Genomic DNA, 134,815 nt, shown 5'->3' on the forward strand with positions numbered 1-134,815 from the left:
CCTTCAAATGTACATGGAGGTTAGCAGGCTCACGCTCACCCACCCTCCCTCAGTATGTACCTTCCAGCATGTTCCAAGACAAATTCAGCAATCATGAGCCCCCCCCATCAAGACAAATTCCGCAATCATGAGTAAACATGAGGCCCCCAACATGACCAACTCAGCAATCATGAGGCCCCCAACAAGACAAATTTAGCAATCCTGAGGCCCCCAACAAGACAAATTCAGCAATCATGAGGCCCCTAACAAGACAAATTCAGCAATCATGAGGCCCCTAACAAGACAAATTCAGCGATCTTGAGGCCCCCAACAAATCATGAGGCCCCCAACAAGACAAATTCAGTAACCATGAGGCCCCCAACAAGACAAATTCAGCAGTCATGAGGCACATAAATAGACAGCATTTCACATAAATAGGCAGAATGCCCCCTTAATATGGTAGACACCTCTCACCTGGCAGCAGTTCCCCAAAATACACTCAATCTGACAGCAGTGCTTCCCCAAAAATAGGTAGCCCCAGGTCTATAGGTGTCCCCAGAATAGGTGGCCAGCAGTATAGATGTCCCCAGAACAGGTAGCCAGGGGTAGAGATGTCCACAGAACAGGTAGCCAGGGGTATATGTGCCCAGAGTAGGTAGCCAGGGGTATATATGCCCAGAGTAGGTAGCCAGGGGTATATGTACCCAGAGTAGGTAGCCAGGGGTATATGTGCCCAGAGTAGGTAGCCAGGGGTATATATGCCCAGAGTAGGTAGCCAGGGGTATATATGCCCAGAGTAGGTAGCCAGGGGTATATATGCCCAGAGTAGGTAGCCAGGGGTATATGTGCCCAGAGTAGGTAGCCAGGGGTATATGTGCCCAGAGTAGGTAGCCAGGGGTATATGTGCCCAGAGTAGGTAGCCAGGGGTATATGTGCCCAGAGTAGGTAGCCAGGGGTATATGTTCCCAGAGTAGGTAGCCAGGGGTATATGTGCCCAGAGTAGGTAGCCAGGGGTATATGTGCCCAGAGTAGGTAGCCAGGGGTATATGTGCCCAGAGTAGGTAGCCAGGGGTATATGCCCAGTATATGTAGCCAGGGGTATATGTGCCAAGAGTAGGTAGCCAGGGGTATATGTGCCCAGAGTAGGTAGCCAGGGGTATATGTGCCCAGAGTAGGTAGCCAGGGGTATATGTGCCCAGAGTAGGTAGCCAGGGGTATATGCCCAGTATATGTAGGCAGGGGTATATGTGCCCAGAGTAGGTAGCCAGGGGTATATGTGCCCAGAGTAGGTAGCCAGGGGTATATATGCCCAGAGTAGGTAGCCAGGGGTATATGTGCCCAGAGTAGGTAGCCAGGGGTATATGTGCCCAGAGTAGGTAGCCAGAGGTATATATGCCCAGAGTAGGTAGCCAGGGGTATATGTGCCCAGAGTAGGTAGCCAGGGGTATATGTGCCCAGAGTAGGTAGCCAGGGGTATATGTGCCCAGAGTAGGTAGCCAGGGGTATATGTGCCCAGAGTAGGTAGCCAGGGGTATATGTGCCCAGAGTAGGTAGCCAGGGGTATATGTGCCCAGAGTAGGTAGCCAGGGGTATATGTGCCCAGAGTAGGTAGCCAGGGATATAAGTTCAGTATATGTAGGCAGGGGTATATGTGCCCAGAGTAGGTAGCCAGGTCAGGTGTCCCCCTCCCCAGCAGGAGGGGAGCAGCGCAGAGAAGAGCTGCTCTCCCTACCTCGCTGTCCCCTCCAATGTCCGGGTGGCTGGCAGCGGCGGGCGGAACTTACCTCCGTCTCGTCGCAGCGCCGGATGGATCTGCCACTACTCTGGTCTGGTCCAGACCAGAGCAGCGGCTGCGCACCCGAACTTCCGCCCGGCGCTGGAGCGAGACGGAGGTGAGTTCCGCCCGCCGCTGCCAGCCAAGAGCCACCCGGACATTGGAGGGGACAGCGAGGGAGGGAGGGAGAGAGCACCTAAGGTGAGGGAAGGAGGGGGGATATGGCCCCTCTTCCCCACCGTCCGCACAGCTCTCTCTCTTCTCTGCGCTGCTCCCCTCCGCCGCCAAAAAAAAAAAAAACAAATAAAAAAAACCCCGCAGCTCAGCCAGGCGGAGGGCGCCCTTGGGGACCAGGCGCCCCCCTGGCACTTGTCCTACCCCGACCCCCCCTAGCTCCGCGCCTGCTCCAGATACCAACCCAACCACAATCTCAGATCTTCACACGAGCTTCTTCTATCCTCTTCTACAATTACCTCCTCACATTCACGTGTACAAGACTTCTCACGTGCCTCACCCCTCCTCTGGAATGCCCTTCCACAACACATCCGCCACTCTCCCACTTTCGAAATCTTTAAACACTCCCTCAAAACCCACCTTTTCCGACAAGCATATTCTCTAGCTTAGGCCATGCACCCACTAAATAACCTAATTACGCACTGCCTGTACATATACTGTATACTTCCTCACCTCTTGTTTCCACCCCATTCCTTTAGATTGTAAGCTCGCAAGGGTAGGGGTCTCACTCTTTTGTGTCATGGAATGTTATTAATTTAATTGCTTGCACACTGTTAGACATTTATACATTTTAGTCATCATGTTAAATCAAATTGTAATCAGCAGTACTTGTATCAGTGTTCATATTTGATGTATATCATTGTCTGTATCATTATGTACTCCTTGTTTGTTTTCTTACATTGTACAGCACCACGGAATATGTTGGCGCTTTATAAATAATAATAATAATAATAATAATAATATTTCAAATGATTAGACACGAATTATGGAGAAGACTGAAAAAATGTGTTCATCCTATAATCCAACAGTACTTCTTGAAAAAAAATCTAGTTGCCCATTAACGGTGTGATTTTTTGCAAACGATCATATTTTCAATAACATTTTTCAGATTGAAAGAAAAGACCATATTTAACCAATTAACAACATAAAAAAAAAACAACTTGTAATCATTTCTAAGCCAGCAGTTATTGTATCTAGGAGAAAAATTAGCCACACTGACTGACCATGTCTTTGACCACCTTATCACCATGGGCCATATGCAACTGACTTTTTCTCCTGAGTTTTCTCCTGGGAGATAATTTTTCATTTTTGATTTAAAATAACTTTTTAAATCCAGTTTCCATGGTAACCCGCAGACGACCAGTTTACGCCAATCGGCGTTAGCTGGTCGTCAAGAGGTTAAAATGCCGCAGAACTGCGGCTGAAAAACCCCTCAATTACACCAAACTCATGGGGTACATCGCAGGCTCCTTCCGCATAGAGGCTGTTAAGCTTGGAGGTGTAATCTCCACAGTCAGCATACAACACATAAGCTGACGTGAAGGAGGTACACACACCAGCACAAGGGATCAGGATATCCCCAGTTTAGTGGAGGAGAGGACTGACTCCAATAGGAGATTGTGGTGCACAGAGCCGGTGCAGATCCGAACAGCCACAAACAACACTTTCGTAATAACGTCTCAGCGCAAAGTAGCGCTGAGCGCATAAACCAGGACTGAGGAGATCAGGACAGGTAGACAGAATGAACGCTTGCTAGCTAGCGACTACTTAGCGACAGCAAGCGTCCAAAACCAGACAGACTGGAATGAGGCAGCCAATGCGTTGCGGCGATCGCGTGCCTCACAAAGACAGGACAGGATAGCCAGAAAATAGCAGGATCGAGATAGATGAACGTAACACAGATAAATATACAATAAGTATGATTTCCTAGCGTATTACAATTACAGCTATCAATGAAACTATTCGTAACGTCTGACTAACATATGTATATATCGGCAATGAACCGATATATGACATAAGCAGGAACTCTGACTAAGACTGGAGTAATACAGGGAACAGGACTCAGAAGGATTCGCTATCTCTTCGCAGAGATGAACGCAATCCACAAACAGTAACAGAACAGGATTCAGAAGGATTCGTTATCTCTTCGCAGAGATGAACGCAATCCACAAACAGGACCAGGAACAGGATAACTAGCTCAGCACGGGTGTTCACGGTACGCGCAAACTACCAAAACGTGCTGGAAAACTGACTAACTGAACACAGGAAATAAACAGTTCATGTACGTATATATCAGCGACACTGATATATCAACGTAACACAAATACAAGGAAAATAACAAAATGCGCAAGTATGCGTATATATTGGCGATGAACCAATATATGACACAAGACAAGCAAGTAGCAACTTCTAGAACAAGAGCAGAACTAGGAGGACTCGCTGACCCCTTCGCAGGAGTCAGCGCAGTCCACACGGACCAGGAACGAGGTGGGGCACGAGCAGAGTAACAGATACAATCTGAGACTATGATAGCCCATGAGGCATTGCAGGAAGCAGTTCTTTATACTGAGGTCATCCAATGGGAGCAGACCTGCAGATTCCCACACAAGTGAATGGTAATTAATCACAGGCTGATAGCAGGAAAAGGCAGACAATGATATGCAGCCTGCAGGAAAGGGACCGCCCCTCCACTGCAGCAGACAATGTTTGTTTACACAAAAGCATATTAAACTGTCATAAACTTCAGAGCGACTGCAGATGGAATCAGCAACTAGTTTAAGTGCAAACCAAACTATGCAAGCAAATGCATGTAATGACATTAGAACTGCTTGGTTTGCAATACCACTGCAGTCAGCAGTAAACGCTGCAAAAGCGATCATAACAGTACCCCCTCCCTTAAACGCGGCCTCTGGACGCCTATGAAAACTGACATATTTCTCCTGAACCACCCAAACCAAAAAATCAGAAGTGGGAAATCCAGCAAACTTATCTGACTGAAAATTCATGAAGGTCGGATCCGTCCGACAAAACCAAATTCCCGAATCAGTCTCACCAAAACTAGACCAATTGGAACCAGAACCTACCGAACCATGCCCGTCAGCACTACAAGCCTCAGTGTGACACCCATCAGAACCACGACTTCCAGAAAACAACCCCAAGAAACTCTCTGCGCGATACCCACCGCCTTCCAAGGACTGTCCAAAAACGCCAAAGCCTTTGCAATGCCCACCGGAACTGTCCTTACCAACACAAAACCCACTGTTGAACCAGTCCAAGGTACCAGGACAAGTTTCCTCAGAGATCTCCCAGAACACTTGGAAGCTCCAAAGAGATCCCCACAGGTCAGAACGCCCCTTAGGCTCACATGGAGAACTATCAAGAACCCCTATGGAACCCAGGGCAACTCCAGAGTCAGGGTCACAAGGACAAACATCAAGATCAGGGCTTTTAGGGACCAGAACCATCTCCGGGCATGCAGGCCAACCGGCAACATCAGAACATGTCTCCACTAGGGAAGCACGTGAGCACGCTAACACAGACACATCTGGGCAGTCTGGCATACGAAGCACATCTGGGCACACCGGCACAAGAGAAACCTCTGGGCATGTCAAGGAACTGCGAACCTCAAAGTCAGTCAAGACAGGACCGAAACCAGAACTGGGCAAAAAAAATTCATCATGACTAGACTTCATAGTTACTGGATTCTCACTAAAAACTGCAGGATCAGACTTAGATGTCGCTGATTCCAGCAGGGTTATTAACAAATCATGTTCAGGGGCATTTACAAGACAGGGCAAATCTTCTGATGTATGCACTGAACTAGACAGGGTTCCCATAGCTTCTTCTGGACTAGACAGAGACTCATCAAATACACTGGACTGGAGCTCATGAAGGGCTGCAAAACAAGTCAATATTGCAGCAATCCCCACTGAACTAGGCAAAACTGAGTAACTCACTGGACAGGAAGGGGGCTCTGGAACTTCTGCCACACCGGCCAGAGAACCAGAATTTTCCGGGATACAGGGCTGGGTTTCAGAAACACTCATTAACCCGGACTGAAATTCTGAGATTTCTATTATTTTTTCCAGCGAGTCAGAATTATCCATGTTACAGGGCAAGACTTTTGAAACATTCAGAGGACAGGGCTGGAGTTCCTCGGCTGTTACAACACTGGAGAGGGACTCAACAACATTGGTTAAATCAGACTGTGTACAGGGCAAGGTATCTAACACACTTGCTGACAAGGACAATATTTCAATGGCTTCTGCTTCGCTGGGCAGAAATTCATCAAGTTTTATTAGAGCAGACTGTAATTCCAAAACAGCTGCTAGACAAGTGAATATTACTGCAACACCAACTGAGGTAAGCAGTGCCTCAGACTGTTCTGCTAGAGGGTTTGAAGTATCCAAAGTACTAGGTGAAGCATAAGACTCTGTGACCACAGCTTCACTGGACAGGATCACCGAACAGTCCACACTGCAGGGCAAAACCATGGAAGCACCTGCTGGACAGCATAATGATTCTGTGACCTGAGTTTCATTGGAGAGATCTACTGCACAATTCATGGTACAGGGCAAGTTCACTGGAACATTTTCTGAACACGGTAATAATTCTGCGATTTCGGACTCACATAGCAGACGCTCTGAGTTATTCATGAAACTAGAGTGAGGTGTAGAAACAGGAAGATCAAAACACAATGTTTGCGCATCTAAATCACCATTCAATTGTGAAATTGGAAAATTCAGATGCTGGGGTTCTGAGATTTCTGGACAGGATTGCTGGGACTCAGAAACTGATGTAGTGCATCTATTGGCATCTGCTGGATCAGACAGGAGTTGAACTTTATTAACACAGGTAATTTCTGCAGAAGTGTTTGCAGAGACAGGTAAGATTTTTCTGGTGTCTGTTTCACTGAACAAAGATTCATGAGTACTGGCTAGGCTGGACTCAGAAGTCAGCAGGACCTCTGGGTCCTCTGCTGAGAAATTTGTGCAGGGCAAGATTAAGGAAGTATTAGTAATTTCTGTCTTACTGGGAAGTAACACTGAGTTATCCATGGTACAGGGTGGAATTACAGGAACTTCGATTTCACACAAAAGGAGCTCTGAATCACTCGCTGAATCAGCCAAAGGTGCTGAAGCAGGCGAGTCCTCAGGAACTGAGGAAGTGGAACAATCTCCACTTGACAGTGTGTCTTCCCTGGTATCAACTGATTGAATCGCATAAAAATCGTCCAGAATCATTCTCCACACATCGATCAATGGAGCCACAAAGTCATACCCACACACACCAGTTTTTATTAGGTTATAGGCAGACTTAATGCATGCATTCAATACTAATTCACTTTTTGCACTGTAAAACTGACAAAATGAACTTGCATCTTTCTTCCATTCATAGACCAGGGCTTCCATCTCTCCTTTCTCAAATGGAGGATCCCATGCATATTTAACAGCTGAGCATTCCGGCTGATCATAGTTTGCAAATGTGTTAGTGGCAGAAACAATTGGGTTATTTAGCAGGTGATTGGCCGATTTCTTATTCCTAAGGATCTCCAGTACCTGTAGCAAGTATTGAACTGTAGTGTATGCAAATTTCCCTTGCTGCACGAATAAATTGATCTGTTCAATACTCTGTAATATATCTTCATAATCATATTCAGATAATTCATTTAAACAAGAACCTTTATTTTCCCTGGCTAGCAATGAAAGTTCATTAGTAGTTTCATAGGTCCATTTGACTCCCCTGAATGGTGACTGAATTTCATTATCTGCTAATGGTGGAGTCTCGTTACAGATCTGATGCGCAGTCGCTAAGGGCAACGACTCCGCTGATTGTAACGCTTTTCTTTTGGAGCATTTACGTTTGGCTTTAGACCCTGCTGCCTTAGCAGAAGAAAAGTTATCAGAACAATTATCTGCTTGCTGATTATTTTTGTAGGCAGTAGAAGGAGCAGCTGATTGACAAGCTGCCAGGAGCTTATCAAAAGGGCTAGGCAAATCGGTTTTGCGCAGCCAGTTATGGATCACAAACGCTAGAAATTCCAGTGGTCTTTCTTTTAAATTGGTATGATCCAAGACATCGTAGGCCCACTGAAACAATCTTCCCTTAAATAAAACATAAACTAGCTGGGGGGCCCACGTTGAAACAGGAGTAGCCTGGAGCTCAGGATTGGCCAGGAACCTGGCACATTCAGAAAAAAACTCATTTTCTGTTTCAGAATTGAGCTTCTCAAATTTCTTAAAGGAACAGGAACCATAACAAACAGTGTCATTTTTGCTGGGAACCCCCCCCCACAATGGGGATTGGTAATGGGGCTATCATAATGTTAAGCTTGGAGGTGTAATCTCCACAGTCAGCATACAACACATAAGCTGACGTGAAGGAGGTACACACACCAGCACAAGGGATCAGGATATCCCCAGTTTAGTGGAGGAGAGGACTGACTCCAATAGGAGATTGTGGTGCACAGAGCCGGTGCAGATCCGAACAGCCACAAACAACACTTTCGTAATAACGTCTCAGCGCAAAGTAGCGCTGAGCGCATAAACCAGGACTGAGGAGATCAGGACAGGTAGACAGAATGAACGCTTGCTAGCTAGCGACTACTTAGCGACAGCAAGCGTCCAAAACCAGACAGACTGGAATGAGGCAGCCAATGCGTTGCGGCGATGGCGTGCCTCACAAAGACAGGACAGGATAGCCAGAAAATAGCAGGATCGAGATAGATGAACGTAACACAGATAAATATACAATAAGTATGATTTCCTAGCGTATTACAATTACAGCTATCAATGAAACTATTCGTAACGTCTGACTAACATATGTATATATCGGCAATGAACCGATATATGACATAAGCAGGAACTCTGACTAAGACTGGAGTAATACAGGGAACAGGACTCAGAAGGATTCGCTATCTCTTCGCAGAGATGAACGCAATCCACAAACAGTAACAGAACAGGATTCAGAAGGATTCGTTATCTCTTCGCAGAGATGAACGCAATCCACAAACAGGACCAGGAACAGGATAACTAGCTCAGCACGGGTGTTCACGGTACGCGCAAACTACCAAAACGTGCTGGAAAACTGACTAACTGAACACAGGAAATAAACAGTTCATGTACGTATATATCAGCGACACTGATATATCAACGTAACACAAATACAAGGAAAATAACAAAATGCGCAAGTATGCGTATATATTGGCGATGAACCAATATATGACACAAGACAAGCAAGTAGCAACTTCTAGAACAAGAGCAGAACTAGGAGGACTCGCTGACCCCTTCGCAGGAGTCAGCGCAGTCCACACGGACCAGGAACGAGGTGGGGCACGAGCAGAGTAACAGATACAATCTGAGACTATGATAGCCCATGAGGCATTGCAGGAAGCAGTTCTTTATACTGAGGTCATCCAATGGGAGCAGACCTGCAGATTCCCACACAAGTGAATGGTAATTAATCACAGGCTGATAGCAGGAAAAGGCAGACAATGATATGCAGCCTGCAGGAAAGGGACCGCCCCTCCACTGCAGCAGACAATGTTTGTTTACACAAAAGCATATTAAACTGTCATAAACTTCAGAGCGACTGCAGATGGAATCAGCAACTAGTTTAAGTGCAAACCAAACTATGCAAGCAAATGCATGTAATGACATTAGAACTGCTTGGTTTGCAATACCACTGCAGTCAGCAGTAAACGCTGCAAAAGCGATCATAACAGAGGCAGCGCAGCTCTGCCTCTATGCACCTCAATCAGCCCGGATCGCCACCTCTCCCCTGCCCCTCTCAGTCTTCCTTACCTGAGAGGGGCGGGGGAGAGGCGGAGATATGCGCTGATTGACGCGCATAGAGGCGGCAGCAAAATCCACGAACAAGAAAGTTGTGGATTTTGCCTGCCGTGTACCCCCGTGAGTTTGGGGTGATTGAGGGGGTTTTCAGCTGCGGTTCTGAGGGACAATAATGTTAATGATGTTTTTAAAATAAAAACCTAATTTTCAGGAGACTTCAGAGTCTCTTTAACCTCCCTGGCGGTCAATTGTTCTGCGGCTGCGCGGCCGCGGGAGGTTTTTTAAGCCTAATTCTTTTTTATCATGTAGCTAGCCTAGTGCTAGCTACATGATTCCCCCCTCCCTGCGGCCTCCCTCCCACCCCTCCGATCTCCGCCGGCAATCAAGCCCATCCGGAAATCCCGCTCTAAACGGAATTTCCTTCAGGGCTTCCCCCGTCGCCATGGCGATGTACGGAGTGACGTCATAGGGAGTCCCGATCTACCCCATAGCGCAGCCTGGCGGCGATTGGCCAGGCTGCGCAAGGGGTATGTGGAGTACAGTTGGGCCGAACGGTTCGCCTGCGAACGGTTCCATGCGAACTTCAGTGGTTCGCGTTCGCGTCCCGCAGGCAAACTTTTGCGGAAGTTCGGTTCGCCCCATACTGCACCATGAGGGTCAACTTTGACCCTCTACATCACAGTCAGCAGGCCCAGTGTAGCCAATTAGGCTACACTAGCCCCTGGAGCCACTCCCCCCCCTAATAAAAGGCAGGCAGCGGCGGCCATTACGCTCACTCGTGTGCCTGCGTTAGTGAGAGTAGGGCGAGCTGCTGCAGACTGTCTCTCATAGGGAAAGATTAGTTAGGCTTAGCTTGTTCCTGGCTGCATACCTGTTCTGTTCAGTGAGCCCACCATACCTGTTCTGTTCAGTGAGCCCACTGGATACCTGCATACCTGTTCAGTGAACCTGCCACTGCATACCTGTTCTGTGAACCCACCACTGCATACCTGTACTGTGAACCCACCACTGCATACCTGTACTGTGAACCCACCAATGCATACCTGTACTGTGAACCCACCACTGCATACCTGTTCAGTGAACCCGCCACTGCATACCTGTTCTGTTCAGTGAACCCGCCACTGTATACCTGTTCAGTGAACCTGCCACTGCATACCTGTTCTGTGAACCCGCCACTGTATACCTGTTCTGTTCAGTGAACCCGCCACTGTATACCTGTTCTGTTCAGTGAACCCGCCACTGTATACCTGTTCTGTTCAGTGAACCCGCCACTGTATACCTGTTCAGTGAACCTGCCACTGCATACCTGTTCTGTGAACCCACCACTGCATACCTGTTCTGTTCAGTGAGCCCGCCACTGCATACCTGTTCTGTTCAGTGAACCCGCCACTGTATACCTGTTCAGTGAACCTGCCACTGCATACCTGTTCTGTGAACCCGCCACTGTATACCTGTTCTGTTCAGTGAACCCGCCACTGTATACCTGTTCTGTTCAGTGAACCCGCCACTGTATACCTGTTCAGTGAACCTGCCACTGCATACCTGTTCTGTGAACCTGCCACTGTATACCTGTTCTGTTCAGTGAACCCGCCACTGTATACCTGTTCTGTTCAGTGAACCCGCCACTGTATACCTGTTCTGTTCAGTAAACCCGCCACTGTATACCTGTTCAGTGAACCTGCCACTGCATACCTGTTCTGTGAACCCACCACTGCATACCTGTTCTGTTCAGTGAGCCCGCCACTGCATACCTGTTCTGTTCAGTGAACCCGCCACTGTATACCTGTTCAGTGAACCTGCCACTGCATACCTGTTCTGTGAACCCGCCACTGTATACCTGTTCTGTTCAGTGAACCCGCCACTGTATACCTGTTCTGTTCAGTGAACCCGCCACTGTATACCTGTTCAGTGAACCTGCCACTGCATACCTGTTCTGTGAACCTGCCACTGTATACCTGTTCTGTTCAGTGAACCCGCCACTGTATACCTGTTCTGTTCAGTGAACCCGCCACTGTATACCTGTTCTGTTCAGTGAACCCGCCACTGTATACCTGTTCAGTGAACTTGCCACTGCATACCTGTTCTGTGAACCCACCACTGCATACCTGTTCTGTTCAGTGAGCCCGCCACTGCATACCTGTTCTGTTCAGTGAACCCGCCACTGTATACCTGTTCAGTGAACCTGCCACTGCATACCTGTTCTGTGAACCCGCCACTGTATACCTGTTCTGTTCAGTGAACCCGCCACTGTGTACCTGTTCTGTTCAGTGAACCCGCCACTGTATACCTGTTCAGTGAACCTGCCACTGCATACCTGTTCTGTGAACCTGCCACTGTATACCTGTTCTGTTCAGTGAACCCGCCACTGTATACCTGTTCTGTTCAGTGAACCCGCCACTGTATACCTGTTCTGTTCAGTGAACCCGCCACTGTATACCTGTTCAGTGAACCTGCCACTGCATACCTGTTCTGTGAACCCACCACTGCATACCTGTTCTGTTCAGTGAGCCCGCCACTGCATACCTGTTCTGTTCAGTGAACCCGCCACTGTATACCTGTTCAGTGAACCTGCCACTGCATACCTGTTCTGTGAACCCGCCACTGTATACCTGTTCTGTTCAGTGAACCCGCCACTGTATACCTGTTCTGTTCAGTGAACCCGCCACTGTATACCTGTTCAGTGAACCTGCCACTGCATACCTGTTCTGTGAACCTGCCACTGTATACCTGTTATGTTCAGTGAACCCGCCACTGTATACCTGTTCTGTTCAGTGAACCCGCCACTGTATACCTGTTCTGTTCAGTGAACCCGCCACTGTATACCTGTTCAGTGAACTTGCCACTGCATACCTGTTCTGTGAACCCACCACTGCATACCTGTTCTGTTCAGTGAGCCTGCCACTGCATACCTGTTCTGTTCAGTGAACCCGCCACTGTATACCTGTTCAGTGAACCTGCCACTGCATACCTGTTCTGTGAACCCGCCACTGTATACCTGTTCTGTTCAGTGAACCCGCCACTGTATACCTGTTCTGTTCAGTGAACCCGCCACTGTATACCTGTTCAGTGAACCTGCCACTGCATACCTGTTCTGTGAACCTGCCACTGTATACCTGTTCTGTTCAGTGAACCCGCCACTGTATACCTGTTCTGTTCAGTGAAACCGCCACTGTATACCTGTTCTGTTCAGTGAACCCGCCACTGTATACCTGTTCAGTGAACTTGCCACTGCATACCTGTTCTGTGAACCCACCACTGCATACCTGTTCTGTTCAATGAACCCGCCACTAGAGATGGGCCGAACCTCCGATTTTAGGTTCGCGAACCCTGTTCGCGAACTTCCGCGAAAGGTTCGGTTCGCGAAAAAGTTCGCGAACCGCAATAGACTTCAATGGGGAGGCGAACCTTCAAAGTTTTATAAAATTCTATCAACTGGAAAAATGATAGAAAACATGTTTCAAAAGCTCTAATACCTGAAGCCACACCTAATTGAGTGAAATACACATCACTGCTGGAGGACCCACCCTCCCTCCTCCAAGCAAGGTCCTTTATACCATTAGCCTACCTACACTAATTAGTTATGGGACAGCTGCTACACACTCTGCTAGGGAGATTTTAATTGGCCTCCCACCTCCCTCCTCCCTTCTACCCTTCGGCCTATTCCCTCCTGCCGGAGGGAGGAGGGTCTCTTCTGCCAGGGAATTATACTATTTTAAAAACCAGTATACATCATACCATAGCTGGGAATCGAACCCAGATCTCACTGTGTGGTGGGCACATCACCCTAAGCACTGTACCACTACAGAAGTGAAGCTAGCCTAAAATGTACCATTTATGCTCAATGCAATAGAACCATTAGGTTGCTTAAAGGAGAACTGTAGTGAGAGGTATATGGAGGCTGCCATATTGATTTCCTTTTAAGCTATACCAGTTGCCTGGCAGCCCTGCTGATCTATTTGGCTGCAGTAGTGTGAATCACACCAGAAACAAGCATGCAGCTAATTGGCGATTGGCCAGGCTGCGCAAGGGGTATGTGGAGTACAGTTGGGCCGAACGGTTCGCCTGCGAACGGTTCCATGCGAACTTCAGTGGTTCGCGTTCGCGTCCCGCAGGCAAACTTTTGCGGAAGTTCGGTTCGCCCCATACTGCACCATGAGGGTCAACTTTGACCCTCTACATCACAGTCAGCAGGCCCAGTGTAGCCAATTAGGCTACACTAGCCCCTGGAGCCACTCCCCCCCCTAATAAAAGGCAGGCAGCGGCGGCCATTACGCTCACTCGTGTGCCTGCGTTAGTGAGAGTAGGGCGAGCTGCTGCAGACTGTCTCTCATAGGGAAAGATTAGTTAGGCTTAGCTTGTTCCTGGCTGCATACCTGTTCTGTTCAGTGAGCCCACCATACCTGTTCTGTTCAGTGAGCCCACTGGATACCTGCATACCTGTTCAGTGAACCTGCCACTGCATACCTGTTCTGTTCAGTGAACCCGCCACTGTATACCTGTTCAGTGAACTTGCCACTGCATACCTGTTCTGTGAACCCACCACTGCATACCTGTTCTGTTCAGTGAGCCCGCCACTGCATACCTGTTCTGTTCAGTGAACCCGCCACTGTATACCTGTTCAGTGAACCTGCCACTGCATACCTGTTCTGTGAACCCGCCACTGTATACCTGTTCTGTTCAGTGAACCCGCCACTGTGTACCTGTTCTGTTCAGTGAACCCGCCACTGTATACCTGTTCAGTGAACCTGCCACTGCATACCTGTTCTGTGAACCTGCCACTGTATACCTGTTCTGTTCAGTGAACCCGCCACTGTATACCTGTTCTGTTCAGTGAACCCGCCACTGTATACCTGTTCTGTTCAGTGAACCCGCCACTGTATACCTGTTCAGTGAACCTGCCACTGCATACCTGTTCTGTGAACCCACCACTGCATACCTGTTCTGTTCAGTGAGCCCGCCACTGCATACCTGTTCTGTTCAGTGAACCCGCCACTGTATACCTGTTCAGTGAACCTGCCACTGCATACCTGTTCTGTGAACCCGCCACTGTATACCTGTTCTGTTCAGTGAACCCGCCACTGTATACCTGTTCTGTTCAGTGAACCCGCCACTGTATACCTGTTCAGTGAACCTGCCACTGCATACCTGTTCTGTGAACCTGCCACTGTATACCTGTTATGTTCAGTGAACCCGCCACTGTATACCTGTTCTGTTCAGTGAACCCGCCACTGTATACCTGTTCTGTTCAGTGAACCCGCCACTGTATACCTGTTCAGTGAACTTGCCACTGCATACCTGTTCTGTGAACCCACCACTGCATACCTGTTCTGTTCAGTGAGCCTGCCACTGCATACCTGTTCTGTTCAGTGAACCCGCCACTGTATACCTGTTCAGTGAACCTGCCACTGCATACCTGTTCTGTGAACCCGCCACTGTATACCTGTTCTGTTCAGTGAACCCGCCACTGTATACCTGTTCTGTTCAGTGAACCCGCCACTGTATACCTGTTCAGTGAACCTGCCACTGCATACCTGTTCTGTGAACCTGCCACTGTATACCTGTTCTGTTCAGTGAACCCGCCACTGTATACCTGTTCTGTTCAGTGAAACCGCCACTGTATACCTGTTCTGTTCAGTGAACCCGCCACTGTATACCTGTTCAGTGAACTTGCCACTGCATACCTGTTCTGTGAACCCACCACTGCATACCTGTTCTGTTCAATGAACCCGCCACTAGAGATGGGCCGAACCTCCGATTTTAGGTTCGCGAACCCTGTTCGCGAACTTCCGCGAAAGGTTCGGTTCGCGAAAAAGTTCGCGAACCGCAATAGACTTCAATGGGGAGGCGAACCTTCAAAGTTTTATAAAATTCTATCAACTGGAAAAATGATAGAAAACATGTTTCAAAAGCTCTAATACCTGAAGCCACACCTAATTGAGTGAAATACACATCACTGCTGGAGGACCCACCCTCCCTCCTCCAAGCAAGGTCCTTTATACCATTTGCCTACCTACACTAATTAGTTATGGGACAGCTGCTACACACTCTGCTAGGGAGATTTTAATTGGCCTCCCACCTCCCTCCTCCCTTCTACCCTTCGGCCTATTCCCTCCTGCCGGAGGGAGGAGGGTCTCTTCTGCCAGGGAATTATACTATTTTAAAAACCAGTATACATCATACCATAGCTGGGAATCGAACCCAGATCTCACTGTGTGGTGGGCACATCACCCTAAGCACTGTACCACTACAGAAGTGAAGCTAGCCTAAAATGTACCATTTATGCTCAATGCAATAGAACCATTAGGTTGCTTAAAGGAGAACTGTAGTGAGAGGTATATGGAGGCTGCCATATTGATTTCCTTTTAAGCTATACCAGTTGCCTGGCAGCCCTGCTGATCTATTTGGCTGCAGTAGTGTGAATCACACCAGAAACAAGCATGCAGCTAATCTTGTCAGATCTTGCAAAAATGTCAAACACCAGATCTGCTGCATGCTTGTTCAGGGTCTAGGGCTAAAAGTATTGGAGGCAGAGGACCTGCGCCAGCTGAAGAAATTTGGCATCCCACGGGAGCTGCTCTCCAGTTTCTACTCTGCTACAATTGAGTCCATCCTGTGCTCCTCCATTATTGTCTGGTATGCGGGGGCAACAGCTAGTGACAAGTATAAACTACAAAGAGTAATTAGCGCTGCAGAAAAGATCATTGGCACGCCCCTGCCCCCCCTTGACCTCATCCACACCGCCAGACTGAGGAAAAGAGCCTGCAAGATCGCACAGGATCGCTCCCACCCAGGCAGCCGCTTCTTTGAGCCACTCCCACTAGGCCGCCGGTTCAGAACAATCCGCACCAGAACCACAAGGCGCAGGAACACCTTCTTTCCTCAAGCTGTTCTCCTACTGAACACTTGCCCATCTGGGCCCCTATAGTCCTGATCACGGACTAACCAACCCTTTACCAGGACTAATGTACTCTTCTCAGTGCCTGGCATGCATGCTGTAACATGTATATGTTCCCACTTTCTAACCTCACCAATGCATGTATGTCTGCTCTGTCTCTTAAAAACTAGTGAATGTCTCAAATGTTTTAAATGTTTTGAATGCTTTAAATGTATCACGCTCTCCTGCCTTTGCCATGTGTACCACAACCAATTCCGGGTACGTCTTCAGCGTACTCGGCGAATAAACTGATTCTGATTCTGATTCTGATCTGCAGAATAGCCAGGTAACTGGTATTGCTTAAAAGGAAATCAATATGGTAGCCTCCATATACCTTTCACTACAGTTCTCCTTTAAAGGGAACCTTAACTGAGAGTGATATGGCTGTTTCCTGTAAACCATACCAGTTGCCTGGCAGTCCAGCTGATCTTTGTGACTGCAATAGTGGCTGAATCACACCCTGAAACAAGCATGCAGCTAATCCAGTCTGACTTCAGTCAGAGCACCTGATCTGCATGCTTGTTCAGGGGCTGTGGCTAAAAGTATTAGAGACACAGGATCAGCAGGCGATTCAGGCAACTGGTATTATTTTAAAAGGAAAAATCCATATCCTTCTCCGTTTAGGTTCCCTTTAAGGATTTGTAGCATAAAAGCCAACTCACATTGGCTGGGATTTGAACCTGGGTCTCACTGTATGGTGGACAAGCACACTAACCACTATACCAACTGAAGCTGGCCTGAAATTGCTGGCCTGAAATTGCTGGCCTAAAATGTACTATTTATGCTCAATACAAGAGAAAAAGTAGACAAGACAAATAACACAAAAGAGAAGGCCATGTCTGGCTAAATATCTGTAAGCAGTGGCTGCATGGTGTAATGGATAAGGGCGCTGCCTCTGACAAAGGAGACCAGAGTTCAAATCTCAGCTCTGTCTGTTCAGTAAGCCAGCACCTATTCAGTAGGAGACCTTAGGCAAGTCTTCCTAACACTGCTACTGCCTATAGAGCATGCCCTAGTGGCTGCAGCTCTGGTCCTTTGAGCCCGCCAGGAGAAAAGTGTGATATAAATGTTATTTGTCTTGTCTATTTTTTCTCTTGTATTGAGCATAAATAGTAAATTTTAGGCCAGCAACTTCAGGCCAGCAATTTCAGGCCAGCTTCAGTTGGTATAGTGGATAGTGTGCTTGTCCACCATACAGTGAGACCCAGGTTCGAATCCCAGCCAATGTGAGTTGGCTTTTATGCTACAAATCCTTAAAGGGAACCTAAACGGAGAAGGATATGGATTTTTCCTTTTAAAATAATACCAGTTGCCTGAATCGCCTGCTGATCCTTTGTCTCTAATACTTTTAGCCACAGCCCCTGAACAAGCATGCAGATCAGGTGCTCTGACTGAAGTCAGACTGGATTAGCTGCATGCTTGTTTCAGGGTGTGATTCAGCCACTATTGCAGTCACAAAGATCAGCTGGACTGCCAGGCAACTGGTATTGTTTACAGAACTGTAGTGAAATGTATATGGAGGCTACCATATTGATTTCCTTTTAAGCAATACCAGTTACCTGGCTATCCTGCAGATCCTCTGCCTCCAATACTTTTAGCCCTAGACCCTGAACAAGCATGCAGCAGATCTGGTGTTTGACATTTTTGTAAGATCTGACAAGATTAGCTGCATGCTTGTTTCTGGTGTGATTCACACTACAGTAGCTGGATAGTGTATTGGTTAAGGGCTCTGCATTTGACATGGGAGACCAGGGTTTGAATCCTGGCTAGGTCAAGTACCTATTCAGTAAGGAGTTCAAGGCAAGACTCCCTAACACTGCAGGGTGGCCTCAGCTCTTGAGCGCTTTGAGTCCGACAGGAGAAAAGCACTATACAAATGTTTGGATTATTATTATTATTATTACTGCAGCCAAATAGATCAGCAGGGCTGCCAGGCAACTGGTATAGCTTAAAAGGAAATCAATATGGCAGCCTCCATATACCTCTCACTACAGTTCTCCCTTAAGCAACCTAATGGTTCTATTGCATTGAGCATAAATGGTACATTTTAGGCTAGCTTCACTTACTACTGTAGTGGTACAGTGCTTAGGGTGACGTGCCCACCACACAGTGAGATCTGGGTTCAATTCCCAGCTATAGTATGATGTGTACTGGTTTTAAAAATAGTATAATTCCCTGGCAGAAGAGACCCTCCTCCCTCCAGGAGGAGAGAGGAGGGTAGAAGGGTAGCCAATTAAAATCTCCCTAGCAGAGTGTGTAGCAGCTGTCCCATAACTAATTAGTGTAGGCAGACAATTGAGTCAAATGGTATAAAGGCCCTAGCTTGAAGGGAGGGTGGGCAGGTTCTCTAGCAGTGTGTTTGAAATGGAGGGTAAAAATTTTGCTCAATATAGCATTATGGGGCGAATCGAACTTCCGCAAAAGTTCGCCTGATGCAGGCGAACGCGAACCCCCAAAGTTCGCCTGGAACCGTTCGCCGGCGAACCATTCGGCCCATCTCTACCCGCCACTGCATACCTGTTCTGTTCAGTGAACCCGCCACTGTATACCTGTTCAGTGAACCCGCCACTGTATACCTGTTCAGTGAACCTGCCACTGCATACCTGTTCTGTGAACCCGCCACTGTATACCTGTTCTGTTCAGTGAACCCGCCACTGTGTACCTGTTCAGTGAACCTGCCACTGCATACCTGTTCTGTGAACCCGCCACTGTATACCTGTTCTGTTCAGTGAACCCGCCACTGTGTAAAGCCACCAAAACCTGCACTCTCGCCATGGTGCACACCAGTCCAGCACGGCCGTCACTACACAAACAGCTGTTTGCGGTGCGTTACACGGTGAGTTTGGTGTGTCAGTGTGAAGCAGTACCTTAATTACACTACCTGATTGATGTATACACATGCAAGATGTTTTAAAGCACTTTAGGCCTGTCATTTAGCATTCAATGTGATTTCTGCCCTTAAAACGCTGCTTTGCGTCAAATCCAGATTTTTCCCGGGGACTTTTGGCATGTATCCCACTCCTCCATCTGGGGGTCCAGGTGTTAGACCCCTTGAAACATCTTTTCCATCACTTTTGTGGCCAGCATAAATTTTTTTTTTCAAAGTTTGCATCCCCATTGAAGTCTATTGCGGTTCGCGAACTTTTTCGCGAACCGAACGTTCCGCGGACGTTCGCGAACCCGGTTCGCGAACCTAAAATCTGAGGTTCGGCCCCACTCTAATGTGGAGATGGGGCCCCTGTATCGCGGTGGGTAGCGGCGATCGACCCGAACACACAGCAAGCACTGTTTTCTAAAAAAAAATTTATGAAAATCGGCCCGGCAGGGCCTGAGAAATCCTCGGGGTTACCGCCAAGGAGGTTAAGACACCTAAGTGATATTTACATCTTTTCTTGGGGGGGGAGGGGGGTTAGTCTTCCTTTGGAAAGTATTTTTTACATAAATAATTTTATTTCCTTTGCTCTTTTAAAGCAAAAAAGAAGAGAAACATTTATAATTTCTCAAATTTCCCCCATTATTTTTGCTACAGTGTGTACTTTTGCTAATAAAATAATAAAAGTAATTTTAATGGTAAAAAATAAGGAGAAGAGGCTAATGGGGAGCAGTGTCGGACTGGGCGGTAGAAAAACTGAGGAAATCCACCTGCTGGCCAAGCAGCAGTAACCCTGTGTTATCGCTCCCAATAGAAGCCTTCAGCAAGCCTTCACTGTAAACAACAGCACCTGATTACTGCTGCTTAGCCAACCAGTGGGTTTCCTCAGCTCTTCCAGCTCCCAGTTCAACACTGATGGCAAGAGTTAATAATTTTCTAATGAGGAGAGCATTGTCTCAAAAGTTGGCATGGTTGCACAGTGTATTTTATTGTAGGAGTTTCCACTGAACCCTCAATCTTATGGTTTCCCTATTAAATGTTTCTTTTTCATCTGTCCACCTTTATTTGCCCTCATTAAGGTATCCACACAATCTAAGACCCCCTACAGTGCCAAGCAGGTCTTTTCAGCAACCGGTGCTCAGCTGAGCACCGTCATTGCACTAGTGTTATGCTGCGCACCCCACGCAAGAGAAATTTGTGGATCCGGCAATCGCCAGATCCCCAATTACATCTCTCTCTGAATTGCTACAACTTGGAAGAGGGAATGGTATTTAACACCACTGAGGATTTGAGCAGCAGCAGCAGGGTGAGCCATCATTTGGCACGCCCTGCGTGCAGCTCACCAGTGGTGCCATAATACGTACACCTACAGTGACCTCCTTATAGTACCTCTTTATATACTGCTCCCTTATGTTGATCCCTTTGTAATCGTTTACAGCTTGTATAACAATAAATTTATTGTCCCATGAAAATAACTAATCACACAGCCATTAATGTCTAAACCGCTGGCAACAAAAGTATGTACACCCTAAGTTAGGAATGTCAAAAGTCTGCCCAATTAGACATTTTCCATCCCCGGGGTCATGTTACCCATTAGTGTTACAAGGTCTCAGGCATGAATGGGAAGCAGCCAGGTATGTTAAGTTCAATGTTATCACTCTCACACTCTCTTATACTGGTCACTAGTAATTCAAAATGGCAAATTGGCAACCCATGGCATAGAACTTGAATTGTTGCTCTACATAAAAGAATTGTTGCTCTACATGGCCTAGGCTATAAGAAGATTGCCAAAACCCTGAGGCAGGGAACACACTTGTCTTTCAGTTTTCTGCGTGCTTTTTCCTGCATACTTTTTCTGCACACCAAGTGTGTCTCTATGCAGGAAAACGCGTGCGTTTTTTCATAGCAGCTGATGTAATTGATACAAAAAACTGACAAAATGTGCAGTCATGATGCAGAATGTCAGTTTTTTTTCTGCGCGCAAACAAAATATTAAGTGTGTACTAGCCCATTGATTAACATAAGTTCTCAGTTTTTCTGTGCAGAAAACGCGTACGAAAACAGTCAAGTGTGTTCCCTGCCTGAAACTGAGCTGTAGAGATGTTGCAAACAAAGAATTTTAGAAACCATTTACAAAACCAAGGAGCCAAATTCTTTAACCTGCCAGCAGAGGAGCCTGCTAAGACCGAAAATTCAGATACAAACATTACACTAAGGCCTGCAGTCTAATGCAAATTATCAAAATTTAATAGAGGGTTGCCTTTACAAAAAACATGTATTGCACTTCACACACTTAAAGAAGTTATCAGCTAAAATACTCTAAATGAGCTCTCTGTTCTTGGTATGCAGGCTGCCCACGGGGTCGGCCTTGCTGCGGCTGCGCAAAGCGCTGCTGTTAATCACGGCCACGTGGGCCGCGGCAAACTGTGCAGGTGCAGTGGTTCTGTGCCTGCACAGTTTTCCGTGACCCACGTGGCCGTGATTGACAGTGGCGCTTCGCGCAGCCGCAGTAAGGCCGACCCCCCGGTTGGCCTGCATACCGAGAATGGAGACCAGGGCAGCGGTGGGGAGCGGAGCGGTCGGCGTGGGACTACAAGGGGCTGGAAAGAGCTCCAGGTGAGCAAAGCTCATTTAGAGTATTTTGGCTGAAAATTCCTTCAAAAAAGACGCTTACATTTAAAAACACACATATGGTCACTGGCCAGGATCCAATTAGCAAACTGCGGGGGCCATCTGAAATATAAGCACACAGCGATCGCCGAGCATAAAGCCTATGCCAAAAGCTGGTGCTAAATATCAGATAAGAGACCCACCTCCACCACAACGTCACCCCACACACACATGTCACAATCATTGTTGGCCGATTTTGCTTCCTATAGTAGACCAGTGTGTGGGGTGACGTTGTGGTGGAGGTGGGTCTCTTATCTGATATTTAGCACCAGCTTTTGGCATAGGCTTTATGCTCGGCGATCGCTGTGTGCTTATATTTTCAGATGGTCCCCGCAGTTTGCTAATTGGATCCTGGCCAGTGACTATATGTGTGTGTCTTTTTTAAGTGTGTGAAGTGCAATACATGTTTTTAGTAAAGGCAACCATCTATTAAATATTGATAATTTGCATGAGACTGCAGGCCTTAGTGTTGTGTTTGAACATAATGCCCGAAAAGGCTGGCCTCTTGCCAGCGAAACATGTCAGATCTCCCGGGGTGGTGATCCGAGGACTGCCGTTTGTCTCCCTCCCCCCTCCACCGCTGGATGCGGAATGCTGTCAGCCGCACTCTACCTCTTTTTGCTTCATTGCATGGTCCTCCGGCCTGAGATGGAACTTTGTTTGTCACGTTGCTGTGCCCTGGAATAGCATCTCGCTTTAACCATCTGGACGGTAGCCATGTATGGCTGGATTTCATGCTCCTAAACAACGCAGGTTGGACATTGCATGCATATACAGCTTGGCAGCTGTTCCATGGATGCTACAAATAAGTTACAACTCTGCACGTGAGTCTGCGGACGGTAAGATTCATACTGCTGCATAGCACATTGACATACTTGCTATGGCTTTGGCTACCCCCTTTGCATGCTGACTGTGCTTATATTGCATATATATCTGATACCTATTCAGCAATCATCTTTGCTGTGGACTGATAATGCTTAAGGCACTAATGAAGGCTGCTTACATCTAATGCTGCTTTTTTTTTCCCTACCTGCATGGCTTCTTGCATTTAATCTGCTGGACTTGGCAATTATAACATCCAATCATGGCTCATTGCATGTATACCTCAATTTGATCTGCTGGATTTTGCATTGAGATCATTTGATTCATTGTTGTGATATCAATTACGGCTATATGGCATAGCATTTGGACTGCCCCCTATATATATAGGAGTCCCTGTGATATTATCCATTACCTGCAGGATATAGACTGTATGTGGTGTGTGTGTGTGTATGACAGTGCCTGGAGGGGGTTTTGGGTGGCCACCTGGCAATTCTCTCTTTTTTAAAATGTTGATGTTTGTTTGTACTTGTTCTAATATCCCTTGATTAATAAAAATAATCTTTTTTATATTTTTTATAAAAAACCATTGTGGTCGTCTGACTCAACTTCCCTCACCCTCTATCCTAAAGTTTTTTTGATTTAAGTGTTTGAACATAGAATTTTCTGTTCGCGAATGCGAACTTCCAAAACAATGTTCCAAAGGGAGATCCTTGCCAAAAAGTCTCACCAAAAATTACAGAGTTGACGCAAAGTCAGGTTTTAACCCCTAAAGGGCAGAAATCACATTATGCACAGCTCTGGGTGTCAGTGGGCTGCGGAGTGTCACCCACAGAGAAAATGCAATAGTACTATTGCAATACAGTGAAATAATAATGCACTGGAGTGGTTCTGTGCCTGCAACTTAATGTGGCAACAGCCGCAGTGTGCACACAGCTCTGATTGTCAGTGGGCTGTGGAGTGTCGCACACACAAAAAGACAGTAGACCAATGTACTATCCCTCAAAAGGGCTGCTTACTTTCACAGCAAGTGAGGAACAAGAACACAGGCCTAGCTAATGCATTCCCTACCTATTTGCAGCAAGTCTGTCCCTGCTCTCACTAACAGTCAGCAGCCAGCAGAGAATTTATCCAATATGGCCACCGCAACTGCTTTTGATAGGGGGGTGGGGGGTCCAGGAGGGGGTTCTAGCTGATTCACTGCCATGTGTCTGCTGACTGTGAGGTAAGGGGTAAAAGTTTAGCTCATGAGGGGCAAATCAAACACGCCAAATGTTCGCTGTTCACTGCGAATGAGAACAGCTGATGTTCGCAGAATACTGCTCGCTGGCGAACTGTTTAGGCCATCTCTAGTGAGCTGCACCACAGTGATCAAGACTATATATTGGTTTAACAGGACAGGTTCCACTCAGAAGAGGCCTCACCATGGTCAACCAAAGAATTGGAGTGCACTTGCTCAGAGGTTGCCGTCTGCATATAGACATACGGATGCTGGCAGAATTTCTGCAGAGGTTGAAGTTGTTGGGGATTCAGCCTGTCAGTGCTCAGACCATATGCTGCACACTGCATCAAACTGGTCTGCATGGCTGTCATCCCAGAAGGAAGCGTTCTCTAAAGATGATGCACAAGAAAGCCACAAAACCGTTTGCTGAAGACAAGCAGACTACGGAGATGTTATTACTGGAACCATGCCCTATGGTAGCATGAGACCAAGATAAACTTATTTGGAAAATAATGGTGGGCATACAAAATATTAAAACTGCAGGCACAATTTTGACATTATTCACTTGGGGGCTTACTCACTTTGTTTCCAGAGGTTTAGACATTAATGGCTGTGTTTTGAGTTATTTTGATGAAAAAGAAAATGTACAGTATTGTAAAAGCTGTACAGTGACTACTTTATATTGTACTAGCTGAAGAACTGGCATTACTGCAGTATGCACTTGGTTGTTGCTGGGTATGGCCACTTTTTTAACCATAACACACAGTCAGTCAAAGACCAAGGGCTCGATTCACTAAAGCGTGATAACTCAGTAATCACGTGTAAAGGCATTGCACGTGCAAACTCGAGTGTAAAGGCTTTGCACGTGCTAATTTAAGTGTAAAGGCTTTGCACATGCTAACTAAAGTGTAAAGGCTTTGCACTTGCTAACTCGAGTGTAAAGGCTTTGCACGTGCTAACTCGAGTGTAAAGGCTTTGCACGTGCTAACTCAAGTGTAAAGGCATTGCACGTGCAAACTCGAGTGTAAAGGCTTTGCACGTGCTAATTTAAGTGTAAAGGCTTTGCACATGCTAACTCGAGTGTAAAGGCTTTGCACGTGCTAACTCGAGTGTAAAGGCTTTGCACGTGCTAACTCGAGTGTAAAGGCTTTGCACGTGCTAACTCGAGTGTAAAGGCTTTGCAAATGCTAACTCGAGTGTAAAGGCTTTGCACGTGCTAACTCAAGTGTAAAGGCTTTGCACATGCTAACTCAAGTGTAAAGGCTTGGCATGTGCTAACTAGAGTGAAAAGGCTTTGCACGTGTTAACTCGAGTGTAAAGACTTTGAACGTGCTAACTCGAGTGTAAAGGCTTTGCACATGTTAACTTGAGTGGAAAGGCTTTGCACATGCTAACTCGAGTGTAAAGGCTTTGCACGTGCTAACTCGAGTGTAAAGGCTTTGCACGTGCTAACTCGAGTGTAAAGGCTTTGCACTTGCTAACTCGAGTGTAAAGGCTTTGCACGTGCTAACTCGAGTGTAAAGGCTTTGCACGTGTTAACTAGAGTGTAAAGGTTTTGCACATGCTAACTCAAGTGTAAAGGCTTTGCACGTGCTAACTCGAGTGAAAAGGATTTGCACGTGTTAACTCGAGTGTAAAGGCTTTGAATGTGCTAACTTGAGTGTAAAGGCTTTGCACGTGTTAACTCGAGTGTAACGACTTTGCATGTGCTAATCGGAGTGTTAAAGAGACTCCGTAACAAAAATTGCATCCTGTTTTTTATCATCCTACAAGTTCCAAAAGCTATTCTAATGTGTTCTGGCTTACTGCAGCACTTTGTACTATCACAGTCTCTGTAATAAATCAATGTATCTTTCCCTTGTCAGACTTGTCAGCCTGTGTCTGGAAGGCTGCCAAGTTCTTCAGTGTTGTGGTTCTGCTATGCACTCCCCCCTCAGGGGGGAAAGAAACACACAAATGATCTCTTGAGATTCAAAAGGAAGGCTGTATACAGCCTGCTTGTGTATGGATGTATTTTCTATGTGTGGACATACTGTACATCAACCTACTTCCTGTTTTGGTGGCCATTTTGTTTGTTTATAAACAATCTTTTTAAAACTGTTTTTAACCACTTTTAATGCGGCGGGGAGCGGCGAAATTGTGACAGAGGGGAATAGGAGATGTCCCCTAACGCACTGGTATGTTTACTTTTGTGCGATTTTAACAATACAGATTCTCTTTAAGGCTTTGCACGTGCAAACTTGGGTGCTAAGTAGTTTGCACGTGCAAACTTGGGTGCTAAGTAGTTTGCACGTGCAAACTTGGGTGCTGAGTAGTTTGCACGTGCAAACTTGGGTGCTGAGTAGTTTGCACGTGCAAACTTGGGTGCTAAGTAGTTTGCACGTGCATACTTGGGAGGCTAAGTAGTTTGCACGTGCAAACTTGGGTGCTAAGTAGTTTGCACGTGCAAAGCAGCTTTTTTCACTGCCGTGCTAACACTTAGCACCCATTAGTGAATCGAGCCCCAAGTGTGTTAGCTTTGGGATCCTTGTCATCAATCAAAGGAGAATGGAGCAGTTGAAATGTTCCCATTGAAATCAGTTAAACAAATGTGATTAGCTGTTTGTAGCTCTGCCCCTTTTCAGCCCAGTCACCTAATCCATTGACTGTAGCAGGTTTGAGGCCTTTGGCATTAACAGAATAACAGTGTAATAATGGCAGCAATTTAAATATTCCCCTTGAAAATCAATAGGTGAACTTTGAGACTGAATGTTAATCCCAGTCACCCAGTGAGCAAGTATGCCAAGTTTGAGAACCCTGTCATTATCAGTGTAAGAATTGCTGCAGTTTACATTCTACCATTTAAAATGAATGGCTGAAATTTGATTGGCTGTTTTATGCTCCACCCACTTCCCCTGAATTTTTTACCTCAGTCACCAAGTCTGGCTTTATTATTGTATGGATGCCAGCCTTCTAAATTTTCTTATTAAGGTCAATGGGTGAAATCTTAAATAGTAATCCAAACATTTGTATAACACTTTTCTCCTGTCGAGCTCAAAGCACTGAGGAGCTGCAGCCACTAAGGACATGCTCAAGAGGCCAGCATTCTGTGTTAAGGAGTTTTGCCTTGAACTCCTTACCGCATAGGTACTGACCCTAACCAGGATTTGAACCCTGGTCTCCCATGTCCCTTAACCAGTACACTAACCAGTGATGATGATGATAAAGTCATTGCATATTATAGTCTGAATACTGGGAGTCCCAGGTATGCTAACACCTGCTGTTACTAACTGCCCCCCGACGCAATGTTGGGGACTCCCTGTATTGTATGTAACTGTGTATTTCTTTGTCCCCCAATATCCTCTTCCGCTACCTCCCCCTTTCTCCAGAGCTTCATGCAAGGGTTGATGAGATTTTCTGCCAAGCGGCCTTAATTCATGACCTCTGGGATAGCTCTACTAGTGACAGGGAGAACAAATGATAAACATGGTGTGGAGCATCAGATAGGAGTTGTAGGACAGGTTGGAGTTGAGGCAGTGAGTTAAAAGAATAAGTCAGTACTAGAGATGAGCGTAATGACCTAATTACGATTTTGCGAAATTTCGCGTAATTAGTGTAATTACGATTATGGCCGTAAGTACATAATCGTAATGAAGAAGGATTTCGCAAAATTTCGCGTAAGCGTAATTTTCGCGTAATTTTTGCATTACAGTCGTATCATGCCGTAATTTCGCATTAAACGCTACCGTAATTTCGCGTTAAACCGTAACGCTCCGTATAATATAAAAAAGCTGCCGACTTTAAGGGTTAATAGCAAAGCCCCCTTAAATGCTAAGAGCCTCAAATTTGGAGAATATATTAAGGAGATCAGGAGGAATAAGAGGGAAAATTTTTTTTTCAAAAAGACCTTATAGTTTTTGAGAAAATCGATGTTAAAGTTTCAAAGGAAAAATGTAAACATTTAAAAACCCGCCGACTTTAACGGTTAATAGCAAAGCCTGCTTAAAGTTTAGGAACACCAAATTCCCAGGGTATATTAAGGGGATCAGTGGGAATAAGAGGAAAATTTTTTTTTTCAAAAAGACCTTATAGTTTTTGAGAAAATCGATTTTTAAGTTTCAAGGGCGAAAATGTCTTTTAAATGCGGAAAATGTCAGTTTTTTTTGCACAGGTAACAATAGTGTATTATTTCCATAGATTCCCCCAAGTGGGAAGAGTTTTACTTACTTCGTTCTGAGTGTGGGAAATATAAAAAAAAAACGACGTGGGGTCCCCCCTCCCAGACCTCTTTAACCCCTTGTCCCCCATGCAGGCTGGGATAGCCAGAATGCGGAGCACCGGCCGCGTGGGGCTCCGCACCCTGACTATACCAGCCCGCATGGTCCATGGATTGGGGGGTCTCGGAAGGGGAGGGGCAGCCAAGCTTTCCCCTCCCCCTCCGAGCCCTTGTCCAATCCAAGGACAAGGGGCTCTTCTCCACCTCCGATGGGCGGTGGAGGTGGAGGCCGCGATTTCCTGGGTGGGGGGTTCATGGTGGAATCTGGGAGTCCCCTTTAAAAAGGGGTCCCCCAGATGCCCACCCCCCTCCCAGGAGAAATGAGTATAGAGGTACTTGTAGTACCCCTTACCCATTTCCTTTAAGAGTTAAAAGTAAATAAACACACAAACACATAGAAAAAGTATTTTAATTGAACAAAAAACATAACCACGAAAAAAGTCCTTTAATATTCTTAATTAACCATTAATACTTACCTGTCCCTTTAAATAAATGATCCCACGCAATATCCTCGGAAATGTTCTATCAGTTACAATGTAACAAAGTTATTATGTAACAACTTTGTTACATTGTAACTACGCCGCACCCGACGCCACTCGCCGCTCAGCCGCCGCATACGCGTCCGTGCAGGACGCTAAGTCCCCGCAGCTCCCGCTGTCCACCCCGCCCACATCTGTCACCCACATGTCACCCACATGTGGGTGACATGTGGGTGACATGTGGGAGAGGCGGGGAGGGCAGCGGAGCCGGTGGGGACTTAGCGTCCTGCACGGACCCGACAGAGCTCTGAGCTGTATAGCTCAGAGCTCTGAGAAGCATCTTTGTATTTGGGCTCCAAGGAGCCCCATTGGTCCTTAGCAGACCAATGGGGTTCCTTCAAATCAGAAGGAACCCCATTGGTCTGCTAAGGACCAATGGGGCTCCTTGGAGCCCAAATACAAAGATGCTTTCGAGAGCTCTGAGCTATAGCTCAGAGCTCTGTCGGGTCCTGCAGCGCAGACGCGGCAGCGGCAGTGAGTGACGTCGGGTGCGGCGTAGTTACAATGTAACAAAGTTGTTATATTGTAATAACTTTGTTACATTGTAACTGATAGAACATTTCCGAGGATATTGCGTGGGATCATTTATTTAAAGGGACAGGTAAGTATTAATGGTTAATTAAGAATATTAAAGGACTTTTTTCGTGGTTATGTTTTTTGTTCAATTAAAATACTTTTTCTATGTGTTTGTGTGTTTATTTACTTTTAACTCTTAAAGGAAATGGGTAAGGGGTACTACAAGTACCTCTATACTCATTTCTCCTGGGAGGGGGGTGGGCATCTGGGGGACCCCTTTTTAAAGGGGACTCCCAGATTCCACCATGAACCCCCCACCCAGGAAATCGCGGCCTCCACCTCCACCGCCCATCGGAGGTGGAGAAGAGCCCCTTGTCCTTGGATTGGACAAGGGCTCGGAGGGGGAGGGGAAAGCTTGGCTGCCCCTCCCCTTCCGAGACCCCCCAATCCATGGACCATGCGGGCTGGTATAGTCAGGGTGCGGAGCCCCACGCGGCCGGTGCTCCGCATTCTGGCTATCCCAGCCTGCATGGGGGACAAGGGGTTAAAGAGGTCTGGGAGGGGGGACCCCACGTCGTTTTTTTTTTATATTTCCCACACTCAGAAGGAAGTAAGTAAAACTCTTCCCACTTGGGGGAATCTATGAAAATAATACACTATTGTTACCTGTGCAAAAAAAACCTGACATTTTCCGCATTTAAGAGACATTTTTCACCCTTGAAACTTAAAAATCGATTTTCTCAAAAACTATAAGGTCTTTTTGAAAAAAAATTTTTTCCTCTTATTCCCACTGATCCCCTTAATATACCCTGGGAATTTGGTGTTCCTAAACTTTAAGCAGGCTTTGCTATTAACCGTTAAAGTCGGCGGGTTTTTAAATGTTTACATTTTTCCTTTGAAACTTTAACATCGATTTTCTCAAAAACTATAAGGTCTTTTTGAAAAAAAAAATTTTCCTCTCATTCCTCCTGATCTCCTTAATATATTTTCCAAATTTGAGGCTCTTAGCATTTAAGGGGGCTTTGCTATTAACCCTTAAAGTCGGCGGCTTTTTTATATTATACGGAGCGTTATGGTTTAATGCGAAATTACGGTAGCGTTTAATGCGAAATTACGGCATGAACGAAACGCGAAATTTCGCGTTGAAAATTACGCTTACGGTATTTTCAATTACGATTTTAATGGCAATTTCGCTACGCTAATTTCGCATCGTAATCGCAAATTTCGCATGCGTAATTATAGTAATGCGAAATTACGAAAATTTCAGCTCAACTCTAGTCAGTACCAATGCAGAGTCAGGGCAGGAGGCAGGAAGGCAAAGTCTGGCTACTAGCACAGGTTGAGGCAGATGGATACCAATATCAAAGTGAAGTCAAGGTCACAACCCAAGTTCAAACCAATGGATCAGGAGTGAGAATGGTCAGACAGGCTGGGTCAAATTAGACTGTCGGTATGAAGGGCACTGAGTGCAGTCAGTGTGGTAGGAGACCACATATACTGTTAGCCCCTTGGCATGAATTCTTGTGTACAGTACTTTGTGTATCTCTGAACAAACAGACTTATGCCACTGTGCCCATATGGGCACATGCCTTCACCAAAGCCATAATACCTTGGCCAATGATAAGCATACACACAGTCACCAGTGCAGGATCATGGACAGCCATGATGTTTCAGCTGTTTTATTGCATTGACTTTACCAGAGTATAGAGTGTATCAGAGTAGTGAATACTTCTACTGTGCACAGCATGGCTGGTGAGATTCCAGCTACAGAATGACTTGACCAAAAATGAATGACAGAGTTTAACAAATCAATTGCTTGAAGCATCGGTTCAACTTGTCATGGGGTTATTTTACTATTTTATAGCTGAAAACTGTGATGGGTTATTAGATTGGAGTTATATAGCCAGAATAACTGTACCAGGAACTAGGAAATGTAATTTATCATGATGAACCAGCTGCTCTGTAGATAAAGCATTGCACTTTGATCATTGTAAAGGAGAGAAGTTGACTATCTGTTAGGGTTAGTCATTAGGGCTTTAGTGATTAGGGTTAGTGGTTAAAATTAGGTGCTGATATTAAGAGGGTTAGTGTGTTAGGAGGAAGTGTAAACTGTTTCAACTGCCAACTGAAGGAGAACTCCACAAACACCAATGCAGGTTGTAAAATTCAAAAAGTTTATTAAAAAATAAAAAAATAAAATTACACTTTCTACTCCATGTAACCAATGAGAATTACAACCAATAAATCTATAATATCACAGTCTTCTGAATGTCTTCTGATCTTCTCCCTACAGAACACTTTTGGTAGCTAGAAGGAAAACAACTGGTTAATAAAAACACATAACCTTCCCACCCGGTAAGTATTTCTGAGCATACCCACCTACTTTAACTACAAAGAACCTTATTTGGATTTTCTAAACCCTGAGTACTAAAGTAATTTCAGTTTAATGCTTCACTGACAAGACCATTATATAGTACTTTAACCTCTAAGTTTGCTGATCAGCAAAATCTTTCATAACTCAATAGTAATAGTAAATAGAGTACTCTTGTTTTTTTTTGTTCTCAGTCTGATCAATTATTCTGGCTATTTCTCTTGTTCAATAGTTCAGCCGTTTCTTAGGAAAAGCCAGAATAATAAATGTATAAGTTAGATGGTTAGGAGTTAATAAATTGGTTGGTTAATAAGTTAATAATAAATAATAAAAGAAATAAAATTGGTTAGTGAATTACTAAATTCTTAGTAAATTAATAAGGTTATTAGAATTAAATAAAGAAGAAGAAAATAACTCCGTCGCTTGCCCAAAAAACAGCAGAAAAATAAAAACACAACAGTTTCTTTATAAATCTCAGCTTCTGCCGCTCCTGTATGTAATCTCTTCTGTTCTTTTGCAGGACCAGTCTATTGCCAGAAAAACAGTCTATTAACAGGTACTTCTTCTAAATCTTTCAACACTACTGGTAAATGGACATATTAATCATTTCTCCTTTCTTTCACAGGAATCCAGTCGGACCACTCTTCCCATAGGTAAGTATTTCTTCCAATATAACTTCGCACTATCTTGTGCACCACACATAAAATAACCAAAACAAAATGGCTTCTTGCATTTATTACTTTGGTAAAGTCAGTAAGCTATTAGAGGTTAAGATAGGCCTCTAGCGGACAGGACAGTAGCTCATTTCCTTAAAGAGAACCTGTACTGAGTAAAATTATTTAAAATAAAGACATGAGGTAACTTCAAATGAACATTACATAGTTACCTTGCCATCAGTTCCTCTCAGAAACTCACCATTTTCTTCTGACAGTGATCCCTTCCAGTTCTGACAACATTTTGTCAGAACTGAAATATATCAGTTGCTGTTGGTTATATATCAGTTGCTGTCAGTTACAGCTGAGAGGAGAACTGATGTGTCCATGTTTCCCTATGGCTCAAGTGGGCGATGTTACAGTTTAACTGTGTGCTGACCAGAAAGCTGTTATGGTGTAATGGCCATTTTCAAAATGGAGGACGGAGAATTCCATTGATCACAGTGGACAGACAGGACGTAGGAGAGGAAAAAGAGATTGAGGAGTAGACTACACAGGAGATAAGTATGACTTGTGTATGCCTATTTTGACTTTTAATTTTCAGTTCAGGTTTTCTTTAAGCAGATTCACTTTCCTCTCAATCTCACTATCTCTTAGTCTCAGGCCTAGTATATGGGTAATATGCAGTTTCTGTCTTCCATAACACAACTGTTTTCCCATTACAGCAACCATTCAGGCCACTTATAAAAATCAAAATAAAATACAAGTGAGATTATATTCATCACAGTAGGGAGGATAATTCTCAATTCTCAGCCTCCTAACACTACGCTTCAGAAGTGGGGGATATTACCAGAGCCAAATTTACTGTAATTAAAAATGTTCAAAAATCTTTCTTGTGACATGCTGATTTATCAACACATTGATCACATTTCATACGTGTCATCTTGAATGATTTCTTTTCCTGCACTTCAGTGTCAAGAATCACTGGCTATCATCTGTCTGGCTCTCTTTCCTCTGTCTGAAATCTCTCTCCTGGCTTTCCCACTCCTTGTCAGCTTTACAGGACTGATGGCTGTCTGTGGAGGATGGAAGAATCATCTAAGCGCATTATTTTCTTCCCAAAATGTCGTCTGATGCAGTGTCTGGCCTGCTTCTCCTCAGCTGGGCCTGCTGCATCTTTCCCCTTCTCCTGTCCGCTCCAACTGCCAACTCAACCCCTCAGAAAGCTGTTATATCTTCCCTAACGGCTCCCCTGCTTGTGTGTCTGGTTGCTTAGCAACCTTCCCTCAGCCATCAGCTCTGCCTACCCACACATTACACATTACAACTAAGGGCAAAATGCCCTTACTTAACAAACCTGTTTCAGCAGCGCCTCTATTTAAAGCTGCTGACCAGGTAATAATATAAAAATAAAAATAAATAGATCCCCCCTCTTTCTACCCGCTACAGAAGTAGTCAAGGGGGAATTTAAAGAGGAACTGTAGTGAAAAGGTCATTATTAATAAAATTACTTTATTTATTTTTTTACAATATTAATTAATACATTATTTAGACAGTGTTTGCCCATTGTAATATCTTTCCAAACCCCAATTTACATTCTGACATTTATTACATGTGATGACATCTTTAGTCATGCCAGGCGATCTCTGTGGAATGTTTGTTTACTGAGAGTTCTGAATCCAGTAGAAAATATACCTGGTCTCCTAGTATGCTCTTGGGGAGAATTACACATATCTAATCTGCCTAGGCTAAGCATCACTGAAGGGTTACACACCAATATACAGCAATATATAGCTATAGGAAGTGTTTTGTTGCTGAAATCATGAAAATTACCATAAAAGTGGGTATCCTGAATTGTGCTGTAGCGCCTCTTTGATGTGCAAGGGGGAATTCATGTTTAGCTTTTCTATTTAGGAGATTAAGGTTGGACATTAATGGCCAGGACAATGGCCTGCTACAGTACATGCCCAGTAGTGATGAGCAGAAATTACGCCCATGCATAATTACACATTGTAATACGCAATTACGCATCATAATTTCAATGCGAAATTTCGAGGAGATAGCGTAATTAATTTTGTAGGGGAACAGAGGCGCCAAAAGGATAAAAGGAAGCTAAATGAGCTTAAAAACCAAATTCTTGGTAAATAGAGGAGGTAGTGGCGGACTTACCTCCTCCAAGCAGACACACAACAACTGTAGTAAAGACAGTGAATATATTTTATTTATGAACTCCAAATATGCAACACGTTTCGCAGGTTTGATCCCGCTTCACCAGGCAATAACAATGGAGCAATAGCTGTAAACAGAGATAATTGGCTCATAACCCATGTGTAGTGATTACACATGGGTTATGAGCCAATTATCTCTGTTTACAGCTATTGCTCCATTGTTATTGCCTGGTGAAGCGGGATCAAACCTGCGAAATGTGTTGCATATTTGGAGTTCATAAATAAAATATATTGACTGTCTTTACTACAGTCGTTGTGTGTCTACTTGGAGGAGGCAAGTCCACCACTACCTCCTCTATTTACCAAGAAGTTGTTTTTTAAGCTCATTTAGCTTCCTTTTATCCTTTTGGCGCCTCTGTTCTCCTGCATAATATTGAGTTCACCCTGGGTGGAGGGTTGAACCCCCTTTTTCTCATCTACAGAGAGCGACTTCTTATTCCTGAGTGGGGTCAGGAAAATCTCCCCACCTGCCTTTACAGTGGTTGCCTAATGGTAACCCTGGTTTGTGAGTATTAATATTTACTCTATCTAGTAGCCATTTACCAGTACATATTACACTATTGGGGCTCTTGGTGTTCCTTCTTTTCATCTTGTTGTAATTAATTTTGTAGTTATTTGTTACCATTCGTAATTACGCATGAATTACAAGTAATTTACGCTTAATTTCGTGCTGAAAAAGACCTTGTAGTTTTTGAGAAAATTGATAAAAATACAAAAACAAGTTTTTTAAACTGTTATTTTTCTGCGTTTAACCACTTCTCTACCACAGGTTTTTTTCCCCTTCAAAAGCTCTTCCCATTCATTCGGTAATAACTTTATCTCCATATCACACTGAAATGATCTATATATTATTTTTTGCCTGACACACTAGGCTTTCTTTGGGCAGTACTTTATGCTAAGAATTACCGTATATTATTTTATATGCATTTGACAGGGAAGAAGAAGAAAAAAATGACAAAAATTCCCCATTTCTTAGCTTTCAGCCATTGCAGTTTAAAAATAAAATGTGCTATTGTAGATAAAACAGATGCATTTTATTTGCCCATATGTCCTGGTTGTTACAAGATTTAAATTGTGTCCCTAGTGCAATGTATGGCGATAATATTTTATTTTGAGTTAGGGGTGAAGGAGTTAAAAAAATAATGAAAATGTATTTCATTTTTTCTATGGTATGTGTATAATGGTGGATTTGGAAGTAATTTTACTTTTTGGCCACAAGATGGTGCTATACTAACTCAGTTTTCTAAAAATAGAAAACAGAACCAAGTGTTTACATCTGTTTAAAGGTTAAAAAAACATTTTCTTTGCAATTTTAAAATCGATTTTCTCAAAAGTACAAGGTCTTTTTGAAAAAAAACCCTATTCCCTTTAAAGGACATCCGAGGCAAAAAAAAAAATAAAAAAATGAGATAAACAATTGTATTTCTCCTCCTCCTTCTAAAAATGACTTTTTAAGCTTTTACTGTTTCATGGCCTTTTCTCAATGACACATTAATTGAAGTATGCCAGGGCTAAAATATATAAACTATTGACCTTTTTTATCTCTTTCCTGCTCTTAGCAGCCATTTACTGTTACAAAAGTATTTTATGGCTGCAATTCCTCATCATTGAGGGTTACGCTAGAGTCCAACCCGGTCCCGACCCGGACAGGAACTGTCACTTACATATCTGATTTTTAACTCTTTCAGGCAGAGAAAGAAAAAAAGGAACACAGCCTAGTTATTTGTGTGCTTGGCACTGTACATACACATGTCTATCTCATCATGTCACATGTCACCTCGTGAGTCCTTTAACATAGGTAGCAATTTTGGTAGCCATATGTATGGGGACTTTGCAATTCAATGCCAAAGTTGGCTCAAGATTACGCGTACATTAAGTGTAATTAATACGTAATTACAAATGATTATACAAAGTCAATTGAATTTGTAATTACGTATAGGTGTAATTGTGCAAATGTATGCGTAATTTTTCGTCATCATAATTAGCTGATTATTATCATCACTAATGCTAAGTTATTAATGAAATGGGGCACACATTATACGGCCTTTTCATGTTTGACCATGAGCAGGTGGAGAATACATTTTCCACTGTCACAGTAAAACTGTTTAGGGACAAACTAGCGCCCTCACTTGGAAGAAATGACATTTTGAGAAAAAAAACTGTTGCATTTGAGCACGTTTTAGCAAAACCACAAAAATGTGAAAGTCAAAAAAATACCCATACTGGAATAAAACTGGATTTCTCTTCTCTTTTTTTTTTTTTTTTTAAGTGATGCTGCATGTGATAATTGTTTGCTGTTCTGACTTTTTTAGACCTTTGAAAAGGAAGAATGACACTTTAAAATTGAATGGAAATAAGCTGTCATGTTAAAGGGGCTCTGAGCAGATGCCGTGGGTATGCATATAAGCATACCCATGGGTATTTAGGCTTCTGCTCAGAGAGCACCTTTTAAAAACTTAATGGCCAAACCAGGATTAACGGTCTGCTAAATGCCCAGCTAGTAATGAAATGAAGCATACATGACATCATTTTAAAAGACTATATTGTAATGCAGTGGAAATGTCAAAAAGTGTTAGGAACTATTATATATATATATATATATATATACCCTGGAGCTTGAAGTGGTTTAGAAATGGGTTATAGTAGAGGAATTTGGTAAGGAGCGAAGAAAAATATCACCAAACACACCAAAACAGCCTTGCAAGGTCAATTTCTTAGAGCATTGGTAAAAGCATTTTACCAATATTTGCTTTCCTTACACCAAATTTACATAGAGAGGATTTCATTTGAACCCTTCATTTAGGTGGCATTCGCAGTGGAAGTTGCATGTTAATGCGACGTTAAAGTCGCAACATGTCTGCGTTGAGAGGTAACACACTGCAAGCAGTTTTCAACGCAACTTTAACATCGCACTGTGAATGCCCCATAGGATTAGCATTGCAGTGCGTTAAGCTGCATTATAAGACTTTATATAATGCAGCTCCACAACGTGGCACTGTGAATGCGACCTTAAATGTTTTTAAAATCATTTATTCAATTAGATCTAAGTTTTTAGGCTCTCCCATTTGATATTAAATCTGAACTTACACTATCACAATGCATCATTAATGTGAACCTGAACCGAGTAAATTATTTAATATAAACAAGTGATGTACCTGCAAATGAATATGACATACGTACCTTGCCGCCAGTTCCTCTCAGAAGCTCACCAATTTTTTCTAACACAGCAACCAAGCAGCTCGGGGTGACCAAAAACCAAAAGGAAAGTATAGGGAACTAAAAGAGACCAAAAAGCCCTCCTACTATAAATTAGTGTGCTTTCCCATCTTTAAACAGAAGGAATTTACAATAATGCAGCTATAAGTGAACATCTGTGGTTACCCATAATGCACCGCTACTGAATATGCAAATTATCTCTTTATGTCCTTTAAGCCAGGCTAGCATCCAGAACCGCTCGTGTCTAGCAAGCCTATAGCTTTACATTTTATAGAGCCATATCAACCCCACATTCAGTCCGAAAATACAAAACAGACTGTCTGCATATTATTGGAAATGAATTGGGTATAAAAATGTAAAACTGTTATATTAAATGTATATAAAACAATGAGTCGAACAGGGGTGCAACTACAAATCATGGGCACCCCAGAAAAACTTTGAAGGGACCCCCCTTAATGTCCACACCCCTTCCCTTGCCTCCCCTGGTGACACTCACAGCCTGAGGCCCATCTCACAAGGGTCATATAACAAGTGTGGCCATCAGGATCTTCACACCCATAACAAGTGTAGCCACAGAACACCTGATCTGATGTATCAGAGGAAGGAATGGTTAGTAGTTGCCCCCCCCCCACCAACACACACACACACACCTCTGGCCCCCCTGCAGTCACAAGGCCCCACACACACCAGAGGCGTAGCTAGACACATGCTGTTTAGATAGCCAGATGTGCGGGGGGCACATTCCCCTGTTTAATTAGCCAAATGTGCCCCACTTTAAATAGCCAGATGTGCCTCCCTTCCCCTCATTTAGGTAGCCAGATGTACCCCCTACAGTTAGCGAGATGTGCCCCCCTTTTTCTGCTGCTAACACTTCTGCACTTCTCTGCAGAGGGAGGGAGGGAAGCAGGGGAACTTTGGGCAGCCAGCCAGCTGCCCCTCACTCACTTGGGGGTGCAGTGGCCATGCTCTGAGCCCCCTTACATGCTCTGCACCTGGGGACATGTGTCACTCCTTGCCCACCCATAGCTACGCCTCTGACACACACATACACCTCTAGCCCCCCTGCTGTAGTCACGCCCCTGGAGTCTGAACTGGGAGGTCCGAAACACTAGTGATTAATAAAAAATGTGTAACAAATGAGTTGGAATACCATCATCTCCTTCACTGATAACATTTCTTTTATTTTTATCTTTTCGACACATCTGACAGAGACATTTCATGGACAGATTTTTTTTTTTTTTTTTTCTTTTTAGCAACTTTAATATTTCTTCTTCCGGAGTTTGCTAAATAAGAAATTTTCAAATAAAGGACTCTTCTCTTTTTCTTTTGCTTTATCCATTTCCAATTTTTTCTCTCTCTTAATTTCATTAATTTGTTCTTGGAAAACCTTGGCTTGTTCTTCAAGTTTTTCATCCATGTAAAAATGCATTTCCTGTGAAAACAAAAACAGGACAAATATATCAGTACGAAGACAGAATGTGTGAATAACAAAATATTTAGCTAAAAATGTTAATTGTTTCTTCTTGAAACTAGTGTTCTTTAAACTAGTGTTCTTTAAACTCATTCTCCCCAATAAAAAGTTTAGCTGCACCACTCTTAAAGCACATCTGAAGTGAGAGAGATGTCAAGGTAGATGCCTTATCTAGAACGTTTGAACCTGAAACTGTACAGGATCAATCTCCTAAAAATAAATTATACCCTCACATTGTGTTCTGGACGCCATTCATACCCAAGAACTTCCAGAGTTATCTGAAACCTTACAATCTTTTCACCAGGACTGACCTCAAACAAACACCTATGGGTCACCTATTTGTACCTTTGCACTTACGCCTACAGGTGCTGCAGATGTCCCATGATTCTAAACTGGCAGGACACCCAGGGGAAGTCAAAACACTGAATCTGTTGTCACGTCATGTTTGGTGGCCTTCTATCAGCAAGGACTGTAAGGCTTTTGTGGCAGCCTGTCCTACCTGTGCCCGAAGTAAAGTGTCCCGGGCTGCCCCTCGGGGTCAGCTCATGCCATTACCCATTCCATCCAGACTGTGGTCCCATCTGTCGATGGACTTTATAGTTGATTTACCTCTCTCTGACGGTAAAAAAGTGATTTGGGTGGTGGTCGACAGATTCAGTAAGATGTCACACTTTGTGCCACTCCCTGGGTTGCCTTCAGCCCAGGAACTGGCTAAATTGTTCATTGTACACATATTTCGCTTGCATGGAATCCCGGAAAATATTGTTTCTGACAGGGGGGTTCAGTTTGTTTCACGATTTTGGCGTGTCTTTTGTGAACTTGTGGGAATCAAGTTGTCTTTTTCTTCTGGGTTTCATCCCGAGACCAATGTGCAGACTGAAAGGACTAATCAGTCATTAGAACAATACCTTTGTTGCTTTGTATCAGATTGTCAAGAGTCATGGTCAGAATTGTTGTCATTTGCTGAATTCGCATTTAATAACTTGCCTAATACTTCCACCAAACTGTCTCCAATTTGGGTGGTCACTGGTCAAACCCCCAAATTGACATGTTTTCCGTCTGCCAATTCCTCTTTTCCGGCTTTAGAGGAGTGGAGTACTCATGTCCAACAAATCTGGCCACATGTGCAGCAAAATTTGAAGGAGGCAGTGTCCCGTCAGAAACTGTATGCTGATGCCCACAGATCTCCAGAGTATGAGTTTTCTCCAGGAGATCCGGTGTGGGTATCAACTCATAATATCCCATTACGTCAGCCTTCAGCCAAGCTGGGACCTAGATTTATTGGTCCCTATCCCATTCAGGAAAAGATTAATGATGTGGCTTATAAAGTAACACTTCACCAGTCTATGAGAGGAGTCAAGTCATTTCATGTCTCTCTGCTGAAACCTGCTGCTAATACCATCATACCTGCAGTTCCTCCTCCTCTGATCGAGGTAGATGGAGAAACAGAGTATGAGGTAGAGAAGCTTTTAGACTCTAGAAGAGTTCGAGGATCCATACAATATCTGGTAGACTGGAAGGGATATGGTCCTGAGGAAAGATGCTGGATTTTAGCCCGTCAAGGTCATGCTGACAGGTTGATTAATGAATTTCACCTGAAATTTCCTGATAAGCCCAGTAATGAGCAGTGGTGCTCAGCAGAGCTCGAATATTCGAGTAGCTCGAATATTCGAGCTCTTTTTCAGCTATTCGAGCTCGGTATTCGAGCTCCGAATAGCTGGAGCTATTCGAATGGGCTATTCGAGTGAACTCGAATAGCCCATTCACTATTCGCGCTATTCGAGCTAACAGCGCTATTCGAGCTCGAATACCGAGCTCGAATAGCGTCATAGCCCAGATTGATGTCCTTAGAGCCAATCAGAGGGCTCCCAGGCCCTCTGACGGCAGCCAATCACAGAGGGGGACCCTGGCCAGCCCCTACCCTATAAATAGCGGCCGCCATTTTAGGTTTTTCCGTCCTTGCCTGACTTTGTACAGAGAGAGATCTGCTCCTTTGTGCGTTGGCTTAGCAAGAGCTTTATTGTGGTCAATCACCTAGCGTTTTTGCTCACATACACCTCCTATATACACCTATATTGTTGTTAGTTAGATAGACATTGTATTTTAGTTAGTAGCTTTTGTGTTACATAGAGACAGCTGCTGTAGGCTTACAGCTTTAGGCCTCAGGGCCTGCCTGTGTGGGCAGCTGTTCTCTCCTGTCCTCTGTTAGTTTATTTCTCATCTATACCAGTATTTCTGCTGTCCTTTACTACTGAGTGATTGTATTTTGTATTGTAGTTATAAACTGTAACTGTACTAGGACACTCAGTCACTGTCACTGTTTGTTCATAGCTCCTGCGTGTGCGTGCACTCACTGTCTGTAGTGTACACACACTCTATTTCCTTCTGATTACTGATTATTGTAATTTCTAGTTGTACTTACTGTTACTACTTACTGTACTAGTAGGGACACTCAGTCACTGTTCATAGGCTAGCTCCTGCGTGTGTGTGCGACTGTGCGCGTGCACTCACTGTCTGTAGTGTACACACACTCTATTTCCTTGTGATTACTACTGATTATTGTAACTTCTAGTTGTACTTCCTGACTGTTATCACTTACTGTACTAGACACTCACTCAGTCACTGTTCATAGGCTAGCTCCTGCGCGTGTTTGCGCGTGCGTGCACTCACTGTCTGTAGTGTACACACACTCTATTTCCTTGTGCTTACTGCTGATTATTGTAACTTCTAGCTGTACTTCCTGACTGTTACTACTTACTTACTGTACTAGACACTCACTCAGTCACTGATCATAGGCTAGCTCCTGCGCGTGTTTGCGCGTGCGTGCACTCACTGTCTGTAGTGTACACACACTCTATTTCCTTGTGATTACTACTGATTATTGTAACTTCTAGTTGAACTTCCTGACTGTTACTACTTACTTACTGTACTAGGGACACTCACTCAGTCTCTGTTCATAGGCTAGCTCCTGCGCGTGTTTGCGTGTGCGTGCACTCACTGTCTGTAGTGTACACACACTCTATTTCCTTGTGATTACTACTGATTATTGTACAGTAACTGCTAGTTGTACTTCCTGACTGTTACTACTTACTTACTGTACTAGGGACACTCACTCAGTCTCTGTTCATAGGCTAGCTCCTGCGCGTGTTTGCGCGTGCGTGCACTCACTGTCTGTAGTGTACACACACTCTATTTCCTTGTGATTACTACTGATTATTGTAACTGCTAGTTGTACTTCCTGACTGTTACTACTTACTTACTGTACTAGGGACACTCACTCAGTCTCTGTTCATAGGCTAGCTCCTGCGCGTGTTTGCGCGTGCGTGCACTCACTGTCTGTAGTGTACACACACTCTATTTCCTTGTGATTACTACTGATTATTGTAACTTCTAGTTGTACTTCCTGACTGTTACTACTTACTTACTGTACTAGGGACACTCACTCAGTCTCTGTTCATAGGCTAGCTCCTGCACGTGTTTGCGCGTGCGTGCACTCACTGTCTGTAGTGTACACACACTCTATTTCCTTGTGATTACTACTGATTATTGTAACTGCTAGTTGTACTTCCTGACTGTTACTACTTACTTACTGTACTAGGGACACCCACTCAGTCTCTGTTCATAGGCTAGCTCCTACGCGTGTTTGCGCGTGCGTGCACTCACTGTCTGTAGTGTACACACACTCTATTTCCTTGTGATTACTACTGATTATTGTAACTGCTAATTGTACTTCCTGACTGTTACTACTTACTTACTGTACTAGGGACACTCACTCAGTCTCTGTTCATAGGCTAGCTCCTGCGCGTGTTTGCGCGTGCGTGCACTCACTGTCTGTAGTGTACACACACTCTATTTCCTTGTGATTACTACTGATTATTGTACAGTAACTGCTAGTTGTACTTCCTGACTGTTACTACTTACTTACTGTACTAGGGACACTCACTCAGTCTCTGTTCATAGGCTAGCTCCTGCGCGTGCGTGCACTCACTGTCTGTAGTGTACACACACTCTATTTCCTTGTGATTACTACTGATTATTGTAACTGCTAGTTGTACTTCCTGACTGTTACTACTTACTTACTGTACTAGGGACACTTACTCAGTCTCTGTTCATAGGCTAGCTCCTGCGCGTGTTTGCGCGTGCGTGCACTCACTGTCTGTAGTGTACACACACTCTATTTCCTTGTGATTACTACTGATTATTGTAACTTCTAGTTGTACTTCCTGACTGTTACTACTTACTTACTGTACTAGGGACACTCACTCAGTCTCTGTTCATAGGCTAGCTCCTGCGCGTGTTTGCGCGTGCGTGCACTCACTGTCTGTAGTGTACACACACTCTATTTCCTTGTGATTACTACTGATTATTGTAACTGCTAGTTGTACTTCCTGACTGTTACTACTTACTTACTGTACTAGGGACACCCACTCAGTCTCTGTTCATAGGCTAGCTCCTACGCGTGTTTGCGCGTGCGTGCACTCACTGTCTGTAGTGTACACACACTCTATTTCCTTGTGATTACTACTGATTATTGTAACTGCTAATTGTACTTCCTGACTGTTACTACTTACTTACTGTACTAGGGACACTCACTCAGTCTCTGTTCATAGGCTAGCTCCTGCGCGTGTTTGCGCGTGCGTGCACTCACTGTCTGTAGTGTACACACACTCTATTTCCTTGTGATTACTACTGATTATTGTACAGTAACTGCTAGTTGTACTTCCTGACTGTTACTACTTACTTACTGTACTAGGGACACTCACTCAGTCTCTGTTCATAGGCTAGCTCCTGCGCGTGCGTGCACTCACTGTCTGTAGTGTACACACACTCTATTTCCTTGTGATTACTACTGATTATTGTAACTGCTAGTTGTACTTCCTGACTGTTACTACTTACTTACTGTACTAGGGACACTTACTCAGTCTCTGTTCATAGGCTAGCTCCTGCGCGTGTTTGCGCGTGCGTGCACTCACTGTCTGTAGTGTACACACACTCTATTTCCTTGTGATTACTACTGATTATTGTAACTTCTAGTTGTACTTCCTGACTGTTACTACTTACTTACTGTACTAGGGACACTCACTCAGTCTCTGTTCATAGGCTAGCTCCTGCGCGTGTTTGCGCGTGCGTGCACTCACTGTCTGTAGTGTACACACACTCTATTTCCTTGTGATTACTACTGATTATTGTAACTGCTAGTTGTACTTCCTGACTGTTACTACTTACTTACTGTACTAGGGACACTCACTCAGTCTCTGTTCATAGGCTAGCTCCTGCGCGTGTTTGCGCGTGCGTGCACTCACTGTCTGTAGTGTACACACACTCTATTTCCTTGTGATTACTACTGACTATTGTAACTGCTAGTTGTACTTCCTGACTGTTACTACTTACTTACTGTACTAGGGACACTCACTCAGTCTCTGTTCATAGGCTAGCTCCTGCGCGTGTTTGCGCGTGCGTGCACTCACTGTCTGTAGTGTACACACACTCTATTTCCTTGTGATTACTACTGATTATTGTAACTTCTAGTTGTACTTCCTGACTGTTACTACTTACTTACTGTACTAGGGACACTCACTCAGTCTCTGTTCATAGGCTAGCTCCTGCGCGTGTTTGCGCGTGTGTGCACTCACTGTCTGTAGTGTACACACACTCTATTTCCTTGTGATTACTACTGATTAGTGTATTTTCTAGTTAGTGTACTAGGGGACACGCTCACTGTTCACTGTTCACACTTACTGATTACCGATTTTTGTATTTTGTATTTGTACTGTACTAATCACTTAGCGATCTAATCACTTAGTGATTAGTGTCACCTCACCCAACAACTCACTCCATTAAAGTACCCCACTTTTCACCTGCACTTTTAAAAAACTTTTGTGTTTACGCCCAAAACATCTAAGATGTCTGGAAGTGGCAGCGCGGTTTGGGCAAGGGGAAGGGCAGCAAGGGAATCAGGAGGAGAGGGAGCAGCATTGTGGCAAGCTGCGGCCGCGCCACCATGCACAGTTCCGCAGCAGCAGCATCAGTGGCTAACATTCCTCCTATAGCCACTGGCCGTGGACGCCTTGGGCGCCGCCCAGCAGGAGCATCTGCAACTCACGCTGCAGAGACACACTAGCAGCAGCGTGTAGCACCTGCTCCGATTTTCCTCCAGCCGGGTCGGAAACGTCCCATTGAGGAAAAGGATGCAGACACTGTGGTGCAACTGATGACGGAGGATGAGCAGCCCGCCATCAGCTCTGCATCCGAGGCCTCCACCCTCACCACCACCACCACCACCCCTGTTCGCAGCAGCCGCCCAGCAGGGCCTGGGGAGGAGGCCAGTTCACCGTCACTCGCCGACCTGTCACTCAGCACTCTTTTGACCCCAGGCATGATGAGTCAATTGTCTACTGTTGTTGGCGATTTGGAGGAGGAGATGCTGATGGGCACTTTGGGGGATGAGGGATTGGACAGCAAGACTGTGGCGACAGTCAAGCAGCCCATCCATGCGTCAGGAGAGGAGTTTGGGGGGTCATCATCCCAGCAGGACATGTTTCAGGAGGGGGAGGATGATGATGACACGGTGACAGACAGAGACTGGGTGCCACCAGCTCCAGGGGATGTCGTCATCAGCAGCTCTGAGGAGGAGGAGGAGGATGCGCTTGTGGGCCTTGCAAGGAGGCGCATCATTGCAAGCATTGGCAGCAGTAGGCAGGTCCCACAGCCTGCTGGTGTCTCAGGCTCAGCAGCAGCAGCAGCAGCATCTGCCAGTACCACCACCAGCCGCACCCGAGCCCCCCCCCCCCAACCACCACAGGGAGACAGGCAGCAGCGTTTCCATGCCGTAGGGGGTTGTTTTTGCCACCAATCTGGCGATTTTTCACCATGCCCACAGTGTACAGCAAGTACGCCACTTGCAACCACTGTCAGCGGAAGTTGAGCAGAGGTGCAAACCCCTTAAAGTTCAGCACCAGCTCGCTCATCAACCACCTTGCTGCGAAACATTTCCACCAGCATGAGGAGTTCCAGAGGCTGAAGGCATCTGGTGCTGACAGTGGCACCACACCCATCACTGCACAGCCTTCAGCAGCAGCAGCAGCAACAGCAGCCAACCGCCCTCCTGCTCCTCCAGCAGCACCAGAAGGAGTGCGGAAACGCACTGCTCCTCCCCCCTCTGCAACTCCTGCCGCCGACACTGAGGCCTGTTCTGGCAGCCAGTCCTCAGTGGCCTCCTCTGCTGTGTCTGCTGATTCCCGTGCCAGCAAAAGGCCACGCCAGAGCCTTTTGAGCGAGTCCTTCCAGGGGGTGGTTAGGGCTCTGCCTCCCAGCAGCCGTCGCGTGCGGCAGCTGAACGGCTTGCTGGCACGGGCCATGTGCTCCCAACTCCTGTCGTACACGCTCGTGCAGGAGGGGAGCGACATGCGTGCGCTGCTTGCTTGTGCAGCCCCAGACTGGCAGCTCCCTAGCAGACACTTCTTCACCCGCAAGGCCATTCCTGCACTGCACCGCTTTGTGATGGCCAATGTGGAGCGAGGGCTGGAGCACGCGGTTGGTGAAAGGGTCCACGTCACCATGGACTCCCGGAGCAGCCGCTTCGGGACCGGCCGCTACCTGGCCTTCACTGTCCACTGGGTCAGCTTGGTGGAAGGGGGTGAGGATGGGAGAGCAGCAGCGGGCACAGCAGCAGCAGCAACACAGTGGGTGGTGCCACCCCGCAGGGTCAGGGGAACTGCAGCAGGTTCCTCCGATCCTCTGCCATCCTCCGGCACACCTGGCCAAACCCCCCGCCTCAGCAGCAGCGTGAAGGCCCGCCACTGCCAAGCGCTGCTGCAGTTGGTCAGCCTTGGGAAGACCAAGCTGACGGCAACCCATGTGTTGGCCAAACTCCAGGAGCAGGAGAGGATTTGGCTGACCCCCAGAGGCCTCAGAGTCGGAGAGGTGGTGGCCGACAATGGGGCCAATCTGGTTGCTGCAATAGACAGGGGAAACCTGACCCACATCCCCTGTCTTGCCCACGTGCTGAACCTGGTGGTGCAGAAGTTCTTGCGCACCTACCAGGGGATGGGCGAACTGCTGGAAACGGCAAGGAACGTTGTGCGTCACTTCCGGCGCTCGGCTGCAGCCTGTGCGAGCCTGGAAGACGTGCAAAAGGAGCTGGAGCTGCCACGCCATCGGCTGATCCTTGACGTTCTGACTCGCTGGAACTCCACCCTGGCGATGTTGGAGCGTCTGGTTGAACAGAAGCACGCTGTCAACCAGTACCTTGCCCTGGCCACTGTTTACGCCGCTCAGAGAAGGGACAAGACCAGCAACATCCCGTCCATCGTCCCCGATGATGACTGGAGGCACATGCAGCAGGTGTGCTTAGTGCTGGCTCCCTTTCTGCAGGCCACTAACAGCAGGTACCTGCATCCAGCAGCAAGCGCCCCACAGACCTGCTGTCTCTCAGCCATGAGCTCTACAGGACTGTAGAGGCTCTGGCAGCAGTGACTAGAGAGGAGGTGCATGCAGCAGCATCCTCCTCCGGTCACAGCCAGCGCCTGACCCGCATGGTGGCTGACTACATGGGGTCCTACAGCGGGCTTGACAGCGATGCCCCTGTTGATCCCATGGAGTATTGGGTCAAGCGCCTGGAGATCTGGAGCGAGCTGGCGCAGTACGCCCTGGAAGTGCTGTCCTGTCCCCCTTCCAGCGTGCTGTCCGTGCGCTGCTTCAGTGCAGCTGGTGGCGTGGTCACCGAGAAACGCTCACGTCTGTCTCACAAGTCTGTGGACAGACTGACGTTTCTCTAGATGAACCAGGCGTGGGTGGAAGGCGAGTTCCTGGCCCCTGTTGTCGGCGAGAGGGGGACATGAACTGGCTGCCGGAACTTAGAACCATCGTTAATGTGCCTTACCACCCTTTACCACCTCCTGGCTCCTGCTCACTAAGCCAGCCTGGTTCACTTTGACTATTACGTCGCCTGCAGCCACACATTTTACACCTACAGTGGGCTGCTGTGTACTGCCCTTCTGCTGTCTGTCTGTGTTTCCCACTGCCAGGGTACACAGATTTACCTTCTGCTGCCACTCTGCCACCAGCTATTACGTCAAAAAATAGCTATATCTGTGTAATTGGTTGTAAAACCAAAACCAAAAAACCATTAAAAAAAAAAAAGGTTTAATTTTTCAGAGGTGCCCGGGTTGAAAACTGTGTTGTCCCAGTTGTGTATTGGACATGATGTGGGCTGCACGACCGCTGTCTGGGACCTCCTGCTGTGCTTATTTACAGCCCTGGTATCACCGCTAGGTACCAGGGCTATTATGTCACGCTGCCTGCCTGCTGCCACACTCACACTACTCCTCCATTCCTCCTGCTGCTGCTGTCTGTCTGTGTTTCCCACTGCCAGAGTACACAGAATTACCTTCTGCTGCCACTCTGCCACCAGCTATTACGTCAAACAATAGCTGCTCACATTCCTCCTCCATTCCTCCTGCTGCTGCTGCTGTCGGTCTGTGTTTCCCACTGCCAGGGTACACAGAATTACATTCTGCTGCCACTCTGCCACCAGCTATTACGTCAAACAATAGCTATATATCTGTGTAATTTGTTTTACAAACAAAACCAAAAAACCATAAAAAAAAAAAGGTTTAATTTTTCAGAGGTGCCCGGGTTGAAAACTGTGTTGTCCCAGTTGTGTATTGGACACGATGTGGGCTGCACGACCGCTGTCTGGGACCTCCTGCCTGCTGTGTTTATTTACAGCCCTGGTATCACCGCTAGGTACCAGGGCTATTATGTCACGCTGCCTACCTGCTGCCACACTCACACTACTCCTCCATTCCTCCTGCTGATGCTGCTGTCTGTCTGTGTTTCCCACTGCCAGGGTACACAGAATTACCTTCTGCTGCCACTCTGCCACCAGCTATTACGTCAAACAATAGCTGCTCACATTACTCCTCCATTCCTCCTGCTGCTGCTGCTGTCGGTCTGTGTTTCCCACTTCCAGGGTACACAGAATTACATTCTGCTACCACTATGCCACCAGCTATTACGTCAAACAATAGCTATATATCTGTGTAATTTGTTTTACAAACAAAACCAAAAAACCATTAAAAAAAAAAAGGTTTAATTTTTCAGAGGTGCCCGGGTTGAAAACTGTGTTGTCCCAGTTGTGTATTGGACACGATGTGGGCTGCACAACCGCTGTCTGGGACCTCCTGCCTGCTGTGTTTATTTACAGCCCTGGTATCACCGCTAGGTACCAGGGCTATTATGTCACGCTGCCTGCCTCATTGACTGCCTGCTGCCACACACTCATCCTCCTACTCCTGCTGCTGAATTTACCTCCTGCTGTCTGTGTGTTTCCACTGCCAGGGAGCACATACAATGGCGCTTCCAACATGCGTGCGCCACCAGCTATTTGTTCCGCTCAAAAATAGCTGCATTTCTTTAAAAAAACAAAAAAAATTATATATACTTTTTATTAATACTGTGTGATATTATTTTTAGAGGTGCCTGGGTTGAAAACTGTGTTGTCCCAGTTGTGTATTGGACATGATGTGGGCTTCACGACCGCTGTCTGGAACCTCATGCTGTGTATTTTTCGGCCTGGTACCACCGCTAGGTACCACACAGCCTATTATGTCTCGCTGCCTGCCTCATTGACTGCCTGCTGCCACACAATCATCCTCCTCCTCCTGCTGCTGCTGCTGAATTTACCTCCTGCTGTCTGTGTGTTTCCACTGCCAGGGAGCACATACAATGGCGCTTCCAACATGCTATTTATTACGCTCAAAAATAGCTGCATTTCTTTAAAAAAAAAATTATAAAAGAGAAATAAGTGAAGAAGAAGAAGACAATATAGAAAAAGAAGGAGAAGAAGAAGAAGAAGAAGAAGAAGAAGAAGAAGAAGAAGAAGAAGAAGAAGAAGAAGAAGAAGAAGAAGAAGAAGAAGAAGAAGAAGAAGAAGAAGAAGAAGAAGAAGATGAAGAAGAAGAAGATGAAGAAGATGAAGAAGAAGAAGATGAAGAAGATGAAGAAGATGAAGAAGAAGATGAAGAAGATGAAGAAGAAGAAGATGAAGAAGATTAAGAAGAAGAAGATGAAGAAGAAGATGATGATGATGAAGAAGATGAAGAAGATGAAGAAGAAGAAGATGAAGAAGAAGAAGAAGACAATACAGAAGAAGAAGAAGAAGAAGATATAGAAGAAGATATAGAAGAAGAAGATATAGAAGAAGAAGATATAGAAGAAGAAGAAGAAGAAGATATAGAAGATAAAGAAGAAGAAGACAAAGTATATACAGTACTGAACAAAATTCTGGACACTTCTCTTTCCACCTTTTTTTTTTTAAAGGAACATCCCCACATAATCACTTGCTGTTGTTACTTGGAAAAAAAGATGTTTCTTGCATCATTCACCCTCAAAACAAGTGTTGGCAGCTATTTAAGGCCAATTCGAATAGTCAGCTCGAATAATGAGCTTGAATACCGACTCGAATAGTGAGCTCGAAGTCCGAGGTCGAATCGAACAGTAAAAAATATTCGACTCGAATATTCGACTGAATTCAAATAATTTACTATTCGAATTCGACCAAACTCGAATAATTAAAAGGGGTATCCGAGCATCACTGGTAATGAGTGTTCGGAGACCACTCCTCAGGGGGGCGTAATGTAACATCCTTACCTTCCAGCGGCATCTCCGGCGTGGTCCGGGCAAGCGGCGGGACTGCACAGCAGACATCCTCTGACGGCATCCCCGGCATCCCTCCGGCGGTGTCTTCCGGCCCAAAGGTCGCATTGCGCACGCGCAAGTTCGAGTGAGCCTTATAGACTCAGGAAAAAGGTATGAGATGACGGCAGATGATGTCACTAAAGACATCACTAATTGGGGGTGGTTCTGGGGCTTGCAGGATCTGTATTTAAGGCCAGTGATTTCAGTCATTCACTGGCCTTGATACTAATCAGTTCGCTGGTTCTTGGCCTAGCTACCTTCTTGTGGTTTCTCATTGATAGCTGTAATTTGTAATTTATTCGTAATATCCTCCTGATATTGTTGAAATATCCTCTTGGGCATTACGGATGAGCTACGCCGCGCTGGATTGCTCAGGCCCTGGTGGGCTGATTTGCATCGAGCAGCGATCCTCTGCTACCCACCGCGAAAGAGGCCCCCCCGCAGACCCCTTGCGCAGCCTGGCCAATCACCACCAGGCTGCGCTATGGGGTGGATCGGGACTCCCTCTGACATCACGACGTCAATGACGTCATTCCGTTTGACGCCATGGTGACGGGGAAGCCCTACAGGAAATCCCGTTCAGAACGGGATTTCCTGATGGGTTTGATCGCCGGCGGCAATCGGAAGGGTGGGAGGGAAGGAAGCAGGGAGGGGGGAATCATGTAGCTAGCGCTAGGCTAGCTACATGATTAACCACTTCAGCCTACAGCGTCGAAAATCTTAAGCATCCGAGCAATGTTCACCTCCCATTCATTCGCCAATAACTTTATCGCTACTTATCACAATTAATTGATCTATATCTTGTTTTTTCCGCCACTAATTAGGCTTTCTTTGGGTAGTACATTTTGCTAAGAGCCACTTTACTGTAAATGCATTTTAACAGGAAGATTAAGATAGAAATGGAAAAAAAATCATTCCTCAGTTTTTGGCCATTATAGTTTAAAATTAATACATGCTACAGTCATTAAAACCCATGCATTTTATGTGCCCCTTTGTCCCACTTATTACACCGTTTAAATTACGTCCCTATCACAATTTATGGCGCCGATATTTTATTTAGAAATAAAGGTGCATTTTTTCAATTTGCGTCCATCACTATTTACAAGCTTATAATTTTAAAAAATTTAATAAGATACTCTCTTGACATGTATATTTAAAAAGTTCAGACCCTTAGGTAACTATTTATGTAGTTTTTTTTTTTAATTGTAATTTTTTTTTTTTTAAATACAAAAATGTATTTGGGTAATTTTAGTTTGGGAGGTTAATAGCTAATTTTAATTACATCAATTTTTATTGATGTAATATAATGTATTTTTTTATTTAATTTAGGTATGTGGGTGCAGTTTACTATTTGGCCACAAGATGGCCACATTCAAAAAATTCCTAGATGCGAACAATCTCGCATCTAGGAACTATAAGAAGAAAGTGATGTTTCCTGGGGGCAGAAATACCACGCTCTCTGATGAGAAAGCGTCGACATTTCTGCCGGAGACTTAGATCGGTGAATGGGAATTATATTCCCATTAACTGATCGGGGGGGCAGCGGGAGGCAGCGGGAGCGCGCGTGGGCGCGCGCCCGATCGCGCGCACCACACGGCTGCAGCAGCAGTGCCCATCTGGACGGATATATCCGTTCAGATAGGACGAAGTGGTTAAAAAAAATTAGGTGAAAAAAACCACCCGTGGCCATGTGGCCGCGGGGATTTAAAACGCCAGGGAGGATATTATATCATTGTTTATTATCTGTGTACAGACCTTTTGCCTGTTTTGACCTTGCTCCTGTCTAGTCCCTCTGTACGACTGTCATCTGATTTATGTTATTGACTCGGCCTGCCCCTGACTACGCTACTGTCTGATCCTTGCAATACGACTGACACCTGATACACATGTATGTCCCTGCTCGAAATTGACTACGATTAAGCTTAACGATTTTGTACCCCGACATATACTTGTGCACAAGTACTGACCGATCTAGACCATATATTACAGTATTGTATACTATCTGTGTCTGTTATCTCATCACGCACCAGCGTGACACCTATCTTCTCCAGGATCACCTTCAAATTCTGTGCCTGGCCTAAAAATCTGTACACAAGATCTGCCTGACCTATATCTCTGATCTCATCCACAAACATACACCTTCCCGTCCTCTCTGATCCTCCAACAATCTGTGCCTGACCACCCCTCACATACCCCCACTCTCTGGAACTCCCTTCCACTACCCATCCGGCTTGACCCAGCCTTTAACACCTTAACAAGCAAGCCCTCAAAACACACCTCTTTAAGATTGCCCTCCACCCTGCATTAATATCATAACTCACTCTACTGAGCTCCTATTATGCAATCCGTACCTAGTGTGCCCCTAGGTACTTCCCCCTCTTAGATTTTAAAGAGTAACAGTCGGGCATAAAATCAACAATTCCTTCTTTATTTCTATCTGATAAACAAGTAATAGGGATGCTAACCAGGCAATCCAAAAGTTAAAAATCACTCTTATTTTTCTTCCCCAGTTTCCCTGGCTCCTATTTGATGCAAGGAAGTTGCAGGGCATGCTGGGTTTTCTTTTTTCTTCATTACTTTCCCCTCAGACTTAACTAATGCAGCCTGATTGGCTGAAGCCTCTTTCCCTCTTGTTTTCATCTCCCACACCTCTGCTCCTCTATGATTGGCCAATAATTCTCAATGCACTTTTTATTGCAGAGCTAGGTGGGAGTGTCTGAAGACTGGGAGGAGGGCGGCCAGTGCAAAGACATACAGAGTAAGGGAGGAGATGATGTCAGGATTGGCTTCAAGATAGACATAGAGAAAATGGAAAATCCTAAGAAGGATTTTTTTCTTTTTTTACTATAGAAAAATCACAAAAATCAAAACGTGGACAGTACAATACATACAGTGGAGGAAATAATTATTTGACCCCTCACTGATTTTGTAAGTTTGTCCAATGACAAAGAAATGAAAAGTCTCAGAACAGTATCATTTCAATGGTAGGTTTATTTTAACAGTGGCAGATAGCACATCAAAAGGAAAATCGGAAAAAATAACCTTAAATAAAAGATAGCAACTGATTTGCATTTCATTGAGTGAAATAAGTTTTTGAACCCTCTAACAATAAAATACTTAATACTTAGTGGAAAAACCCTTGTTTGCAAGCACAGAGGTCAAACGTTTCTTGTAATTGATGACCAAGTTTGCACACATTTTAGGAGGAATGTTGGTCCACTCCTCTTTGCAGATCATCTCTAAATCCCTAAGGTTTCGAGGCTGTCTCTGTGCGACTCTGAGCTTGAGCTCCCTCCATAGGTTTTCTATTGGATTAAGATCCGGAGACTGACTAGGCCACTCCATGACCTTAATGTGCTTCTTCTTGAGCCACTCCTTTGTTGCCTTTGCTGTATGTTTTGGGTCATTGTCGTGCTGGAACACCCATCCACGACCCATTTTCAGTTTCCTGGCAGAGGGAAGGAGGTTGTCGTTCAGGATTTCACGATACATGGCTCCGTCCATTTTCCCATTAATGCGATTAAGTTGTCCTGTGCCCTTAGCAGAAAAACACCCTCAAAGCAAAATGTTTCCACCACCATGCTTGACGGTGGGGACGGTGTTTTGGGGGTCATAGGCAGCATTTTTCTTCCTCCAAACACAGCGAGTTGAGTTAATGCCAAAGAGCTCTATTTTGGTCTCATCAGACCACAGCACCTTCTCCCAGTCACTCACAGAATCATTCAGGTGTTCATTGGCAAACTTCAGACGGGCCTGCACATGTGCCTTCTTGAGCAGAGGGTCCTTGCGAGCCCTGCAGGATTTTAATCCATTGTGGTGTAATGTGTTTCCAATGGTTTTCTTGGTGACTGTGGTCCCTGCTAATTTGAGGTCATTCACTAACTCCTCCCGTGTAGTTCTGGGATGCTTTTTCACCTTTCTCAGAACCATTGACACCCCACGAGGTGAGATCTTGCGTGGAGCCCCAGAGCGAGGTCGATTGATGGTCATTTTGTGCTCCTTCCATTTTCGAACAATCACACCAACAGTTGTCACCTTCTCTCCCAGCTTCTTGCTAATGGTTTTGTAGCCCATTCCAGCCTTGTGCAGGTCTACAATTTTGTCTCTGACATCCTTGGACAGCTCTTTGGTCTTTCCCATGTTGGAGAGTTTGGAGTCTGCTTAATTGATTGATTCTGTGGACAGGTGTCTTTTATACAGGTGACTAGTTAAGACAGGTGTCCTTAATGAGGGTGACTAATTGAGTAGAAGTGTCTAACCACTCTGTGGGAGCCAGAACTCTTAATGGTTGGTAGGGGTTCAAAAACTTATTTCACTCAATGAAATGCAAATCAGTTGCTATCTTTTATTTAAGGTTATTTTTTCGATTTTTCTTTTGATGTGCTATCTGCCACTGTTAAAATAAACCTACCATTGAAATGATACACCACCACCCGAATATTTTTAAACTTTTTAGTGCGTTTTATCCTATTGGCGCCTCTGTACTTCGCTGCTAATCACAAGATCACTACGATTGCCGGCTGATCGTAGTGATCAATTTGACAGCTGCGGCGGTAGGGGGGAAAGAAGAGGATCCACTCACCTCCCTGCCGTTCCTGCGACGTTCAGCGCTCCACACCGCTCTTGCCAGCATCTCTGCTCCTTCTGACCTCAACGCTGGTTCCCGGCTTGATGACGTCATCAAGCCGCCCGTGACCCGGAACTGAGCGGCAGTAGGAGCAGAGATGCTGGCCGGAGTAGAGGGGTCCGCTGCGGCTCATCGCTGGAGCCTGGAAGGTGAGTGATGGCTGCTGACTAAAGGGGGGACACTTGGCCACACAGGGGACACTATGCCCAGCAAGACCCTGCAGGCATCCAGCTGCCCTAACCCCCAAACGCGCCCCCCCCCCTTCAGCAAAGATGCCTGGTCCTTAAGGGGGGGTTAGGTGGCCGGTCCCGAAAGGGTTAAGAAGAGTTGAACAAAGATAACAACATTACCTTTTCCTTCTCCTTGATGAGATTCTCTAATCTTTCTTCCATCATTCTTCTCTCTTCCTCCATCTGCTTCTTCAGTTGGCCAATGATCTCCATGAGCCGTGCGTTGTCTTCCTCTAATTTCTTTCTTCTCCAAGCTTCCTCTTCTCGTCTGATTCTTTCTGCTCTTTCCTGTTCCTCACGTTTGCTATAGTCCTCTGACAAAGTAGAAACAAGAATTCAATTTTCATTTGAAGTGAAACTGAAACATAGAACACTTTTGTCCTAAAAAAAAAAAAAAAATTGTAAATTAGAAAAGTTTTATTTTGCCTCTGTTTACAGGCAAGTTATTTTAAGCTACAAATCAGGGCTAGATGCAAGCAAAAAATTAGCAAGCCTAAAGGAGAAAAAGAGCAAGAATTACTATAAGAAACCGGGCAAAACAGTAAACGCATCAAGTGGCTATCTTTCACACCATTAAATGTAAAGACAAGCACATACTGTTACCAAGATTTAAAGAGAACCTGTGATGAAGACAGCACAGGATTTATATTTACCTGGGACTTCCTCCAGGCCACTGTATTCAGTGGGCTTCCACTATGTCCATTCAGTTCATCTACAGTAAGCTCCAGTAAAGTCCCCAACTGAGCTCAACATTATCTTTCTTTAAACGAGTGCATACAAACACCTTTAAAAAGCTATCCAGAGTTCAGGTACACTTGAATGCATTTGGAAAGCGAGTTATATTTGACCTCACTTGACCCATCTCCACCCCTGCTGGAAAAAACCTCACTTCACCCATCCCTACCGCTGCTGAAAAAAACCCTCAAAGGCAGTTACTCCATTCTGTTCCTCCTTGGCCTCTTCTCTGCATTTGATACTGTAGAGCACTCCCTCCTCCTCCAACACCTACAGTCCTTGGGCATCCATAGCCTCACACTGGCTTGGATCTCCTCCTACTTCTCCAATCACTCCTGACCCCCTTCAATGACTCCTCCTCAACCCCTGCCCCCCTCTCAGTCAGGGTTCCCCAGGGCTCTGTTCTGGACCCCTTCTGTTCTCAATATACAGTTGCTCAATTGGCAAACTCATCTCCTTCCTGGGTTTCAAATACCCCCTTCATGCCAATGAGAATCAGCATTACTTCCATACTTCTGATATCTCCTCCACCACCATGGACTCTCCTCATGCCTTTCAAATATTTCATCTTTGATGTCAGCTAGGTTCCTAAATTTTAACCTAGACCAGGAATGGGCAAACTCGGCCCTCCAACTGTTACGGAACTACAAGTCCCACAATGCATTTGCCTTTCTCAGTCATGACTGTGGCTGTCAGACTCCTGCAATGCATTGTGGGACTTGTAGTTCTTTAACAGCTGGTTGGCCAAGTTTGCCCATGCCTGACCTAGACAAAACTGAGCTCCTGATGTTTCCACCCCACACTGCTGCACCCCTCCCAGATTTTCACCTCTTAATCAATAGCACGATCATTCACCTTACTTCCCAGGCTCGTTGCCTGGCATCACCCTGGACTCTGGCATTTCCTTCATAGCTCATATGCAAAACATCACCAGAGCCTGCAATTGCCACCTCCACAATATCTCCAAAATCTGCCCCTTCCTGACCCTGCAAGCAACCAACCTGCTTATCCATGCCCTCATCATCTCCTGCCTTGTTTACTGCAACTCCCTTCTGTCTGGCCTTCCCTTGAATCACATTCCCGCCCTTCAATCAGCTATGAAAGCGGCTGCCAGACTCATCCATTCTCCTTATTGCTCTGTATCCACATCCTCCCTCTGTAAATCCCTGCACTAGCTCCCTATCCGATTCAGGATAAGTTTCAAGAATCTATACCTGGCATATAAATCTGTGCACAAAACCAGCCCTACCTACATCTCGGAGCTTGTTCACAGGTATACACCAGTTTGTACCCTCAGATCTTCCAACGACCTTTGCCTAACTTCCCCACACATTTCCCACCCCTATGAGTGCCTGCAAGATTTCTCAAGAGCTGCTCCCACCCTCTGGAACTCCCTTTCATCTCCCATCAGACTTGCCACCTCCTTCAACACATATAAGCAAGCTCTCAAAACCTACAGATTCAAGACCACTCACCCACTATCTCACAATAACGCTCTACTAAATACTTATTCTACAACCCTATTTAATATGCTCATCTCCCTTCCCCTTAGATTGTTAGCCTTTGGCAGGGACCTCCCTTCCCTAGTGTATTCTACATGACTGTGTGCTTCTTTCCTATGATTGCCTCGTACTTGTATTACTGGGCCTACCTAATCAGCCCAAAATCACATGATTATGTATTTTGTACCGTTTGCCAGTAATTTTGTCCTGTGTTGTATAAGTTTGTTACGTCTGTCATCCTTGTATCATTGTATGTATTTATTGTCCAGCACTGCGTAATATGTTGGCGGTCTATAAATACAATAAATAATAATATATTATATAACAAACTCACCTTCTTTCTTTTTTTGTTCATAGCTAAGAGTACGATCCATTTTTCGAATTGTGAGTTCAATTTCTTGCTTGGACTTTAAATATTTTTGCAGCACCTCTTCAGCCTGTAATATGTAAACAATACTAGAAATGTATTATAAGAAAAAACTTGGGGAAATTTCTCAAAACCAATGCAAAGAAGCAACAGCTTCCAGTTTTGCAGCAACTTTGCTTCAGTTTCTTATTATATAAGAGAGAACAGAGGAGCCAAAAGGATAAAAGGGGTTTACCCTGAGGCAGAGGCGCTGAGTGTCGTTTGTTTTGCTAGATGCTGTAACTCCTTTTTCTATTGCCTGAGGAAGCGGGCGCTGACCCGTGAAACGCGTTGCTTTGCTTTATCTGGAGTTTGTTAATAAATAGACTGAATGTACAGTTGTGTTGTGTCTGCTTGGAGGGGGTAAGTCCACCACTGCCTCCTCTAATTACCAAGTTTTGGCTTTTAAGCTCCTTTAAAACCCCTTTTATCCTTTTGGCGCCTCTGTTCTCTCTTATATAATATTGTATCCACCCTTGGTGGAGGGTTGCGACCCTTTCTACTATCTACAGAGAGCGACTTCTTATTCCTGAGTGGGGTCAGGATAATCTCCCCACCTGCCTTTACAGTGGTTGCCTATTGGTGACCCATGTTTGTGAGTATAACAACTATTACTCTTTGTCATTACCCCCTTTGTCAATACATACTACACTATTGGGGCTCTTGGTGTTCCTCTGTTTATCTCGTTTGTCAGTTTCTTATGTACTGGTTAAGAATTTTCTCTCATATTATTTTAAGTACATTCTTAAATCTTTTTTGCATTATCACAGCATCATCTGCATCTCAAATTTCTATAAACAGTACTGATCCGTACGGTAGGCATGGATCATGTGGTAATGCACTGCAGCCTTTGCATCGAGAATGGGGCAATTGGGACACTTTCCATAAACTGTGCAAGTCTCCATAGACTTGCATGGCCCTTGCGGCAGAGAATCGGCACGGAAGAGTAATGTGGGACGACGCAGTGCACAAGTGTGCAAGGAGCCTCAATCTATTGAGAAGCAAAGAAAATCGCATCGAAATTTGCATTTTCACATCGTAATCGTAATGTGAAATTTCAGGGAAAATTGTAATTGATTTCATATGGAATAGTAGTATTTCAAAATTTCACGTAATTTTTTGTGTAATTTTCGCGCAATTAAGTGAAATTTTGTGCAGATTTTTGGCAGTTAATAGCCACGCCCCCATACATGCTATTGCTACCAAAATTGGTACATGTGTTTAGGAGAATAGTGGGTACAAGTCAAAAATTTTTTTTTATCAAAAATACAATGTAGTTTTTGAGAAAATCGATTTTAAAAATGCAAAGAAAAATGGTTTTTAAACTGTCATTTTTCCACATTTAAAAAACATTTTTTCTTTGCATTTTTTAAATCGATTTTCTCAAAAACTATGGGATCTTTTTGGAAAATTCTTTTTATCCCTTGTACCCACTATTCCCTTTAACATAGGTTTTGGTAACATTTTGGTGTCAATAGCATGTATGGGGGCTTTGCTATTAACCTCGGCACAAAGCCTGCACAAAATTACACGAAAATTAGCGAAAATTACGTGAATTTTTATGTGAAATTACGAATGACTACGAAATCAATTTAGTTTGCAAGTTGTTATTATGTATAGGTGTAACTGCAAAGATTTACGCAAAATGTTGCGAAATCGTAATTTTGATGATTACGATCATCACTAATTGTGACATTATTGCCAGAACATCCGCGATTTGTTTGTGAATGCCAACAATGAATTTTAATAATTTTTACAGGAGAATTATATTGCATTAATATTGTTTTTTACAGGATTTATTTACCATGAGCCAAGATCACAGTATTTTTTCACAGCTCTTTTGTTTTGTTTTGCTAAAGGACCACTATCATGAATATCGTCAAAAATACATATAAACACATACAAATAGTGTAATTACATTCTCCCAAAATAAAATGAGCTATAAATAACTTTTCTCCTTTGTTGCTATCACTCACAGTAGGAAGTAGAAATCTAACAAAACTGACAGAATTCAGACTAGCCCATCTCCTCATGGGGGATTCTCAGGGTTTTCTTTATTTACAAAAGCACTTAGTGAATGGCAGTTGCTCCGTCCAACTGCCAAACAAAGTGTGCAAAGAGCAGGCAGGTTGGCCAGCATCTTTGTATAAATCCTTTTTGGGTTTGTAACGAATAAAAGCCATACTGAGAATCCACCGTGAGGTAATAAACTAGTCCAAAACCTGTCGCTTCTGTCAGATTTCTACTACCTGCTGTAAGTGACAGGACCATGGGAGAAAAGTAATTAAGCACTTATTTTGCTCCAGAAGAAACATAATTCTTATTTGTATGTGTTAACTTGTTAATGTTCATTTAATTTTTAACATTTAATTAACATTGTTAATGTTAATTTTTAACATTTTTTGTGATAGTGGTCCTTTAAAGGGAGGGTCCATGGAAAATAAAAACACTAATCCACTTACCTGGGGCTTCCTCCAGCCCGTGGCTCACCAGACCTGGCCAGGCCGGCTTCCAGGTTGGGCTCTTGTGCGCTCCAACGTGCGTCTCACACGGGCGTGTTATCATCATCAGACATCCTCCAGGCTGTACGGCGCAGGCACAGTAGTTCTGTGCATGCGCAGTACAGTCCATAGGATGTCCGATGACATCAGCACGACTGCGTGAGACGCACGTTGGAGTGCACAAGAGCCTGACCTGGAAGCCGGCCTGGACAGGTCTGGTGAGCCACAGGACAAGACCGGGAGCCTCTGGAGCAGCGTTTGAGGGCACGTCCTGCCTGCCACGGGCTGGAGGAAGCCCCAGGTAAGTGGATTAGTATTTTTATTACTTTAGAATTTCCGTGGATCTTCCTTTTAAGCCACCAATTTAGCATCAACTATAGTGGTGCTATTTAGTAATTTTATCACACTAGGGCTGGTCTTCTGAAAAAAACGAGACCTCTGTTTGGCTGCCTTATAACCTGCTCTGCAAGTTATTCCCCTATTTGTACTAACTAATCAGTGATTTTGTTCCTGTAACGATTGGTGTCAGCACGCAGAGAGCATCTGATTATTGGTGGTCTGCAGTATCACCAAGAATGCAGATATATACCTGATTATTGATGATCTGCAGAATCACCGATAATACAGATATATTGCTAACCTCTGGACACCTATAGGTATGTGAGTGTTTGGTGTAACAGTAGTACTTTGAGTAATGCACCTGCAGAGCAGGTGATCAGAGGCAGTAAAGGAATACTGCTCTGAGAGCACAGGAACCTTCCAGCAGCCTGAGACTCTCCAAGGGGTGGAGTCAGGCTGGAGAGAGGAAGGACCAGAGAGTGAGTGACACCTGAAGGTGGATGTCACTATCTGATATGGAGACTATCTCTTACGAGGAGAGATAGCTCTCGAGGTCGGGCACGCCTGGTCGGTAACACATGGACAGATAATGTACAAAGACAGAAGACTGATTCGGTATCCAGGACAAGCAGGGTTTGGCAACGGAGAATCAGAAATGCGAGGTACCGAATCAGAGGACAGAGGAGTAGTCAGGAAAGCAATGAGTCATAACAGATATCAAACAATGCCTAGTCTGGGTGTGAGGTCCATGGTCTCTACACTCTGGAACTAGTCTGATGTATAACAAAACAATCCCACAAGTTCCCTAGTCTTGGGTGCGAGGTCCATGGTCTCAGCACCCTGGAACTAGTCTGGAGTATAACACAAATGATAATACAGTTCCCTAGTCTGGGTGTGAGGTCCGTAGTCTCTACACCCTGGAACTAGCCTAAGCATAAACAGAATAACAGAATAAGTAATCTGGCTCAGTGTGAATTCCCAGGTCCACCTGGTTCAAACACACTGTTGGATCTGACTAAGGTCTGAGTGCTTCCACGTAGTGTTCGCAATGGCAGACAACCAGCAACTGACAAGAAAGCTGTATATATAGTTGCAGGACTCTGCCGCCCCGCCCGAACCACTCAGCCAATCAGGAGTCCAGCAGGAATCAGCTGATCATCCTGATCAACTGACACATCTCCTGCTGGCATAAAATTCCTGACTTCTGGCGCGCGCGTGCGTAGCCCCAAACCTGTGTGAACGAACAGGCTCAGCCACACCAGTTGCACGCTGCTGCGTGCAAACCGCCACGCTGGATGCGGAACCAGCCGCCTTGCTGTCAGTACATGCCGCGGCTTTCCCGTGTTCCGCCATGTCACTAGATGCACGCTTCCGCGTGCAGACCGCCGCGTTGGACGCGGAATCAGCCGTTCGGCCAATCACAGCGCTAGCCGAACGTTCGGGGAACGTTCGGCCATGCGCTCTTAGTTCGGCCATATGGCCGAACGGTTTGGCCGAGCACCATCAGGTGTTCGGCTGAACTCAAACATCACCCGAACAGGGTGATGTTCTGCAGAACCCGAACAGTGGCGAACACTGTTCGCCCAACACTATTCCAGAGACTGATTGGTTCTCTCGGTCTGGCCAGTGGTCTGTGGGTGGTAGCCTGATGAAAAAGATAATTCCATGTCCAACTGATGGCAGAATCCCCTCCAAAACTTATAAATAAATTGGACTCCCCGATCTGACACTATATTTTCCGGAATACCATGCAGCCGGAAAATATGTTGGATGAAGAGATCGTCCAACTCCTGGGCTGAGGGGAGTCCTTTCAGGGGGACAAAATGGGCCATCTTGCTGAAACGATCGACTACCACCCAAATGACTGTCATGCCCTCTGACCTGGGGAGTTCGCCCACAAAATCCATGGACAGATGGGTCCATGGCTCACTCGGGACTGGCAATGATTGCAATGTCCCAACAGGTGCCTGACGGGAGGGTTTGCTTCTAGCACACACTGCACATTCTCTTACATACTCTTTGCAGTCAGTTGCCAATGACGGCCACCAGGCACACCTCGCCACGAGGTCCTGAGTTCTGGTGGCCCCAGGATTCCCAGCATTCTTGTGGGAATGGAACAACTGCAGAATTTGAAGACGAAAAGGCAATGGTATGAACATGACCCCTTCAGGCTTCCCCTCAGGTACATCCTGTTGGAACGGACTCAATGTTTTTGTCCAGTCCCTCCAGGTCTCAGTGGCGGCCAGGACCACTTTCTGAGGAAGAATGGTTTCTGGATCTGAGGGCTGTGCTGTCTTGGGCTCAAAACATCTGGACAAAGCATCAGCTTTGATGTTCTTACTACCAGGGGTATACGTGATTACAAATCTGAATCTCGAGAAGAATAATGACGACCGAGCCTGTCGGGGGCTGAGTCTCTTAGCGCCCTCAATGTACTCCAAATTCATGTGGTCAGTATAGACAGTAATAGTATGTTATGCACCCTCTAGCCAATGTTGCCATTCTTCAAAGGCCAACTTAATGGCTAGAAGTTCCCTATTGCCTATATCGTAGTTTTTCTCTGCGGGTGAAAACCTATGTGAAAAATAGGCACAGGGGTGTAACTTTCCCTGCAACCCAGAACGCTGAGACAGCACAGCCCCTACCCCTACCTCTGAGGCATCTACCTCCACGATAAAGGGGAAGGTGGTGTCGACATGTCTCAAAATGGGTGCAGTACAAAACAATTTATTTAGAGTGGAGAAAGCAGCATGGGCCTTAGGGGACCAGTGGTGAGTATCTGCCCCTTTGTTTGTGAGACTGGTGAGAGGTGAGATCACTGTAGAGTACCCCTTTATGAACCTCCTATAGTAGTTGGCGAACCCCAGAAACCTCTGGAGAGCCTTCAGTCCCACAGGTTGGGGCCACTCCAAAACAGCTGAAACTTTTCCAGGGTCCATAGAGAGGCCAGAGGTTGAAATTATGTACCCTAGAAAGGCAACAGAGGTCACTTCGAAAATGCATTTCTCCAGCTTAGCGTGCAGCATTTTTTGTCTCAACTTCCGTAACACAAACTTAACATGATCTCTGTGCTCTGAGAGGTTGGACGAGAAAATTAGTATGTCGTCTAAGTATACTAAGACGAATTTGCCCAATACCTCTCTAAAAACTTCATTAATCAGCTCTTGAAAGACGGCCGGGGCATTACACAACCCGAAGGGCATCACCAGGTACTCGTAGTGCCCGTCGGGTGTGTTAAAGGCCGTCTTCCATTTATCACCGTCCCTGATCCGCACAAGGTTGTAAGCACCCCTCAAAACCAGTTTTGAGAAAATCTTAGCATTGGTGACTTGAGTAAATAAATCATCTATTAAAGGCAAGGAATAGTGATTTTTTACTGTAATTTTATTTAAGCCTCGATAATCAATGCAGGGCCGGAGGCCTCCATCTTTCTTTTTCACAAAAAAGAACCTTGCCCCTGCCGAGGATCCAGAAGGGCGAATAAAACCTTTAGCTAAGTTCTCTCGGATGTATTCCTGCATGGCCAACTTCTCTGGCCCAGATAAATTATAGAGATGACCTCTAGGGGGCATACAACCAGACTTGAGATCAATGGGGCAATCAAAGGGACGGTGTGGAGGAAGTTTATCTGCCGACTTGGGACAGAACAGAAGACGTCTGCAAATTCTGAATACTGATCTGGCAATCCCTGCATGTGAATTTTGGTTTTACCAAAGGTTACTTTCGCTAGACAATGATGATAGCAATGGACAGACCAGCTAGTTAGCTGACCCGTAGCCCAATTAATCTGAGGGGAGTGAATTTGTAACCATGGCATGCCAAGAATGATCGTGGAGGTTGCCATTCGTAACATGAAAAATTATAAACTTTCTTTATGCAACACCCCTATTGTGACCCTCAAGTCTGGGGTCTGGGAAAGAGGGTGATTACTCTGCAGAGGGGAATCATCCACTGCAGTGACCCGAATCTGTTGTTTTAGTGGGGAGATCGGAATCCCCAATTTCTTAGCAAACTCATAATTTATAAAATTAGCTGCTGAGCCAGAGTCTATGAAGGCCTCAGTAGTCTCTGTCTTATCCTGCCAGGATATAGTGCAAGGGAGAAGAAAACGTTTGTCATCGAGAGGTAAAGACTGCGCGCCTAGGGTATTACCTCCGACTACACCTAGGCGGCAGCGTTTCCCGACTTCTTGGGACAATTCTGCACCTTATGACCCCCTTCTGCATAGTATAGACAGAGCTGCTCTGTTTCTCTGCGTCTCCGCTCCACCCGAGACAATCCTGACCGACCAATCTGCATTGGTTCCGGTAGAGGTGAAGCAGGTGGAGATGGAACAGAGGAAGAAGCTGCGTAGGACAAGTATCTGACATTGTTCCTACCCCGGGTCTGTCTTTGGTATCGTACACGACGAACAATTCTGATGGCCAATGAAATGGCCTCATCGATGGATTTGGGCTCAGGATGACTCAACATTAACTCTGAGACCGCATCTGACAGCCCTGATAAAAAACAGTCTAATAATGCAAATGAGCCCCATCTGGCTGAAACTGCCCATTTTCTTAACTCAGCTGCGTCATTTTCAACCGGATCTCTGCCCTGCCGCAACGTCTTGAGCTTCTGCTCTGCGGTAGAAGCAATATCCGGGTCATCATAAATTATGGCCATAGCTTCAAAAAATGCGTCCACCGAGGCTAACGCGCTATCACCTGGCTGGAGACTACATGCCCAAGTCTGGGAATCTCCTGACAATAGTGTCTTAATAAACGTAATTCTTTGTGCTACAGTTCCTGAAGAACTAGGTCTCAACTCAAAGTATGACAACACTCGATTTTTAAAGTTTCGGAAGTCAGATCTGTGGCCAGAAAACCTTTCAGGTACAGACATGCGTATGTCTGTGCTAGGAGGAGATCGCACTATATCCACAGCCGTCTGTAGGGCTTGCGCAGACCCAGACAAGGCATTAATCTGGGTCTGATGATCATCCAGCACTGAGATGAAATTTTCCACCGAGGTGGTAAGTGCATCGAGATGGCTGTGGAGTGCATCCATTTGGGTTTGGTCTGCCGTTCTGTAACGATTGGTGTCAACACGCAGAGAGCATCTGATTATTGGTGATCTGCAGTATTTCCAAGAATGCAGATATATACCTGATTATTGATGATCTGCAGAATCACCGATAATACAGATATATTGCTAACCTCTGGACACCTATAGGTATGTGAGTGTTTGGTGTAACCGTAGTACTTTGAGTAATGCACCTGCAGAGCAGGTGATCAGAGGAAGTAAAGGAATACTGCTCTGAGAGCACAGGAACCTTCCAGCAGCCTGAGACTCTCCAAGGGGTGGAGTCAGGCTGGAGAGAGGAAGGACCAGAGAGTGAGTGACACCTGAAGGTGGATGTCACTATCTGATATGGAGACTATCTCTTGAGAGGAGAGATAGCTCTCGAGGTCGGGCACGCCTGGTCGGTAACACACGGACAGATAAAGTACAAAGACAGAAGGCTGATTCGGTATCCAGGACAAGCAGGGTTTGGCAACGGAGAATCAGAAATGCGAGCTACCGAATCAGAGGACAGAGAAGTAGTCAGGAAAGCAATAAGTCATAACAGGTATCAAACAATGCCTAGTCTGGGTGTGAGGTCCGTGGTCTCTACACCCTGGAACTAGTCTGATGTATAACAAAATAATCGCACAAGTTTCCTAGTCTTGGGTGCGAGGTCCGTGGTCTCAGCACCCTGGAACTAGTCTGGAGTATAACACAAATGATAATACAGTTCCCTAGTCTGGGTGTGAGGTCTGTGGTCTCTACACCCTGGAACTAGCCTAAGCATAAACAGAATAACAGAATAAGTAATCTGGCTCAGTGTGAATTCCCGAGGTCCACCTGGTTCAAACACACTGTTGGATCTGACTAAGGTCTGAGTGCTTCCACTTAGTGTTCGCAACGGCAGACAACCAGCAACTGACAAGCAAGCTGTATATATAGTTGCAGGACTCTGCCGCCCCGCCCGAACCACTCAGCCAATCAGGAGTCCAACAGGAATCAGCTGATCATCCTGATCAGCTGACACATTTCCTGCTGGCATAAAAGTCCTGACTTCTGGCACGCGCGCGCGTGCGTAGCCCCAAACCTGTGTGAACTAACAGGCTCAGCCACACCAGCTGCACGCTGCTGTGTGCAAACCGCCGCGCTGGATGCGGAACCAGCCGCCTTGCTGTCAGTACATGCGGCGGCTTTCCCGCATTCCGCCATGTCACTAGATGCACGCTTCCGCGTGCAGACCGCCGCGTTGGAAGCGGAATCAGCCGCCTTGCTGTCAGTACACGCGGCGGCTTTTCCGCGTATTCTCACAGTTCCACCCATAGGAATTTCTGGCCTACATGTGAGATTATAGCTGGACCACAGTGCTTACAGGATAGTTTGATATGGATTACAATTTTGTATTTAGTGGTTGGACTCTTAAAATGTAAAGCTATGTCCACATGCAAGAATAAATCCAACACGTGCATGGGAGCCTCTGACATCACCCAAATATTCACCATGCTAGATCTTTAACCACATCTGATTCCAACCAACCCCCGACCTCATAGATATTCCACCTACCTCAACCACCAGAAGGAACTTTATCGTGCACTCGGTAGTAACAGATGTGTTGCTAGCCTCTAGGCTGTGCAGCAGTGTTGCTCAAAATTTTTTGCCAAAGTCATCTTCGCATCGAAAATGTCATTTTCGATTTCAATACAATTGTATTTTTGCAATATGGCGAAATTTGGTAACACCGCAAAAATTTATTTTTACTGTGAAAACCCCAAAAATCGTTTATTTTACCGTGAAAATGCAATAAATCGTATATAAAAATTTTCAATGGCATTTTTGCTCAAAAGTTGAATTTACCATTCTTTTTGCAAAAAAATGAATGCAAAAAGAATATTGGCATTTTTGCTCACCACAGAACTTGGCCCCAACTGTTGACTGGTTGAGTCCCACTCCCTACATGAGGGTCCTTGTACATGTGTATGTGGCTTAAAATCTGCTATATTCCTTGACATTTTCTTAGCAATTAAAACAGATGTGATCTTTGTATTCGTAAAATCTGCTATATTCCTTGACATTTTCTTAGCAATTAAAACAGATGTGATCTTTGTATTTCTATTTTACCAGATGGACTTTCTTGATTATCTGAATATATATACAGTATATATATATATATATACTTAATGCACTAACCATTACACCTTTGCCATGTTCCATTTTGTATTTTTCCTCCAAAGTTTTCAAGTCTTGCTTAAATCTTTCATATCCTCCGGGCACAAGGTAAGCTTGATCTCTCAAAGCATTTTCAAAGACTACTGTGTGCTTCTTAATGACAGCATTGCATATCTCCCGAGACGTGTCTTCATTCATGGTCATAAACTCTTTTCTCTTCTCTGACATAGCTTCCTTAAGGAAAGGAATTTAAAAAAAATGTCAAAAATAAGATTTGTTTATATTTTATATTTTATTTTATATTTTCTCCAGTTAGCTATTCTTGGGGTTTAATTAATTAACATAAGGGAACCAGCAAATCTTGATAAGATTTTTTTAATCATCTACTATTACCATTATATTGCACCCCTCTAGTGATGGATTAACATCAAAAATGCTCCCAGACCTTTCCCAAATGTTACCTTAAGAATGTGTTAAAATGTGTTTGCGGTGAACCCCATTGACTTTAATGGCGGGCAAACTTCTAAAACATTCAGGGCATCTCTGCAGACTCTATTTATTTAAAAAAGGTATACAATGTGTACAAAAACCCAGACAGTGGCATGGGGGAGGAGGGTCAATGGCAAAATAGTCAGCAAAAATATGTATTTTACACAAACACTGTCACAGTTGATAGCAAAGGCCCCATACATGCTAGGCTCACCAAATTTGCAGATTGTGTTAAAGAAAACAGTGGGAACAAAGGGACATTTTTCAAAAAGACCTTGTAGATTTGGAGAAAATTGATTTGAAAGTTACAATAAGAAAATTATTTTTTTTTAAATGCGGTTAAATGACAGATAATGTATTAACCTATTGTTAGTGTAAAATTACAGGTACTATCTGAACAGTGAATTTCATCTTATATGCCAATTAGTTCTATGCACACTGATACAGGTTAAAATGGATTTATTAGGCACATTGTACCTTAAGGCTACTTGCACACCAAGACGTTGCGTTAGCTGCTACGTTAAGGTCGCATAACGTGCACCTAACACAACGTATGGTGCTGCAAGTGAGGACGGTAGAGTGAGCCGCGTTAGGCGGCTCGATTCCTATAATGTCTCCCAGAGTGACGCTGATTGGCCAGCGGGACCACGTGATGCGGAGCGAGACACTCCGCATCACGTGGTCCCGCCGGCCAATCAGCGGCCGCCAGTGCAGTGAATATTAAGTAGCCATGTGCGCGGCTACTGTAGCTGGCTCTCCCCGCCTCCTCTCCGCCCCCTACTGCGCATGTGCAAACAGTCTAACGCGGCTATAGCCGCTGTAACGCCGTAGCATGCTGCACTGTCCTGAGAACGTGCAGCGTTACATGTAACGCAACGTGGGCTGTGTGAACAGCCCACTTGTGTTACATTGCTGTGCGTTGGGGGAGCGTTACAGGCGCACTAACGTGCGCCTGTAACGTCTTAGTGTGTAAGCAGCCTAAAGTGAACCTCCGGACTAAAAATCTACTCAGCAGAACTGAAAAGGCTTAGTGTTTCTTTAACAGTTTCACAGCATCAGAACTTTGTTTTTCTTGCCAAATCATCATTTTTAGCTGCATTTTTAACTAAGCTCCACCCATCAAAGAAAAAAAGCCCAGGCTTTTTTCCCCTGATGCTGTGCAGAGCATGATGGTATTTCCTATGTTGTTATTCACGTTGCCTAGCAACTGGGAGAGGTGCTCAGGACACAGGACAGTTGGAACTGTGTCTCATGCTCCCTGTCACCTCCTTTCAACCAAAAAGATGGCTGCCATCATGAAATCAAACATTTGCCTGTCCTTTTAAAACATGGCGGGTAAGAGATTATATTACCTATCTATTTTAATTAACATAACTAATGTAACTTAATGACAGTATGTTTGTTTAGGCTGGAGTTCCTCTTTAATCTTAGCATTTTGGATTTTTATTATAAAGTAAGCTGAGCTTGAAGGTACTTTTGCTTATTGTGGCTGATATGCTAATTAAGCAATGGGCTCTCTGGGGTGAGACATTGTAATTACATTCCATCACTATGGATTATCAAAGAGATGCAAATATTTCCGAGTTTATGAAAATGTATGTACATTTTTATGCAAAGATAGAACAATCAATTTAAACCTGGGTGGGACTTGATTGGTCCATTTTCAAGCTGCATATATTTGCATTACAATTTACATAAAATTGCATAAACTCAGAAATATTTGCATCTCAATGATCATCACTAGCCATCAACCACTTTTTAATCTAGGATGCTTTGCCTACATACCATTTAAATGTTTTATATAAAATGATTTTACTATGGTTATAGTATATAATATGTACAACAAATTCATGATTATAATTTAAAGAGACCATAGAAAAGGGTACTATTTTCATATATTGCAATATATATATATATATATATATATATATATATATATATATATATATATATATATATATATAATTAATTACCAAGGGGTGAGCAGCACAAACCAACTTTCTTATGCAATTCTATGCAAAGCATGCACGCAGCGCTGGAGGTCCCCAGACTCCATAAGAAATATATAAGTACAGAGGGGCTGCAGCACACAACAGGAAAACAGTGACAGGGGCTCTTGGTTACGCTTTAACGCGCTTAAGCTCACCAACTGCGCCAAAGTGTCCCCAATCTGGTGAGTCCTACTCTACCATGCAAAATGCCAGTTTTTATAAGCAGTCTAGTGGGAACTTAACCAAAAACCCTAAAATGTCAACTAGATGGGAAAAAAGGAAATTAAAAACACCTCACCCTTCACCTAGCTACCAAACGAACTCTCTTAACATGTGCAAAGCACTCATTTATATACTTAACTGTGCTAGAGGTGGGCGTGGTCATGCAGGCTCACAGGGGAAAATTATAAATAAATTACCAAGGGGTGAGCAGCACAAACCAACTTTCTTATGCAATTCTATGCAAAGCATGCACGCAGCGCTGGAGGTCCCCAGACTCCATAAGAAATATATAAGTACAGAGGGGCTGCAGCACACAACAGGAAAACAGTGACAGGGGCTCTTGGTTACGCTTTAACGCGCTTAAGCTCACCAACTGCGCCAAAGTGTCCCCAATCTGGTGAGTCCTACTCTACCATGCAAAATGCCAGTTTTTATAAGCAGTCTAGTGGGAACTTAACCAAAAACCCTAAAATGTCAACTAGATGGGAAAAAAGGAAATTAAAAACACCTCACCCTTCACCTAGCTACCAAACGAACTCTCTTAACATGTGCAAAGCACTCATTTATATACTTAACTGTGCTAGAGGTGGGCGTGGTCATGCAGGCTCACAGGGGAAAATTATAAATAAATTACCAAGGGGTGAGCAGCACAAACCAACTTTCTTATGCAATTCTATGCAAAGCATGCACGCAGCGCTGGAGGTCACCCCTTGGTAATTTATTTATAATTTTCCCCTGTGAGCCTGCATGACCACGCCCACCTCTAGCACAGTTAAGTATATAAATGAGTGCTTTGCACATGTTAAGAGAGTTCGTTTGGTAGCTAGGTGAAGGGTGAGGTGTTTTTAATTTCCTTTTTTCCCATCTAGTTGACATTTTAGGGTTTTTGGTTAAGTTCCCACTAGACTGCTTATAAAAACTGGCATTTTGCATGGTAGAGTAGGACTCACCAGATTGGGGACACTTTGGCGCAGTTGGTGAGCTTAAGCGCGTTAAAGCGTAACCAAGAGCCCCTGTCACTGTTTTCCTGTTGTGTGCTGCAGCCCCTCTGTACTTATATATTTCTTATGGAGTCTGGGGACCTCCAGCGCTGCGTGCATGCTTTGCATAGAATTGCATAAGAAAGTTGGTTTGTGCTGCTCACCCCTTGGTAATTTATTTATAATTTTCCCCTGTGAGCCTGCATGACCACGCCCACCTCTAGCACAGTTAAGTATATAAATGAGTGCTTTGCACATGTTAAGAGAGTTCGTTTGGTAGCTAGGTGAAGGGTGAGGTGTTTTTAATTTCCTTTTTTCCCATCTAGTTGACATTTTAGGGTTTTTGGTTAAGTTCCCACTAGACTGCTTATAAAAACTGGCATTTTGCATGGTAGAGTAGGACTCACCAGATTGGGGACACTTTGGCGCAGTTGGTGAGCTTAAGCGCGTTAAAGCGTAACCAAGAGCCCCTGTCACTGTTTTCCTGTTGTGTGCTGCAGCCCCTCTGTACTTATATATTTCTTATGGAGTCTGGGGACCTCCAGCGCTGCGTGCATGCTTTGCATAGAATTGCATAAGAAAGTTGGTTTGTGCTGCTCACCCCTTGGTAATTTATTTATAATTTTCCCCTGTGAGCCTGCATGACCACGCCCACCTCTAGCACAGTTAAGTATATAAATGAGTGCTTTGCACATGTTAAGAGAGTTCGTTTGGTAGCTAGGTGAAGGGTGAGGTGTTTTTAATTTCCTTTTTTCCCATCTAGTTGACATTTTAGGGTTTTTGGTTAAGTTCCCACTAGACTGCTTATAAAAACTGGCATTTTGCATGGTAGAGTAGGACTCACCAGATTGGGGACACTTTGGCGCAGTTGGTGAGCTTAAGCGCGTTAAAGCGTAACCAAGAGCCCCTGTCACTGTTTTCCTGTTGTGTGCTGCAGCCCCTCTGTACTTATATATTTCTTATGGAGTCTGGGGACCTCCAGCGCTGCGTGCATGCTTTGCATAGAATTGCATAAGAAAGTTGGTTTGTGCTGCTCACCCCTTGGTAATTTATTTATAATTTTCCCCTGTGAGCCTGCATGACCACGCCCACCTCTAGCACAGTTAAGTATATAAATGAGTGCTTTGCACATGTTAAGAGAGTTCGTTTGGTAGCTAGGTGAAGGGTGAGGTGTTTTTAATTTCCTTTTTTCCCATCTAGTTGACATTTTAGGGTTTTTGGTTAAGTTCCCACTAGACTGCTTATAAAAACTGGCATTTTGCATGGTAGAGTAGGACTCACCAGATTGGGGACACTTTGGCGCAGTTGGTGAGCTTAAGCGCGTTAAAGCGTAACCAAGAGCCCCTGTCACTGTTTTCCTGTTGTGTGCTGCAGCCCCTCTGTACTTATATATTTCTTATGGAGTCTGGGGACCTCCAGCGCTGCGTGCATGCTTTGCATAGAATTGCATAAGAAAGTTGGTTTGTGCTGCTCACCCCTTGGTAATTTATTTATAATTTTCCCCTGTGAGCCTGCATGACCACGCCCACCTCTAGCACAGTTAAGTATATAAATGAGTGCTTTGCACATGTTAAGAGAGTTCGTTTGGTAGCTAGGTGAAGGGTGAGGTGTTTTTAATTTCCTTTTTTCCCATCTAGTTGACATTTTAGGGTTTTTGGTTAAGTTCCCACTAGACTGCTTATAAAAACTGGCATTTTGCATGGTAGAGTAGGACTCACCAGATTGGGGACACTTTGGCGCAGTTGGTGAGCTTAAGCGCGTTAAAGCGTAACCAAGAGCCCCTGTCACTGTTTTCCTGTTGTGTGCTGCAGCCCCTCTGTACTTATATATATATATATATATATATATATATATATATATATATATATATATGTATGTATGTATGTATGTAATTATGTATGTATGTATGTATGTATACATATATATATATATATATATATATATATATATATATAGACATATGTATATGTCTATATATGTATATGTATATATATGTATATGTATATGTATATATATGTGTATATATATATATATATATGTATATATATATATATATATATATATATATATATATACACATTTATTGTTGTAGGCGCTGTGTATTGACCTGAGGAAGCGGGTTAGTACCTGTGAAACGTGTTGTCTATGTGTGTTTTTAATAATATTTCTTTCTTCTGGAAAGGAAAGAGAATACCTCTCTTTTTTTATGAATTTTATGCCAATTGAAAACTATCATTTAATAGTCTGGGTGCCTCCATCCCCACAAATCATATACAAGTTAGTTTGTCTTTCTAATATGTTCTTAAAACATTTTTTTTTCTTTTGGGAAGATTGGCGAGGCAGTTGGGAGCTGAAATCTGTTTATAGCTGCTTACTCCTGCCAGGGCATAGATTTAAATTATCGAGCTGCATGGACCCGTCGCTACCGCCAATCATGCCACTCCCATGCTGCTGCAGACCACTTGCTCTGCTCTCACTATGACAGCAGAGCTCTGTGACCCTGTGATCGCTGTGAGCCAATCTCATAGTGGTTCATTTATGCTTGTTTTGATTTATTATGACCCTGTTAGGTTCTATGCCGGCCTACTTATTTATTTACAAGTTTTGAAGAGTCTAACATCACCTTACTTTTATAGAACATAGTTATGCTTTCAGACTTGGGGTTTGATTCACAAAGTGCTAGCTTTTTGCGCGCATTATAATGCGCGTAACCGTTTTTGCCGGTAATCGTGATTTTTTTGCTTGCTAACAGGAATTTTTACGCGGATTTGTTTTTGCGCAAAAAAAATCGTAATTGCACGCAAAAACAGTTACGCACATTATAATGTGCCCAAAACGGTAGCGCAACCATGCTATGAGTTAGCACGGCTTTGTGAATCAAGCCCTTAAAGTTAATGTTGCAAACGTTACCACAAATGTTTCAAGGAATCGCTCATTTTCATCCCGGAATGAACTTTGACGAAATATCTTCTCAGCTTCAATTTCATATGGCTTGCTCAGATCAAGGAAGTGGTCCTGTGTATCTGTAGGGAACGCAACTTTTTTCATCATGGCTTCATAGTATTCAGTGGCTTTCTGGATAGCCGCTGCGTTCTCTTTCTCAGACAGGGATTCCACTGCATCCTCCAAGCAGGCACCCTTAGAAGAATTTATGGCTTCTGTATAAAATTTGGTCAGCTCTCCAAAAACTAAAGAAATGAAGATTGAAAAAAAAATTCAAGAGCTTCACATAAATATAATACATATCGGAAGATATTAGATGTATATTAAGCAGACTCTGTAACAAAAAACAGTTCCCCTGGGGGGTAATCACCTCAGTAGGGGGAAGCCTCATGGTCCCAATGAGCTTTCCCCCTCCGCTGTAGCTGCAGGCAATCCAGCGCTGGCTCCCGCGAAGTCTCCTGCAATCCAGGACTCGACAAGCCTGATAAGATAGGCAAAAATAGCCAATCTCTGTCGGGTCCGCTCTACTAAGCAGGCGCAGGAGACTTGTGTCTGTGCAGTAGAGCGGGCCAACAGCGATCGACTATTTCTGCCTATCTCCGAGCGGAGAGTCAAAACTGCGCCTGAGCTGGAGCCGAGAAGGTAAATAATTACATCCCCGCTGTTCGGCGGGCCAGAGTGAGACCGTTGTGGGAGACAAGAGGACAAGGGAAGCCTCGATTGGATCCGGAGGCTTCCCCCTACCGAGGTGAGTACCCCCCAGCGGAGCCTTGGACACGCACGCTTCCAGGAAACACACCAGAGACAAGGGTTGCCGGTGCCGCGGCGGGGAACCTGGCGGACGTCTATTGGATGTGTGAGATATGCCATTACCTTTTCTTTGTCTGGTATGCAGTTTTAATGTGGGGCTTTTTAGCCATATTAAAAAAGATTTTATGCCATGAGAGGCGGTTTCAAGTGTTTTCTTCTAGTTCTGCTGTTGAAGTCTATGTTTGACACGCCTGTTTGAAAGAATATCTTTGGTGAGCAGGGGATTTTAGGAGGGAGCGTGACCCCCGTCCTGCATGCGGTGGAAGTTTCCTAGCACAAAGTGTGGTTTCATACACAGGGTGTACTAGTGCTGGAAGTTTACCCGCTATGTTTTATTGCTCAGTAGAACTGTACCAGACTGACCAGATAGCACTATGAACCTCCACTCCCCATGGACAGAAACGTAATGGAACACTTTCTTTCCTCACTAATCTCCATAACACATATCACAACTTGCTCGTTGGACCCTACTACCTCTAACCTCGCCCCCACTTTCTTCTTCCTTTATTCCTGCTTTAAAATCTCTTCTCAAAAAGAAAAATAAAGAAAATAATACTTCCACTGGACCCTACAGCCCTCTCTAGCTATTGTCCTTTATTATCACTTCTGCCCTTTGCTTCTAAGTTTCTTGAATGGCGCATCCATTCAAAACTTTACAACTTTTTCTCTAGTAACTATTTATTTGACCTCCTTCAGTCTGGTTTCCACACCACTGTTTCACCGAAAACACACTACTTACTTAAAGGGAATCTAAAGTGAAAATAAACTTATGATATAATGAATTGTATGTTTAGTACAGCTAAGAAATAAAACACTAGCAGCCCAGATATGAGTCTGATATTGTTTCCAGTACAGGAAGAGTTAAGAAACTTCAGTTGTTATCTATGCAAAAGAGCTTCTCTGAGCTCTGCCACCAACAAAGTTGTGGACGTCTTATGAAACTCTTATCTCAAGTGTCTCATTGTTTCTTGTTTGTTTATGGTTTTCTTGCAGAGGAAAGTTGAAAAGGTCATTGCTCTGCTCTGTGAAATCATTTAAAATGCTGAATGATGCAATGTTATAAAAACAAAAACAAAAAACTGATAACTAAAAATAAAAACATGATACAATTTTTTTTTTGTGCTCAAGTATAAGTCTACCCAGCAAAATTAATGGCTGCACTTGGGGCTTCAGACCTGTGTTTTCTTGGCATTTCCTTTCCTCAAAGTATCACGTAGCACTGGCTAAATTGCTGCAAATGGGAATGTCACTATTAGTACACACATTACTTAGTGTGCTCAGTGTTGCCCGTAACTTGTGTATAAATCAACCCCTATACTTTTATGAAGCGATTCGGACTTATACTCAAGTATATACAGTAATTATCCATACCACACAAAGGGCTTGATTCACTAAGACAAATAGCATGCCTTATCTGAGTTAACATGCCTTATCAGAGTTAACCCATCTTATCAGAGTAGCATAGCGAGCGCTACAAACCTTTGCCTGCTAATTGGCAATGATGAGAGCTCCACTCGTCCTGCCCTGAGCCCCTGCGAGTCCAATCACTTTAAAGAACATTATCCCCGGACTTTAATTGGCCCAATAGGCTGCCTGTCACTTGACAGGAAACTTGACAGGCAGCCTATTGGGCCAGTCAAAGTGCGAGGATAATGTCCTTTAAAGTGATTGAACCCGCAGAGGCTCAGGGCAGGACGAGTAGAGATCTCTTCATTGCCAATCAGGCGTAAGTTTGTAGCACTCACTATGCTACTCTGATAAGGCATGTTAACTCTGATAAGGAATGCTATTTGTCTTAGTGAATCAAGCCCTCAGAATTAATTATAACATTTTTTTTTGTTTTTAGCTTCAGTGCCACTTTGAGGTCGCATTCACAGTGCCACGTTGCGGAGCTGTATTATAAAGTCTTATAACGCAGCTTACTGCACTGCAATGATAACCCTACGGGCCGCTCACGGTGCGACATTAAAGTCGCATTGAAAATGTTGCGTTGTAGTAACTCACTGCTTGCAGTGCATTACCTCTAAATGCAGAAGCATTGCGACTTTAACGTCACATTAAACCACAATGTCCCACTGTGAATACAGCCTAAGTAGTAAAATGCAGGCCAATACTCATAATCCCTGACCTTTCCTCTGATGGCATCAATCATTTTCTGCATCTCAAAAAGACTCTCTCATTACTAGGAATCATTGGTATGCCACAGTTTTTCAATTTTCAAACAGCAAAATGGAATTGCAGCGCTCCTCTATTGCCACAATGTTAACTGATGCTGCTAGGAGAGAAATAAGAAAACACCCACAATCTTACGTAATGGAATAAAAACATTTATACAGTATATTCCTCCATATAAGACTTATTTTTAACCCTTGAAAATCTTCTAAAAATTGGGGGTCGTCTTATACGCCGAGTGTCATTGTTGTCAGGTGATACGCGCTGTCCTGTTACCAACTCTCAGATCTTGCTGCTGAGGACTGTAGTGAAGTGGCGCAGGCGCACATGTGTGAGATCTGAGAGGCAGAGAAGGAGGTAAATAGGGGTGGGCCAGACAGGTGAAAGAGGCGTGTTCTATGGGCACAGCGCAATCTATTCTTCCATACCGCTCTGATAAACAGGGAGACAAGGAGAACTGACCAATCCACTTAAGGAGAGGCAGAGTTGACCTGTCCAACCAGTCAATTGACTTTATACTATTAAATACTGGTTAACACATACAGTACAGCACCAGTATATGTTCATACATAGCACCAATATATGATTTATTTATTTTTTTCAATTTGGTGTGCGTTGGAAGAGGGGTAGTCTTATATGGCGAGTATATCCCAAACTCCATTTTTTAACTGGAAAAGTTGGGGGGTCGTCTTATACGCCGGAATATACGGTAGATAGATGCCTGGGCAATGAGCAACATGTGCTTAATTTTCAAAAGATAAATAAATATAATTGTTCACAATAAAAACAAATAAGAGCTCAAAATGTTCGAGAACCAATTTTGTGTCTATCTACCAACACTACCGGGGGATCAATCACAAAACACACATACCACCACACACACTGCGAGATTTTGCACGGATATTTTGGACAGATCACAGCGAGACCTCCTTGGTGTGCTTGTGTGTGCAGCACTATTTCATGATTTCCAGTATAAATTTGCAAAAAAGGTTAACCATACAATCATAAACATATAGCTGCTATCCACTTTGGCAAAACAGTTATATTCATTGCTGACGTCAATAAATATTTAGGCAATCTTCAATGTCCTTATATCGCTTTTGTTTCCAATGTACCAACAAAGTAACGGCATCCAGAAGAGGGAGCGAAGCTCCTTACTTATACTTATGGCTCCACCATTTAGCGTATCCTCATACAGTTTTTTCCGTGGTCTGCCGATCGAATATTTATCCTTATAGAGCACGATTGGCTGGTTGGCACCATGATGTCACACAGCGCAACTTCTGTGATCTCCGAGTCCAGTAGCCAGGCAGCAGACAGCAACCCATCATCAAGTTCCCGACTACGTGAGCCACCCACCGGGGCTCCGCTGCAGCTGAGGAGGTCTGCCTGGACTCCTCCATCTCCCCCACCTTATCTGTAAGCACTGCAGCTCTATAAGGACGGATGTCCATATTCCAACCACCTGCAACCTCTGCCCCTCCCATGGAACCCTCTTTATTTTGCCCACCTTTCTCCTTCAGAACTTCTAATGAGTTACAAACCTCCTTCTTAACTCTCTTCTACATCTTGTCCAACATATTCTAAACCTTGAAAGCTTCAACTGCATCATTCAAATGTATCTTTTAAGGCAAGCATATAATATATCATAGAACCATCACCAGTTGTGTGTGGTCTGGTGTTAGTCATGGATAGAATGCAAAGACATAAGAGCAAACGTTGTTTAGGTGATACCTTTTATGACTAATTGTACTTTTTTTTTGGCCAGCTTTTGAATCTTTAAGTTTCTTCTTCAGGCACGATACAGAACTGGATCACAACTGTACAAAAGTGATGTAACTTACATAGGCTTATTTATGAGTTTTTGGGGGTATTCAACAACAATTTGACATCATCATTTTACACAGTCTTCCTCCTTTTGAAATGTAAATGTAGACACACACAGTAATCAAATAATCAAATTAGCTATTCACCAGGGAACACCAACAGGTAGACACAAGCCATAATCAAATTGGCTAACAGAGAACAACAGGTTATAAAACAGGGAATAAAAGATTGGAATTCTACCAGCAGGTCTTGCCAGAACACAGTCATTGAATAAGCATTTACAGTACATTACAACTGTAAACAAACTCACCTTGTCCTGTCACTGTGAATATATCTTTTACTTTCTTCTCTTTAACATTCTGCAAAATGTACTCTCTGAACTTCTTACACTGGTTTACAAACTTAACATTGAGAGCTTCCACGGGAACCTCATCCAGTCTCTGAAGATCTTGTGTATTAGATGTTGGCAAACCAAAAACAAAACATTTACGGGTCCCAAAGTACATTCTGAGACGTTCCCTGAGCTTGTTAAATTCTTTCTCTTTGTGCGTATTTGCAGCTGTAGCAATGGAAGCAGAGATATAGAAATAATGGTTATTTAGTATTTTGGATTTATGGTTTCATGTCCATCAGCAATGCTGGGAGTCTCTTGCTTGTCTACCTCCTTCATCTAGATTCAGCATGGTGTTGTAATGGAAAGCATTGCTGCCTTGCAGTGCTGGTGTCCAAAATTCAAATCTGTGCATGAAGTTTATATGTTCTCCCTGTGTTTGTGTGGGTTTCCTCTACTCTGGTAGGCTAATTGGTTCCATCCAATAATTGACCTAATGGTAGGTACACACCATACAATTTTCTGTTATGCTGGGAATACACCATACAATTTGCTGTTAGATTCTTCTGTTAGAATTTTCTGTTAGATTTTCTGTTAGAATGCATAATTAGATTATTTTCTGTAGAGAATAGTCATTACCTCTGGTGCATTGTCTTCTGGTTATCTCCTGCTGAGTAGAACAATGCCTAATTGCTCGGGAGATAGATGGTAAGATAGATACATTTCTAACATGTTGAACTTTATCTATCTGGCAGGTAAATCTAACAGAAAATTGTATGGTGTATTCCCAGCATTAGATTTTCTGTTAGATTTACCTGTTAACTTCTGTTAATTTCCATGTTGGAAATTATCTATCTAACCATCTATCTGCCTAGCAAGTATTATTGATTTTATTTATTTATGTATTTATTGTATTTATAAAGCCCCAACATATTACGCAGCGCAATTAGGCATTGATCAACTCAGCAGGAGATAACCAGAAGACAATGCACCAGAGATAATGACCAGTCTCTACCAGTACTTTACAGAAAATAATCTAACAGAAGATCTAACAGAAAACCTAACAAAAAAATGTAACAGAAAAATCTAAAGCCCCATACACACACTCAACAGCAGTCTTTTAGGCTCCCACAACTTTTCTTGTGAAACACCTAAAAAAATCTCTTGCTATTGTTCAAGCAGCTGATAAGACTGATAAGAAGTCAATCCAAATGTTGAATTGACTTCTTATCAGTCTTAACAGCTGCTTGAACAATAGCAAGAGTTTTTTTTAGGTGTTTCACAAAAAAAGTTGTGAGAGCCTAAAGGTGCGTACACACGCACTACCAGAGGCAACGACGGGTCCGCCGGACCCTCCCGCTGGGCAGACTTTTAGCCAACAGTAGCGCGTGTGTACGCGCTGAGCGGATTGTTCAGAAACAGCCTTATCAGTCCGCCGACAGTGCGTACACACGCACCACTGTCAGCTAAAGACTGCCCAGCGGGAGGGTCCGGCGGACCCATTGTTGCAGCTGGTAGTGCGTGTGTACGCACCTTAAAAGACCGTTGTTGAGTGTGTGTATGGGGCTTAACAGAAATATCTAACAGAAAATTGTATGGTGTATACTAACAGTTAGACTGTGGTAGGAATTAAATTGTGAGCTAAGTCACAGACAGTCAGTGATATGACTATGTGCTCTGTGAAGTCCTGCTATAGTAATATATAGGATATTAGACTATGACTATAGTAGGGATTAGATTGTGATCTCATCTGAGGATGGCCAGTGCAATTACTATGTACAGTGTAAAGTGTTACAGAAGATGAGATATATATTGTATAAATACAAAAAGTGATGAGCACAAATTTTGCATAATCATAATGATGCACAGTTATAATGCAGAATGTTGGCAAAAATAGTAATTAATTTTGTAAGCATAAGCAGGTACCATAATTTCACAAAATTTTGTGCAAATTATAATCATCTAATAACGGTCTTCTGGCTTATCCCTGACTATGTTTGTTTGGGTTTTTTTAATGGTCATTCAGCTGAAATTTCCTGGACCAATACAATGCTTACAGAACATTGTTGCGAGATAGTGATTGAAGTTGTAATACATACATGTTTTGAGTGATAAAGCCTTGTCTAGGTATTCATCTTCCGTGATTGCTTTTCCTTCTACTTGTAGTCCCAGATGGAAGTCTCTCACAGTCCAGATAAATATGGGGAAATATCTGGAGAAGTGTCCTTCCTGATTCTTATTGCCTTGAGATCTAACTTTTATCAACTCAGTCAGGTCTCCTACAAATCTGTTGAACGTTCATAAGGAAATCAAATCTGTCTTTTTGCCACAACCCCCACTCACACACAGCTTTTCAGGGGAATATAAGTGGCAGTTCACACCACAAACCCCTCTCATAGCGCACTGTGGGAGGATGAGGGACATCACTACAATGCAGTAGTTTGCCTTCTTAAAGAGAATCTGTACTCTAATATTCTTACAATAAAAAGCATACCATTCTATTCATTATTTTCTCCTGTGCCCCTCTGTGCTGTTTCTGCCACTCTCTGCTGCAATCCTGGCTTGTAATTAACAGTTTTAGGCAGTGTTTACAAACAAACTAACCAGCTTCTAATAGGCTCAGCTAAGCATAGTGTATGAGTCATTCAGAGTATGCAGGGGGCCTGCAGAGGGTGTGTATCGCTTCTACCAATCACAAGCAGCCCTGCACATTCCACACAATCAAGCTTTAGCCCGACAAACAGGACAGAGGAAAGATACATTGATTTATTACAGAGACAGTGCAGTTAGGAAAGACTGCAGTAAGCCAGAGCAGATTAGAACAGGCATAGGAACTAATAGGATAGAAGAACTAAGGCTGAAAAATTTGTTACAGAGTCTCTTTAAGGCATAGGACACATAGAAGAACAAACCATGTGGTTTTTGGACAATGGCCCCACAACAGAAAAAAAAGGTATTGAATGATGTATTTATTTTTTGCTATGATACACTGGGAAATAATTTGATGTTTGGGGGTGAGAAGAACAGATGATGAATATAGAAAATAAATCGTGATCACTTTTACCATTTCCAAATTGATAAGGTATGTAGAGTGGAAGTTAGACAAAGTAACGTCTCTTTACTAAACCTGGTTTAGATACTTTGGTATATGAAGACAGGATTAAACCCACATATATTTATTTTTCATTAAAGTAGTATGAGACTCAAAATCAAATCTTTCCTCTAAAACATTAAACATAGCAAAAAAACAAATATACTGTAAAACAGTAAAAGTCTGGTCCAATGTCACTTAAAGACATATTCATAGTAGTAAAAATGTTTCTGTACCGTGTTAACCAAACAATTTATGTAGGTAGAAAAAAACAAAGTCTTGTAAAAGTAATACCTTTTAATGGCTAACTGATTGTTGTGCTGGTTACTGTTAAACTAACTAACTGCTAAACAGTAACCAGCACAACTGCCATCTACGTGTTTACGTGTACTGCATCAGTGTTTTACTTCAGCTAACATCTGGAAATATGCCTGAAGAAGGGGATTAGATCCCAGAAAGCTTGCATTATTTAACTTTATCAGTTAGCCATTAAAAGGCAGGGATGAGCAGAAACTACGCCAGTGCGAATTTACGCATCGTAGTTTGCATCTACGCATTGTAGTTCGTAGGTGAAGTTGCAGAACTACGCTTACGAATTTACGCGTAGCGAAGTACCGCTACGCGTAGCTTACGCTTACTATTCATAGTTAACATGTGTATTGCGTACTGAACTACGTATGCATTACTCGCGTCTATTTTTCCGCGTACGATTGTATGCTTACAAATTTACGCATTGGAAAGGGGAATGTACGCATAGAAGAGTTCCCGGGATAAGCATCTAAAGAGGAATTAATGCGTAAAATTTTATGCATACAGGCATAAGCATCCGCATACACTACGCTTCACACTACGCGTAATTGCGTATTTTAACGCGTATTCTACAAAATGCATAGGGAGCGAATATTAGATTTCGAAGCCGTAGTTTGTTGAAGCGTAATTGCGTAAAACAACGCGTAGTTCCAGCGTAGCGAAGTTGGCTGACTACCCTCCCTGTTAAAAGGTATTATTTTTACAAGACTTTGTTTTTTTCTACCTACATAAAGACATATTCACACTTCCTTGAAGCTAGCTGCATTACAATTATCAGATTGCCTTGTAATAAAGTATTTGCTGTGAAACAAAGGAGAGAACCCCCCCCCCCCCCCTCCAGATACAGCAGAAGCTTTTCTGCATTGTTTAATCAGCACAGTACATCTCAGGTCAATCTGATCATTTTGGAACTGCAAGGGCACTCTTATCAATGAGCTTGAAGTGGAAAATTGAATTATTAACTCTTCCAGTTTCTAGCTATTAGTTTTACGCTGTGTTTAATGTTTTAGACCATAGATGAAGTTTACGTTTCATACCACTGTAAAAATGACTTGGAGGACACTCTAACAGCTCATGCCCTGACTGTCTCAATGCCATCTCCTCCTTCATGTGCCCAGTTTTCTAAAACTCAATATAGTCAAGACTGAAATGGTAATGTTCCCACCTCATAATTCAATGCCCCTGCCTGACATCACTATTTCTGTTGATGCAACTTCAATAACACCTGTCCCCCAGGCTCGCTGCCTAGGTGAAATACTTAACTCAAGTCTTTCATTCAAACCACACATTAAAAAAATATCCTCCTCTTGTTATCTCCACCTAAAAACAATCATCCATCCACCCTTTTCTCACACAGGACGCTACCAAACTTTTGGTGCATGCCCTGATTATATCATGACACAACTGTTGCAACGCTCTGCTCTGTAGCCTTCCCGTTAACCGTTTAGCCCGGCTACAGTGCATCATGCACTCTGCTGCACAACTCATCCATCTCTCCTCCCACTTCTCCAGCCCAATCCCCCTCTGTCACTCTCTTCACTGGCTGCCAATCACACCTCATCCACCTCTCCTCCTGCTTCTCCAGCCCTACCCCCCTCTGTCACTCTCTTCACTGGCTGCCAATCACACCTCATCCACCTCTCCTCCCGCTTCTCCAGCCCTACCCTCCTCTGTCACTCCCTTCACTGACTGCCAATCACACCTCATCCACCTCTCCTCCCACTTCTCCAGCCCCATCGCCTTCTGTCACTCCCTTCACTGGCTGCCAGTCAGACCTCATCTACTTCTCTCGTTTCTCCAGCCCTATCCCCCACTGTCACTCCCTTCACTGGCTGCCAATCACACCTTATCCACCTCTCCTCCCGCTTCTCCAGCCCTATCCCCCTCTGTCACTCCCTTCACTGGCTGCCAATCACACCTCATCCACCTCTCCTCCCACTTCTCCAGCCCTATTCCCCTCTGTCACTCCCTTCACTGGCTGCCAATCACACCTCATCCACCTCTCCTCCCACTTCTCCAGCCCCATCGCCTTCTGTCACTCCCTTCACTGGCTGCCAATCACACCTCATCCACCTCTCCTCCTGTTTCTCCAGCCCTATCCCCCACTGTCACTCCCTTCACTGGCTGCCAATCACACCTCATCCGTCTCTCCTCCCGCTTCTCCAGCCCAATCCCCCTCTGTCACTCCCTTCACTGGCTGCCAATCACACCTCATCCAACTCTCCTCCCGATTCTCCAGCCCTATCCCCCTCTGTCACTCCCTTCACTGGCTGCCAATCACACCTCATCCATCTCTCCTCCTGCTTCTCCAGCCCTATCCCCCTCTGTCACTCCCTTCACTGGCTGCCAATCACACCTCATCCACCTCTCCTCCCGATTCTCCAGCTCAATCCCCCTCTGTCACTCCCTTCACTGGCTGCCAATCACACCTCATCCATCTCTCTTCCTGTTTCTCCAGCCCAATCTCCTTTTGTCACTCCCATCACTGGCTGACAATCACACCTCATCCACCTCTCCTCCCACTTCTCCAGCCCTATCCCCCTCTGTCACTCCCATCACTGGCTGCCAATCACACCTCATCCACCTCTCCTCCCGTTTCTCCAGCCCTATCCCCCACTGTCACTCCCTTCACTGGCTGCCAATCACACCTCATCCACCTCTCCTCCTGTTTCTCCAGCCCTATCCCCCACTGTCACTCCCTTCACTGGCTGCCAATCACACCTCATCCGTCTCTCCTCCCGCTTCTCCAGCCCAATCCCCCTCTGTCACTCCCTTCACTGGCTGCCAATCACACCTCATCCAACTCTCCTCCCGATTCTCCAGCCCTATCCCCCTCTGTCACTCCCTTCACTGGCTGCCAATCACACCTCATCCATCTCTCCTCCTGCTTCTCCAGCCCTATCCCCCTCTGTCACTCCCTTCACTGGCTGCCAATCACACCTCATCCACCTCTCCTCCCGATTCTCCAGCTCAATCCCCCTCTGTCACTCCCTTCACTGGCTGCCAATCACACCTCATCCATCTCTCTTCCTGTTTCTCCAGCCCAATCTCCTTTTGTCACTCCCATCACTGGCTGACAATCACACCTCATCCACCTCTCCTCCCACTTCTCCAGCCCTATCCCCCTCTGTCACTCCCATCACTGGCTGCCAATCACACCTCATCCACCTCTCCTCCCGTTTCTCCAGCCCTATCCCCCACTGTCACTCCCTTCACTGGCTGCCAATCACACCTCATCCACCTCTCCTCCCACTTCTCCAGCCCTATCCCCCTCTGTCACTCCCTTCACTGGCTGCCAATCACACCTCATCCACCTCTCCTCCCATTTCTCCAGCCCTATCCCCCACTGTCACTCCCTTCACTGGCTGCCAATCACACCTCATCCACCTCTCCTCCCACCTCTCCAGCCATATCACCCTCTGTCACTCCCTTCACTGGCTGCCAGTCACATCTCATCCACCTCTCCTCCTGCTTCTCCAGCCCTATCCCCCTCTGTCACTCCCTTCACTGGCTGCCAATCACACCTCATCCACCTCTCCTCCCGTTTCTCCAGCCCCATCCCATTTTGTCACTCCTTTCACTGGCAGCCAATCACACCTAATCCACCTCTCCTCTCACTTCTCCAGTCCTATCCCCCACTGTCACTCCCTTCACTGGCTGCCAATCACACCTCATCCGTCTCTCCTCCCGCTTCTCCAGCTCAATCCCCCTCTGTCACTCCCTTCACTGGCTGCCAATCACACCTCATCCACCTCTCCTCCCACTTCTCCAGCCCTATCCCCCTCTGTCACTCCCATCACTGGCTGCCAATCACACCTCATCCACCTCTCCTCCCGTTTCTCCAGCCCTATCCCCCACTGTCACTCCCTTCACTGGCTGCCAATCACACCTCATCCACCTCTCCTCCCACTTCTCCAGCCCTATCCCCCTCTGTCACTCCCTTCACTGGCTGCCAATCACACCTCATCCACCTTTCCTCCCATTTCTCCAGCCCTATCCCCCACTGTCACTCCCTTCACTGGCTGCCAATCACACCTCATCCACCTCTCCTCCCACCTCTCCAGCCCTACCCCCCTCTGTCACTCCCTTCACTGGCTGCCAATCACACCTCATCCACCTCTCCTCCCACCTCTCCAGCCCTACCCCCCTCTGTCACTCCCTTCACTGGCTGCCAATCACACCTCATCCACCTCTCCTCCCACCTCTCCAGCCATATCACCCTCTGTCACTCCCTTCACTGGCTGCCAGTCACATCTCATCCACCTCTCCTCCTGCTTCTCCAGCCCTATCCCCCTCTGTCACTCCCTTCACTGGCTGCCAATCACACCTCAACCACCTCTCCTCCCGTTTCTCCAGCTCCATCCCATTTTGTCACTCCTTTCACTGGCAGCCAATCACACCTAATCCACCTCTCCTCTCACTTCTCCAGTCCTATCCCCCACTGTCACTCCCTTCACTGGCTGCCAATCACACCTCATCCGTCTCTCCTCCCGCTTCTCCAGCTCAATCCCCCTCTGTCACTCCCTTCACTGGCTGCCAATCACACCTCATCCACCTCTCCTCCCACTTCTCCAGCCCTATCCCCCTCTGTCACTCCCATCACTGGCTACCAATCACACCTCATCCACCTCTCCTCCCGTTTCTCCAGCCCTATCCCCCACTGTCACTCCCTTCACTGGCTGCCAATCACACCTCATCCACCTCTCCTCCCACTTCTCCAGCCCTATCCCCCTCTGTCACTCCCTTCACTGGCTGCCAATCACACCTCATCCACCTCTCCTCCCATTTCTCCAGCCCTATCCCCCACTGTCACTCCCTTCACTGGCTGCCAATCACACCTCATCCACCTCTCCTCCCACCTCTCCAGCCCTACCCCCCTTTGTCACTCCCTTCACTGGCTGCCAATCACACCTCATCCACCTCTCCCCCCACCTCTCCAGCCATATCACCCTCTGTCACTCCCTTCACTGGCTGCCAGTCACATCTCATCCACCTCTCCTCCTGCTTCTCCAGCCCTATCACCCTCTGTCACTCCCTTCACTGGCTGCCAATCACACCTCATCCACCTCTCCTCCCGTTTCTCCAGCCCCATCCCATTTTGTCACTCCTTTCACTGGCAGCCAATCACACCTAATCCACCTCTCCTCTCACTTCTCCAGTCCTATCCCCCACTGTCACTCCCTTCACTGGCTGCCAATCACACCTCATCCGTCTCTCCTCCCGCTTCTCTAGCTCTATCCCATTCTGTCACTCCCTTCACTGACTGCCAATCACAACTCATCCACCTCTCCTCTCACTTCTCTAGCTCTATCCCATTCTGTCACTCCCTTCACTGACTGCCAATCACACCTCATCCACCTCTCCTCCCGCTTCTCCAGCCCTATCCCCCTCTGTCAGTCCCTTTACTGACTGCCAATCACACCTCATCCACCTCTCCTCCCACTTCTCCAGCCCTATCCCCCTCTGTTAGTCCCTTCACTGACTGCCAATCACACCTCATCCACCTCTCCTCCCGCTTCTCCAGCCCTACCCCCCTCTGTCACTCCCTTCACTGACTGCCAATCACACCTCATCCACCTCTCCTCCCACTTCTCCAGCCCCATGGCATTCTGTCACTCCCTTCACTGGCTGCTTATCACACCTCATCTACCTCTCCTCCCGCTTCTCCAGCCCTATCCCCCTCTGTCAGTCCCTCCACTGGCTGCCAATCACACCTCATCTACCTCTCCTCCCACTTCTCCAGCCCTATCCCCCTCTGTCACTCCCATCACTGGCTGCCAATCACACCTCATCCACCTCTCCTCCCGATTCTTCAGCCCTATCCCCCTCTGTCACTCCCTTCACTGACTGCCAATTACACCTCATCCACCTCTCCTCCTGCTTCTCCAGCCCTATCCCCCTCTGTCACTCCCTTCACTGGCTGCCAATCACACCTCATCCATCTCTCCTCCCACTTCTCCAGCCCTATCCCCCTCTGTCACTCCCTTCACTGGCTGCCAATCACACCTCATCCACCTCTCCTCCCGCTTCTCCAGCCTTATCCCCCTCTGTCACTCCCTTCACTGGCTGCCAATCACACCTCATCCACCTCTCCTCCCGCTTCTCCAGCCCTACCCCCCTCTGTCACGCCCTTCACTGGCTGCCAATCACACTTCATCCACCTCTCCTCCTGCCTCTCCAGGCCTATGTCACTCTCTTCACTGGCTGCCAGTCAAATCTCATCCACCTCTCCTCCTGATTCTCCAGCCCAATCCCCCTCTGTAACTCCCTTCATTGGCTGCCAGTTTCACAAAGGATACAATTTTAAATCCTGACTCTCGCCTGCAAAGCTCTTGACAACCTTGTTCCTTCTTGCATAAACTTATTTCCATCCTACATGCAATTTCCGCTCTACTAACAATATTATACTGTCCTCCTCTCTGGTTACCTCATCTCACTCCCACTTACAAGATTTCTCTCGATCCTCTCCCCTGCTCTGGAACACCCTCCCTCAACACATCTGCCACTCACCCACACTTACCCGTTTTTGGCACAACCTGAAAACTCACCTCTTCAGGCAAGCATACTCTCCTATCAAGGACACTTCGGCCATTGACCACCATTTTTACCATCGTATGCGCAGCTTCCCTTCACCTACTGTCCTATACCTTAAACCTTTAAATTGTAAGGGCTTTTGGCCAGGGCTCTCTTCCTCTTCTTTTGTCTCACAATGCTGTGTTATGTGTGTGCATACCTCCCACCTCCCACCTCTGTGTAAAAGTCTGTAGTTTAATTGTTCAATGCATCAGTTGTATTTGTTGTATTTTTTTTTTTTTGTATTGTTATATCCTGTATGCTGTTGAACAGCACCACGAGAATATGCTGGCTGTATTAACCAATAATAATGAATAGCTGTGAAGCTTTTCATTCCCAGATCAACACATCACGAAGTATCAATATACCAATAAAAAGCCCTATTGGCAACATCAACATTGGCCTACAACAGGTTGTGGCATTTTCTTGCATTTTCGTCCATATTATTATAATTAAAAAAGATACTTAAGTTTCTCCACGGCATCATTGTCAATAGTGTTCTTGCTGTTATACACTAGAGCACTGCTCAGCAGGACAGCCAAGGCAAAAAGATTGGTGTCGTTGTTATTGTCCTTCTAGAGAGAACCAGATTCATACAACAAATTTTACATTTTTTATATTTTGTTAACTATTGCTAAAAGGAATACTTCAAATAATTTAAAGTGTACTAGAGATGATGAACGTAGATACAAGATACATAGATACATAGATACAAGATTTATACTGTACATACCTGGGTCTTCCTCCAGCCCCATCCACACGGATCACTTCCACACCGCCTCCCTCAGCCTTTTCTGTCACCGGTACTGGGTCCTGTAACTTTGACCAGTCGCAGTCAGAGTGAGCAAGCGCAGTGCACGCCCTCCATCTCTCTCCGGCGGAGAATAATACTATACAGAAGAGACGGAGGGAGCGCACTGTGCATGAGGGGCCCAGTACCAGTGACAGAGAAGACTGAGGACGGTGGCATGGGAGCGATCAGTGCAGACGGGGCTGGAGGAAGCCCCAGGTATGTATTAATGTTGTATCTAAGTTTGTCTCTGGTTTCCTTCAAGGGGCCTCTGGAAACCCCTGCATAAAAGTTATATATTCGTGTGGTGTGGGAAGGTGTAAGGAGGGTGAGGAAGGTAGTGTATATTCAGTGGCATAGAAATGGGGGGTGCAGAGGTTGCGACTGTATCTGGGCCTTTGAGCCAGAGGGGCCCTCCCTCAACTGCAGTATTAGCCCTTTATTGGTCATGTACTGCTAATAATCACTTCTATAGATACTTTGAATAGCAGTCTTCATTAACAAACTGTTCCCCAACCCCTTTTTGCACCTCTGACACTGTTGTTGTCTTTGGAAGGTCTTTGTGTGCTATCAATTGTTATGTATAGAGTGCTTGGGGGGCCCAATGTAAAGGGGCGCATAGCTTCTTAGCTACGCCACTGTGTGTATTTATTTTGCAAGATGTACTGGCTTAAAAATGGGTAGGCCCAAGGAAAAACGGAAAACCCCAAAAACAGAAGCACTCAATTAAAGTTTTAAAAAAGTATATAGAGGATCTTTATTATAACATGATCAAATGCTAATGCAATACCTTATGATCGTATAATACTAAAAAAAACACATAAAAACTCCCAATAAAAATCTTTAACATGGCACAATAACCTAGTATTATATTACTGCCCAACTACAATACACTGTCAGCATCAGAGATTCAAATGAACCACTGTGTGATTGAACCCAGGTTCAGTAATCATGAAAATGACAGTGATATAAGGTGCTAGTGCAATGCATAAGTGCTCTAGTAAAATCATAATAAAAAAAAACAAGAAAATCAGTGTGCAAAGCAAAATATCAAACAATACTATTATATCTCACAGTGTGTGCAAACCAAACCTGAATTATGCACAAGCAGCCCAGGGAGCAGCCTATAAAATATGTGCGCCTCCATCTCTGCCTACACGCCTTGCCCGCTGGTTGAGGGATTCAACAGGAGAGGCAGATATGCAGTTTTTTAACTTTTTATCTTGTAAATGTATATATTTTTTGCAAAAGTGTGATAAATAAATGGGGTGATCTCACCATATGAGCATTACCTTTTTTGACTCTATACCAGCCCAAGAACTGTTCTCTGATTGCCAAGATGACTATATTATGAAAGAATACAAGCTACTCAGCCACCCTAGTTAAAATTATACTTCAAATTGCAGTACTAATATAAAGACAAAAAAAGTTAAAACATATAGGGCCTTATCCTTGCAGATGCGAGCTACTTATCACCTTGCCATCACACAAGGATTACCAGCAAATCCTATTGCCGGTTTCCTTCAGGCGATAGCTGATCATTTTCTGATCATTAATCCAGACAATGGACCAATGGGGAGACCCAATGGGACCTTCAAAGATGCTTTGCTGGGGCTCCAAGTTACAGAAATTGCAGCTAGACATCTGTAATTACAGCATCCGGACTTGTGGCAAGAGGAGGTGGGTGTTTAGTGGAGGTAGGTTAATTACTAACTGGCACAGCTGCAGGGGGCTTCAGCAATGTGTGGATGGCCTGACAGGTAGCTCTGTGGGTCTAAACCAGCTCACAACGCGCATTAGCTGCTTTAGACTTGCTCTTTCCAGGTCTAAGCTAGTGCTCCTGTCTGACAGGAAGCATTGCTTCCCAGCAGCATAAAATCAGTAATAGGACAGAGTGTAAAGAACTCACTTGGCAAGTTGGCATGCTCTTTGCCACCCGGGTAGGGATGTTACATTTTATTGGATTAGGGAATCATGCCATCACCTAATTTAATAACTTGCCAGTGCTTAACACTGTGGAGTTGGTTAATTGGATATGGTCCATACTGTATTATAATAGCTAGCTTCTACTTATATTATTTTCTCACCTTCCCTACATCTCCCAGGCCTTCTGTGTCCAAAAGCATTAGTATATGATCCTTTTTAATGGGGTGACGGGTACACCACATCCAGATTCCTTTGGTCTTGGCCTCTACAGCAGAACCCAGCTCAAAGCCTGTAGGTGCAAATGAAGGAATAAGTATTATGTACCAGATTACTGCTGGAACAGTAATTAAAGCAGATAAAGAATGTCAAATCTCCTGTGTTACTGATTGAAAAGGTAAGTTACAGCCCTTGGGTGGGAACTGTAGAACTGTCTGTTCATCCTTTCCAGCTCATAACACATTGACAAAAACCAGAGTATTCGGGCAAATGGGACTCATGGCATTTCCCATGGACACCTGTAGGAGGTGCACAATCAAATGATCTTGTCATTATATCTTTGTGGCTTGCAGGTGGTGTGGTAAAGGTGTGTGTGTGGGTGTGTGTGTGTGTGTGTGTGTGTGTGTAGCTGTGTGTGTGTGTGTGTGTGTGTGTGTGTGTGTGTGTGTGTGTGTGTGTGTGTGTGTGTGTGTGTGTGTGTGTGTGTGTGTGTGTAGCTGTGTGTGTGTGTGTGTGTGTGTGTGTGTGTGTGTGTGTGGTGTGTGTGTGTGTGTGTGTGTGTGTGTGTCAGTAAATATTTCTATTGTGACGGCTGTGACCAATAGAGGTCCTTAAATGTCCAGTATTGATTTGAGTTTTTGCAAGAGTCCTCAGTCTACATGCAATTATTTTGTCTCCTGAGTTTTCTCCTAGGAGATAATTTTTCATCTTGTATTTACAATACTTTTTCAGCACTTTGCAACTGAATTACAAAAAAAAAAAAAAAAATTAGGTGAATGGGTGCTTTAAAAATTAATTAGAGCATTTTCTTGCTTGTTGGTGGTTTAAAAGGCATTTTGTTTACAGGTTGTGAAAACGCCTTTTAAATCACCATCAAGAAAGAAAATACCCCAAATAATGTTGACAGTACTATTTTATGTACTTTTTAGCACTTTTTCAATTGCAACATGTTGAAAAGTTTTTCTAAAAAGCAGATGAAAAATTATTCAATTCAATTTTTCTCCAAAGTTTTCTCCTAGGAGATCATTTTTCATCTTCTGTTTAAAATATCTTTTCAGCATTCTGCCATTAAGAAAAAGGACCACAAAGTTGGTTAAAAAGTATTCTTAAATTATTCTGAGTATTTTTTCCCTTGCTGGTGGCTTAAAGGGAAGTTGTGAAAATATCACCTAGGAGAAAAAGGGAATTGAATAAGGGCCAAAGGCCCATATGGAATTCACCTTATCTCCTGAGTTTTCTCCTAGGTGATATTTTTACAATACATTTTAAACTACCAGCATTCAAGAAAATATTCAAAAATCATTTTGTCAGAGCTTTTCCACCTTCTTTTTAGCAGTGTTGATCGGATACCTCATTATCCTATTCGAGATTGGTCGAATTTGGATAGTAAACTATCCGAATTCACTCGAAGTTCGATATTCGAGTTAATCGAATATCCGATTCAACCTCGGATATCCGACGTAACTATCCGAGTCTGTATTCAAGTAAAATATTCGAGCTGGCCTTAAATAGCTTGTAAAACTTGTATTGGAGGTCAATGATGCATGAAACCACCTTTTTTATGAAGAAAAACATCAAGTGATTATGTGGTGATGTAGTAGTTATAAAAAATGTATCAAAAATAGTAAATTAACTTCATGAAAAGTGTTTGCATGAGAAGGTGTGTCCAAAATGGTTGTTGGAAGTCTTCATTTACGTTGTCTTCATCTTCTTCTTCTATATCTTCTTCTTCTTTTTCTTCTTCTTCTATATCTTCTTCTACTCGAATCTTCTTCATCTTCTACTTCTTGTATCTTCTTCAATTATCTTTTTCTTCTTCTATATCTTCTTCTTCTTTTTCTATATCTTCTTCTTCTATATCTTCTTCTTCTTCTATATCTTCTTCTTCTTCTTCTTCTATATTTTCTTCTTCTTCTATATCTTCTTCTTCTTCTTCTATATCTTCTTCTTCTTCTATATTTTCTTCTTCTTCTTCTTCTATATCTTCTTCTTCTTCTATATCTTCTTCTTCTTCCTCTTCTTCTATATCTTCTTCTTCTTCTATATCTTCTTCTTCCTACTCTTCTTCTATATCTTCTTCTTCTTTTTCTATATCTTCTTCTTCTATATCTTCTTCTTCTTCTATATCTTCTTCTTCTTCTATATCTTCTTCTTCTTCTTCTCCTTCTTCTTCTTCTTCTTCTTCTTCTTCTTCTTCTTCTTCTTCTTCTTCTTCTTCTTCTTCTTCTATATCTTCTTCTTCTTCTTCTATATCTTCTTCTTCTTCTTCTGTATCTTCTTCTTCTTCGTCTTCTATGTCTTCTTCTTCTTCGTCTTCTTCTTCTATATCTTCTTCTTCTTCTTCTATATCTTCTTCATCTTCTTCTTCTATATCTTCTTCTTATATATCTTCTTCTTATATATCTTCTTCTTCTTATTCCTCTTCTTCTCTATCATTATATTATGTGTCTTGGTTTTCCTTTCTTTTGTAATATTTTTTTTTTACTTCATTCGTGGAAATATTTTATTTTAATAACACCATAGTTATATTTGTGTTGATGGCATAATAGGTAGTGGCACATTGCAAGCCACAGCGCCTTTTTCTGTGTACCCTGGCAGTGGTAAAACACAGACATCAGCAGGAGGAGGAAGTAGTTGCAAGTTGTAGTGTGGTAATAGCTGGTAGGAGAGTGGGTGGCAGCAGAAAATAGTTCTTCTTCTGTTCTCCCTGGCAGTGGTAGCAGCACACAGACAGCAGAAGCTCAATGCAGCTACAGGAGGAGGAGTAGTGTGTGTCAGGCAGTGTGATGTGACTGACATAATAGGCCCTGGTTCCTAGCGGTGGTACCAGGGCCGTAAATAAACAGCATGAGGTTCCAGACAGCGGTCCTGAAGCCCACATTGTGTCCAATACACAATTGGGACAGCACAGTTTTCAACCCGGACACCTCTAAATTAATTATATATATATATATATATTTTTTTTCAAATTGATGCAGCTATTTTTGAGCGTAATAGCTGGTGGCGCATGGGCAGCAGCACCTTGCAATGTGTTCCCTGGCAGTGGAGACACAGACAGCAGGAGGAAATACAACAGCAGGCAGCGTGAGGAGGATGAGTGTGTGGCAGACTGGCAGAAGGCAGCAGGAGGGCAGGCAGTGAGACATAATAGGCCCTGGTTCCTAGCGGTGGTACCAGGGCCGTAAATAAACAGCATGAGGTTCCAGACAGCGGTCATGAAGCCCACATTGTGTCCAATGCACAATTGGGACAGCACAGTTTTCAACGCGGACACCTCTAAATTAATTACAATTTTTTTTTCAAATTGATGCAGCTATTTTTAAGCGTAATAGCTGGTGGCGCATGGGCAGCAGCACCTTGTAATGTGTTCCCTGGCAGTGGAGACACAGACAGCAGGCGGAAATACAACAGCAGGCAGCGTGAGGAGGTTGAGTGTGTGGCAGACTGGCAGGAAGCAGGCAGGAGGGCAGGCAGCGAGACATAATAGGCCCTGGGTCCTAGCGGTGGTTTTGAGCGTAAATAGCTGGTGGCGCATGGGCAGCAGCACCTTGTAATGTGTTCCCTGGCAGTGGAGACACAGACAGCAGGAGGAAATACAGCAGCAGCAGGTGTAATGTGTGTGCGCCACTTCATGTCCCCCTCTCGCCGACAACAGGGGACAGGAATTCGCCTTCCACCCAAGCCTGGTTCATTTTGAGAAACGTCAGTCTGTCCACAGACTTGTGAGACAGACAAGATCGCTTCTCAGTGACGACTCCACCGGCTGCACTGAAGCAACGCTCTGACAGTACGCTGGAAGGGGGGCAGAAGAGCACTTCCAGGGCGTACTGCGCAAGCTCGCTCCAGATCGGCAGGTGCTTGACCCAATACTCCATGGGATCAACAGGGTTGGCAACGCTGTCAAGCCTGCTGAAGGACCCCATGTAGTCAGCCACCATGCGGGTCAAGCGCTGTCTGTGACTGGAGAAGGATGCTGCTGCAGGCACCTCCTCTCTAGTCCTTGGCAGCTCTACACTCATGTAGTGCTCGTTGGTCAGAGACAGCGATCAACAAGGGACAGCTGCAAATCCCTCATTTGTTGCGCACGGTCTCCTTCTGCAGGCAGGAACTGGCTGAGCTTCCCCTTCAGACGTGGGTCCAGCATCATGCAGATCCAGATGTCCTCCCTCTTCTTCATCTGGATGACCCTTGGGTCCTTGCGCAGGCACCTCAGCATGTGTGCTGCCATTGGGAAGAGTCTATCCATGTCTGCTGGCACATCATCGGCAGCCCCAGAGCCGACAGTGCTGTCCTCCTCTTTCTCTGCCTCCTCCACCTGATCCTCTCTCCACCCCCGCACCAGTCCAGCTGCGCTCTGCTGCTCCCCCTCATCAGCAGCAAGATCAGGGACCTCCACCAACTTCAAGCCCTCCTCCTCAGAGGTGGCCTGTGAAGCTGCCTGCAGCTCCTGCTGGTCCAAGGCTGCCGCTCCCTCTTCCAGCAGTGCATACAGGGCCCTGTCCAGCACACACACCAAGGGGACCCACTCGCACACCATTGCATGGTCCCTGCTTACCATGTTGGTGGCCTGCAGGAAGGGTGCCAGCACTGAGCACACCTGCTGCATGTGCCCCCAGTCCTCCGTGGAGATGATGGACAAGAGGTTGGTGGCGGCACGCCCAGTTGCAGTGATGGAGGCAACTGTTGCTCGTGCAACGTACTGGCTGAGAGCCTGCCTCTGTTCAACCAGACGCTCCAACATTGCCAGGGTGGAGTTCCAGCGAGTTGGAACATCGATCATGAGCCGGTGCTGTGGCAGGTGCAGCTCCTTCTGCACCTCTTCCAGGCTCGCTACGGCTGCAGGCGAGTGCCGGAAATGACGCACAACCTTCCTTGCCGCCTCAAGGAGTTGGTCCTTCCCCTGGTAGGTCCGCAGGAACTTTTGGACTACCAGGTTCAGGACATGCGCCAGGCAGGGGATGTGGGTCAGGTCTCCCCTGCTGATTGCAGCAACCAGGTTTGACCCATTGTCGGACACCACCTCTCTGACTCTGAGGCCTCTGGGGGTCAGGCAATTCCTCTCCTGCTCTCAGAGTTTGGCCAGGACATGCTTCGCCGTCAGTTTGGTCTTCCCCAGGCTGACCAATTCCAGCAGCGCTTGGCAGTGGCGGGGCTTCACGCTGCTGCTGAGGCGGGGGGTTTGGGCTGGTGTGCCGGAGGATGTAAGCGGATCAGAGGAACCTGCTGCAATTCCGGTGACCCTGCATGGTGGCGCCACCCACTGCATTGTTGCTGCTGCTGCACTGACAGATGCTGCTCCCCCCTCCTCACCCACTTCCACCAAGCTGACCCAATGCGCGGTGATGGACAGATAGCGGCCTGTCCCAAACCGGCTACTCCACGAGTCCATGGTGACGTGGACCCCTTGACCCACCGCGTGATCCAGCCCTCTCCCGACAGTGGCCATCACAGAGCGCGGAAGTGCAGGGATGGCCGTGCATGCAAAATAATGTCGGCTGGGGATTGGCCAATCGGGGGCTGCACACATCAGGAGTGCACGCATGTCGCTCCCCTCCTGCACAAGGGAATAAGGCAGGAGTTGGGAGCACATGGCCCGTGCCAGCAAGCCGTTCAGCTGACGCACGCGAAGGCTGCTTGGAGGCAGAACCCTGACCACCCCCTGGAAGGTGTCGCTGAGCAGGGTCTGGCGACGCCTTTTGCTGGCACGGGAATCACTGGAGGTAGCAGAGGAGGCCACTGAGGACTGGCTGCCAGAACAGGCCTCAGTGTCGGCGGCAGGAGTTGCAGAGGGAGGAGGAGCAGTGCGTTGCTGACGCACTCCTGCTGGTGCTGCTGGAGGAGGTGGAGGAGGGCAGGCGGCTGCTGCCGACGGCTTTGCAGTGGTGGCGGGTCTGCCACTGCCAGCTTCTTTCAACTTCATGAACTCATCATGCTCATGGAAGTGTTTCCCTGCCAGATGGTTCACCAGAGAGGTGGTGCCGTACGCAGAGGGTTCCTTCCCTCTGCTGAGCTGCTGGCGGCACTGGTTGCAGGTGGCATACTTGTACTCCACATATGGCAGGGTGAAAAAACTCCAAATTGGAGAGGTGAAGTTGCCCCTTCGGCTGGAAGGTGCTGCTGCCGCTGGTCTCCCTGTGGTGGTTGGGGGGAGGGGGGGTTCTTGGTGCGGCTGGTGGCACTGGCAGAACTCTCCGCCTCCGGATCAGCACCCTGTGTGGCCTGCATACCACGCCCACTTCTGATCCTGCCTATGCCTGCGATGCTGATCCTTCTAGCAAGGCCCGCAGACGCATCCTCCTCCTCCTCCTCCTCAGAGCTGATGACATCCCAAGGATCTGCCACCCAGTCTCTGTCCTTCACCCTGTCATCATCATCCTCCCCCTCCGCAAACATGTCCTGCTGGGATGACCCCACAAACTCCCCTTCTGCATGCATGGGCTGAGGGACAGTCACCACTGTCTGACTGTCCAAAGCATCATCCCCCAAAGTGCCCATCAGCATTTCTTCCTCCTCCATTGCCAATTCTGCCACAACAGCACTCCATAGCCCCGCTGTGCTTGGGGATAAGAAGGTGCTGAGTGACAGGGTGCTGGTGTTGCCCGCTGGGGCTGGAGAACTGCACTCCTCCTCCTCCCCAGGCAGTGCTGGGCGGCTGCTGCTGCTCTTGCGAACAGGAGTTCTGGCGGGGGTGGAGGACTCGGTTCCAGAGCTAATGGTGGCCTGCTCATCCACCATCAGTTCCACCACAGAGTCTGCGTCCTTCTCCTAAATAGGACGGCTACGACCTGGCGGTGGGAGGAACATCTGCGCCACACGCTGCTGCTGCTGTGTCTCTGCAGCGTGACTCCCAGCTGTTGGGCAGCCAAGGCATCCACGGCCAGTGGCTAATGGTGGAATAGCCACTGGAGCAGATGCAGAACTGCGCATGGTGGTGGTGGCGCGGCTGCCACGTCCACCACCTCCTCTCTTGCCGATGCCCTTGCTGCCCTTGCTGCCCCTGCCCAAACCGCGGCTGCCAGTGCCAGACATCGTATATTTTTAAGATTATACAAATGAAAAAAAAAAGTTATGTATGTAAAGGTGGGTGGGGCAAGTGGGGTACTTTAATGGGGTGGGACTGGTGGTGGTTGTGTGAGGTGATGGACAGGTGTACTCTACAGCAGAGACCGGTGTAGCGCTAACGAGAGAGTGCGCAGTGCGCACACAAAGACCCTAGCTGACGCTGACTGATGGTGTCCCTATACACAGACTACAGTACAATTCAGCGAATACACAATACAAGTAATATAAACAATAGGACGGGTGTAGCACTAACGAGGGGGTGCGGACAGCGCAGACGTGCACTGCGCACACAAAGACCCTAGGTAACGCGGTGACGGACGGTCCCTATACACAGACTAGAGTACACTACAGTACTAACTAAACAATAGAAGAATCTAGCTAAACAATAGAACAGGTGTGACTAGATTACAGAGAGCAGATACAGGACAGCCAGTTATAGCAGTAAAGCTGGGCCTTGCTAACTACAAAATAGTACAATAATCTATCTAACACACAAGTAGTACAGTAGAATAGGACAGGTGAGAGCACAGGTAAGGTAACTAGAGACTAGAGCACAGAGCAGGGCAGGCTGCCTTGCCTAGGCACAGGGCCTAGCTGCTGACTGCTGCAGCTGCAGCAGCACCAGTGACAGACTGTCTCCCTCCCTAGTCCCTAATCACACAAACTAAACTGCCTAAAATACAATCTATCTACAATACAAAGCAATACAGGTGAATATCAAGTGTTGGAGTGTAAAAACGCTTGGTGTTTTGAGCAATAAATGCACTTGCACAGACAAAAAGCACTGGAGCAGTTCTCTCAGTACAGTCAGTCAGTAAGTCGCAAGCAGGACGAGTGAGGCAAGATGGCGTCCGCTATTTATAGAGGGGGGCTTGGCCAGGCTCCCCCTCTGTAATTGGCTGCAGTCAGAGGGCTGGGAGCCCTCTGATTCGCTTGTGAGGACTCGAGGTGACGTCTGACGTGACGCTATCCGAGCTGGTGACGATATCCGAGCTCGGATAGCTAGGCTATCTCCGGATAGCTGCTTGCTATCCGAGTGCGCTCGGATAGCACAGCCCGGATAGCTAATATTATTCTAGCTCGGTATTCGAGCTCGAATAGTGAAAAAAGAGCTAGGATATCCGAGTAACTCGGATATCCTAGCTCGGATGAGCATCACTGCTTTTTAGTACTTTTTCATTGCAGAGCACTGAAAAGATATTTTAAACAAAGGATGAACAATTATGTCCTAGGATATAAGTCAGGAAAAAATGTGAATTGCATACGGACCAAGGTGTGAAAAACAACAACACAAGAGAAAAAGTGAACTGCATATTGGCCAATGGCCTGTATCCATTTCGCTTTTTCTCCTAGGAGATAATTTTTCATCTTCTGTTTAAAATAACTTTTTCAGCGCTCTGAAAAGTAGGCAAACAAGTTATGTCATTATTTTTATTGAGTATTTTCTTGCTTCCTGGTCATTTAGAAGGCATTTTATTGATGGGGTATGAAAACATCACCTAGGAGAAACGGTGAATTGAACAAGGGCCAGTATTTGCTTGTATTTCTTGGTGGATCTAGTCAAGTAAACATTCAGCTTCGGGCAGCTCTGAGAATCCAGGGCTGTTTGTCTCATTGACAGCTCAACCTCTAGACAAGGGCATGAAGGGGTGCAACCGTTCCTGAAGCTCAGCATCACCCTGCATAGAGGTTTTGCAGCTTCCTGGAGAAAAATCTAACTATCAGCAGTCTCAAAGAAGCTATCAGGGGCAAGGTCATCTAAGCATGAGCAAGTTATCTCTTAACACCCAGGGGGCAGCTGTCAGCACGTTTAATAGGAAACACACACCCTTCTCAGCTACTGACATTTCTGACTTTCAAGCAATGTTTGACTCGTCCACTGAAGGCAGGAATGTTATTGGGTTTACATTAGAGAAAACTCTTTACAATAGAGAAACTCAGGAGACAGTATTACTTAAGGCGGATCCGAGATGAAAAACTAACTATAACAAGTAACTTGTCTATATATCTTATCTAAAGTTTAGATGGTTTACACAGCAAATCTAGCTGCAAACAGTTTTAATAGAATATGATTATTTATTCCTGTGATACAATGACAGCAGCCATGTTGTTTGTAAACATTACACAGAGGCAGGCTTATCTGTATCTTGATCACTAAGCCTGTGAAAAAAAACATAATCCCCCTCCTCCCCTCTGCCTCTGAAATCAATGGCTAGTAACACCTCCCCCTCCTCCTGCCCAGACTGAGCTCCCATGAGCCCTTGCTACTGCCAAGGCTCTCTGAAAACCTGTGGGCATGGCTTTTTAGTTTATAGGGAATAAGAGTATTAAAACAAAAACAAAAAAAGTATTTGGCTTGAGGAACGCCCTATAAACAATAGGAAAGGAACACAATTATGCAATGTGTAAAAGTTCACCTCGGATCCACTTTAATTTATATTTCGAGCATTCAGAGATGCAGCTTTAATGACGTTTTAGATATTGTCTAAAAAAGGTGGGGGGGGGACATTCATATTTGCAAAAAATGAACACCTTAAATAGCAAAGATACTGTATGTCCAAAGGCATTGAGGTGTAACAGGTTAAAGGTTCTGTGTCTCAAGTGACTAATGTCATCCTGTTATGAGGTCAGATTTCACATAGTAGTAAATTTGAAGTAAAATTTAAAATTACAATACAAAACCATAGTGAAAAAATTCAAACTATTACAAACTTTATTTTGCATGTAATAGTAATAATGATGCCTAAGCACTCAATAACTCATACTTTTGTGAAAATAGACCTTTTTTCATGCCCATAGACTTCAAAGCATTTTTCAATTAGTGCAATTTTTTTCTCATGCCGACACATTAGTGGATTCCCTTGAATATCATTTTTGTGTAACTTGCAAAAATTAAGCAAATTTCATGTGAAATCAAGATTATCTTCAAAATCACTAAGTTCATAATCATAATTATTATTATTGTTATTGGTTTATAAAGTGCCAACATATTCGGTGGTGCTGTACAAAGTAAGAGACAATTATGGGGCACATAATAATACAGACAATGGTATACACTGATATACAAAATACAGAATTAGTACAAAATAGAGAATTGGCAAAAAAATACAGAGCTGGTAAATTTCAGTGACAAACGTAACACGATGAATAAAATGTATAACAAATTACAAGACAAAAAGGGTGAGAGAGCTCTGCCCTTGCGAGCTTACAATCTAAAGCAATGGGGGGACAAGAGTAGGGATAGTATATAATAAACATACCTAGAGGCAGCATTTTTTATCTATCTAGTAGGAGTGCAACTTGGCCTTAAGTAAAAGAGGGGATTGCCTAAGGTACAGCGTAAGCTTTTGAGAAAAAGCAAGTTTTGAGGGAGCGTTTAAAGATATCAAAGGCTGGAGAGTGACAGATGTGTTGTGGAAGGGCATTCCAGAGGAGGAGTGAAGCACAAGCAAAATCTTGTATACGTGAATGTGAGGAGGTAATTCTGGAGTAGGGCAAAAGAAGGTCATGTGCAGATTGCGATTGGGATGTTTTCTGGAAACTAGTGTAGAGATGTAGATAGGAGAGAGATTGTGGAAAGCTTTGCAAGTTAGAGTTAAAGTGGATCCGAGATTAACTGTTACTCATTGCATAATTGTGTTCCTTTCCTATTGTTTATAGGGCATTCCTCAAGCCAAATACTTTTTTTTAATACTCTAATTCCCTATAAACTAAACAAGCCACACCCACAGCTTTTCCAAAACGCCAAGGCACTCAGACCCATGTAGCAAGGGCTTATGGGAGCTTAGTCTGGGAAGGAGGAGGTTACTAGCCAGAGATTTCAAAGGAAGAAGGGAGGGGGAAGTGAATTTCTTCACAGGCTGAGGGGTGTAGATGCAGTTGCAGATTTCCTGTGTAATGATGACAAACAGAACATGGCCGCTCTCATTGTATCACAGGAATAAATTATGTTAAACTGTTGAAGCTGTATGCAGCTAGATTTGCTGTGTAAACTATATAAACTTTAGATAAGATATATAGACAAGTTATTTGTTATAGTTAGTTTTTCATCTCGGATCCGCTTTAAGAGTTGAGTTAAGAAACTGATCCTCTTTTTAAATTGCAGCCAAGAAAGAGCTTGACAGAGAGGAGCAGCAAAAGAGAAAGAGCAAAAAGAAAGTTGAATGAGTCAAGCAGCCAAGTCCAGCACAGATTGGAGCAGTACCAGTCCTTTAGTTGGTAGCCCACGAAGTAGTATGTTACAATAGTTGCAAAAAATTATGTGAAAATTGATCAATGCTAAATTACCCATTTCAGTTCTGTTAACCACTCACCTGTTTGAGCATCAGCCAACCTGTTCATCAGATAGCTTTTTCCTGATCGATACATGCCAACCATTGCGACAGGTACTATAGGTTTATTTATTGTATTAAGAAACTGTATTGCCTTAGGGTTAACCACCAATTTTCCTACATTTTCAATCAGGGGGATCGGGGTTTTCATCAGGGGTTCTTCTGTGTCAGTGAAACAACATAAAAAAAGAATATTAAACCATACATGTCATAAATCAGGCTTACAGTTGAGAATGTAGGTCTGTTTTCATACTCTATATAACTCTACTTGGCAAGCATGATATCAATCAGTTGTCTCTGTTTTTAGCCATTCTCTATGTACCCTTTGATTCATCTTATATATAATCATCCTTTGCCATGCAGAGCTTCTCTCCCTGCATTCAAGTACCCCAGACCTAATCCTGCACTTTGTTTATGCACAATATGCAATGCTAGAATAGATAAAACTGGTCCCAGCAGCACCTTGTAGTGACATACTGCTGCTATTTAAAGAGAAACTCCAACCTAGAATTGAACTTTATCCCAATCAGTAGCTGATACCCCCTTTTACATGAGAAATATAATGCTTTTCACAAACAGACCATCAGGGGGCGCTGAGTGACTGATTTTGTGCTGAAACCCCTCCCACAAGAAGCTCTCGGACCGCGGTACTCAGGGCAAACTGCCACAATGTAACAATGTTCACAGACAGGAAATAGCTGTTTACAGCTGTCTCCAACTGCCAAAACAGCTAACAGCTACATAACCTGCCCACAGTAACAATGTCACCATGTAATAAATGTCAGAATGTAAATCGGGGAGAGGAAAGATTTTACAATGGGCAAACACTGACTAAATAATTTATACATAATTATGGTAAAAAATGAAGCACTTTTTTACTACATTATTTTCACTGGAGTTCCTCTTTAAATGCCAATTTCCATTACCATGGTATACTGAGGATGATGCAATTTCCAAATTCCACGAAAATCCAATTTACCGCAATTCAGCAATTTTAGGCCAATCACAGCCCTCGGAAGCATTCAACCAATCAGAAAATTCAGAATTTTAAAGCAAAAATAGGATTGCAGTGGTAATTGTAGGCCAATCAAAAGACTAGGCTACTACCGAGAATTATCAAGTCTTCTGATTGGCCTAACATTTCCGAGGTTTTCCGATTTTTGTGGTACATTACTGCATTCTCTAACTGATCCAATGCTACAGAGTATTTCCGATTTTCCATTTCTGATTTGCCTCGAAAATTTGTAAAATCAGAAATACTCAGTAGTAATGGATCAATCAGAGAATGCAGTGATTTCTCCACAAAAATCGGAAAAACTCAGACATTTTAAGCCAATCAGAAGACTGGATAATTCTCGGTAGTAGCCAAGTCTTTTGATTGGCCTAAAATTACAGCAGCAATCTGATTTCCATTTTAAAAATTCTGCATTCTGTAATTGATTGGAATGCTTGTGAGGGCTGTGATTTGCCTAAAATGACCAAGTTGCGGTAAATCGAATTTCCATTGAAATCCACTTACCGAATGGTGATTTCCGATTCAAAATGGAAGACCAATTTCTGATTGGAAATTTTGGAAATTTCTGACCAGACATACCATGAAATACATTCTATACATGCACTCATTGACTGGTCACTTACATGTTATTTAGCTTGTTGCCAGATCAAAGACAAAGTCCCCCAGAACCAGGGAGCTGAGAGACCAAGATGTGTGTCCTCCTCAAGCCATCATAGATAGGGAGAGAATCAGAGGTAACTGCCTCCAGTGCCCTCATTCTTCTACCCATCCACTGCTCACTGCAGACTGCACTGCCCACTCACTCCCCCCATTCCTTATCAACAGACACAGAAGGCACTTCCCGTTCAATCTCCCACCTAATCAAATCTGGTGGTGTTCAACAGCAGTGTCCTCTGCTTGTTTCAGTACACTTGAGGCAGAAAATGGAGGGGGCCTGCTACACATGCACTCGCCAAACAAATGGGAGCAGGGAAACCAAGCACCAAAGTCCGCGACAACCAGAAAAAGGGGATCCATCTGCATCAGATGATTTGGAAGTAGAAATGTCTTTATTGTTCAATCCAGCATTACAGCAACAGATAAAAGCTCACGTGTATCGGAGCAGGCGGCTCCTTAATCATAGCTTACAAATACATGTATTACAAGGCTTATATAGGTGAAAAAACACACCCATAGGTGTTACCAATTAACTTAACCTTCCTGGCGGTATGAATTGTGCGGCTGCGCGGCCGCGGGGAGGGTTTTTCTCACCTTTTTTTTTTAGCATGTACTTTTAGCATGTGCTTCCCCCCTCCCTGCAGCGTCCCCACGTACCATCAGATCGGCGCCGGCGCCGCTTGCCCATAAGGAAATCCCGTTCAGAGGGCTTCCCCCATCGCCATGGCGACGAACGGAGTGACGTCATCGACGTTGCCGACGTCACAGGGAATCCCGAATCCCGATCCCCACCATAGCGCAGCCTGGCGCCGATTGGCCAGGCTGCGCAAGGGGTATGCGGGGGGCCCTGTATCGCGGCGGGTAGCGGTGCTTCGGCGGCGGCGATCACAACAAACACACAGCTAGCAAAGTGCTAGCTGCGTGTTTGAAAAAAATGTATGCAAAACGGCCCAGCAGGGCCTGAGGAATCCTCCGCGGCGGCTTACCCCGTGTCTAGCGCGGGGTTACCGCTAAGGAGGTTAAAGGGACATACACACATACAGTATGTTAAAATGGTACAAGCCAATACATATTATGAAATCTTTTCATGTGCTAACCACACATGAAAAGCAAAACAAAACAGCACTACACGTAGTTTGCATCCACTATTTTAGAAACAACAGTATATATATCAAATTGTGTTAGATCACATGATGCCACATCGTTAAATTATCATATTAGTTCACTTCTGTCTCGATATGAATAAGAAAGTAAATAAATAAATAAATAAAGAGATAGATCAGGAGCAGATCCAGAGAGATGAACTGACACCAACCATATAGATCACCTATCATAGAAGGTGTTCAAATCCATCTTGGAATTTAGACCTAGCAGGGTACGTGTCCCCAATTTCCATATCCAAAAGGCCTCCCATCTTAACAAGAGTTTATCTGTTGCTGTAATGCTGGATTGAACAATAAAGATATTTCTACTTCCAAATCCTCTGGTGCAGCGAGAACCCCTTTTTCTGGTTGCTCCAGTACACTTGGTTGGATGGGTTCCAGGATCCAGCATCTACACACAGACATCTCTGCTAGCACTATGGCACGACTAGAACATGCTGGATAGCAGCTAAGCTAGCCTTGCTTAGCCACTTATGTGATTTTGTCTGCACAACAGTGACACCTCATGGGGTAGGAGCACAGCTGATGATTAACTGACCTACCTGCAATGCCAGGGCAGGGCTGCCTTCAGGGCAGTACATGAGGTACTGCTGTATGGGGCCCTAGGACAGTCTGGTGGTGCGCCGATAATGTTGCACCGTTCACGTGCAAAAGTACGCTTAGCACGCAAACAGTGTGACATTTGGTGCGCATCGGTGTGATGTTTCGCGTCGAACAGTAATAGCTTTAGATGTGCAAACTACTTTGCACCCTAGTTTGCATGTCCAAAGCCTTAAGACGTGCTAACTGAGTTTGCACCGGTTAGTGAACCGAGGCTCTTGTGTTCAAAGGATATTAATAGCATAAGTAATGTATCTAAAATATGTTTAAAGGGAACCAGAGATGCCAGAAAAAAGATTTTATACATACCTGGGGCTTACTCCAGCCCCATATGCACGGATCGCTCCCACGCCGCCGTTCTCCGCTTCCTGTATCTGCCGGTTCCGGGTCCCGTAGTTTCGGCTAGTCTGCGGCATCACGCAGCCAATTGTCCGCATCACAGGGACTCCCAGCATACCCTTACGCGTGCGGCTGCATACTGCGCAGCCGCACACGTAAGGATATGGGGGGATCCCCTGATCATGCGGACAATTGGCCACGTCCGCCGGAAGTGACGGGACCCGGTACCGGCGGATCCAGGAAGTGGAGGATGGCGGCGTGGGAGCAATCCAGGCTTATGGGGCTGGAAGAAGCCCCAGGTATGTATGAAATCTTTTTTTCTTTTTTCATGTCCAGAGTCTCTGGTCCCTTAAAGGCCTGGTGCACACCAAAAACCGCTAGCAGATCCGCAAAATGCTAGCAGATTTTGAAACGCTTTTTTTTTTTTCTGTAGCGTTTCAGCTAGCATTTTGCGGTTTTGGGAAGCGTTTTTGGTGTAGTAGATTTCATATATTGTTACAGTAAAGCTGTTACTGAGTGAACAGCTACTGTAACTGTAAAAAACGCCCGGCAAACCGCTCTGAAGTGCCGTTTTTAAGAGCGGTTTGCGTTTTTCCTATACTTAACATTGAGGCAGAAATGCATCGGCAATCCAAAATCTGCAGCAGCCCGGGAGTATGCGTTTCTGAAAAACGCCTCCCGCTCTGGTGTGCACCAGCCCATTTGAAATACATTACTCAAGCGTATCCGCACCCGCACCCGCAAGCGGATCGCAAACCGCAGCCGAACCGCTCTGGTGTGCACTAGGCCTAAGCCTGGTGCACACCAGAGGAGTTTTTCTGAGCGTTTTGAGTTTTTAAATCTGCTGCTAATGTTATCCTATGTGTCTGTGCACACTGGAGCAATGAGGTTTTGTAAAAAAAAACCATAGCATTACATTGGGAAGAGCTTTTGAAACCTCTAAAAGCTCTTCCCAATGTAATGCTATGGGGTTTTTTACAAAACCTCATAGCTCCAGTGTGCACAGACACATAGGATAACATTAGCAGCAAATTTAAAAACTCAAAACGCTCAGAAAAACTCCTCTGGTGTGCACCAGGCCTGATTGGAACTGTGAAATGGCAGAACAAGTCAGACACATGAAAGGTTAACTCCATTTTGTTACAAAGTTTGTGGAACATTGGCCACTGCTACATAAAACATTTTTAGTCAGTTTACAAGATTCAATTTTTTACCTTGTAAAAAAGGGCTGTGTTACACTGCAAATCACAAAATGCAAACACAATTGCAAATGCCATGGGATTTTACAATGCGATTTTGCTGTGATTGTGATTGCGGCTAGCGTCACAAGGGGAAACACAGAAGAAATGCAGCATGCAGGGCATTTGAGTTCAGGCAAAATGGGATCACAATTGGATCGCGCCAACATCAAATATTCCCATGCATGTTCTTCTACTGTTTGTTTCCTTGCCTCTTGCATTCTTCTAGAAAATGCAAATGGATCACAAAACTTAGCATTTGTTCTCAGAATAAAACAGACCTAAGGGCCCGTTCTCACTTGAGTGGGAATCGCACGATTCCCGCTCAAGGCAAACCGCTAGCCGTTTTGTAAAAACCGCTACAGCATGTAACACATGGCAGTGTTCTCACTGCCGCGTTTGCGGTTAGCGTTAACCGCAAACGTGTTACATGCAGCGGTTTGCCGGCGATTCGCGATTAGCGTTTAGCGATTGCGATTAGCATGCATAGCACTGCTAATCGTGATCGCTCCAAAACCACCACGTGTCCAGTGATTTTTCCGCGTTAATCGCGGGAAAATCACTCCCGCAAAACTACCACCGGCGTTTTTAGAAGTGAATGGGGCCTCAGGGTTGTTTTACTCTGCAAATTGCCAAATGCAATAAAAAACACAGTGAGATTTTGCGATGTAATTGTGTTTCAGGATTTTTATGATCATTTTCATGATGGCTATAGACACAAGGAAAAATGTAGTATGCAAAATATTTGTGATCAGGCAAAATTGGGTTATTATTATTAATTGGATATATATAGTGCCAATATATTAGGCAGCCAGTGGTATAGCAATAGGGAGTGCCGAGGTTGAGACCCCATTGGGGCCCTTGGCTCAGAGGGGCCCGAAGGGCCCTCCTTCAATCACAGTAGTAGCTCTCTGTTGGTCCTCTGCTGGTAATAATCACTTCTATAGATGCTTTGAATAGTAGTGATCACTAACAAATTGTTCCCCATCCCCTTCCTGCACCTCTGACACTGTAGAAATCCTTGGCAGGTTTTGGTGTACCGTATCAATTGTTATTTACTGTATATAGTGCTTGGGGGGCCCCATGTAAAACTTGCAAGGGGGCCCATAGCTCCTTAGCTATGCCACTGTAGGTAGTGTTGTACAATACATAAGATTACAGATAGTGATAACGGGTGACCGACAACACAATACAGGTAATAAGCAATAAGATACAACAACACAGTAGGGGGGGCAATAGGTTTGCCCAGTATGGGGCCCAGAAAATGCTGATTGCGGTCTTGGTCCAAGGCAGCATGTTTGCTTTCTCTGGTCCTCCATACTTATTTATTTCCTGCTGGCTTTGGCTATAGTAATGCATTGTGGAGATGATGGCTAGAGATAGAATTTTCTGTTCTCGAACATCGAATGCGAACTTCCGCAAATGTTTTACAAACATGCGAACCGCCATAGACTTCAATAGGCAGGAGAATTTTAAAACCTACAAAGACTGTTTCTGGTCACAAAAGTGAAGGAAACATTGTTTCAAGGGGTCTTACACCTGGACAGGGGCATGCCAGAGGGGAATCCATGCAAAAAGTCTCACCAAAAATTACAGAGTTGACGCAAATTCGGTTTTTAATCCCTAAAGGACAAAAATCACAATATGCACAGCTCTGGGTGTCAGTGGGCTGTGGAGTGCCACACACAGAGAAATGCGATAGTACTATCAGAATACAGTGAAGTAATAATGTACTGGAGTGGTACTGTGTGTGCAACGTACAACAGTGGCAGTGTGCACACAGCTCTGGGTGTCAGTGGGCTGTGGAGTGTCACACACACAAAAAACACAGAAGACAGAGGTGCTAGCCCTCAAATGGGATCTTTGTGGTGCTTTCACAGCAAGTGAGGTACAAGAACACAGGCCTAGCTAATGCTTTCCCTACCTATCTGCAGCATGTCTGTCCCTACTCTCACTAACAGTCAGCAGCCAGCAGAGAATGAATCCAATATGGTCACGGCAACTGCTTTTTGATAGGTGGGTGGGGAGTCCAGGAGGGGATGCTAGCTAATTGTCTGCCATGTGTCTGCTGACTGTGAGGTAAGGGATCAAAGTTTGGCTCCATGATGATGGATAGGGGCGGTGTCAAACACACCATATGTTTGCAGTTTGTGGAGAACGCGAACAGTGTAAATTCACCGGGAACTGTCCACGCGTGAACCGTTTGGGCCATCTCTAATGATGGCCTGGTGAGTTATATGTCCACACTTCCCGCATAACCTCTCCTCCACACTGCATCCCGAGATGGAAGCCTCTTTTACCTCTACCTCAGCCCATTCCTTCTTGTTGCTGTTTTTGGATGTGGGTGAAATTGGTCATTATGGCATCTTAAGACAGCAGTCATACAATCGGGTCTACTTGCAGGGTAAGTTGTGCATTCATAAGGAGTAATTTTACTTTAAGCCTTAAGCTTGAACTGAAATGGCACTCACTCTAATCGTCCAACTGTCATAATTAGAGATCACTTTCCAACACAAAGGCAGAGTTCCACTACAGCAAGTGCAAAAAATGTTAGTTGTTGAACTGGGTCCAATGCCACAATCATGTTAAATAGTGACTATAAATCACTAGCCACAGGCACTTAATTAGGTGTGTAGATGTATCTTGGCTACAGTACAATCAAGCACTTGTTGTCCATTACAGGTCAATAATTGATTGCTGACACTAAGATGCCAATTGGCAACATCAAAATATATTCCCTGTAACTGAGAATTGATACCTGTGGTTAAATAAAAGGGCTGGGAACAAATACAATGGAAGGTGAGCATCAGTTAGAGGTATGAAAAAAGGAAGGTCATTCATAACTTAGAATCCTTCCTGACAACCCACCCTAACTTCCCTAATTGCTCACTCTTTCTTTCCTGATCCTATTCCCCATAGGATCAGGAAAGAAAGAGTGAACAATTAGAGAAGTTAGGGTGGGTTGTCAGGAAGGATTCTAAGTTATGAATGAGGCTTAGGCATTAGGGTTTAAGTGTTAGGAAAAAAGAAGGGCATCGTTTATCTGTAATCAATCAATGAGGAGAAGTGGATGCTGGTGCAGGACTCCTTGGCAGCAACAGCAAGTATCCAAAGGAGGGGTCCGCACACAGTCTCAGTGAAGCATACATGATGTATGTTTTTTCTGCCTATGCCTTGACAAATGGGACCACTATAGGCCTCTCAATGATTGTCGGCCCGTTGGTCAGATGAATATTGCATGTGTGTATGGAGTAATAAAACTTGCACTTTTGCTTCAAAAAGACTGTGTGCAGACTCCTCCTTTGGATACTTATGGTCTCACCCAGTTGCATTAACCACTTTGCATCCAGACCTTGTTTCCCACTTGTGGACCAGAGCAGTTTTGACAGTTTAGCTATGTCCTTATTTAATCAGAAATAACTTTATCCCTACTTATGACACAGAAATGAAATATATATTGTTTTTTTCAAGACAAACTAGGCTTTCATTGTATGTCATTTTTTCCCTCAAAAAATTTTGTTTTCTATGAATTTTAATGGGAAAACAATGGGAAAAATAGAAAAAACATTTATTTCTCAGTTTTACCAATTCCAGCTTAAAAATAAAAAATGCTACTGTAGATAAAAAACACAAATTTTGTTTGGCTATTCTTACTGCTTATCACAAAACTTAGATTATGTTCCTGTCACAATTTATGGTGAAAATATTTGATTATGAAATAATGCTAGAGTGTATCTTTTACTATGAACTGAGAAAACAAAAGTATTATTTACCGGTTCAGCACCGCAGTGCCGAAAATCTCATGCATCCGAGCAACGTTCACCTCCCATTCATTCCCCTATAACTTTATTGCTACTTATCACAATGAATTGATCTATATCTTGTTTTTTTCCGCCACTAATTAGGCTTTCTTTGGGTAGTGCATTTTGTTAAGAATTATTTTTTTCTAAATCCATTTTAACAGGAATATTAAGAAAGAAATGAAAAAAAATCATTATTTCTCAGTTTTTGGCCATTATAGTTTGAAATTAATATACGCTACCGTAATTAAAACCCATGTATTTTATTTGCCCATCTGTCCCGGTTATTACACCATTTAAACAATGTCCCTATCACAATTTATGGTGCCAATATTTCATTTAGAAATAAAGGTGCATTTTTTCAATTTGCGTCCATCACTATTTATAAGCTTATAATTTTAAATAATATAATAACATACTCTCTTGACATGCATATTTAAAAAGTTTAGACCCTTGGGTAACTATTTATGTTGTTTTTTTTTTATTGTATTTTTTTTATTTATTTTTTTTAATAAAAATGTATGTGGGTAATTTTTGGTGTGGGAGGGAAACTGCCTATTTTAAATGTAAAATAGTATAATTGTTTATTTTAAAATGTATGTTGGTGCAGTTTACTATTTGGCCACAAGATGGCCACAGTGAAAAAAGTCCTGGATGCGAACGATCTCGCATCCAGGAACTTTAATGCAGGGGAGATGTTTCCTGGGGGCAGAAATACCACGCTCTCTGGATAAGAAAGCGTCGGTATTTCTGCGGGGAAGTTAGATCGGTGAATGGGAATTATATTCCCATTCACTGATCAGGGGGCTAGCGGCGGGCGCGCGCCCGATCGCGCGCACCACGCAGGGAAAGCAGCAGTGCCTTTCTGGACGAGAAAGCTCGTCCAGAAAGGCCGAACTGGCTAATAGTAAAAATCAATCTCATTAGCTCAGGAAACATATATTCCCGTTCACGAATTAGTGCTGCATCAGATAGTGCCAGAAATGTGCACAGGGGCAAGCCCAATCCTGCACAGCACTGCTTCAGCTACAAAACGTACTGTATATCTACTGACATGTGTCTTAGATGAAGTCACCTTCGTAAGTGGTTACGAATGTAGGGGATCCAGATATTCTACAGCCACCTATGGCCACCGATTATCTATAGATACTGTGTGTGCCTGCCACATCATCGTTGTACTGCTTCAGTGAAACCAGCTATGTAGACTTTAATGTAAGCAGAATAGGCTGGGCAGATGCAGAACTAGTGACAAGATGCATAAAACTCTTTTTTTTCTATACTAATAGAGAGAGCTGGTGCACACCAAGGGCACTTATGAGGGCTTTTAAAAATGCCAGCACTTTGAAAAGAGCTTGGCTAATGTATTTGAATGGGATGGATCATACCAGAGCGATGTGATTTTCTCCCAAATGCAAACACAAACGCTGCAGCATTTCTGTGATTTCTGAGGCGATTCAGCCTCAATGTTAAGTATAGGAAAGTGTAAAATCATTCTGAAAATCTCTAGATCAGAGCAATTTTCCAGGCGTTTTTGTTACAGAAGCTGTTCAGTTACAACTCTACTATAACAAAATATAAAAAACGCTACACCAAAACGCTCCAAAAATCGCTAGGCATGATTAAAAAATCTCTAGGCACATGCCTTGAATCACCTAGAACAATCACTTCAACTGAGCGTTTGCGATTACGCTACCGATTTTTGGTGTGCACTTTCCCTAAAAGTGTGAATAAGCTTTAATTATCTTGATATGGAGGGAGGGATGGAAACCCTATACCTTCTACTTTAAAGCAGCCCTAGTTGAGTTAAATCCCTCTTCACTTATTCTCCCATATATTCTTAATGTCTAAGTGTGTTTGTGATGGAGTAACTTGGCGAAGATATTCTACCTCCAGGTATAGTGGGCCAGATTTAGCAAAGCATTACCGACAGTTTTTTTTTCTTCTTAAATGGTCCTAACCAGCAGGAGGAACAGTTCTGCATGATGAGATGATTCTTAAATCCTACTTAATAACGGCAGTTTAGAGTGAATTTCTAGAGTTGACAACTGTTGAGAAAAGTGCAAATCCATCCCTAAACTTCCACAGATAAAAAAGTGCTTAAAGAGGAACTGTAACGACAAAACGGCCCCTGGGGGGTACTCACCTCGGGTGGGGGAAGCCTCAGGATCCTAATGAGGCTTCCCACACCGTCCTGCGTCCCTCGGGGGTCTCGCTGTAGCCCTCCGTACAGCCGTGACGCAATATTTACCTTCCTGGCTCCTGCGCAGGCGCTCTGATGCCTCTCGGCGCCGAAGTAGGCGGAAATACCCGATCGCCGTCGGGTCTGCTCTACTGCGCAGGCGCAAGTTTCCGGCGCCTGCGCAGTAGAGCGGACCCGACGGAGATCGGGTATTTCCGTCTATTTCCGTGCCGAAAGTCGCCACAGTGCCCCCGCTGGAGCCAGCAAAGGTAAATATTGAACTGACAGTCGGCACAGTCGCCGGCTGTTCGGAGGGCTGCGGCGAGACCCCCGTGGGACAGAGGACGGCGTGGGAAGCCTCATTAGGATCCGGAGGCTTCCCCCACCCGAGGTGAGTACCCCCCAGGGGAGGTTTTTGTTGTTACAGAGTCTCTTTAAGAGCAGTTTTACAGCAGCAGTGAAGGCTAGACATGATTTGTGAAGTGATCCTCCCTCCTGCTGCCAGGTGTCCTGTGAAGCTGTTCTGTGCTTGACCCTTCCAGTGCTGGGCATTGGTGCCATGCAACAGGTGTATTGGTTACCTCAGCAACAGCAATTTCCCTTACACACTGCACTGTCTGAGAGACCTTCCAAGCTCCTTCTATTTTACAACAGTTTTAAAAAGAAACCACTATTTAGTTATTTCTTAAGATGTCTGAGACAGTTCTGCACAGATTTCTAAAAACCTACCAGTATTTTGACTCTTGATAAATGTCCCCCATAGAGTACTGTCAGCAGGTGGAGAGAATTTGCCACTGCTGTAAGGAGAACAGGCTGGTGCTCAACACTGCAAAAACCATCAAGCTGGTCGTTGATTTTCAGGAAGTCTACTTCCACCCCACCTCCAATTTACATTGACGGCTTTGAAGTGGCTAGAGTACCCTGTGCCCACCTCCTGGGTGCTGCCATCTCCAGGGATCTGAGCTGGAAACCTGACATCACTGCCGCCCAGCGGAAAGCCCAACAGAGACTTTTCTTCCTCCGCCAAATGAGGATGTTTGGCATGGCCCAGGAGAATATTCTGAAAAGTTTTTACTTTGTCACTATTAAACCAATCCTCTACTCTTCCCTCTTGGTCTGGTATGCTGGCACCACTGCCAGTGGCAGGCAGGCACAAACTACAGAGGGTCATCAGGTCAGCAGGGAGGATCATTGGTAGTCCCCTCCCCCCACTGATCCTCCTATACAACACCAGACTGCGTTCCAGAGTGCTGAGGACTGCCAATGATCCCTCTCACCCAGGCGACCCCTACTTTAGTCTGCTCCCATCAGGCCGGAGGCTTCGGGCAATATCCATCGCCCCCCATTCCCAGTAATCTGTGGCCAGGGTTGTGTTTTGGCCAACCAGTCAAGCTGCACACAAGACTAATCGATCTGACTTTTTCATGTCTCAATTTGGAACTATTAAGTATATTGTTGCTCTTGTTGTTCTTTTGCTTTGTAAAGTGCAAACTTGTGTGTGTGTCTATCTATCTATCATTTCTATCCTCTACTTGAGCTATGTATGTACGATGCCAAACCCAATTCCACGCAGGACCCAGTCCTGCTTGGCTAAAATAAACAAATCTGATTCTTTATCCATAGATTTTGCTAAATCGGGGGCAGAAATATTCTTCCATCTCTCTATGGAGTTGATTCACAAAGCTTACGTATTTTTCACCTTAACTGTTAGAAGAGCTAAGCATGAGATAAACAAATAAGGAGAGATAACTTATGAGATAAACCATTAAGCAGAGATAAATCACAAGTTAATAAGTAACATGAGATAATTCAACAGAAAAGCTTTGTGAATCAACTCCTATGATCCCTGCCATCTGTATGAGCAGAGTGCATAAGTAGGTACCTCCCCTAAAGGGGGTGGCCAGCAGACCACCATAGCAGGAGGTTATTTTTAGTTTCTGGTTAAAATTTTAACACTTTGCTTCCTGTTGAGGATTGAGGAAGCCTCTGGTGTGAAGTCAGGTGGAAGTACATTGTATGTGGCACTTCGGTAGCAGGACAAGGGCGTCGGCTGAGGGTGGACGAAAAGGGCCCCGCTATAGACTCTAATGCAATTATTGTTAATATGGTGAAACAAGCAGAAAAATGGCTCCAAAATACGTATCGTTAACACCATTAGAACATGAAAGTTTTTGAAGTATGTTATCGTTTTAGAAGCTTGCAACGTTATAGTTTTTATCATATTATTTTGTTTGCATTAACAGATTTTACACTATCAAAGATATTATCATTTCTATGTGTAAAAGGGTGTTTCTGCAGAGGGAGTGGTTAGGGGTAGGCACCACCAGGGGAAGTGGCTAGGGTTAGGCACCACCCAGGCAGTGGTGGTTCTGTGTGAGAGTAGGGTTGGATTAAGCTGTATTGTTGAATTACTCAACAATTTTTAAAGAGACTCTGTAACAAATTTTTCAGCCTTAGTTCTATCCTATAAGTTCCTATGCCTGTTCCAATGTGCTCTGGCTTACTGCAGCCTTTCCTAATTGCACTGTCTCTGTAATAAATCTTATCTCCTTTCCTCTGTTGTGTTTGTCGGGCTAAGGCTTGAATGTGTGGAATATGCAGGGCTGCTTGTGATTGGATAGAAGTGATACACACCCTCTGCAGGCCCCCTGCACACTCTGTATGACTCACACACTCTGTTTATGTGAGCCTATCACAAGCTGGTTAGTTTGTTTGTATCAGACAAGAAAGGAGCAGGCTGGCACTTGCAGGTTCCAAACGTGTAAAACAGCTTTATTCCGTCCGGCTGATACATTAGCCTCTGAGGACGCTCAAGTGAGCGAAACGTTCGTTAGGCGGCATCGCTGCCCCCCACCTCACCCCACAGCCAACAGAGTCAGGGTAGGAAACAGAATACATGCCATATATTTATGTACTTTTTAATGTATCAGCCGGACGGAATAAAGCTGTTTTACACGTTTGGAACCTGCAAGTGCCAGCCTGCTCCTTTCTTGTCTGATTGAAACTGCTACCTGTATCCTTCTTGGGCTTGAGCATGCATGATCTGATACAAAAAACTAACTACCCTGCTTGCTGACTCTGTACGTCTGCTATATTGCTGTATACTAACAACGCTATAATTCTGCAGTGCCTGTTCTGTTTCTCTATCTCTTCCAATTGATTAGTTTGTTTGTAAACACTGCCTAAAACTGTTAATTACAAGCCAGGATTGCAGCAGGGAGTGGCAGAAACAGCACAGAGGGGCCCATGAGAACATAAGGAATAGAATGGTATGCTTTTTATTGTAAGAATATTAGAGTATAGATTCTCTTTAATGGTAATATCTTTTATTTATTATTTCCTGTCTGTTTTTGCAACGGTATTTATCGTTAACCAAGTTTGACAACGATGTTTATCGTTATCAGATTTTGTTCCCTCCAGGCGCCATTTCGTTATCCAGCTGGACCCTTTTTTCATGCACATGGCACTTCTCTGAAAGCGTTGATTTAAAAACCCCTGTCAGTCCAATGCTTTGTAATAAGACTTACCACGCCAAATAAATACATATCTTACCTGGGTCTGCACATGTTGTATACTGTTGATTAAAAGATGGTTCTTCCTTAAATCAAAAAAAGAAGATCATGAAAGAATGAAGGAATGAAGGATGTGCTATTTATGTGACTATTCTATTTATTTACTATCACTTTGCTATTCATGTTTTTCTTTCAAAAAACTTTTTATTGCAATTCCAAATAAATTATCTTTTCTAGGTGGTAGGCACTGAGTGAGAATCAAAGATAATATATTAGCATATATCAGTAAGTAGCAAGAAATAAAGGTTTCAACAACGAAAACAGTTGATTGAACAGGTTCCAATGAAATGCTTGGGGTAAGATGACTCAATATTATACAGTAAGCTAAAAACGTATATGTTAACTAATAATATTCCCATACGTACATCTGTGAAATTTGTTTGCTGGGGTGGAAGTGCTTGAGTGTTTATAATGGTTAGCCAAGGGAATGCCATTTTTGGTAGTTTAAAGCTGGTTTTACATTTAATGTGGGCATTAAGGTGTGATGCTCCACCCCTTTCATTGCAATGCAACCCCAAGAACGCTGACAGGGTCATATGCATAGCGCCACCTCCCCACATGCTGCTCGCATGCCCCCTGACCCTTTGCCGACCATCACTTCTTCTTTCAGCAACTTCTTCCAACAATCCAACAACAGTTTGGTGAAGAACAATGCATTTTTCAGCACGATGGAGCATCGTGTCATAAGGCAAAAGTGATAACTAAGTGGCTCGGGGGACCAAAACATTTAAATTTTGGGTCCATGGCCTGGAAACTCCCCAGATCTTAATTCCATTAACCTGCTGGGCATTCTGAAGGCCACGGGAGGGTTTTTTTTGCCCGATTTTTGTTTTATATTCTCCCCTTGCAGCTCTTTCCCTCCCACCCTTCCGATCGCCGCCGGCGATCACGCCCATAAGGAAATCCCGTTCTGAATGGGATTTCCTTGATGGCTTCCCCCGTCACCATGGCGACGAATGGAGTGACGTCATCAACGTTGTGACGTCACAGGGACTCCCGATCCACCCCAAAGCGCAGCCTGGTGGCGATTGACCAGGCTGGGCACGGGGTCTGCGGGAGGGGGGGGGGAGGGTAGCAGCGAATCGGCGGCCGCGAGCGGGTAGGACACGCAGCAAGCAAAGTGCTTGCTGCTCGTTTTTTTAAAAAACAAAAACCAACTAATTCTGAGAAACTCAAAGAAGTGATTATGAAAGAATGGGTTGCTATCAGTCAGGATTTGGCCCAGAAGTTGATTGAGCGCATGCCCAGTCGAATTGCAGAGGTCCTGAAAAAGAAGGGCCAACACTGCAAATACTGACTCTTTGCATAAATCTCATGTAATTGTCAATAAAAGCCTTTGAGACGTATGAAGTGCTTATACCGAATATACTCGCATATAAGCCGACCCGCATATAAGCCGAGGTACCCACTTTTATCTCAGAAACCAGGAAAAAATCATTTGACTCGCATATAAGCCTCCCCCCCAAATAGAAATAGCCAGATGTGACCCCAGTATGAGGCAGTCCCCTCCCCATAGCCAAATGTACACTCAGGTGTTAGGCAGCCCCCCTCCCCATAGCCAGACGTGCACTCAGGTATTAGGCAGCCCCACTCCCATAGCCAGACATGCACTCAGGTGTTAGGCAGCCCCCCCTCCCCATAGCCAAATGTGCACCCAGTAGGACACCTCCTGCTCCCCCCTCATGTCACATATAGCAACATTTAGATCTTAGTACCTGGAATGCGGCTGCCAGGGAGAGTTTGTCAGCTGTGGACTGAAGGAGGAGTGAGCTGTGCAGTGGGAATACGGATAATACATGCTATACATTCGTCTGTATTGTTTGAAGAAATCTGACATACTGGATGATGGAGAGCGGGGTGTACAGTACTGGCAGTGACGTGTCAGGAACCATCGGTGATGCTGTATACAGGCTGTGCAGTCAGGAGAGGATGTCTGTGCCTGCAGGATCGGATGTTTTGCAAAGCGGGACAAGAGCTCCTCTACTTGCAGCGGTGATGCTGTATGCAGGCTGTGCGGTCAGGAGAGGATGCCGGTGCCCGCACGATCGGATGTTTTGCAAAGCGGGACAAGAGCTCCTCCACTTTCAGCTACTTGTGTGTCCTGCTTTCCCTGCACGGAAGTGGCCAGATCGGGGCATCTGGTTCTGGCAGTGACGTGTGACAGAGTCTGCACAATCACCAGTGTAATGATCGGGGATTCCCTTCTTCCGTCCTGTACTCGTGTCTAAAGACGCAACCAGATAGCGTCATCTGTATGAGACACAGCAAGTACAGGACGGAAGAAGGGAATCCCCGATCATAACACTGGCGATTGTGCAGACTCTGTCACACGTCACTGCCAGAATCAGATGCCTCGATCCGTAAGACATTGTGGCCACTTCCGTGCAGGTAAAACAGGACACACAAGTAGCTGAAAGTGGATGAGCTCTTGTCCCGCTTTGCAAAACATCCGATGTGGCGGGCATCGGCATCCTCTCCTGGCCGCGCAGCCTGCATATACAAGTGGAGGAGCTCCTGTCCAACACGAAAATGGTCATACAAAGTTGGTGACTCGCATATAGGCCGAAAGGGGGACTTTTGAGCACATTTTTTGTGCTAAAAAATTTGGCCTATATGCGAGTATATACGGTAATTATATTTCGGTACATCACATAAACAACTAAAACAAAGATCTAACAGCAGTTTAGCAGCAAACTTTGTGAAAATCAATACTTTTGACAGTCTCAAAATTTTGTCCAGGACTGTAGCTATGTGAATCAACCCCATAGTGTGAAAGTACCATTACTGTATACTGTATGCTGAAAAAAAAATAAACTGAGGTAATGTATTTCCTCTAACAGAAAGTCTCCATGAAACACACTTTGTACTGGTACAAAGAGATGAACAGCTGCGCCTTATACTTGTTACAATGTATACCGGATTATATGGTTAAAAGGTGACCAACCGTAGTATTACTAAACTTCAGTTGCTCAAACTGCTCACGCAATTTCTTGAAATCCTTTCTATAGTTCTCGTCATCATCCTGGGAGGCCATTTCTTCTTGGGCTAAAGTAAGGTAGAAAAAGACAATATAAACATAATATAAACACAGGTAGTAATACTCAGTCCAGTCTATGTCTATATTTCTTGTAATAAGCCAACACTACAAAACACTACACTGGAATAAGAACTTGCACTGAAGGAATAATTAATCAGAACAGGCCAGGTTACCCTACAGTATTATTATTATTATTGCAAAAAATGGTGGAATGGAATATTAACAGAACACCGTGATAATCTAGTGCAGAAATAGGACAAAAACAGAGATGCCAAAAAGTATAAAATGCACTAAAAACAGCTTAAACTGAGTATATTTCAATAAAGATCGGGCCAGCACTGCCATAGAGGCAAAGAGGGCAATGACCCCAGGGCCCTTGACCTCTGCAGGGGCCCCTGTGCCACTGGACCCCACCAAGTTGTCTCCACCCCCACTGCTCCACGGGGTCCCCTCATGTGTAGCAGCATTAATGACTCGTCATCTGTCCCGGTGGGCATCGGCTGCACCATCTGGGTACTCGCGGATAGAGAACAGGCAGTCAGCAAGGCTGAAGAGTGCACAGATGGTGCAGCCATCCTGCTACACGTGAGGGGGCCCTGGGAGCAGTGGGGTAGTGACCATGTAGGGTAGGAGGGGTTGGGGATTTAGTGGAGCCCCTACTTAAGTTTACCCCAGAGCTCTGGGGCCTCTTAAATCGGCCTTGATAAAGATTGTTTTTATTTCCTTTTCTGAATCAGACCATTTGTGTCCAGTGTTGCTCGGATAGTACTTTTTAAAATCTGGATTTTCAGATATCCGGATCCGATTCGGATATCCGAATCCGAACTTTTAGATATCCGCATGAACGCGGATATCCGAAGCATTATCCGCTGATATCCGACCTATTCGGATATCCTGATAGAGAAACCGGAAGTACCTTAGTACCTTTCAAAATGCTTTAAAACCATTTCTAACCTTTAAAAACACCTTGTAGCTTCTTCCTTCCTCCCCCTCCGGAGGAGGAGGATCTTGTCTTCCCTGGATTTGTAGGATGCCGAAAGCACACTCACATACATTAGCCAGGAATCAAACCCAGGTCAACTGCATGGAGGGCAGCTATGCTCACCATTATACTACCAACACTACAGTGCGCTCACATACATTAGGTGGTAATCAAACCCAGGAATTGAACCCAGGTCAACTGCGTGGAGAGCAGCTATGCTCACCACTATACTACCAACACTACAGGCGGAAGCCAGCCTAGCTGGCCTGGTAAAGGATGAAAAGCTAGGTGGCCATGCAACCATTCCTGCTAACCTAAAGCTTACTTGTGTCTTACAACACATTGGCTTAAGACTTTACCAAATCCAATGCTCCAATATGGGGAAGCTTCTCTGTTTGCTGTTTTTTTTTGTTTTTTTTTTTGTGGTGTCACAGTTCACTCATCTCTTCAACTACAAGAGAGGCCCAGGATAAGTCTTAGCTACCGTAATATCTATGTTACGGCAGGGCCCTTATTACACTTTCCCTTACAGGGCTATGGAAACCGTTTTGCCCATGCGATAAAGCGAGGTGCAAAAATGAAATCATGCCTAGCAGAGGATGGTTTCATTCCATCAACCTCTGGGTTATGGGCTCAGCACACTTTTGCTGCGCCACTCTGCAGTCTGCTTACATTTGTATACAATCTTCAAGTTTAAGAAGGGTACATTAGTTCCCTTCACAAAACACAAGGGTGTCCCTGGGTGGGCTTGAACCACCAGCCTTTCAGTTAAAAGCCAAATGCACTAACCAATTGTGCCACAAGGACTGTGTATAGATCATGGCTGCTAAATGGCTATCTGGGGTTTTCTTCGGACAACTGTTGAGCACAAAATGCTAGGCCATCCCTGGGTGGGCTTGAACCACCAACCTTTTTTGTGCCTCAGTTTTTTTTATCTTAGTTCTGCATTTTCCAAAACAGCCTATCTGCATATTGGGTTGATGTGGCTCTGTAACTTTTATAAGCGATAGGCTCACTATACACCAGTGTTTCTGGATGTAAGCCTGGTTTCAGGGACCAAAAAGAGATGATTTGCATATGCTATATAATAATAGGGCGGACAGTGGAATTAAGGGCTTGAGTCTGAAATAATCCACCTCCGATAGGTGCTACATCCAGCATCAGCAGTTGTGCTCTACCAGCTCTATCCAACTCTTGTATGTCTAAATACTGGTCATGCCACTTACCGCGTACATATAAAAATAGCAACCGGTAAAAAAGGAGGATAGAGCCGTTATTCTAACTTAGCATCTGGTAAAATGGGCACTAGGAAATGCTGTAGAATATTGTTACAATATTTGAATTTGACCATCCCCCACTGTATTGTCTGTTGTTGTGTCTGTTAAAATGGACTCCAGAAAAAGCAGTAAAATATTGGTAATTTTAACAAAATGTTACTACAATAGCATATCAGTGATCACACTGATACTCTCCTGCCCCTCTGTGCCCTAATTCTCACTCAAACTTGCCCTATCTATGCCTAACCCTAAACCCTATTCTATCTATACCTAACACTAACCACCCCCCCCCCCCCCCCACCTATTCCAAACACTAACTTTCCCCCACCTACTCCTAACACTAATCCCCCCACTCTTAACACTAACCTTCCCCCACCTACTCCTAATACTAACCTTCCCCCACCTACTCCTAACACTAACCTTCCCTCACCTACCCCTAACACTAACCCTCCCCCTATATATGCCTAACACTAACCTTCCCTCACCTACTCCCTACAGTAACCTTCCCCCTATATATGCCTAACACTACCTTCCCTCACCTACTCCTAACACTAACCTTTCCCCACCTACTCCTAACACTAACCTTCCCTCACCTACTCCTAACACTAACCTTCCCCCACCTACTCCTAACACTAACCTTCCCTCACCTACCCCTAACACTAACCCTCCCCCTATATATGTCTAACACTAACCTTCCCTCACCTACTCCCTACAGTAACCTTCCCCCTATATATGCCTAACACTTCCTTCCCTCACCTACTCCTAACACTAACCTTCCCCCACCTACTCCTAACACTAACCTTCCCCCACCTACTCCTAACACTAACCTTCCCTCACCTACCCCTAACACTAACCCTCCCCCTATATATGCCTAACACTAACCTTCCCTCATCTACTCCCTACAGTAACCTTCCCCCTATATATGCCTAACACTAACCTTCCCCCACCTACTTCTAATACTAACCTTCCCCCACCTACTCCTAACACTAACCTTCTCCCACCTACTGCTAACACTAACCTCTTCCCCACCTACTCCTAACACTAACCTTCCCCCACCTACTCCCTACACTAACCTACCCCCACCTACTCCCTACACTAACCTTCCCTGGCTATAAAGCTGCAATTTACACAAGTGTTTTTCAAACCAATAAGTACAGCTTTCTTTAAGTCACAATTTAGCCGAGTGGCTATAAAGCCATTAATTATAGCGCCCGCAACGGCTATAAAGCCATAATTTAACCAAACCAAGTAGCCGCTAATTAGAACCACTGTACAGCTGCAACCGTTATTTAGAACTGCTGTATTTACTTGAGCTTAAACCACCAATTAAAACCATTGTAATTATCTGAGCAGCTTTAAAGCTACTAACTAAAATTGCTGTAACCACTAATTATAAGCGTTAATTTATTCATGCGCCCCTTTTATCCACTTAGCACCATTAGTATGAAAACTTGTATTGTCTTGAATTGCCTTTTTTACCAGGCAGGCACTATTTTTTTAATGTCTTGTGCTTACCAACTACTTATTCAAACACTATGGGGACTTGCTTGTTTATTGACAGACCTTATATAATGGGTGGATAGCACTGGTAGAGCACAATTGCTGTTGCTGCAAGATGTAGCCACCAGTAGAAGTGCATTATTTCAGGCGCAGGCCGTTAGACATTGGCCACTACCGCCACCTAGATATGATTCATAAGCAATGCGGTGATTTGACTGCTGGCAAAACCAGTATTCACTATATTTCAGCTTGTGAAAAGCCTTTCCACTCATTTTTTACTTTCACATATTTTGCATGAAGACAGTATAAAAACCCGTGTAAAACTGATTTTTTTTATGCCAGGCGCCCAAATTACTCACTGGGGCCCGGCTAGCCACAATGAAAAAAAAATGAGTATAGCACCCAAATGAACTGATTCGTCATATATCATCCATTCAGACATGTTCACCATTTGAACTATTCCAGCTACAAGGAATTGTGGGGCTTTTTCACAAGCTTCAACCCCTGAATAGAGATGGCCCGAACTGTTTCAGCTGTCCGCATTCACGGCGAACAGCGAACATTTGGCATGTTTGACCCGCCCCTATACATCGTCATTGACCTAAACCTTGACCCCTTACCTCACAATCAGCAGACATATGGCAGTCAATCAGCTAGCACCCCTTCCATATTGGATTCATTCTCTGCTGGCTGCTGACTGTTAGTGAGAGCAGGGACAGACTTTGCGTCAACTCTGTAATTTTTGGTGAGACTTTTGGCATGGAATCCCCTCTGGCATCCCACGGTCCAGGTGTTAGACCCCTTGAAACAACTTTTTCATCACCTTCCTTTTGAAGTCTATAAAAGTTCGCCGGGTTCACCTGTTCACAAACATTTGCAGAAGTTCGCGTTCGATGTTGGCGAACTGAAAATACTATGTTTGTGACCAGGGCCGGATTTAGGCCTAGGCCACCTAGGCCATGGCTTAGGGCACCACAGGAGGAAGGGCACCAAAGCAGCAGGCTAAACTGGTGCAGCAATTGCAAGCTTGCAAATCCTGCAATGCAGGAAAATTAGGCGAGCGCCTGACCTCGGTACCCTGCTGCTACCCGCCTGACACTTATGGCTGCTACGGTGTGAAGGTGAGCTGGCTACCTATACTGAAAGGGGGGGAGAGGAATTAAGGGAGTCATCTGGCTACCTATACTGGAGGGAAAGGGGGGAGGAGTAATCTGGCAACCTATACTGGAGGGGGGGGGGGCATCTGGCTGCCTATACTAGAGGGAAGGGGGGAGGGGTCATCTCACTACCTATACTGAAGGGGGGCGGCTGGTGACAGTGGCCTAGGGCGGTGAAGAGTACAAATCCGGCCCTGTTTGTGACATCTCTTCTACTGAATTATCTCTTCTTACTTATGTCGCATTTCATCTATAAAATAACATTTCAGCATTTCCTAAGGAATAAATCACTCAAAACAAATTGTCCCTGATTAACCTTACTCCCATATCGCTTTTTTCCTTTAAAATTTTTTATACAGTGGATTAGGTAAAAACAGATAATGGGCTTGATTCACAAAGCGGTGCTAACTGTTAGCACGCTAGTGAAAAGCCCCTCTTCACGCCTAAAGTTAGTTTAGGCATGATAACTAGCACTCGCGGGCAAAGTCCCGCACGCAAAACTTTGCACGTGCACATGCGAAACGTCGCAACGCGGCACGACGAAAATGGCGCACCCGATGCACCTATAAGGTCACATTGGGCGTGACTTTAACGTCGCACTATGCGCTGTTAAAGTCGCATCCAATGCGACCTTATAGGTGCATCGGGTGCGCCGTTTTTGTCGCACCGCGATGCGACGTTTTGCACGCAACACGCTGTGCACGTGCAAAGTTTTGCGCGCGGGACTCTGCGCGTGATCTGATTTTAAAAAACGGTGCTAACCTACTTAGCACCCTGGTTAGCATGCCTAAAGTCTTTAGGTGTGCTAAGTAGGTTAGCACCGCTTTGTGAATCAGGCCCAATAAGCTGAGATAAAATCATGAGATACATTTTCTGAATCACACCCCTGTCAGCTTGGCATTTCAATCAGTCACTGAGGAAGTTTAATTTTCTGGTTCTTTGGGAACACATTTACAAATAGAGATGGCCCTAACTATTCCCCCTGCAAATATTTTGTGGCGAACAACGCGTATTTGCGTCTGTTCATGAACATATGGCGAGTTAGACCTGCCAACTATACATTATAATGGAGCCAAATATTGACCCCTCACCCCAAAGTCAGCAGACACATGGCAGCCAATTAGCTATCCCTCCTACCTGGACCCCCCCCCCCCTCCCCTCCGATCCGAAAGCCAGTACAGCAGCCATTTTGCACTCTTACTGTGTGCTGTGTGAAGCAGTTTAGGGAGAAAGCTGTGCTGCAGCTAGGGAAAGCATTAGTTAGGCCTGTGTTCTGTGTCCCCAGTGGAGTTTCTTGCTGCTACAGTACCAATTCACCATCTACATAACCACAGAGCCCTTCTAAAGGCTGTGTTTTGATAATGTGATATTGTTCAGTGTGTCCACACAGTGCACTTTAGCTGTTGCAGACAATTGCAGTCAGTGCTTAGTGCTACAGTAGTTCACCCTTCAAAGGGCTGTGTTTCTTTTTCTTGCTATTCTTATACCAGGTGTTAGACCCCTTGAACAGTGGCGTAGCTAAGAAGCTGTTGGCCCCGATGCAAGTTTTACATTGGGGCCCCCACAAGCACTCTATACAAAACAATTGATATGGCGCATCAAAACCTGCCAATGGAAACTTCAGGGTCAGAGGTGCAAGAAGGGGATGGGGAACAGTTTGTTAGTGATTACCACTATTCAAAGTATCTATAGAAGTGATTATTATGAGCACAGGACCAATACAGAGCTAATACTGCAGTTGAGGGAGGGCCCTTCGGGGCCCCTCTGGCCTAAGGGCCCCGATGCGGTCGCAACCTCTGCAACCCCTGTTGCTACGCCCCTGCCCTTGAAACAACTTCTCTAGCACTTCTGTGGCCAGAAACAGTCCCTCTAGGTTTTAAAATTTGCCTACCTATTGAAGTCCATGGCGGTTTGCATGGTTCGCAAACTTGCAGAAAATTTGCGTTCACGAACCAAACATTTGATGTTCATTACATCACTACTTAGAAATCCCTGGAAATTTCAGACTTCTTCTATGATATACATTTTTTTTTTATTTGTGAAAAAAAGTTTTGTTTTGTTTTTATCGTGTTCAGAAAGGTTTTTATTTTAGGCGTTGTGTGTATGCACTGGCTTCAACCCACTTATCAAAAATGTTAAACAATGTGGAGGAAAGAATTTTTTTTTAGTTTTTTAAGCTTTTTAAGCAGTACCATGTAGTAATTGAACACTGACAGCTTGTGGCTAAAAATATTCATGCTTCGGTTACTTACTTAATTACTTACTGCTCTGTCAAATGCCCCTCCCCCCAGGATCTGAAGCCTGCTAGGGTTTTTGGGGGAGGCAAGCTAAAAAGTCAAAAACATCAAAACATTTGGGTTTCCAAAAAATTGGAGCATCGGGGGCAATGCAAGTATGTAAATATTGTTTTAGATATGGAACAAAGCTGAGGTTCAATCCCAACATGCAAAACAAGAATGCTACCCACATAGCCACTATTAATATAATTAACTTAATTGCTGCAAAAGTAACAACATTACTAAAAAAGGACACTGTGACTTTGATAAATCTCACCATTGTGCTTTTCTTTAAAAGTGTTTTAAAATACATTGTAAGCTTACCTTGTCTTCAGCTTTGGATTGTCATGTTTCTGCCAGACTGGTAAATCCCAAGATGAGTAATTACATATAACCTGACCGATGTTCCTCAGTACTTTGAACGAGGAAAAGAACAAGAAAAAGGAATTTATAACGGCTATAAGAGATAACAGAATGCAGGTTGAGTAGGGCGCAAGAGAAAAATTAAACCCTTAACGTTGAACTTTCATCCTTTAAATAGTACCTAATATGAAGAGAATCTCATGAAAAATACAGGGTGAGAGGTATGACACTCCTTCTAGACCTTTCCCCTCTGTCCCCATCCACCTGCTGCTGCTATTTCCTTGATGTTGACTGTGGTAAGCAATGTACATCAGACTATAGAAATGTACAGCTAACCCAGGATGAGGGAACTCCTAGACAAGCTACAAAACTCTGAGCTCTAACTTGAGAGCTAAACTCTTTATTCAGAACGAAGTCCCCACCCTCACCACTTGTATCAGATCCACAAAGAATTCCATTCAGGAATGTGCATATTTGTAATATTTTTAAACCTGGTTTTGGTGTTAAATATCTGCTTATATCTGTGATAGGAAGTAAGCAAGATACCATGTAGTGCCTCAACAATGAGACAGGTAAAAAGGGCACCGGGTGGACGAGGACATTTGGGCACTGCCATAGGCTGTAATGTGAGTTATGGCTAAAGTGGTGCTCCAATAGTAATTTGTCCCCCAGCAAAAGACAGAGCCCAAAATAAGATAAAAAACACATTTCGGACACCAGCAATAGCTAGATGCTTAACTGTGTTTAGACAAAAGACAAATAACATTTGTCACCCTTTACTTTTGGCGGACTCATAACACCAGAGCTGCAGCCACTAGAACATGCTCTATAGGCAGTAGCAGTGTTAGGGAGTCTAGCCCAAGGTTTCCTTACTGAACAGGTGCTGGCTGAATGAACAGGAAGAGCTGAGATTTGAACCCAGGTCTCCTGAGTCAGAGACAGAGAGCCCTTAAAGGAATACTGTAAGGGGGTCGGGGGAAAATGAGTTGAACTTACCCGGGGTTTCTAATGGTCCCCCGCAGACGTCCTGTGCCCGCGCAGCCACTCACCGATGCTCCGGCCCCGCCTCCGGTTCACTTCTGGAATTTCAGACTTTAAAGTCTGAAAACCACTGCGCCTGCATTGCCATGTCCTCACTCCCGCTGATGTCACCAGGAGCGTACTGCGCAGGCACAGACCATACTGGGCCTGAGCAGTACGCTCCTGGTGACATCAGTGGGATCGAGGACACGGCAATGCAGGCGCAGTGGTTTTCAGACTTTAAAGTCTGAAATTCCAGAAGTGAACCGGAGGCGGGGCCAGAGCATCGGTGAGTGGCTGCGCGGGCACAGAATGTCTCGCCGGGGGACCATTAGAAGCCCCGGGTAAGTTCAACTCATTTTCCCCCGACCCCCTACAGTGTCCCTTTAACCACTTCCCGACCGCCATATATACAATTGGCGGCCGGGAAGTGCACCCCGCAAGGACCGCCGTATAGACAAATGGCGGCGGTCCTTGTAGGGGCATGGGCGGAGCGATCACGTCATCCGTGACGCGATCCTCCGCCTCCGCCTGGCGCCGCTCACCCGCCGCAACATCCCGCCGGCCATACGGAAGCGCCGGCGGGATTTTAACCCGACGATTGCCGCATACAAAGTGTATAATACACTTTGTAATGTTTACAAAGTGTATTATACAGGCTGCCTCCTGCCCTGGTGGTCCCAGTGTCCGAGGGACCACCAGGGCAGGCTGCAGCCACCCTAGTCTGCACCAAGCACACTGATTTCCCCCCCCCCCCCCTGCCCCAGATCGCCCACAGCACCCATCAGACCCCCCCCCCCTGCCCACCCCCCAGACCCCTGTTTGCACCCAATCACCCCCCTAATCACCCATCAATCACTCCCTGTCACTATCTGTCAACGCTATTTTTTTTTTATCCCCCCCCCTGCCCCCTGCTCCCTCCTGATCACCCCCCCACCCCTCAGATTCTCCCCAGACCCCCCCAGACACCCCCCCCCCCCCATGTACTGTATGCATCTATCCCCCCTGATCACCTGTCAATCACCTGTCAATCACCCATCAATCACCCCCTGTCACTGCCACCCATCAATCAGACCCTAACCTGCCCCTTGCGGGCAATCTGATCACCCCCCCACACCAATAGATCGCCCGCAGATCCGACATCAGATCACCTCCCAAATCCATTGTTTACATCTATTCTCTCCTCTAAACACCCACTAATTACCCATCAATCACCCATCAATCACCCCCTATCACCACCTGTCACTTTTACCTATCAGATCAGACCCTAATCTGCCCCTTGCGGGCACCCAATCACCCGCCCACACGCTCAGATTGCCCTCTGACCCCCCCTTATCAATTCACCAGTGCATTAATTACATCTGTTCTTCCCTGTAATAACCCACTGATCACCTGTCAATCACCTGCCAATCACCTATAACCCATCAATCACCCCCTGCCCCCCCCTGTCACTGCCACCCATCAATCAGGCCCTAACCTGCCCCTTGCGGGCAATCTGATCACCCACCCACACCATTAGATCGCCCGCAAACCCGCCGTCAGATTACCTCCCAAATGTATTGTTTACATCTGTTATTTTCTCTAAACACCCACTAATTACCCATCAATCACCCCCTATCACCACCTGTCACTGTTACCTATCAGATCAGACCCTAATCTGCCCCTTGCGGGCACCCAATCACCCGCCCACACGCTCAGATTGCCCTCAGACCCCCCCCCCCCCCCTTATCAATTCGCTAGTGCATTAATTACATCTGTCCTTCCCTGTAATAACCCACTGATCACCTGTCAATCACCTGCCAATCACCTATCACCCATCAATCACCCCCTGTCACCCCCTGTCACTGCCACCCAACAATCAGCCCCTAACCTGCCCCTTGCGGGCAATCTGATCACCCACCCACACCAATAGATCGCCTGCAGATCCGACATCAGATCACCACCCAAGCGCAGCGTTTACATCTATTCTCTCCTCTAAACACCCACTAATTACCCATCAATCACCCATCAATCACCCCCTATCACCACCTGTCACTGTTACCCATCAGATCAGACCCTAATCTGCCCCTTGCGGGCACCCAATCACCCGCCTACACGCTCAGATTGCCCTCAGACCCCCCCTTATCAATTCGCCAGGGCATTATTTACATCTGTCCTTCCCTGTAATAACCCACTGATCACCTGTCAATCACCCATCAATCACCCCCTGTCACAGCCACCCATCAATCACCCCCTGTCACTGCCACCCATCAATCAGCCCCTAACCTGCCCCTTGCGGGCAAACTGATCACCCACCCACATCAATAGATCGCCCGCAGATCCGACATCAGATCACCACCCAAGCGCAGTGTTTACATCTATTCTCTCCTCTAAACACCCACTAATTACCCATCAATCACCCATCAATCACCCCCTATCACCACCTGTCACTGTTACCCATCAGATCAGACCCTAATCTGCCCCTTGCGGGCACCCAATCACCCGCCTACACGCTCAGATTGCCCTCAGACCCCCCCTTATCAATTCGCCAGTATAATATTTACATCTGTTCTCCCCTGTAATAACCCACTGATTACCTGTCAATCACCTGTCAATCACCTATCAATCACCCATCAATCACCCCCTGTCACTGCCACCCATCAATCACCCGCTGTCACTGCCACCCATCAATCAGCCCCTAACCTGCCCCTTGCGGGCAATCTGATCACCCACCCACACCAATAGATCGCCCGCAGATCCGACGTCTGATCACCTCCCAAGTGCAGTGTTTACATCTGTTCTCTACCCTAAACACCCACTAATTACCCATCAATCACCTCCTGTCACTGCTACCTATCAGATTAGACCCCTATCTGCCCCTAGGGCACTCAATCACCCGCCCACACCCTCAGAATGCCCTCAGACCCCAGCCCTGATCACCTCGCCAGTGCATTGCTTGCATCTATTCCCCCCTCTAATCACACCTTGAGACACCCACCAATCACCTCCTGTCACCCCCTAGCACACCTACCCATCAGATCAGGCCCTAATTTGCCCCGTGTGGGCTCCTGATCACTCGGCCAAACCCTCAGATCCCCCTCAGACCCCCTTCCAATCACCTCCCCAGTGCATTGATTGCATCTATTTTCCCCTCTAACCACCCCCTGAGACACCCATCAATCACCTCCTGTCACCCCCCTAGCACTCCTATCCATCAGATCAGGCCCAATACAACCTGTCATCTAAAAGGCCACCCTGCTTATGACCGGTTCCACAAAATTCGCCCCCTCATAGACCACCTGTCATCAAAATTTGCAGATGCTTATACCCCTGAACAGTCATTTTGAGACATTTGGTTTCCAGACTACTCACGGTTTTGGGCCCGTAAAATGCCAGGGCGGTATAGGAACCCCACAAGTGACCCCATTTTAGAAAAAAAGACACCCCAAGGTATTCTGTTAGGTGTATGACGAGTTCATAGAAGATTTTATTTTTTGTCAAAAGTAATTTCCGCTAACTTTTGACAAAAAATAAAATCTTCTATGAACTCGTCATACACCTAACGGAATACCTTGGGGTGTCTTCTTTCTAAAATGGGGTCACTTGTGGGGTTCCTATACTGCCCTGGCATTTTAGGGGCCCTAAAACCGCGAGGAGTAGTCTAGAAAACAAATGCTTCAAAATGACCTGTGAATAGGACGTTGGGCCCCTTAGTGCACCTAGGCTGCAAAAAAGTGTCACACATGTGGTACCGCCGTACTCAGGAAAAGTAGTATAATGTGTTTTGGGGTGTATTTTTACACATACCCATGCTGGGTGGGAGAAATTTCTATGTAAATGGACAATTGTGTGTAAAAAAAATCAAACAATTGTCATTTACAGAGATATTTCTCCCACTTAGCATGGGTATGTGTAAAAATACACCCCAAAACACATTATACTACTTCTCCTGAGTACGGCGGTACCACATGTGTGGCACTTTTTTACACCCTAAGTACGCTAAGGGGCCCAATGTCCAATGAGTA

General features: G+C 45.0%; 1 protein-coding gene and 1 non-coding gene across 2 annotated transcripts; both read right to left on the bottom strand.

The window, feature by feature from the left end:
* Nucleotides 1-39,111: 39,111 nt before the first annotated feature.
* Nucleotides 39,112-104,787, bottom strand: LOC137525978 (guanylate-binding protein 4-like). Its single transcript, XM_068247189.1, has 10 exons — nucleotides 104,619-104,787; nucleotides 93,189-93,316; nucleotides 90,777-90,886; nucleotides 82,438-82,625; nucleotides 80,318-80,566; nucleotides 75,166-75,443; nucleotides 68,595-68,807; nucleotides 58,453-58,555; nucleotides 56,002-56,195; nucleotides 39,112-39,285 (listed from the first exon to the last, which is right to left on the bottom strand). Exons 1-10 carry the CDS (start codon nucleotides 104,785-104,787, stop codon nucleotides 39,112-39,114), a joined length of 1,806 nt encoding a protein of 601 aa, XP_068103290.1.
* A 19,164-nt stretch (nucleotides 104,788-123,951) lies between these two features.
* On the bottom strand, nucleotides 123,952-124,025 carry TRNAK-UUU (transfer RNA lysine (anticodon UUU)). Its single transcript has one exon. It is a non-coding gene; the product is annotated as a tRNA-Lys (tRNA).
* Nucleotides 124,026-134,815: the final 10,790 nt, after the last annotated feature.

This window comes from Hyperolius riggenbachi, chromosome 7, assembly GCF_040937935.1.
Source record: "Hyperolius riggenbachi isolate aHypRig1 chromosome 7, aHypRig1.pri, whole genome shotgun sequence".
Taxonomy (NCBI): Eukaryota; Metazoa; Chordata; class Amphibia; order Anura; family Hyperoliidae; genus Hyperolius; species Hyperolius riggenbachi.

What these genes read in the sequence shown, in the direction of transcription:
- LOC137525978 (XM_068247189.1), bottom strand. Translation starts at nt 104,787, where the DNA reads ATGAAAACCCCGATCCCCCTGATTGAAAATGTAGGAAAATTGGTGGTT. An exon ending in GATGCCGTGGAGAAACTTAA is followed by an intron (nt 82,626 to 90,776) that starts GTATCTTTTTTA and finishes AACGTTCAACAG; the next exon opens with ATTTGTAGGAGACCTGACTG. An exon ending in TCATCAAGGAGAAGGAAAAG is followed by an intron (nt 39,286 to 56,001) that starts GTAATGTTGTTA and finishes TTGTTTTCACAG; the next exon opens with GAAATGCATTTTTACATGGA.